The sequence below is a fragment of the Dicentrarchus labrax genome, unplaced genomic scaffold (genome assembly GCF_905237075.1).
Source record: "Dicentrarchus labrax unplaced genomic scaffold, dlabrax2021, whole genome shotgun sequence".
In the NCBI taxonomy this organism is placed as follows: domain Eukaryota; kingdom Metazoa; phylum Chordata; class Actinopteri; family Moronidae; genus Dicentrarchus; species Dicentrarchus labrax.
In genome coordinates, this window is record NW_026136724.1 from 13860822 (window position 1) to 14005000 (window position 144179).

General features: G+C 40.1%; 5 protein-coding genes and 2 long non-coding RNA genes across 14 annotated transcripts; 3 read left to right on the forward strand and 4 right to left on the reverse strand.

Annotated features, from left to right (window-relative positions):
* Positions 1 to 3149: 3149 nt before the first annotated feature.
* col7a1l (collagen type VII alpha 1-like) lies at positions 3150 to 68453 on the forward strand. Of its 6 annotated transcripts, XM_051391935.1 has the most exons (109): positions 3150 to 3423; positions 7645 to 7842; positions 12028 to 12208; positions 12388 to 12547; positions 14075 to 14168; positions 15341 to 15514; positions 15826 to 15989; positions 16698 to 16827; positions 16947 to 17063; positions 17191 to 17346; positions 17803 to 17919; positions 18095 to 18241; positions 18365 to 18484; positions 18992 to 19150; positions 20090 to 20203; positions 20411 to 20560; positions 21047 to 21184; positions 21627 to 21773; positions 22675 to 22794; positions 23252 to 23398; positions 24314 to 24553; positions 24751 to 24890; positions 25344 to 25467; positions 26287 to 26430; positions 26593 to 26780; positions 27113 to 27190; positions 27477 to 27494; positions 27593 to 27619; positions 27804 to 27869; positions 28762 to 28842; positions 28936 to 28962; positions 29381 to 29425; positions 29545 to 29619; positions 29705 to 29800; positions 30055 to 30081; positions 30211 to 30264; positions 30445 to 30516; positions 30616 to 30675; positions 30843 to 30878; positions 30978 to 31022; positions 31211 to 31246; positions 31422 to 31466; positions 32174 to 32245; positions 32337 to 32369; positions 32888 to 32959; positions 33114 to 33173; positions 33278 to 33313; positions 34095 to 34175; positions 34484 to 34519; positions 34679 to 34723; positions 35126 to 35197; positions 35380 to 35415; positions 35736 to 35762; positions 35956 to 35994; positions 36085 to 36147; positions 36350 to 36388; positions 36484 to 36540; positions 36619 to 36651; positions 38972 to 39037; positions 39244 to 39288; positions 39449 to 39484; positions 39567 to 39593; positions 39680 to 39751; positions 39994 to 40056; positions 40260 to 40277; positions 40367 to 40402; positions 40506 to 40544; positions 40630 to 40665; positions 40757 to 40891; positions 41249 to 41347; positions 42197 to 42400; positions 42827 to 42934; positions 43887 to 43931; positions 44381 to 44458; positions 44800 to 44856; positions 44944 to 44988; positions 45127 to 45213; positions 45880 to 45933; positions 46046 to 46096; positions 47393 to 47446; positions 47523 to 47576; positions 47723 to 47761; positions 47861 to 48436; positions 48589 to 48624; positions 49031 to 49057; positions 49146 to 49205; positions 49585 to 49710; positions 49809 to 49880; positions 50010 to 50045; positions 50233 to 50292; positions 50526 to 50570; positions 50656 to 50691; positions 58279 to 58314; positions 58485 to 58541; positions 58870 to 58941; positions 59111 to 59182; positions 59276 to 59311; positions 59416 to 59496; positions 59588 to 59641; positions 59781 to 59834; positions 59920 to 59982; positions 60061 to 60123; positions 60294 to 60410; positions 61780 to 61857; positions 62635 to 62688; positions 62789 to 62837; positions 63999 to 64220; positions 66030 to 66101; positions 67949 to 68453. In XM_051391935.1, the coding sequence occupies exons 2-109, from the start codon at positions 7767 to 7769 to the stop codon at positions 68161 to 68163; spliced, it is 9153 nt and encodes a 3050-aa protein (XP_051247895.1). In that variant the 5' UTR covers positions 3150 to 3423; positions 7645 to 7766; the 3' UTR covers positions 68164 to 68453. The 6 variants fall into 6 exon arrangements, with proteins under 6 accessions (XP_051247895.1, XP_051247897.1, XP_051247896.1 ...); XM_051391937.1 differs by lacking the exon at positions 43887 to 43931; XM_051391936.1 differs by lacking the exon at positions 40260 to 40277.
* LOC127358705 (uncharacterized) lies at positions 51471 to 57632 on the reverse strand. The gene is made up of 2 exons (XR_007882505.1): positions 57359 to 57632; positions 51471 to 51635 (listed from the first exon to the last, which is right to left on the reverse strand). It is a non-coding gene; the product is annotated as an uncharacterized LOC127358705 (long non-coding RNA).
* Positions 54701 to 55018, reverse strand: LOC127358704 (uncharacterized). Its single transcript, XR_007882504.1, has 2 exons — positions 54921 to 55018; positions 54701 to 54833 (listed from the first exon to the last, which is right to left on the reverse strand). It is a non-coding gene; the product is annotated as an uncharacterized LOC127358704 (long non-coding RNA).
* Positions 68454 to 72398: 3945 nt separating the features above from the next.
* On the forward strand, positions 72399 to 74643 carry ucn3l (urocortin 3, like). Its single transcript, XM_051392003.1, has 2 exons — positions 72399 to 72637; positions 73089 to 74643. The coding sequence occupies exon 2, from the start codon at positions 73099 to 73101 to the stop codon at positions 73573 to 73575; it is 477 nt and encodes a 158-aa protein (XP_051247963.1). The 5' UTR covers positions 72399 to 72637; positions 73089 to 73098; the 3' UTR covers positions 73576 to 74643.
* A 1076-nt stretch (positions 74644 to 75719) lies between these two features.
* Positions 75720 to 83747, forward strand: copg2 (COPI coat complex subunit gamma 2). Its single transcript, XM_051391952.1, has 24 exons — positions 75720 to 75859; positions 76435 to 76487; positions 76610 to 76690; positions 76803 to 76874; positions 77009 to 77088; positions 77411 to 77486; positions 77650 to 77742; positions 77923 to 78009; positions 78171 to 78328; positions 78470 to 78603; positions 78749 to 78816; positions 79023 to 79211; positions 79696 to 79791; positions 80124 to 80367; positions 80535 to 80610; positions 80809 to 80912; positions 81075 to 81200; positions 81314 to 81382; positions 81524 to 81705; positions 81846 to 81975; positions 82209 to 82306; positions 82460 to 82598; positions 82834 to 82932; positions 83333 to 83747. Exons 1-24 carry the CDS (start codon positions 75823 to 75825, stop codon positions 83461 to 83463), a joined length of 2622 nt encoding a protein of 873 aa, XP_051247912.1. The 5' UTR covers positions 75720 to 75822; the 3' UTR covers positions 83464 to 83747.
* Positions 83748 to 83755: 8 nt separating this feature from the next.
* mest (mesoderm specific transcript) lies at positions 83756 to 90100 on the reverse strand. The gene is made up of 12 exons (XM_051391996.1): positions 89991 to 90100; positions 89467 to 89656; positions 88578 to 88657; positions 88399 to 88476; positions 88134 to 88270; positions 87967 to 88025; positions 87499 to 87539; positions 87326 to 87396; positions 87110 to 87211; positions 86939 to 87015; positions 85834 to 85897; positions 83756 to 84419 (listed from the first exon to the last, which is right to left on the reverse strand). Exons 2-12 carry the CDS (start codon positions 89618 to 89620, stop codon positions 84302 to 84304), a joined length of 981 nt encoding a protein of 326 aa, XP_051247956.1. The 5' UTR covers positions 89621 to 89656; positions 89991 to 90100; the 3' UTR covers positions 83756 to 84301.
* Positions 90101 to 91386: 1286 nt separating this feature from the next.
* atp2b1a (ATPase plasma membrane Ca2+ transporting 1a) lies at positions 91387 to 129491 on the reverse strand. 3 transcript variants are annotated; one of them, XM_051391948.1, is made up of 22 exons: positions 129346 to 129491; positions 119365 to 119849; positions 111263 to 111460; positions 110696 to 110953; positions 110354 to 110479; positions 108752 to 108913; positions 107939 to 107977; positions 105769 to 105924; positions 105438 to 105652; positions 104872 to 105114; positions 104539 to 104780; positions 103706 to 103943; positions 102036 to 102215; positions 101863 to 101950; positions 101670 to 101776; positions 101316 to 101507; positions 100356 to 100569; positions 100025 to 100236; positions 99764 to 99871; positions 97965 to 98153; positions 97251 to 97340; positions 91387 to 94680 (listed from the first exon to the last, which is right to left on the reverse strand). In XM_051391948.1, exons 2-22 carry the CDS (start codon positions 119555 to 119557, stop codon positions 94297 to 94299), a joined length of 3834 nt encoding a protein of 1277 aa, XP_051247908.1. In that variant the 5' UTR covers positions 119558 to 119849; positions 129346 to 129491; the 3' UTR covers positions 91387 to 94296. The 3 variants fall into 3 exon arrangements, with proteins under 3 accessions (XP_051247908.1, XP_051247909.1, XP_051247910.1); XM_051391950.1 differs by having other exon boundaries at positions 94491 to 94680; positions 97163 to 97340; XM_051391949.1 differs by lacking the exon at positions 97251 to 97340.
* Between the last annotated feature and the right edge of the window lie 14688 nt (positions 129492 to 144179).

The following is a 144179-nucleotide window of genomic DNA, read 5'->3' on the forward strand; positions in this document are numbered from 1 at the left end:
GAACCAGTGGAGCAAAAAAAAAGGAGGTGGAGAAATGAAGATTTCAGAAATGCATTAAATCTGTATTTCATCAAATTAGAAGTAGAAGCTCCTTGAAAAGCTGCCACGAGGCATGAATGGTGAATGACCAAGGCTCTTCCAAACAGAATATTAATAGGTAATTATACTCACTTGTACCTCCATTGCGTACATCATCGGCCTTGGCAGTAACACAGTATTTATGGAATTGATATGGCTTTTAAGAAAAGAGAACTGTCACATAAAAGATGTCTGGATAGTTTCTTTTATTTTTACCTTTTTCCCCCATTTGCATGTTGGGAGAAGACATGACAGCAATGAGAGTTTAATTCCCACTTAGAAGACGCTATTTGATAAGATGTAATTACCTGTGAGTTGATATTTTCATTGGGCTGTCAGTAAAGTTGTCCAGCCCATGGGACTCCTAATGACTGAGGACCACACACACACACACACACACACACACACACACACACACACACACACACATATATATATATATTAACACATACCTGTGTTTTTGTTCTTTTGCCTTCCATATTTACTCCCAGTTCACCTACTCAGCCATAATAACCCTACTAACACATCCTTCATTTCTGAACTCCCAATGGCTTTGCTAATTTACTGTGCTTTTGCTTGTTTTCCCTGCCTCTTCTTTCTTTCTTTTCTTCTTTCTCTTGACTCCCAAATGCACATGATTGTTTTCTGGTTAGCCTACAGCATGAATTTAATCAAAGCTCACTTTTGCGCCGGCACCTCTCGTGACTGGGGAGGATTTAGGCCCAGTTGGAGAAGGAGTGCAATTAGCTGAGACAAGGCTAGTTAATCTTCCCCATCTGAATACCCCCAACAGGTCCGCAACACCTTTTATTTCTAATCACACCTGCTGCTGAAAGACAGTTAGGCTTGTTCCGCCATGATGTAATCGAGCCAGGGAAGTTATCAAGACTGTAATGTGGTGAATGTTTACAGTGTAAGGTGTTGATAAAGATTCAGTGAGGTTTTCAAACTTCAGTCACTAGTAGCTTCTATTCACGCGCATCTTGCCAGGGGAAAACACTAATGTAGAGAGAGACAGACACACAGAGACACACTCATCTTTGACTGTTCAGCGAGAGTGGTGCTGATTGATGCGCCCTCGTGAACTTCGTTAAAATGTACCGAGGGTCAGCAGCAGGGCAATGTGTAGACAGCCCTGAGGCTAAACAAGAATATACCACTTCTACTCTACATCAGTATACCATCGCTCACACAAATGGCCACATGTAGTTTAAATTAACAACCTTGTGCTTTTGACTTGCTCTGAACTTCACAGCTATCGATGCGCCACTTCAACACATTGTAGTAACATTCGCAGTGAGTCACCATAATATCAAATTGGACAGATAAGAAAAAACTTTATGTGTGCCTGTTGGAAATACCACTTTGCTGACACTATGCATGTTCGTGAAAGCAGAAGTAGCCCTCAAAAGACTGCAGAGTGAGCATTTAGAAAGCAATATAATGCAGGGGTGTTGCATTTGAAGCATGTACCTCCTTTGTAGGAAATGAAATGGTTTCAGTATGTGTGATGTGGTTCATGGCATCTGGGAATTATTCAGACGTGAGTTTCTTATAGCTTTGAAGTCCGGTCAGCCTGCAATGTCTCATCGCAAGAAGAGGGTGAAATGGTTGTCTAGTAAAAGACAATTCAATTTATTGCAGATGTATTTGAGGCCAGGCTGCAGGGTCAGGTTTATTTATTTACCTGTTTAGCTCCTGGTTTAATTGTTGCAATTTGCCAGATGTACTTCTGTTGAAAGGTTTTTATGGCCTGTGCATGCAAATACATTTATTACAGACGCAGGAACAGCAGATTCATTATCTGCATGGTTTTCAGCATTTCTGCTACCATTGTTTGGAAATCTGGTAGTGCTGATGCATTTACTGTATATAGGTAGGAGATGGGGACTACTTTGGTGAGAGATGTGGGAATGAATGCTCTTAAGTATATATTACTATAGCATTGTTGCTTATAGTTGTACCTTCACAACTCCACACCATCTCGATCTGCATCTCAGACAGTGTGTGTGTTTGTGTGTGTGTGTGTATGTGTAGGTGTGTGTTGAGTTACAGCATGTCAAGACTGACAGCTGGCTAAACCCTATTAAACCGGTCACCACATTCCTGGGGTGCGCCATTAAAGGTGACCCAATGCCCCTCAACATACACACAATACACACACACACACACACACACACACACACACACACACACACACACACACACACACACACACACACACACACACACACACACACACACACACACACACACACACTAACTGAGAGGGGCTTGTAAAACATGACAGATTTATCCTCTTTCCTCTCCTTTCTGTTTTGAGAAGGTGTTGGCTCTACAAGCTATTTTGGTTAGGTTTATGTGTGAGTATACAAACCGTGAATATAGAGGTATGTGGGGAATACAACAACTCTTTTGACCTTGGCTGTGTTTGGTACTTTTCCATTTTGATGTTACATAATCTATTGTTAGGATGAAAAGAACATTGTGCAAATGTAGCCTAAATCACACCAGGGGTCATTTTTTAAAATGAAGAAAATATTTTATTGCCAAGAGCCATAGACAAATCAAACAAGCTGTAAAAGACTGGGTCGGTAAGGTCGAATATTGGAAATTATTTGCGCCAGGTCATCCAAGGGTTGACCTCTGTCCGCATTTGTGCGCAGCAAAGAAAGTTTTTAGTGGATTTTCACATTCATTACTCAAGGAAATTTCAACTTACATTATGATTGTGATGGTAGACGTAACCTCCAATCCCTAACACCATTTCACTTAACTGCTTGTTCTGTTACCCTGAGGTGGAAGCTTGGCTGGCTGTGTCTACACCTCCATGCACTACACACATGCACACACATGCACTGTAGAACAGTAGCAATGCATTCCTAGCAGGGTCAAAGCTCATCAGTAACCCCCACCTCTCTTTCTCTCAATCTGTCTCTCTCTTTGTCTATTTATCTGTGTCTCTCTCTCTCTCTCTCTCTCTCTCTCTCTCTCTCTCTCTCTCTCTCTTCACCCCCACCTTTCTTCCCAAACTTTTCTACGCTTCAGCAGAGCCCAGGAAAGCAAGTCTGTGTCATTCATCCACTCTTACACACATTCAAACACACCTACCTCCTCTTTCACTCAGATATAGACACACAGATACGCACTTTGATTCTCATGTACCATTCAGTCGTTTATCTCTCATAACACCCTCTGCAGGAATACAATATTAATTCCAGACTTTTTTTCCCCCCCTGAATTGGATTAAACTTTTTTGCGTATTTTAGGGGGTATTTTTCCCCTGTCGACCGTCAAGAGGTCACGTGGATTGGGAAGATAATGATGATTCACTTGTCTGCAGTGGTAAGTGGGAATGTGTGGGCCCATTTTAGGGCCATAGTCAAAACCCATTACTTTAACTGCACTTTAATGTGGTGCTTTACAGAGGAGTTTTGAATTCTTAACTGCCCAGATACCCTTTGTTACAGGCTAAGTGTCTGGACTAAGGCCAACACTTTTCATACTGAGCCTTTACTGCAGCTCTTTACAGTCCAATTTCTCCTTAAACATCATTACTTATCAGATATTAGTACTTGCTGTTTGCTCTGAATTGCCTTTATGTGATAAGGTGCAGAAATGGTCTAAAATGTGGTCTACTTTGTTTAAAACCACACACTTACAAATACACACACTGTCCATGCAGTGCAAATGTCCTACATACATGCATGTGTACGTTTGTCTTTGGCATGAGCTATCTGCTTCTCTGCACAAGTTAATGCAAAGATTTTACACTTCCAAACAAGATGTCATGCATTTTACACTCAGGTTTGTTCTAGTGTATAGTAGTAAATAGACCATACCAAGTTGTTTTGTTGTCAGGAGATGGAACTATGTAGAATTAATTGAGGATTTCTTCCTCTCATGCATAGACTTGTCTGTGTTGGCAAACTGCAAATGCAAAGTGATATTAAGACAGTATGCTGCAGCCTGTGAGCTGTGTATAAGAGTGTGTGCTTTTCATTGTTAGTGTGTGTTTTAGCTGTAGATCTGAATTTTATTGCACCAAAGACATCTGCTATCATACATTGTAGTTATGGACTGTGTGTGTGTGTGTGTGTGTGTGTGTGTGTGTGTGTGTGTGTGTGTGTGTGTGTGTGTGTGTGTGTGTGTGTGGTCTCTTTTCACTGTTACCAGTTTCCCACCTACGGGGATAATCCATCCTGTGAAGTGGTGAGGTGGAAAATGCCATTATGTAGAAATAGCTGACATGCAGTTAGACTTGCAGGGCATATGATGTGTGAGCAAGTGTGTGTGAGAATAGGAGATAGGGAACAGAGAGGGAGTGTAAGGGCCAGAGACAGTAAAGTTCATTTTGTAACATTATTTAATCCTCCCGGGGCAGTGATAAGCTAAAGGCCTCGGACACAAAACACACACTGTCTCCTCGGCGAGGCTGGAGAAAGTGCTTGTGATCCCAGCGTGGTGTGAGTGATGGATGCAGTCTTGTGCAAGTGTTTTTTTGATGTGGGATCATCACAAGCATGTTGTCTGAGTATCTGACCCAGGCTTCTGATATGATTAGTGGTGACTTTTGCTGCTAGAGGAAACATTTGTATTTTCCCCAATGGTTTATGACCAAATAACTGCAAAATTTTCATGTACCGTAAGCATTTACCTCAAAACACTGCTGGAATGGCCACCTATAGGGGTGGGTCATGTTTTAACTTCTGTTCAAAATAATTTCGATGCACTACACATTTATGTCAAGCTAAAATCCTTTGCGCATTTGCTCAACATTAGGATTCACTGCTTGCTTCAGGAAACTTCTGGCACCTTTGGCATATGATAACATGAAAAAGTTTTAAGAAGTGTGTCATCACATTTAAGCTATCATAAAACTCTGCTTTGCTGAACACCCATACAAAACCTATTTAAAAATCCCGCCGTAGGATAGCTACAGTAACTGTCTACTTCTGCACTTGCTGTCATTCATCAAAACACACACATTTGTCCTCTCTGCACCTCAGTAATAAGAAGATACATGCAGAGACAGAGCTTAGATCTGCATTGGTATGTGAGGGGGGGGAAGTGTGGTTTTCAGGTTCTTACATTAGAGTTCAAGCTCTGCCTGTTCTCACTTCCATCTGCAGAAGCTGTAAACTATAGTAGTCATGCCTTGAGCCATTCTGACTTTGTTAGGCCATGTGATCAAATCACACTGAGTAATATTCTGGAATTCAAATAGTTTCACATTGATTTTAGTTATTTTTTATGTCCTCATCATATGAATTGATAGCTTAAATATAGTCTCATGACGAAAACATTAGAAGTGATGTATCGGTGGATAGCTCGATGGATGGAATGTGATTCGTAAAAGCCAAAAGAAATCTGTCATGTTTTCATCTCATGTATAGTAGTTGAGTGAAGGCAGAGCTCTCTTTGATGTTAAGCTTATGAATTTGCAAAAGCACATGCCCATACAGTGTACACACACACACACACACACACACACACACACAGACACTTAGGCACACATAGACACTTGTGTGGAGACGTGTTGAGCTAATGTAAAACATAACAGCACCAACCATTTCCTAGATCACTGTTAATGCATTGAACGTGTTGCTCTCTGATGGGGGTTCATTCATTTCAAATGGGATAATCCGTTACTGCTGCATGATTCCTTTGCCAGTGCCTCATGTGCTGATTTAAGTGTTGGATTTACTCTACTTAGGCATTGATTATGCTCACTTAACTGAATGTTGTTCTAGCTCTTTCTGCTGATACATGTCTGTGGTCCTCAGTACACATTTAGGGTTTTAACACTCAACACATTCTGGCTGCAAGAAGCTTGAGTTGAAGTCGAAGAGGACCTTTAAGTAGCACGGTTCAACAAAAAACTTACTATAATTGCAGTATACTTCCGTACTTGCTTTTAAATACCACCTTTAAAGGTAGGGTCTCAGTGGGAGATAATATGCCAGTAAAGCAGCTGTAATGTTTCAGAGGAACTGAATTGCCTCCACTCAGTGTATTATGCCAAGTCAAAAGCTGTAGCCTTGGGGCTAATCACTTTCATGCTAACCTGAAGTTTCCTCTGTCTGTCAAGTAAGGAAAAGAGGAGGATGTTCTGTATCACAGAATGTTACTGTACCTCCATTTACTCTCATGGACAGAATAGTCTCCTTCCATCTAGATTGCTGTAAAGAAGAACTGTGCTTTCACAAGTGGGGCTCATCTGTCTAAATGTACCTGTCCTGCTGTCATTTTTTTAGAAACACTGCCAAAAACCATCTCGGTTCACTCGTCTCCCACACATTCACCGCTGAAATTTGATTATGCTCATTTCCTATTGGTATTGGTAAAAATAACTGTGAGTTGTGTGAGTGTCATTTGCATATTCATCCATCTCTTCCCTTGTAACAGGTGCCTTTTTTTCCCAATTTTTTTTATGGTGTCATTGTGTTATGGTCAAACATGAAACACATACAGTACACAAAACATAACAGAGGACAGGTGGAAACTGTAATTTCACACACGTTTCCCGTTATTGCAGATTTGCCATGGAGCTACATTTCTTTAACCAAGTGCAAGGTAGCATGCAGACACATCGGAAGCAATTAGCCATGCTGTCTTGGCCTTAGCTCAGTAGATAATGACTGCTGCAGTGTGAGTTCCAGGAAATGGCAGGCCCTTCGGGAGTTTGCGTAATCCTCGGTCAAGGACAGGTGCATGTGGTCGTTGGAGGTTTGACCAGTTCACACATCTGTTGCAAATGTGGCATCATACAGGAGCTTCCTTGAACCGACACTCTGGACTGTGCATCTCTCCTCTTCAAGCTACTTTAACTGAAAGTGTTCAACAAATTGATCAACCATATTTTGACGTCTTTGTCTTCAGCCCAAAAAGCATATTCACATTTCACTTTGTATGTTAAACGCATGATGAAACACTTGATTGATTCTTTTTATATGCCCTATATATGACGTGTCCCTATCAACAGCCATTTGTTCTGCGAAAATGGCCTCACTAAAATAAATGAGTATTATAGCCTATGGCTAAATTTACCTTTGGTTTTGACAAGGGAAAAATTTTAATTTGTTTCATTGATGAATGGTATGAACTATATCAACAAAACAGTGGCATTGCAGTCAGGTCAACCTGCAGCTTGATTTGGTAAGAAACTCTGCCATGTAAAGTAGTCATAATGGATTATTGGGGTAATAACTTTTAATGTGAATGTATGTCCATAATGTTTAGACTTCCCAATAACTGCTTTTAATAGCTGGGTTCATATTGGACATTTTAAAAGCCCTTTTGATGCTTTTATTTCCATGCTGTTACTGGAGTCGTTGTAAAACAGTTTACAGGAAGGAACTCCTGTCTGCAAACGTACTCATACAAGGGTGGGAGTAAGCATGGCATTGCACTAACCTAACACAGGTTTTAAACACATTAAACATTAACTCTCCAACTCTGCATAACAGTCATGAGTCCTTTGCAAATTAAAAAGGGCTGATTATGTTTTATCTTTGAGTGCTTCTAATGACTTTTTCCACTCTCTATTCATCTGTATACTTTCAGATAAGAGGAGAGAAGAGTTGGAATTGATGATTGTGGAGTGGAATTCAGGTAGGGGATTTGTGAAGAGAAGAACTAGGAAGAGGAGCAGGTGATCGAAGGAAGAATAGGAGAAGAGGAAGAGTATGGGTCACTCCTCTGTGTGGATCTTTCTACTGTCCCTTTCTCTCTCCCATCAAAGCGTCACAGCACAAGCTGAAGGTAACGGCTGACATTCCTACACTCAAAGGAGACACATTGTTTTACCCATGATTACCCATGTTGCACCATCAAGCTTTTTCTTTACTTATTTTACTCTCTCCCTTATTCAGTCATTCAGTTATTCAAAATTTCAGCAGTGCCTTATGTTGCCATCAGTTGCTTAATTCTGTGTCAAAGCCATATGTCGGATTTCTAGCAATGTGCACAGATCTGTGAATTAGAGCACTTGGATGCGTAGGCCAAAGAAAGGGCAGGTGCTCAATGAACACAGTCTGTGCGAGTGCTCCATCATTAAATCTCCACACATGGGTTGGTACAGACACTAACCCAGCTCCAGTTTCTCTTCAGACTGTGTCTAGTCAGGGAATTTAAACATCTGCTAGCCTCATGTAGAGTACAGCACTCTGTCTGCCAGCCTGTCAAACCCATCCCCTAGATACAGAACTTTAGCCGCAGGTGCTATTGGATGTCACCAAAAGGTCAATCAGCCAATCAAAAGTTGGATTTACCGTACCTGGAATGTGGTTGGCGGAAAGTGATTGGTAAAGTTGTTGGGCAGAATTACAGAAGGATATAAATAGCCCAAGGCCACATTTGCAGCTACTGCTCCTTTGTACCGTTGTTTATTTTTGACAGGGTTAATTCATATGCTGTCATAACTCATCGTATGACTGTTGTAGCAACCCTTAAGGCTTAGTATTTCATATTACACACAAGAAGTCACATGTGGTTGATTTCAAATCAATAAACCAACTGACACTTTAAAGCTCCATCAGTCAATATTTTTACATTAATAGTGAATCAAATGACTGTGTGCAGTGTTGGTTGTTATTATCCAGCTCTACAACTATATTATTTTTAGCTCTATTAAAGGTCACTGTTTTTGTTTTACGACCTACATTACAGATTCACACGTACAACACTGACGTATCACCTTATAAAGCTGTGGCGAACATGTGAGGCCAATATACACTCTCTATATCTATGTTTTGGTCTCCACCAGCTCCAATGGGAAATATCTGACTGATAAATGCACCACTATGTGCTGGTTGCAAAAGTTCTCAGTTACTTACTTTAATGAGAAAGTCAGATAGCTGAAAAAAAGATGCAAAAAATGCTCAGTAGAGCTAAGGTAGAGCTCAGAGTTGGCTGATAATTTGCTACAAGCATTAAGCAACCCCTTTCACATTACACTTTGTCACTTATCCTTTGTCTATACAAAAGTAATTAGCACAGCTTTAAGATGATAATATGTCATGGAAAGGGGTTTGGCAGCTTGTCATGGAGTTTGGTTTCTCCCAAGCGAACAAAAAAAAGAAAATTAATGCCACTTTAAACTGATATTTTTATGCTTAGGTTGCCTTATGAATGCCTAATGTTGTCTGCAGAATGGCTGATTGTGAAAGGGCACAAAGAGCTCCAACAGCAATTCATAATTATTACAGCAGTTTTTCCAGTGCTTCTATTGGAGCCAAATTGAGACAATACAAACATTTTTTATTTTACAATACATATTGTATTGCACCTCTACATTGTTAACAAAGGTTGCTTCTACCATAACTTGAATCACTCACTCCACTGATGAGTAAGTGATTAGCACTCAAAACAGGAAACAAAGAGGAAATTTGGAGCAGCTGGTTTACAAACTTGAGAGATTGGATAATTTTTGTTTTTCTGTTTTGTGGATCAGATTGTTAGCAGGAACATTTGTACATGCAGGTGTTTTGAGGGTTCCTTTCATTGTTGAGTTTGTATTGCATAAATACACCTCTAGATTTGATTTATATGAGTATGCATGCAGCACCTGTGTGTCCACAGCCACAAATCAATCATTAACTATATTTAGGACAACAATCAAAAATGAATAATCAATCAAAAGCAACACAATAGTTTATGTATTATAGGCAGTAATAATGCAAGAGACACAAATCTATGAGGGATTCAGTCAATCAAATAATCTTTTTAATTGACTCAGACTGTGGACTTTCTTGTTATTCAAATAAGATCAAAACAGCATATATTTATTAAAACATGCCATAAATCCTGACTGTAAAAATGAAGTTCATGTAACAAGGTGATAATGTTGCACTTGAAAAAACAACCATGTCAGAATCGGTCCCTCTGGTTGATCCAGGTGTCAACTTAGTGTCAGCCAGCTGATTAATAATACACTATATGGTTCTCTCCATGTTTTTATTTTCAACTACATAATGTACTGCATGAAATTCAAATTAGAAGCACAACATTATGAGTGGAGAAGTAGACTGCCTTGTTTGTTTACACCCACTGACTGTCCCAATGAGACGGGTACATGGCACTGGAAACAAATCCTGGGGGAATGATTGTGCATTTGTCACATCGACTGTGAGAACTGTTGTCAATATTTGGTCTTTCTATCATTAAATATTTCTGTCCTACACTGTAGCTTCCCTGCAAATGGCCTGCAGTTTCTTCTTCTTCTTCTTAGAGTAAGAGTTCTTTTACATTCATTTGTCTGGATAATATCTGAACCTGATGGCCTATGAGATTCTTAGACTTGTGCTCTCGGATGGTTTACATATTCTCTCTTGATCTCGTTGGAGCTGATTGCAGTAGTGCAGCGTTATTTCTTAGACTACTTCTTTACTGGCAGAATTTTCTGCAGCGTATGCTGTTGCCACTGAACTACATCTAATGTGTAAATCAATGGTGGTCTAACACAGAGGTGTACACAACCTTTGAGATATCAGCATAGATAACCTTCAAGAAAACTGTTCCTAATCCCTCAGCATGCCTTGTCTCCTTATCCTTGGCATGTGGTTTTCACCTGCTAGCCTAGACAGACAAACTTCTGGATAATTGATCTTGTTTCCCAACTCAGTCTGTGTCTGTCTGACAGAGACCAGCCTCCGGTTGCTTCCTTGCTCATAGCCTCCTCCATGTTTTATCTGCTTTTACAGAAATCTGTGGAGTAGAAAATGTATCCCAATAAATGGAAAAGCCACATGTGTATGTTAGGGTTGTTGGCTGCCTATTTGAGACTCAACCCAGGATGGAAAGGATGAACAATGTTGTACACTATTAATTTGCATCAGTGGTTTTAACTGTGTTTGTTTCATCGGTGATGAATCCACTATTGCTGACTATATGACACTAAAGCTTGCATGTAGGTAAAGATAGTAGCTTAGTCCTAGAGGGACCAAAAAAAATGGTATTCCCAATGATATTTTGTTTCCTTGGTGTGTGGTCAGAGATGTATAGATGTGTGAGGGGGGAACATAATGTTAGGTCGCCATGGGCTGGAGACATATGTCACCCCCAGTGAATCCTGGGATTGCAGCCAAAGGAAGAAGGGCGAGATAATAGAGGCGAGAAAGCTCTGTAATGAAATAGAGGATAGCAGAGAAGCTGAGTTATCACTTACAGAACAATCAGTGGTGCCTATCTCTTATTCACTAGCCTAATCAATGCTGTCGTCACTGTGGTTTATTGCATATGTAATGCAAGAATATTGACTTGGAGGGGTTTGCACACGAAGCAGATTTCTGTGTGGAGTGTGTGTGTTTGCTAGTACAATACTGTATATCTTAGTGGGCTTGTGTGCAGTCGTGTGCATCTGAGACAGAGTTGCAAGAGCTAATGTATGTGTGAGTATAAGTGTGTGCATGTAGTCAGTGCATCAGTGTGCATTTTTTGTGTGCCTGGCTTTTTAACTCCACATTAAAACACATCTGAATCCTGCCAAACGCAGCAGATCCGTATGTTAAATGCGATTGTTTGCTTGAGCGAGGGGACTGACCCTGATTTTGGGTGTGTTTACCTTATTATTCTAAGCGTTCCTCATCGCTGTACTAAAGTTTTATTGCTGGAGTGCTCAGAATATTGATAGTCTCTTTGGCTCACTTGTGTCTCATTAAAAATTCATGGGAATTTGTGTGGTGCTCTGGCAGCCTGACAGAAGTAAGTGAAAGGAAAAACTTCGACATGGTGGAACAAGACTGCTATCTGGTGGTCAGCGTAAGAATAAAAAATGAGGACTCACCCTTTAACCTTAAGAAAGAATTACTTTGGATTTTTTACAAACTCATTTGATTATAAAGACTTAGGACATGAGCATACACCTATCTCAGATTTTTTAAACATGCATTCCCTTGCTTCTCCTTGCTATATGTGCCAACACTAATTCATCAGTTCTTCATCCCTCAGCATGCAGGACGGTGGTGCAGGCAGACATAGTGTTTCTGGTGGATGAGTCATGGAGTGTGGGCCAGACCAGCTTTTCCAGTGTCAAGGACTTCATCTCAGCCATCATCTCCTCCTTCCAGGGCAATGTGGTGGGAACTGAGGGGGTCCGCTTTGGAGTCACTGTCTTTGGGGATGTCCCGAGGTAAAACTCAATCACAAATACGCCGTACAGATCTCTTTAATTAATTGCCATCAAGACAGATTTCAAATTTAGACTCCTGGGAACTCTAATCAGAGAAAACAGACAACATATACACACCAATTCTTAGTTATACCATTATTTCTTCACAATCCAGTTTCCCTGTAATCCTCTCCTTGCAGGATGCAGATTGCTTTGACGGACTACAGCTCACTGGAGGAGGTGCTCAGAGCCGTCAGAACCCTCCCCTATGAGGGTGGATCCAGGAGGATTGGTGATGCCCTCCAGTTTCTGGTTGACCCTGTGTTCAGCCCTGCCATCAGTCGAGACCATGCCCCAAAGGTACAATGCTTCAACTGGCGAGATATGAAAACCAATCCAGGATGCCTGTGCCTAGCACATCCACAGACTTGAAGCATAGAAAAATCTATCCTGTACCCTGAAAACGGCCGCATAAACTGACTACACTTACTGTAGGTAATATCAAGAAAGACTAAAGGTAAAAGTGGTCATGTCGCTTTAAAATAAAGGTCCTTAAATGTCTTCCACACACATTATAAACTGAGGTGCTTAGATCTTGTGAAATGTATGAGAAATTGTGGACACACACGCAGCAGGGAAACGATTAATTTAAGATAACAACCCACACTGCGTCTGCTTCCAGCTAGGCCACCAACATGCATATATTGTATGTTCTGGCCCTGTTTAAAAGGAAATGACTAGCCAGGAGTCTGTATTTGTACTCCAAAGAACATTGTGGGTAAAAACAAACAAAACAAAATGGTCTTCCATTTTCTCTCCACTGTGAATCTGATTGAATGGTCTTGCTTTGCGCTTGGAATACAAACTGGGAGTATGTCTAAAAGACAGTTAGAATTGGCAACAGATTTATTTTGCTTTGCTTTTGGTTTGCTTGAAGAAGAAGAAGGGAGAAGGAGGCAATACATTTTGCCTCCGCCTCAGATTCTACATGCAAAATTGGCTGAATAACAGCCGATAAAGGCCAACAGTGTCAGACACACTGCAAAAAGTCCAGTTGATGGTCACCCAAGGATGCTCAATAACAGAGGTTGACCTACTTTGTCAACGGGTCCTAAAAATTATGAATCAGATTGGCAGTTGTCTTAACTTCACACCCAAATACAATAATCAGCATCTTAACTAAACTTGTCCTATAAGTGCCTTGCCAAATATCCAAATGCCCTTCCAACAGCTCTCCATTTCTGGCAGCTACATTTCTCTGACAGTGTAACACTGTAGTGTAGTCTCAGTATAACACAGCTGGTTAGCATTCCAATCATCTCTCTATCTCTGAATGTGTGTGTGTGTGTGTGTGCGTGTGTGCGTGTGAATCATCTTGCAGCAGCACTTGACGTGGGAAGGAAGAGAATTGAGGATTAAGCTGATATATTGAATTGTACAGCCAAAGCACATGCAGAAAAGCAGCTACATTCTCCTATAGATGCTTTCCAGCCCCCTTCTTCATTGAGGGATGAACTTTGAATGAACTGAGTAAAATTTCCTTAATGGGCAAATTAGCAGTCTCAGTTGCAATCCAGCATCCTTGAATTCCATTTTGTTCATGTATTTAATTATGAGTTAAACTATGTCAAAATTCCATGGTGGCTTTTTGTGCATAATACTGTTTGCAAGGATGCTCCTTTAACCAAACAAAATGTTTTTTGGAGGGTGGATAAAACCTCCATTCATGCAAACCAGCACATTTTCTCAAAAGATTGCATTTTTAACATCATGTGCTTACAGGCTTTATGTGATGGCAGAGTTAAATCTGTGTGTGTGTGTGAGTAAGATATTATTATGTTTACTGACTTTGCATATGTCTTTTTTTTCTGTCTCACTGGTGTACAGATTGCTGTACTGATCACAAACGGACGTTCAGACGATGAGGTCGATGCCGCAGCCAGAGCAGTAGCTGACAATGGAATTTCTCTCTTCGCAGTAGGTGAGTGTGGAACTTGGTATTGTGAATTCCTTCAACATCCCCACTGCAGCGGCCCCGCAGATTTTATCCGAGCTCTGCCGGCTTATCTGCAGTGTTTGCAGTTAGAAATTCATGTCCTGTAGATTTTAATTCATTGGATTCAGAGTAGGAGAATCTTGTCTAGGTGCACTCATGCAGGTGTACATGTATGCACAAACACAACAACATCTGCACAGTATGTATGTGAGAATAAGTAAGTAAACAATTCAGCTCCTATATTGTAAAGTACACTTTCTGATACTGTGTTGCATCAGCAAATCTGCTTTATCTGACACCTTTCCCCGCTCACGAATGCCTGTGTGCTGTTATCCATAGGTTTACTTACACATATCTTAACCTCTTTCTCCTACACACATGCATAAGCACACAAGCCCACAACTTACTCCTTTCAGCTGGGAGCGGTGCAATAATTACTGCTCATTAGCTGATGGTGTGCTAATCGCAGCCATTTTTCATTAGGCGATTCACTGTCCCCCGTCTGCACCTCTGACACTGAGGCCTGCTCCCCTCGTTCATCACTCTTGTAGAAAAGCTCCACATGCATCTCGTGTACTAGTGCCATACCAATATGCCTGTAGAGCCTGTGTAGCACAGATAACACATAGGCACAGATATTGTATATACATCGAAATACATGTTCTGTACATACAAATAACTAGTATGAAAACATCTTTTATCCACGTGCTGATTTCCCAAAAGACTTGGCACACTGCTTCTGTTATTTCTTCTTTATTACATTAAAACAGTAAAACTTTTTGAGCATACATATTTCCATAACTTGAGATAGGTGCCAGAAATAATTTGAATATGCCTGTGTATGTCCACAGTATGCATGTGTATCGGTACGAACATCTTTTTGTGATTTAAAATAAATTACTTATGATGCCACAGCTCCCCCTAGTGGTGTATGTAGAAAGTATGTGGCGGAAACGCAAGAGAGGAATAACACCACATAAATATTGCTTGGTATTGACGTTTTTTGTGCATTAATCAAGTAAAATTCCACAGACATCAAAAGTCCTGTCAAATATGTACAGCAGGTTCTTTGTGTTTATTGTTGTGTGTAAATGTTTTATCTGCCCTGGCAATATTTACTTTCTCCCATTCTCTTTTTTTGTCTATCCTGTGACCAGGTGTTAGGGGAGCTGATGTGTCAGAGCTGAGGAGGATTGTGTCAGAACCACGAGATGAGCACCTATTGCTGGGCACTGACTACTCTCTTTTTGAAACCATCCTTCCAAAACTCTCCCGCAGACTGTGTTTTACAGCCTCTGAACCACCACGTCCTATAAAAACGTCCAGGCCTGGTGGGTCAATACACACGCAGTGCGAAAGCAAAGCTCTACATAACAAACCTAGATTTACTTAAAAAGCTGCCCTCACACTGACAGTTGTTTGCATTTTTATATTGATGAAGTGAATTTCAAGCTAGAGTTTGAAAAGTGTAATAAAAATGAATAATAGTTTTCCCTTATTTCACCTTGCCCTGCAGCTTTCTCACTGAGATGGATTTATCTCGCAGACAAATTATACAACCAGACCAACTTGCACGTTTTATGTTCCTCTCCTCCTTTTCTCTCATTTATTTTTTCATCTCATCCCTCTTTCTGTTTCCTAGTTGAGGAGCGTGTGGTGGGTCCCAGAGACCTGCAGGTTAGTGAGTTGGCCCACAGTTCCCTCAGACTGACATGGAGCCAGGCCACAAGCGATGTCACTGGATATCGTCTCCTGGTCACCCCTCTCAGCTCCAAGGGACACCTCCTCCCACTGCAGCAGAGACAGGTGAGGGATTACGTGCATGAGGATGGTTGTGTTACTGCTGAGCTGACATAGAACATAGACCTTATTATAGCATTAGAGGTCCTACTGTTTTACCTTTTGACATTAGCTTAGACAGCAAACCAGTTTGGGACATAGGAGTTGTTGCACATCACAGCCTGTTTTCTGCCCCTAAATTCTTGTTCACCTCAAAGCTCAAAGACTTTGATATGAACTAAAAACAATCCACCTCATTCTAAATTCTAAAATAAACCTAAATTGCTCTGTGTAACTCTACAAAGTTTGCAACAATACTGCATTAGTCCAAATGAACAGTGGAGTTGGTATTGATACCCATTTCTCCAAAACCTTGACAGAGATAAAGAATTATGTTAGGGTACAGACAGAGAAATGTTGTAATTTCTGCATTATTTTATAAGGCACAACACACCACTTAATGTGCGTATAATGGAGAAGAGGGTATTGGACAGAAATGTCAACAAAGCACAAGGATGCTGGTGGTTTACTGACGCACTTATATAGGAAGTGAAGATAAAAAATTTTATTCAAGTACACGTTTTAGAAGTCTATCTCCGTGTCTTTGCACTTTCTCTCTGTATTTTTCTATTCTGCTCTGATTTCAACATTTTCTTGAGCAATCATCTTTCTCTTCACTTCAGTCTCCACACACTAAGCGTGTTCTCGTTCTGCTGTCTTCTGTGTATGTGACAGATTGATCTGAAGGCAGATGTGAGCACAACAGTGGTGACAGAGCTGAGCCCAAAAACAGACTATTCCCTCACTGTCTATGCCATCTACCCCAGCCTCGTAGGAGACTCTGCAACAATCACTGTCCAGACAAGTGGGTGTCACACATCAGCACATGCACCTTGTAGAAAATGCACAAATAGTAATGTATGCATATAATTTTTGGAATTCACTGTACCACACTTCCCTGAGCAAAATGTTTCTGTCTTTTAGCCCCTTTGCCTCAGGTGTCAAACTTTCGTGTCATTGAGGAGGGTCTGTTCTCTCTGCGCCTTGGCTGGACGCCTCCTTTAGGGAAGCTCAACGGATTCAAGATCTTCATCCCAAGATGTATGCTAACATTACACCATGCAATTATTATTATTCAATGTAACTTAATGCATCAGTCTTCATAGTAACAAATTGTTTAGATGCGTATTTCATGGATATTGATACTTTTGAAATTTTTGTTCTGCAGCCAATCGACCAGGATTCACTTATGAGCACCTGCTTCCTGGAGACACCTCTTCTCATGTGATTGACAGCCTGGAGGAGGATAAAAAGTACATTATCAGTATTTATGCTGTTTACCCCCAGGGACCAAGTGAACCAGTTTCAATTGTGGGCAAGACGTGTAAGTTTATTGGCGTTAATCAAAACACCATAATTATATTAAATTATCTAAACTGAAAAGCTAAAGATGAAGCCACAAGTTTCTCACACTCAAGTTAATAACCATATATAACAGTTTTACACCGTTATTACACCAAACAACTACAGAGAAAAATAGCCTGGATAGCTGTTACCATTCAGCAAATGCTGGACAAAGTCATGAGAGTATGAAACAAGATATAACACAAGGAAGCAAATGCCAAGGTGTAGTACTATAATATATCCACTGTAGGGTGATGTTGTTCTAGAACAAAATACTAGCATTAGGTCTATTACATACAGTATGTATTATCTCAATTTCATTTCATTATTTTTTGTCATTACTATGATTCCCTATATTTAAATTAAATATTGATTTTCTGTGTGTGAATTTGTGAATATATGTGTGTGTTTGTGTGGATATGGGTGTGATTCACAGTAAAGCTTGTACAAGTCCAGCAGTTCCTGGTCCAAAACGCCACCACAGACACTGTCCAGGCGAGGTGGGCCTCAGTTAAGGGTGCCACAGGATACCGCCTGACATGGGAATCCCCAGGTACTGTTGTTCACTCCTGTTGTAAAGAGGAAAATGATCTTGTCTCTGAAATTAAGCCAGAAATCTTACTATGGTATTATAGTACCATCACCAAAAGTTGCTCAAAATTAGACTTAACCAGATCTTTGTTGTGGAATTAAACTATTCAGTGTCTCTGTGCCTCTGTGTCTTTCAGATGGCCACATAGAGAACATAAACCTTGGGGACAACTTTAACTTTTACATGATCCAGGGCCTCAACCAAGGTGCGGAGTATACCATCACCATCAACCCCATCTTTGGAGACACCGAGGGACCAATCACCACTGCCAAAATCAAAACATGTAACTAGGATGCTTGCTAGGAAGTATAGAAATAGTGGCATGAGTGGTTACAGGATTATATACATATGCATGACTATATTTGAAGATGCATAACAGGTCTCTCTTTCTCTCTCTGTGTGTCAGTGGAAAGCAGCGCAGTACAAACTTTGAAGGTGTCTGCTGTGAGCACCAGTGCTGCTGTCATCTCATGGAACAGTGTCCCAGGAGCCACGGGATACAGGCTGGCCTGGGGACCCACGCCAGGTGATTTATTCTCTTTCCTGTTTTCCATACAGTGATAAGATATGGTCCTTATAGTGATATCTCATGACGTTTCTCTTCTCTTGTATAAAATGTCTATACATTCTTAAGAAACGCCATACAGCCCAATGATGTACTTCCACAGCAAGTGTTGGGTAAAGGGCGTTTGCTTTAAATGCATGTATGCATGCATGCCCTGGTTTTCTTCTGATGTTGGCTTGCTCCCTTTCTCCCAGTGACAGACTCAGTCTGACAAGAGCTTTTGAAATGCTGCTGCTTTTACAATGGACACATCCACACTGCCACTCTGCCAGGAGGACGTGACAGGTGGCATGGAGCTTTACTTTGATGAAATACAAATGTTTGAGAAAAGGGAAGAGGATGTTATTTTCCAGAGAAGGTGGCTCTGATGCTGAACCAGAGTTGGGAGGAATACCAGGACAGAGAGGAATAATCCATTGAGAAGAAAGAATGATGTGACTGTACTGTCAATGTTGATATTATTTTCAGAGTTTGTTGGAAGGGATCGTCCCAGGCAGTTGGCTCTGAACGGCAGCACCACAGAGTACCAGCTGAAGAATGTAGCCCATGATACTGAGTATGTCCTGACTCTCTATGTGCTGTTTGGATCTGTGGTGGGGCCTGGTATCTCTGCTACCTTCAAAACTTGTGAGTACCGGTATTCAATATGTCTCCGACAACCTGATGTATTTATTTTCTTTCTGTGTAGAGTCATCTCATCCATCCCAAAAGTATCCTGCCAAGTAAAAATATAATGATACATTGGGAATTTGTAGTGTTTCACACCTTCTTTGTTTGATTGACAGGTCATATGCCCATATTAACCACCATGCCTGTCATTGTCACTTAGTTGTATGTGTCAGTGGGCCCGAGTCAGAAGGGCTTCACAACAAAGTCCAAAGGGTTTTTATTTTTACTTTTACTTTGGCAGTTTTCTTTACTTCTGTGAAAAACTCTTTAAAGGGTAACGCCAGGCTGAAAAACTGTGTTGCACTGCCATCTCTGGTTTGGTGTGTCCAGAAGTGTGCTCTGTTGTACCTGCAACCCCCCAACATCACTGCAGCAGGTTGAGTTAAACAACTGGAGGTCAGCAAATGCAAGATGTCCAGCTGCTTTTATGTTTCTTTTAATGCTGGAGTGAGGGGCTTATATATAAATAAATGTCAGTTACATTTAAGCCTTCGCCAAAAAAGTTTACACAATGCTGATTAAACCTTTCACCACCACGTAAATCTTAAATTTGGAGTCTGTGGCCACTTTCCCATGCGGGAGCAACAGTATTGATGTGTTTTAGCTTGCCAACCCCTGGCAACAAGCCAAAAACTCTATATTTCATAGTTTTCTGGAGCTGACAGCAGCGCCCTGGCCAGACCATGAGAAGTAACTCCAGAGTTGTCAGAGAATCACTAAGCTAAGCTAAGAGGCTTCACTTGGATTTATTTTTGTTGGCCAATAATTGAATGTCTCAAACTGAGTATTTTTGTTTGCCTCCTTGGATCCAAAAGAGGACTCCTTTCTTTTGCATATTAACAATGAAATCAGCAATGCGTTAACAAGGTTATTCATGTTCCATCTTCCTCTTCTCAGCTCCGTTGGGCTATGTGTCCAACTTTAAGGTGACATCCTACACCAGTACCTCCATAGACGTGGAGTGGAGTCCGATTGTTGGAGCTACTGAGTACAAACTCTCTTGGAACACAGGTGATATGTTTACCCATTTTTCTAGATATTGGGATTATTTATATGTTTTCACACATGAGTCAAACACATGTTCTGTTTATGTACTTGTCAGACAACCTATCCCTTTTAATTTCTTTTTACTGACTTTGTGTCTGAAAAAGTGAATAGGAATTGAGAAATTCCTCTACTCTTTGTATTATTGTGCAACGTGTACCTGCATGCCTGCAGATAATAGCAGCCCTCAGTCCCGTTACCTGGACCGCAGCATTCTCTTCCATCATATCGAAGACCTGAACCCACAGTCCACCTACAGAATCACCATCTGTGCAGTGTACGGCAACTCAGAGGGACCAGAAATCTCCTTATCTCAGCTCACAGGTACAGAATGGAAGTGAGGTCTCACAGCTTATTTTCATTGATCATGATTTGTCTTTAGTTCTAAATAGCCCTGTGCAGCTGTGCACCCCATTGTAATTAAATGGGTAGAGACAGCGAAGTTCTTCATCCCGTGCCATGGCACCCTCGTGGTGTCTCTGTTTGATTGACATGTCATGTACTTTGGTCTTCCCATTTTAACCGCAGTTCCTGTCGTTGTCACTTGTTGTATGTGTCACAGAGTCCAAGTCAGCAGAGCTGCTATCATTTTATCACTGTCACTGTCAAAGTTAGTGTGTTACACCCAAGCTCCAAGTGCCAAGTTTATTACACTGACTGAAATGATAGGGTATGTGAATAAAGCCACACTTGGCCATTCAGCTCAGAGATTTGGGATTTAATTGTGATTCTTTCGAGAACACTGTTGCACAGTATAAAATTAGGATTCAATTATATTACATGACGTGGTTATATGGGGTTATTTTACAGCTGCTGTGTCAGACTCAGGGCCAATCCAGGCTGTGAGGGAGGTGAAGGTTGTGGACATTGGAGTCAACTCCTTCTCCCTGTCCTGGAGGAAAACACCAGGGGCATCTGGGTACAAAATCTCGTGGATCCCCTTCCTGGGTAAGGGACCTCATGTATAGTCAACAATGTGTGCGTACACTCACATACATGCATGGTTGTATGTACTTATGTTTTCACAGATTAATATACACTTAAAGAACAGTTCATTGCAAAATGTGTTGGATACTTATAACTATTTAACTGTTTAAAAAAAACCCTACTTAAGTGTTGCTAAGCAGTGGGTTCATTTAGTTCCACTTCACAAATTTATCTCTGGCAATAACATAATATTTAATTTTATTGACTAAACATATTAAAAATGTCTTGGATTTTTGCCTAATTTTTAATTAACAATAACAACCATTTTTCATTATTAATCATAACTCTTAGCTCTTACGAATCACAGTTTGGACTGTTGATTATTGCAATAGAGATTTGAGACTGTAAATGCGAACACACCCTCAAATTCTACATACTGGGACTTTATTTTTTCCTGCTCTAGGGGGTGTTGAGAAGTCGCACGTGGTATCTGCTGCTTCCACCACCTTCACCATCCCCAACCTGCGGGAGAGCTCAGCTTATAAGATCCAGGTGACCTCCATGGTGGGCAGTAGGGAGGGAAGCCCGGTCCTGGTCACTGCACGCACCTGTGAGTCCTGCCTGCCCAAAACAGTTAGAAACAACAACAATAACAGTATGAGATGTGCTCTCAGTCAGAGGTTTTAGGGATATATTTATACAATTATATGAAACACAAAGTGATAGTATAAATAGTTTAAATAGTATTGTAAATCTTAGTGATAACTCTTCTTTTGAAATAATGAATGTTTCCCATATTTAATATCCTTTGAACTAGTATTTCCATCCAGAGTTTCTGTAACTCAGGGTAAGGCAAACAACAGAGAACTTCTCAGTTTTATTTTATAATTGAGAATGAACATTTTCCTCCAGTGATGTCTTCACTGATATCTTTTCTCTGTTAGACTTCATTATCTTCCCTATGCAGGGGCAATACTGACCTTTTTAAGCGGATCAGGTATCAGCCAGATACAACAGATCCACATTAAAAACGTTCTCAGTGTCATAATTAAATTCAGTGTTCCCTTTATTTATCTCTTGGGTCACAGTGAGCTGCAGACTCAGTTCATAGAATCACAGCAATCCCTGCCTTCTTCTTACCTTACTTAAAAATGATCACATTGAGTAAAAAGAGAGCACTAGTATCATATTAAAAATTGGTATCCTGGGCGCCTGGTTAGCTCAGTCGGTAGAGCTGGCAACCCATGTACGGAGTTGCTACAGCAACTTCTTCTTCGGCTGTCAATATCAAATAAAGGCAATAAAAAGCCAAAAAAATAACTTTAAAAAAATGTAACATCGAGTTGAGATACTGAAATCAATATCAGGGGAGAGGAAGTTAGAACAATGCATCCATAGTCTGTATAGTTTTCTCTATAAACATTAATTAATCCATTGACAGAAGTTCTGCATTATATTCAGCAAAGTAATATTTTTTTTCTTTCCTCCTGTTCTGTTTTTTCCTGTTTCAGTGGATCTTCCAAAAGTGAATGGCTTTGCTGCTCTTAACACTACAGACAGCAGCACTGTTCTGAACTGGACACGTGTGGCTGGCGTCTCTGGATATCTTCTTTCCTGGAGGCACATCTCAGGTCAGTGGTGAACCACAGCAAAGTTTCACCTGTTAACATTAATGTAATTGTCAGTCAAATGGTTGATCCAAAGAGAGCGTATAGAGCACCGTTTTGTTTAAAAGTGGCGTCGGTTTGAAAAATCAATATTTATTTGAATAACTTCCAAGTAAGTATGACTGTAATCTGTTTTTCAGGGTCCTCCAGGATTGGAAGTAGATATGTAGCATGACACAATATTGCATTGTGTATTGAGTCTCAGCATAAGCGCTCTTTTGTCGAAATGGGAAATATTAAGAAAAACATTCACAAAACTAATGTTTATGCTTTACAAGCTCATTGAACACAGTGTCGTTTTTCGTTAGATCATTTGTGTCACACATAATTATATGATGACACACTGAATAGGCAAGCATGTTTTCTTATTCCTATTATTCCAGGAAACTAAATCAAGTTCTTATTTTTGTGTTTTTTTCAGTGTTGGAGACAAAAACAGAGAAACTGGGTCCTGGTTTCAACTCCTATAAGATCAAAGATTTGCTGTATGGAAGAACCTATATTTTTACCATCAGACCTTTGTATGGAGAAGTGGAGGGTCCTTTAAGCACTGTGTATCAGAGAATATGTAAGACATTACTTAAATGGTTTGATTTTCAATTTAGCACGTTATAATGATGCACAGGATTTAAATACACTTAGTACTTGTATGTATCTATATTTCATATGCTCATAATGCATATATTCTAGTTTAATACATCAATTGTGTTAAATGCTTTTCTTTGCTCTATTGTTTCTGCAGGGTAAATGTCACTACACTGCTTTCTGTGGGTTTAAACTTAAAAGCATGTTGCACAATAATTTTAACCTCAGTGAGAAATGTCATACCCAGTGTTCTTCACCAGTGGTCAGGGTACAATACCTGCATTAACATGGGATCTGGCCGATCTTTGTAAGTTTATACTTATATAGCATATGTTTAAGTGGAGATTTACACACCACACAGTTTTTAACTAGTTATGAAAAAGTACTGTTGCCTCTATATGACCTACATAAACAAACTAGAATACTGGCTAGTTATTGAATTCAGTGAAACAATGCTGCATTTGTCCACAAGCTCGAATCCACACAAAATGAAAGTTCTTGTAGGGGCTTTGATTTTTAATGGTACAAACTAATTTAGATAAAATCGTGCAGCAAAGCAACCAGGTGCCAGATCATAAGCATGCATCCAAGAGGAGCAGTTGAGCGAGGGAGGAAGGGCAAACTTATCAATGTTGTGTTCACAAACCGCATCCGACAAATCCTACTCATTCTGCTTTTAAAATGGATTCACTAATAAATAAATAAATACATAATAAATAAAGTAAATTGAGCTTCAAAGTTTAAACCCGCAGAGATAAACACAGCCGCTGTTTGCTTACAATCCCTTTTTTCCTGTGCTGTATCCTAGCAAACACCATCGACTCTGTTTCCCTCCAGAGATGTTTAGAGTTTGATTTAGGTTTTTTAATCAGTTATGTTATGGCTTTGTGCATCTCAGTGGGACAGGATCCTCCAGTCCAGTCTCTGCCAGCCACAGTCACCCCCCATATCACATCTGCCTCCATCACCAATGCTATCGTCACTCACTCAGCCATCAGGACCACCCGGCACCCCATTGTTATGCAACCGACTAAACCCATAACCACCAAGAAACCTCTGGGTCAGCCAAGTGTCACTAAAGCCAAAGATGCAGGAATAACCACATTCAGTGCGGAGACAACAGCTGCACCAAGACCAGGTATTTTAGAGAGATGCTGCTTCATTCATATATGTGGATATTGTGAAGTTTTTTATCTATTATCTACAGTAAGAATATTCTATAGCTTAATTAAGAAGTAAAGTGTGTGTCTACAGTTTCTACATGATCAAACAGACTATTGCCTTATTATACACATTCAATAGTGAATATTTATTTAGGTTTTTGTGTTTTTTCAGTGTGTGGTAAGAGCAAAGCTGACATAGTCTTCTTAGTGGATGAGTCCTCCAGCATTGGCGCTAACAACTTTATCAAGATGAAAGACTTCATATTCAGGGTGGCTACTTACTTCCCTGTCATTGGTCCTCAAGCTACACAGGTTGGTCTCTCTGTAAAAACTTTCTTTGTTTTATCTTGTTCCAGCTTGATATTGTGGTGATAGTATGGCTCGAGGCGTATACTATCACTTTGGCCGAGAGTTTGTTTTGGTGTGGTAGGACATAAACTGGACTGGATTGCAGTGATTTTAAATGATAATAGCTGCCGCAAGGTAGCAAACTGCTCCAGAGAATCTCTCGTGCACGTCAATACCATTAGCAGGAACACAATGTGCAATTCTTTCACCAAGTGGCAGAATCTGAGTCCAACATTGGCAGAAAGGACAAACAAGACACAATGCCAAATTGCTTGTGATTGGCTAAGTGAAGAGTGGCAGCTAAGGAAGAGGCATGTGTAGTATGTGCGAGGAGGAGCTTGAAGTGGCATCACATTCAATTTAGCCAAGATAATGATGTTATGATAATGTGTATTTTCTCCATTAATCTTCTCTCAGATAGCTGTGGTTCATTACAGCGATGAGCCTCGAATTGAATTCCGTCTAAATGACTTCAAAGACAGAAACTCTGTGCTCAGGGCGCTCCGAGCTCTACGTTATACAGGGGGCAACACCAGAACAGGTGAGTGACTATCACACAAATGGGCTCACTTCTTTTCCTCTGTTTGCCACCTGTCATCCGATGGCAGTTTATTCCTATAACCTTATTTGGGTCCTGATGTCATAGCTTCTAACAGCTGTCGTGCTGGTGGACAAAAAAAATTACTATTTTTGCTAACTCATAGATGTATACTGGCTGCTGACGTAGTTAGTATTATGAAAGTCATCCACGAAAACTTTCACTGTGAAGGGTATACTGTGTCGTGAAGGAGAAAAAAAAGCACAAATACAAATACATTTCATCACATTTGTTTCAATAATAAATATAGATGAGGGCACCGATCTTTGCTTGAACTTAGAAGCAGAAGTTAGGAGCCCAAAGAGTTGACAAGACCTTAAAGTACGGGAAAATCTGTATAATGGGAAAATCTGCCCATATAATGACTAATTCATAAAAAAATATGAATTATTAATTGTTGTTTATAAAAGAATTGGACTGTACCTCATTAGTCCAGCTTTTAATTAAATTGGCCTAAATTATTTATTGTGTTATATTTGTTTTTTAACTATTTTATTGGTTTCATTATTTCTAAATTATTTGGTTGTTTATATTTATATATAAAAAGATAAGCTTGTTAATCATCTGTGTTATGGAAAGTGCAATAAAAATAAACTGTATTATTTGCATTGCTCTATATGCTGCACATCCCTAGTGACATTGCTGCAGTAACTCGAAACAGTGCTGTTCAGACAAGTACATTTATTTTACCAGCATTTATCAGAGTAAGACTCTCTCTCCAAAGTTTAATTATTTTCTCTTAATACTTTTGTGTACCCTCAGGAAAAGGCATTAGCTATGTTCTTCAGGAACTGTTCCAGGAGTCTCTGGGGATGAGGCAAGATGTGGCCCATGTTCTGGTTCTCATTACTGATGGCAGGGCCCAGGACAATGTGGTGCAACCCTCCAGAATTGCACGCGCTCTGGGTCAGTCAAAGTTATTGTAAAGCCTCCAAAAATGGTGTTGCTCATACAGTTTTCCTGTAGCAAACATTTGTGGACATAGCAGAGAAAAATCATATTATGAATATGTGATAAACAAGACTTATATTAAATAAATGATCATGTTTTTAATCTGTTTCTCTGTAGGTGTTAGTGTCCTGGCAGTTGGTGTTTATAATGCAGACATTGAGGAGCTGAATAGAATAGCAGCACCCACCAGCTACAAAAATATCTTCTACTCACCAACATTTGATGACTTCCCTTCCATAGAGAGAGAATTTATCAACAGCATATGCAGTGAGGAACTCCTCTCTGAGTTCAAACAGCATGATGAGGCAAGATAAAAACAAAGCAAAACTACTGTTTGTATAGTTCTTTCTTGTTAAGTACATTGACATATGTTATAGTTCAAGCAGACTTGTTGACAAGTTTTATATACATGCATGCGACTTAAGACTTGAGAAAAACATCTCCATCTCCAGACATGGTTAGGCATGTGTATCAACCCCATAACTGTAAATGTAACCACTTTTTTAATCAACTCACAAAGACTCTGTAGGAGGGAGCACTCTGCCATTTCTGCCACTTTATTCTACATTATGTCAGTTGTCCATGAAACTTTTGACTGCTCTATAATGAATACCCCTTTTCTCATTTCCATTTCCAGTCTGCTCAGTTGGACACCCCGACTAAAGACCCAGAGGAGCTGCTGAAACCTCAGGGTCCCTGCCCCCAGTGTGTGAAGGTGGGTACAAAATCTACCTTCTCCTGCCCCCACCACTTTTGTCATCATTATTGTCATCATCACTATCATTATCATATCAACCATGGTGCAAGAAAATGTGAGAGACTGTGCAAATCACCACAGGACAAGACAATTCACTATAAATACACAACATTATTATTGCTTTTTGTTCTTAAATGGAGATTCAACTTCAGCACAATGTGTCTTTTCTTACATTAACAATGATTAATCTTTATTATCATTATTATCACCAATTATTAATCATATTAATTGTTTGTTTATCCAGGGCCAGAAAGGGGAAAAGGTGAGTTAAATGAAATGTTATGAAGATTCAACTGATTTAGAAATGTATGCAAAAGCTGTTTTACACATTTTTAATATTCTCACTCTCATTCTTCTCAGGGAGATGGTTTTGGTTCTGGAGGTTTGGTAGGTTTGATCAAGTTTTCTTCTCTACGTTATTGTACCTATTACACTAAATGCATACTTTACATTACCCACCATCCTCTATCTGTCCTGCATTAATGTACTCTCATTGCTATTAGTTAACTTTAGTATGTTTATTATTCATTTAACTTTCAGAATAACCAGCCATCTGTTTTTGTGTATGTAGAGATTTAGGCAAAGCCCTGGACAGTTTGACCCTTTCACCTCTTCAAAAGGAGAAACAGGAGAAAGGGTAAGAATGAACATAAGCACAACACACACTACCACCATTGTCATCAATGCCATCAAATCATTTATTGCCAAGATTACCTTACTTAACTGCTTGTCTATATCTGTCATACATTTTGTTATATATGTATATATATATATTTGTTTATATTTAGTCTACCTCCAATTTAAAATATAGTAAAACTTTTTTTATATCACATAAGGCTACAGTATATTACACAAATAAGAAAAGTATTGTTTCATTTGATCATTCACTGGGCCATGGGTTTTATTGTACATTTGAATAAAATGTCACTACATTACATTACACAATACACTATATGTTTATACTGTATTAAGAGTAAGTAAGAAAAAAATAACAATAATCATCAGAATTGCCATATTAAAAACCTTGTTCAGTATGCAGTAATTGCCACATGACAGCTAACAGTTGCCCGTTTTCATTGTAACGGGGTTTTCAACAAAAACAACTTTGTTTGGGATTTAGTGCCTTAATCTGTAGATTTACCCATAAAGACTAACTTTGCATCAAATGGAAGCAACAAAGGATGGCATTATATATAAGGTGAAGGCTACAACATCTCCATCATGCTGAGACACAAGTCTCTACCTTGTGTTGAGTATTGACAGATTTACAGATGAACAGATGTTTGGAGATCTACATGACTCATCAGCTTGAAATACGTACAGAATAGTTCAAATAAGAGGTTGCTGTTATTTATTCCTTGAGTCAGTTACAGTAAATGTGAACTGCTCTGTCCAGTGTATCAAAGTAATATTGTAACTTTTTCATTTCTTCATAACCCTTCTGTGACTGTGTGTGGGTCAGTCTGGCTTTGCTGCGTATGTCTATTATTTCATTTTCCAACACAGACCATAATGTTTTAATATGACAGGGACCTCCGGGAACAGATGGTATACCTGGGTTGCCAGGGCGACCAGGGAGAACCGGACCCCCAGGTTCTGCTGGCCAACGGGTAACTCAATTCAGAAAATACGAAACCTTACACTGACTTGGTTAAAGTTTATTTCATTCAGGTCTGACTTTGATATTTGTTGGGTTTTTTCAGGGCCCTGCAGGCATTCCAGGTGATTTGGTAAGATGAAAATGACAAATACATTTATGAAAAAACTTTTTATGGAGCCTTATGTCGGGTCACTTAGCTAGAAATCAGATCATAAAAATGTTATGTCCTGTCTTTGCATGTGTGCACCTTTGCTGCATGTATCATTTGCTCTCTTTGTCTTTCTACTTTGGACTTAATAAAGTATCAAAACGTCAGCTTAATTCAAGGAAGAGAAAGGGCAGCTAAAGAGAGATTGCCATTTTATATTTGAAGTATTATTCATCTGCATTAAGCAACTTTTATTTAACATCAGACAGGATGTTTTATCAAACTTCTATTTTTTGGGCCATCAGGACGGCTCACTATTACACTTCTGTCAGAATAAAGACATATTTACTTATACTGTGTCAATATATTAATCTAATATTCATGTGTATTTCCATGACAGGGTTCACCTGGACTCACTGGACCAAAGGGACAGAGAGGAGAGAGAGTAAGTCTGACATGTGCATTTATTTTAGACTTTCTGCTATGATTTCAGTTAATGACACAGTTGTCTTCTGGATTTACCTACTTTTATGAAAAGGAATTAATTTCTGTGTTTCCACTTAGGGAGAGCCTGGATATGTTATAGCTGGCACAGACGCAAATTTTGTTCCTGGACGAAAAGGAGAGCCGGGATCTTCAGTTAGTCCTTAAAAAAACATCTTTTGCAGTTTTTTTTAACAGTAAACTTCTGGACAATTCAAATCTTATTCACTGCATGTTACAGGGTCCCCAGGGACCTCCTGGTGTACCAGGGGTCAATGGCGCTCCAGGCCTACCTGGCCAGCCAGGACCACCAGGCTCATCAGGAATATCTGTCAAGGTATCAGTGAACACTGTCACAACATAATGATGTCTTACTGTTTATGATATGTGATGTTTAATGTTTATAGTAATGCTGACATTTTTAACCCCATATTGCAATGATGATTGTTTCATAGTACAAGTGGCATACCATCATCATCATATTACAATATGAAATATCAGACCAAACAAATAAGTGTCACAAAATGCTTTAACATTGTGTCATAGCACTAAATACAGTCAACCAGAGTTTGTACTGTTTGCACTTTGTAGGGAGATCCTGGGGAGCCAGGAGCAAAAGTAAGTATGGAGGCTGCTTTGCATCCCTTTTTTTTAATCTTAATTTACAGCATAAATATCATGCATTAAAATTGTTGTCTACTTGCATATTAAACCTATTTTTGTCTGATTATACTTTCTTTTTGAAAGGGTTTACGTGGGAAGCAGGGTGTGAAAGGTGACAAAGGAGAGTCAGGAAGAGATGTAAGCACAAAGTTGATAAAATTATTAGAAATGGCCAAAGACATTGCACAAATGAAATGAAAGATTCAGAGTTGCCTTCTGTGTTTTTTTTGTCCTTTTCTTTCTTGCTGTCTCTCACATACAAACTCTCATATACACACACATACACACACATACACACACACACGCAAACTACTGTAGGGTATTGCGGGCTTGCCTGGTCCCATTGGCATTGATGGGGTGCCAGGTTTACCAGGTCAGAAAGGAGAGAAGGTAAACGTGTTATTAACCAAGAAATTACAACTTTTGCACTTAACCAGTCTACTAAAAATATATAAATATAAGCTTGACAAATATTGCTGTTTTTTGCAGGGTCAAGAAGGAATTGGCATACAAGGTATTCAAGGTCCTCGTGGAGAGCCAGGAGAGAAGGTACATCCACAGTGTCAAATTGTGGTTTCTATCAACTTAGATTGTAGTATAATGAGAACAGCAAGCTAAGTGTCTTATGGGGCAGATTATTAATTAAACAGGATTGCTCTGGATGCGGTAATGTGAAATCCAATTTTTGTTTCACTGTTTGAACTATTATTTTGCAGGGAAATATTGGCTTAACGGGACCAGTTGGCCCAAAGGTAACATGATTTTACTCCAAATGTGACATGTTTTTGTTGAAATAAACAAAAAAAGAACAGTTTGTAGAATGATATTTGCTACGTAATTTATCTTTTAAGGGTGATCATGGGGAGCAAGGCATCCAAGGAATCATCGGACCCCGGGTGCGTGCTTCATCATTATCTCCTGTTCAATAGCTAGCAATGACTTCCTGCATATTTTACCCTCAGATGCATATGAATTAATTTCAGCTTAGTCTAATGATATTAAACCAAACCTATTTAACCAAGGATGAATATTGTGTTAGAATCAGTGATGAAAGGATTCAAAGTGATTTATTTTTTACCTGTAGGGAAAGAAGGGATTGAAAGGGGAGCAAGGGGACAAGGTGAGTTCATTCCACACATGTCCACTCTCTTTTCATTAAGCTGGAAATATTCCCTTTATAATTATTATGATTATAAAAAGAAGTGAAGTGAAAGAATCAATTTAATTCAGCCATGAGCCTGGCTAATAGTAATAATAACATTGTTAAATTAACAAATGCATTTTTGTCTTTTTAGGGAGAACGAGGAGAGATGGGACCAATAGGACCACAGGGACCCACAGTGAGTGAGGATTACATCTTTTCTTATTTTTTTTTGCATTTTGCCTGCAGGCTGGAACATATGATCATTTCTCACAAAACCATTATAATAATTACTTCCACTTACTCACCTGAGCATATTAAAATACGCTTTCTAATTCATTTTTGATTACAAAGAAAGCCTGAGGCAAATGCATTATATTTATTTGGGACCAACTCTGAAAACTGTCTGGAAAAGCCAGCGATACACTATTTAACAAGTGTTTTCTAATGTCTCCAAACAGACATTTAGATTGATAAATGAGGAAGCCATTTTGTTCTGGGTGTTCAAGATTAGGTTCTATCAGCGATGGAAATGATTACATACGATCATGAGCCAAATTGTCAAACCTCACTGGGTATCTTTAGCAAATGGGCCATTCTGTCCTGCATCGCTGATTTTTAATTTGAGGCAGCATAGGCCTTTGGAAGAGACTGTTATAAAAAAATGCCGTCATGAGGACCATCTTCCTTCCTTTTGTAATACAGTTTCCAATTTTTGGTTCAAAAGTGTAGCTATGAATATCAGCTAATAAAGTGCTGGTTTGACAGAAGATATCAGAGAGTGATGATCATTGTTTATAGGGTATTTTACAATTTATTATAGTTGAAACTGAGAAATAGAACAATAGAAAATATTGTTTTGATTTGTTGGTTGGCACAAAATATAATTTGACCTTTATTTTTCAGGGACTGACCGGGCCATTGGGGTTAAAAGGAGACGAGGGTCCAAGAGGATCCCCTGGAGATCCTGCCAAGGGTGTAAGAAAGCTATTTAACTTATTTAAACTTTAGAAACAGAAGTACTTGATACTCAGCACTCACACAAATCTTATTTTACCCATCACAACAGATAATTGGCCCAACTGGAAAAAAGGGTGCACGGGTAAGTAACCAAAGTCAGCTTTTTTTGTTTTGTTTTGTTTTTCAGGAAAACGTTTTTTTCAGGGTTATTTTTTTTTTTTTTGGGGGGCAGAATGCAACACCATAGGAAAATGTAACTTCCTGCCCTGGTTAGGTTTTAGTCCAATTAGTCCAAAGACTTAAACTCTAAGTTGTTTTGCCTGTATTTACCTGAACTGGCTCAAAATGAGCCGGAGGGAAGTGATTCTCTTAATGTTTTACTCCGTCAAAACGTTGTTAATTAATTGTTTGGGGTATTCTTGCAGACTCAGACACAGTCCTCTGGGGCTGCTAATCAAACACAATTAAGATTTTCTCTCATTAAGTTTGCAGCAGGGACCGAATGCTCCATTGAATGGGACCTCTTTAATCTCAGTCCACAGGGTACCATTTAAAATGAAGAGTTTTGTTTTGAAACTGTTGAGATAATTTGGCCCGCTGACCAGAATCATGTTGATTGGTGTTCTGTGTGCATGTGTGCGTATATTTTCTGTTTGTCAGGGAGACATTGGTCCAGTCGGCCCTACAGGACCCCAGGGAATAAAGGGTGAACAAGGAGACAAAGGAGACAAGGTTAATAATGAGAAATACTGTACATCATGCTTGTATGTAGCCATTTCTGCCTTTTAATTGTTCTGATTCACTAATATAAGAATAGAGTGAATACCTGTTAGTTTAGAAGAAATGTATATAAAGATATTGGTATGGTTTGTTTTCATGTGTGCAGGGCAGTCCTGGTTTTGGGATTCCAGGACAGCGGGGACCAAAGGGAGAAAATGGCGAGAGAGTCAGTCACCTGAAACAATCACCTTGTTTTCATCATGTAATACTGAAGCCGAAAACAGCTGTTGATTGTTATTTTATTTATATTTTATCCTTTTTATAATTCAGGGAAATGTTGGTTTGTCTGGAAAACCAGGACCAAAGGTAAGTGAACTTACTTAAGTTGCTCTAATCAATGTTTTTATATTAATAATGGGTTAAATGACTATTTGGGATGTAAAAGTGGTCACTTAGGCATGGAACGATATGAAAATTTCATGTCATGATTACCTATAATAATAATAAATAATTGCAAAACACGATGTTATCATGTTAATCATGATAATATCCTTCATACTTTTAGAATGGCACCAACATACTGGAATCACTTTACCTTACATTTTGTTAAAAAAAAAACATATTTATTATACTACAGATGGGCATCTTATCTCCCTGTTCTGTATTTTGGAATCTAAACTATTTCCAGAAATTTTTTTTTGTGGGGGATACAACGATCGTGATACATGCTAATATCATATATCGGCCCATCCCTAGTAGTGACAAACTCACAGAGAATTAACACCTGACTTTGAAGTTACCCTTAACTCTACTCTCAAGGTTTTTTTTTAGCTTCTTTTAGCTCTTTTTTTTGGTTCTAGCAACTAGTTGGTAAACACAGTGCAGCATTTAGCAGCTGGGGTTGGTGGAGACCAAACCAAAGCTAAAACATTAATACCTATTGGACTGGTTAGGTGACCAGACACATGACTCCAAATGTATGATGTTGTTCAGTGTCGGCTTAATATATAAATACTGTAGGTAAAAAAACTATTGAATACCACTTTATTTATGTAAAAAGATTTTGTGTATTTTGGTTAAAGTCTAGTACAAGCTTTCATTGCAACTATTAAAAACGTACTAAAACAGAAGTTATGTGTTTGTCCAGGGGCAGGATGGCTCTAAAGGTGACAAAGGGAATCTTGGGTTACCCGGCAATCCTGGAGAACCAGGATTAAGAGGTAAAGATGTAAGTAAATCCTGAGTTGCTGTTACAGCAATGATACAAGTTGTTCATACAATACAGCACAATTCAGATGTATTTTACCTCATCAGGGTTTATTTAGAAAACATAACACATAAGGAGAAAGCCTATGGTATTAATTAAGACATACATTATAAGTAGAATGTGATAAATGTATGTGTGTAAAGATATGAAGATACATTTCAGTTAAAGCTCAGGAGAAGTTATGCTTGTTCCTTTTCATCGGATGTATATGTTTGCACATATATTTATGTTGTAATACTGGTGAAAATCACTGTTGACTTTGTGTGTAGGGATCACCTGGAACTAAAGGAGACCTAGGATTTAAGGTATAGTCAGCATATTTACTTGATTTACTTGTTTGTTTTGTTGGTCAGTGATGTTGCTCAGGAGGTTAGCTAGTTCAATTAACATTTATAATCCAAACACTTATACATATATTTATAATCAAGTTCAATTAAGTGTTAATGTTGTTTTGTCTTTCACAGGGTGAACAAGGACCACCTGGAGAGCCTGGTGACAGAGGAATTAGGGTATTTCTTTAATGTTTTACTGCTAATACCAAAGGCAGAAACATAATGAATATAAAGAAGTAAAAAATAATATACATATAAGCATATATAAGCTCTGTATGTTATTTATAAGAAGTTACACAAATTGTGTGGCTGAGTGCGATGATTTCAAGTCTGACTAAAGGACTAATTTCTTTTCTACCCACCATGAGTATGTCTATGACCTGTGTCATAGAAACAATCTGCAGTTTGATTATCTTTGTTTATATTAAGGTTGCAGCAATTATAAACACATTTTCTCAAGCAGCATTTTATTTTTCATGTTTAACTTGATATTTACTGTAGTGGCACTTTAAGGCTGTTGATCTACCCAACAATTCAAAGCTATATATTTTTTTAAATTCCTTTCTTAATATTAACCAGGGTCCACTGGGGCTACCAGGGCGACCAGGGGACCCAGGAGATAAAGGAAATACTGGGAAGCCTGGACTGCAAGTAAGTTCTTTGAATTCAATTTTTTTTAAATGACTGAACTTTGGAAGAAATAGACTATTTATTACTATTTATTTTACTTTGTTCTTTGCAGAAGTTATGTCTTTATTGAATTGAACTGAGTTATTGCTCAGTGTATTTTGGAGAGTGCTTCAAGATAACCTGTGATTTTCTGTTCTTTGAAGGGTACTGATGGAAAGAAAGGTGATAAAGGGGAGACGGTATGTTTGTATTCGCCACCATCTCTCTTTCTCATTGATGAGCATTTTTATTTTTTTCTCCTGGTTGACGCCTTCTGATCATTCTTCTGCGTCACTCACCATGTCACATCTTCACAACCTCCTATCGTCCTGTGATTTCATGATTTCAGTTTTGATATGTTCAGTAATTAAGTTTGGCTTTTTGTGTGTGCCACCCATCAGTGCACCTACTATATTTCCTTTGTGCTGTAAAAATGGATTGTGTTTAGCAGTGTGACATTTTAGATTTTAACTATGTTTTCTTATGCTCTTCTTTTGATCATGCTGCTGTTGTCACAAAGGGAAAACCTGGACCTCCGGGAGCACAAGTAAACAAACCTCTATTATCATTTTTGACAGCTTCTCATCAGTTCAGCCATGTTTGACAAGCGCATTCGTTGTAACAAAGCTCATGAAGAACAAAGGAAAAAACACCTCCCATAAGAAATTAATTTATGTTCTCAATCAGCTGGAATCGTCAATTAGCAAGTTAACTTCAGGTTTTTAATTTTGTCCCAACAGATTGTTGCAGACAACAATGTACTGACCAGAGTGATAAAGGTAACTTAAAGAATAACATGCAGCTTTATTTCATTCAGTTTTAAAGGAAATTTAAATTTCTCTTCTCTTCTTCCCTTTCCTTTTGTTCAGGGTGAACAAGGAGATCCCGGTCAGCCTGGTTTAAGAGGAGATACAGGTCTGCCTGGACCAAGAGTGAGTATCACTAACTTCACACGTCAGAGAAATATGCTACTCAAATGTGGCATTTTGCTGGTTTTGAAGTTATTTTTTGCCATTTCATTAGACTAAACACTTGATTTTACACACTTGGTTTATTCAAGATTTTTTTAAGAGACACTAATAATTCATTTTTCTTGAATATACATCATACTTGAATATTTGTCTCTCTCCACAGGGTCCAGAGGGGAAACCTGGATCACCGGGACCATCTCTGGTATTTGTATGAATCATTTTAAATTGCGTGTATTTTGGTGCTTTTTGTATCAGTTGGACTTGCATTTGTTTAAACATAAACCATTTGCTTTGCAGGGTGGTGGTTCTGGAAGAGATGGACTTGATGGTTTACCAGGGAAACCAGGGATGAAGGTTATATAAATTTGTGCACAGTTTTACTCATGTTATTAAAATCTGCTCATGTGAACTGATTTTTAATAATAATTGCAGGGCGACCAGGGACAGAAAGGAGAGCCTAGTTTGGTGAGTGCACCAATGTTTTTATTGTAACATTATACATACATGGTTAACTCCACATGAAGAAAACTAATTGTGATGTCACAAATTATACGTGTAGCCCCGCCCCTTTCAATCAAGTTTTCAATGAGCACAGAGAAACTTTAGATCATTAGATGCATGTGAAAACATCCTTCCAGTGTCAAGCTCTGCACATACATCATTCTACACAGTGAAGTTCAAAACTCTGAAACATCCAACTGTAGGAACAAGAAGGAAAACATATTTTAGAGTGAAGGGGGACTTTAAACTAATATGTTATAAGTCATTTCATAAAGGGATTAGCTCATCATCCCTCGGGGGCTGTTAAAAATCCATTACATGAATGGAAACTGTGGAGAAATAATTTGATTCACTTCACTGCAGAATTCACTTACACACATATTGTAGGAACTCATCTGATCTCATTAAGCACTTGTCAGAGTTTGTGACTCAGTTGCTGTGACGCAACCTATAACTGAAGCTGAATCAAAAGACTGATTATGAAGTTGGCAGAACATACAAGCATCTTCTTACATAGTCATATGAATTACAGTATATTGTCTCACTTACTGACAGATTTATTTATTAGAAAGACAAGGAAAGGTGCTGTCACTTTCTTCTAATCTTTATGCATTTAACTCAGATCTTTTATTGCACTTTTGTTTTTATGCACCAATGCACTTTAGATGTTTCAGGTTTTTGTTGTGATTCTTTTACATTTTGTCTGATGTTTTGACAGATGCTATATAACTCTATTTATACCAACTATATGTTTTTTTTTTTACAGTTGACATGACTTATAAACTTAAGAAACTCACAGTGAACAAACTGTGTGCTTAAGCTATGATGATATGATTGGACAAACGCAAATGTAAAGTAATTCAGTTCTGTTGAGATTTTCATAGAGTTTAGTTTACCCCCCTTACATTTTAATTTATAGATCATGGTATTATATATGTAAATTAAGAAACTGGTGCTTCCTTATAGGTATAAGACTAATTGGGGAGCTGGGTTGATGCCCATTAAGTATGGCAATAAATACAAAGAATATTTGGTTTTGGGACTGAATCCCAAATGGATTACATATATGTCACCTTATTTTATTACCTCTACATCAGAGGTGTAGTTGGCACCATGAATTTTGCAAGAGTTTCTCTCAGTTTTGGCATTCCTATAGATGTGACTAACATAAAGTAGATGAAACAAGCAGCAGAGCGGAGACTTGAAGCTTCACTAATCAGATCAGATAAAATGACTGTGACGTCTTCCAGCCTGTTATTTTGGTTTTTATGGCTTGCAACTTTGCTATCTTTGTTCACTCTTGCTGCTAGGACACCACATGCCACAGAACACCATTTTTCCAAAACATATTGCCTCATTTGGTGTTTTGATGATGCTGGTGGAGAACACGTCAATCCAAAATCTCCCATAGGTGTTTAATTCGATTAAATTCTGGAGACTGCGAAGGCCATAGCATATGATTCACATGGTTGCATTGCCATCCTGGAAGAGACTACTCCCATCAGGACAGAAATGTTTCATCAGATGTGATAAAAGTGATCACTCACAACGTTGTATTGATTTTTAGTAAGCCTTTCCACTAAGGGGACAAGTGGACCCAAACCATGCCAGCAAAATACCCCCCAACAGCGTAACAGCTCCCGGATCCTCTTGTGTATGCCACATGTACTCACCCGCTTGTCAAGTATATGGTGAAGGATGACTCATCTGACCATATCACTTTTATCCACGTCTCTGTAGATGAGAGCCTATATGATGTTTGCACCACTGAACTTTCAAACGTGCGTTCATCTTTTTGATGAGAGGTTTATGCACTGCAGCCCTACTATAATATCCTCTGACAAAATCAGAATCCACTAGGCTTGCTCAGCATTTTATACATGCCACAGAGCATGATTGGATGTTAATTGCTTAATTGTACCATGCAGTGCATCTGTGTGGAAGCAAATGCATTTGTTACATTTTTCCACTAATTTATTGAGGTTTTTCCTTTAATTTGGCAGCCGTCTGTATATATGGCAACATTGGTCGAGGAAAAGTACTGAAAAAATTACTGTCTGTTGCGGAGAATAGGAGGATATGGTCCATTGCCCATAATTTGATTATTTGATAATAAATTAGATTTTAAAGTCCTTTAACATAGCATAAGGACACTACATACAGAAAGCACTGTCAAGGTTTCACTAAGTAATCTGGATTCTGGGTTACTTTTTTGCCACTTATTTGTTAGTGTTTTGTAACATTGTTTGTACCTCATTGTTTTTGTATGTGTGCATGAGAGCAGAAGGGAGATAAAGGAGACCAAGGCCGGGCTGGGATTGCTGGAATGCCTGGTCTACCAGGAACTCCAGTGAGTGTCTCTACGAATTACATTGCATGTGGCTCAAACATTATATTACCTATCCATCCTTCATACATTTCTAATAGTGACAGTAAATACATTCAAGCCTACATAACAAAATATATCGTAGTGTGAGGTGTGTAATTAGCATGAGCCTTTTGTTTCTGAAAAATATCTCCAGTGATTGTGGTTATTTAATTTCCTCTGCTCTACAGGGGAGACCTGGCATTGATGGGAAGAGGGGCCTGCCAGCAAAAGATGTGAGGAACATTTTCATCTAACAAGTACAGCACTATGCTGTGTGATACAAAGTGGATTACTTTTACGCTTGTGTTTTATGTGCTATTTTGACAATTTGCTAACAAAATTGCTCAGATTTTCAAAATTTGTTAAGGCTGAAAATGCATTTTGTTTTCCCAGGGAGAAAGAGGACTAAAGGGAGAAGATGGCAAAAAGGTGCTTAACATTTATTGCAACCAACTAAAACATATATGAAGCTATTTTTTGAATGCACGTATTAACTTTCCTCTCATTCCAGGGGGACAAGGGCGATGCTGGTGCAGATGTAAGCAGTTTCGAGAGAAACAGAAAATAAGTCATAAGTTATCTTTGGGAGTTTGCAACTTTATTTCATTTTTTCCCCCTTCACAGGGTAAAGATGGCAGTAAGGGGGAACCAGGACCTCCAGGATTGCCTGGTAGGCAGGTGCTTGTCACTCCTGAGGTAAAAATAATCACCTGCATGGTCAGTGATTTATTAACCAGGGAAGCAGATTTCTTATTTGAAATCTCTTTCAAAAAGCATAACAGTAGATTAAGCAGTGTATTCAGGGTTGTACCTATAATCATTATCATCTTGGCTCATTTCTGTTTCCCGGTGATTCAGACAAAACATTAAGCAGGTCCACCTAGACCTGCCTGGCAGCTTAGACTTACTTACTGATTTTTATGTGGCTCCATTGTCAGGGCGCCACCATTGACGAAATACGAGAGGCATTTCCAATCCCAATGGGTCCTCCAGGAGCTACTGTGAGTCTGACGCTTACACACAACATGTTTCTAGACATTTATTATATTATTTATTATATTTTAAGCTGTGGCATGGCGAAATTTATATTCTGTCCGCATGGCACCAATGACTCTAAGTGCTTTTATTGTGGCTTGGCAAGCTTGATGTCATGCATTGTAGATGCATGTTCAAATGTGTTGCTCCTTTGTTTCTGTGTGTTTAGGGTTCACCAGGAATGAAGGTAAGATGGTAATGGGGTTTATACTAAAGTCAGTTATGAAAAAACTCAAATATTGGCTCTGTAGCTCATTTGCTGTTGTTCTTTTGCAGGGTGATAAAGGAGAAATAGGCCTGAAAGGAGACAAGGTAGTGCTTCAGTCTTATCCCTCAAAAACTATATACTATAAACTATATATGCTATGTATATATGGAAATAACATTATTTTCACTGCACTTAATGTTTCCATAGGGCGATGCTGGAGCTCCCGGAAAATCTCTTGAGATGAAGGTGAATACAGGATTTAGTAAATCCTCCTCTGGGGTTACATGTTTTCATTTTGCGATTTGAGCAATATGTTTTTCCTCTTCTTTAGGACGTTGAAATGATGTTTGAAGCCTATGGCATTAGGGTGAGCTCTGAGTATGACATATACATTTTGAGATTCATATGATTTTCAATAGCATTCCAGTTTGACCTTCTCAATAAAACCTTCTTCTCAGCTGCCTCTGCTGAAGGTGTTGATTGACAGGCTGCTGCAGGAGGGAATAGAGGAGCTGCTTCAAGTGCTCGGCACCTCCAAGAAAACAAAAGAAAACACAGGAACTCACACCTCCAATGTCATCACTGAATACACAGTACGTAGACTCTAGGGAAAAAGTGTGTGAGTCTGAAATGGTAATTTCACACATGAATACATTCCATTTTTCAAAACAAATTTACCTTGACAAAACATCAATGTTGACAGGACAACAGCTGTTAGCTGTGCTAGTTACAGATCAGTTTAAGTGTTTTTTTCCTTAATCTACTAAATAACTTTTAATAATGAGCTACATGGTTTCTTTTTCAAACAACCATTTCAGTTATGACTCATTTGTTATCATCAGCTCACCCTGTATCCTTTATGTCATTAAAGAAAAGATCACGAAATAAAAACAAAGTGTGGTGAAAAACATAATAATACTTGTTTTCTTTTGTTTGTGTTGTCTCAACAGAGTTCAGTGAAGTTTGACATCACCAGTCAGCCGCTGTCAGAGTTGGACACCATTGAGGACCCTAATTTAAATAGACAGCTTCCAGAGTCTTTGTCAGTTGTAAGTAACATCAAAATCTCCATATGAAGTCTTTAAATCTTATTTTCCTAAAAAAAAAAAGGGGGAATAAATCTGTCTGTAGAACTATTATTAAACCAAGACATTTGCATTGACTCAAAAGGACATTTTTGAGTTTATTTTTCATAGTAGTTCAGTAATCTGCTGAATCTTGATTTAAGATACTGCCCATGACAGAAAATTCCTGAACCCTAAGAGTATACACCAATAACAAATAGTTCTCCTTGTATCACCCCCCTTCTCAGACTTTTTTTTTTATAAATAAAAGGTTGTTAGAAAAATCTTCAGGGCTCAGTATGGGTATAAAATACTCAGAAATGATTAATTCTTTTTCTGGAGACAAGGTGCTGTTGGCCCATTCTTTTTTAATTATATGAGACTCCAGCAACTCCTGAACAATTTAATTGTGAGACTGGTGCATTTTGGCTTGTAGCCCTCATCAGGGTCATCGTACAACACATTACAAGCAACATTTAAATAAGAAGAGTATTAATTAAATTAATGGATGACATGGTGTCATCCATATGAAACTATATGACCATATACCAAACCCAAGTAAATACCCTTTTATTTAAAAGTTCTTTATGATGCCCCAAATGTCAATTGCAACAAGCCGAAACATAATAAAAAGGCTGTTCTTTATGTTAAGTGTTGTTTTAACCTCTTCAGATTATTTCCCATCACAATGCAGCATGGACATGAAGTCTATACGCCATAATATCATCTGCTGTTATTACACCCACTGTGAACTGTATATTGTCACTAATAGTGGCTACTGGTCCAAAACTGCATATTCTCTCACTTCCATTATTTCTGTCTTTTGATGTAAAGGACCCTTTAAATGAAATGGGAGAGGGTCCTACTTTATGGACTGTCACCGCACTGAACGGACGGCAGGAGCTTGACAGGATTGAGACCAAGTTAAAGGGATCCAGAGGGAAGGAGGTAATAGATGGGAACAGTGATGGAGGATCTTCACTCAAAATGAATCTGACTGTAGTCAATTCTACTTTCAATTATACTACGACCCAGGAGGTAAGGATATTTTACAATAGAGTATGCCAACTTTACGTGAATCATTTTGCTAAACGGTTGAAAATATGCTATGTTCATTTAACATGTGAATCATTTCTTGCTCATACAGAAATGGTTTTAGATCTTTTTTCAGTTCAGAAACATTTTAAATTAAAGTTAGAGTTTGACATATTCACAACTGGCAGCTTTTAAATGTGAACACAGTGGGATCTTACATTACTGATTTGACATTTTATTCTTTTTAAATACAGAAAATAAATAATTGATCATTATTATTAATGAATACAAATTCTGTTAGCCACGTTTTCAGTGAAAAATGTAAGGTATTGAAAACCTTACAAAACACTCAGATGTCAGAAACAGTTTGTCTTTATAGCATTTATGTTCTGATTACAAAACGATAAAATGTTAAAATGTGTGTGTCAGACGGTTTCAGGGTTACCAGACACTGTGGTGGAGACTGTTTTCCTTACTCAGGAAGCCTCTCTGAATAAGAGCTCAGGACAAAAGAAGAAGAACAGGGAACGTGGGAAGGTAAAGCTACCATGGACTCATTATAGATGCCTCGGTTTGCCCCTGACTGGAGAAGCAGGAGTATTGTTTCATCTATGATATTCAACATAAAATACTTGGATATTTTATTTAACAAGTATAATTATCTTTCTTTGTTGTTTTTGATCACTTAAATGTGTATTATTAAAAGAGCATACTAGTATTGCATGTTTTAGCTCACACTTCCTACCTTCCAAGTATTTACTGATTTCAGTCAATGCCACTACAGTATGAAAATTGAATTACAGAGACTTTATGTTTGTTTGTTTGTTTGTTCGTGCTGTAATGCATATGGCTGCAGAGCCTTTTTTGAAAACTGCTGCAGGACACATAGACATCTGTTGAAGCACTCATGAGCTATGTTCATGCTAACAAAATGTTCACTGCGATAGGTTACCAGCCTCAAAAAAGTATTTTTTTAAATTCAAGTATTTAAAGCATTGTAATTAATCACAGTGCACCAGTTCAGCATAAAACATCAGAAAACAGATAGAAAATGCAAAGACTCAGAATCAGTGGCTGCCTGGAAGGAAGGACATCGAAATATAGGCATTACTTCATTACAGGTAATTACTATGTGCTTTACATTAAAGTACATACAGCAACAGGTGACATGATAGTATATTAGAATCTAATTAATTTTTAGAATGACTTAAAATATTCACATTTGTAAGTGGGCTGAAACATGCAAAACCACCGGTGTGGTCCCATACAAATACTGTAGATCTAAACCATTTGGTAACTTTAACACTAAGGGCTCCTAAACATCTTTTATGTAAAGTCGTTGCATTAATTTTTGATATATTAACTATTCCCCTCTTAAATATCTCCCACAACTGAAAGTATCAGCTCGTAGTTTCATACTTGATCATCAACGTCTGAAGCATGAGAAACCTTTATCTTTTTTCTCTCCGACTGTGAACTTCTTAACCAGGGCAAAGGAAATAAAGGACGACATAAGAGGCAGAGACAACGCCTGGTAAATGTCCTTAAAGGGGTCAAACTAAACTTGAAAACTTCACTTCTGCCCCAACTAAACAAAAAGAAACCAACTAACACAGCTATCTGCAAAATTTAAACACAGACTCTGACACTGGCTATTGCTAACATTACAATAACATAACAGTTTTGTGTGGAAATAACAACTTTAGTGCTAAAATGTCATAAAAATAATCATAATAAACTAACATTTTAAACAGAATTAATCAATTATTATATAAATGGTGTGGCTAGTAAAACTAAAAGCATGCATTTGTCTCAACGTCCATGTGCTTCTCATTATATTGATAACACGTTTGAACATTTTTGATTAATGGGTTGCTTTGTACTCGCTTGGCACTGTTGTCTTCCAGCCACTGACACAAATGATAAATTATGATGTGTAACAGTATCTCCCTGTAATTATTGTCATTTCTCCTTTATCTGAAGACAAGTGAAGAGGACAAGCAAGACGAAGAGGAGGAAGAGGAGTTTTATAACGGGGAAGAATACAGTTATGAATACGAGGTGGGCAGCTACTGCAATGAATGACTAATTCACGAACTGTGGGGAACTTCAATTTAAAGTGATGATTGATGACGTGGGTGCCTCCTTATTAACAGACCTGTCAAACTCATAATCAAATCTAGCTATTTTTTTTTGTTTTTTTTAATAGCAGCGTCTCATCCATGCCCACACTAAACGCTGGAGAGAGTTGATTAATGACACACCCACTACCTGAATTAATTATTGAAAATAAATTACTTTGTCATCACAGCCCACAGCGTCTGCTCTGCACATCATCTGCTGGAGTGTCTGTAGGTGTTTGAAAGTTACGATGAAATTATTATTTATTTTTTTCTTAACAGGAAGAACTTTACCCAGATGAGCCCTCGATCTCTCAGGAGAGGAGAGACAACAGACAGGTAAATTTTCTTCAAACAGCATGCTCTCATCTGTGTCAGCCAGATTGGGTAATGTAAAATATTTTCCATGTTCTTAATCATATGCAGTTTGAAGTCCAAACCGATGAATTCCCCCATCCAGTGGATAAAAAGGTAAGCATTAATAATTCTGTAGCCTGGATAATAACAAAAACTCATTCACTGTGGCAATGATACAGCTGAGCTCAGTTATTCGCTGCTCTGGTGAACCTGAGGAATAATAACATATTTATGCTGTTTTTATCTTTGTAGGAAGACCAATTACCCACACAAGATCCTGCCCAGTTAGAAACATTGGCAGAAACTTCCAGTCGTCGAGAAACCGATACTACACTTAATGTATGATGTTTTACAAAATGAATCAAAGTATTTGATTTGTCAGTAGTTATTTTAGTGATCAGCAGTTTATATCAATCTGAAGAGAAGTCCAAGAAACAGAAAAAATTGTTAAAAAAAATACTCATGCCAATACACTCACTGACAGTACATCGCAGCACTGATTCCCAGCCTGGGGTTCCCAACCACCATTAGTGGTTCCCAAAGCTTTAAGGGGGGTTTTAGGGAGTATAAGAAGAGCTATGCATTTTAATTTCTGTGATGAAAACAAAATGAAATTGTTATTTTTAAGATTTGAAGCCATTTGCTTTCTGATATAATCAATAATGGGACCCCAGAACTTAACAAATTTACAGTACGAGTCTGACGGCTCATGAGCCCCTTCTTAAAACATAGAGCTAAGGTTGATTTCCTTTCAAATAACCATTTTGAACTGTATTCATACAAAAAATAAAAAGCCTGTTGGGTCTCATAATTATGTCATATTAGCCTTAACTTTCAAATTGATGACTTAAAAATTCAAACACCAAAATATAAACAAAAGCATTTTAAACGCAGTCAGCCTGCAGTTATTTATGCATAGTCAGATGGGTTGAAATATTCAGTATATACTGTATATGTATTATTCAATGACTCAGTATCCCCCGTTTTTGATTTCTCTCCCTCTAGGTTGTCTTGACAACCACAGAGCCACTATCCCAACCCATGGGTGACATAGAAAAGGTATGGAGGGCCTGTTGGTTCTTGTGTCGCATATAGATTTTTACTAAACATTCACTTTTGAAGTGGCGTTTTCCCTGTCACATTCTTATCTGTCTTTCATTGTTATGACCAGGATGAAGTTTCACTGCCTACACCTCCCATCACAACAGAAGAACCAGACAAGGTAGAGTTCTGAACTTAAGTTGATTGTTTGTTTCTGAATATCCTTGCATGCCTTGGAATGAAAATCTCTTTTATTTACACCTAACACAGGAAAGCGATTGACAAGTGCTTGAATAAAATGGGCTTCACTTTCTCCCTGTAATAATATGTAGTATTCCATAAATATACCATGTTTTTTAAGCACTTGGCATCATATTTCAAGACCTTTTCTTCTTTCTACCTTCTAATGAGAATTTCACCAGTGCAAAAGGATGATTATATAAGGTTAATGCGAATTCTGTGGGAATGGAAATATACCATCACAGATTTTGTTACTCACAAAGATTACCAAAGCATGAGACAGGGCAGCATTTTTGAGCAGCATGCTTTCAGCGTGATTTCTCTTAAAGCTTGTCTGAATGGGAATGAGCAGAAATAGTCGCCTCGTCCGACTGTTAAGATTTGCTGGCAAAGAAAAAAGTCCAGAGAGTTACTTTTAATACTTTCTCTCTCTCGTTTTTTTTAAACAGGACGTCTCTTAATTCCCAAGAGACTGTGACTATAGAATGTTAAGCCGTCATAATAAAGCACACACCGCAAGGAGAGTGTGAATAAAGTGTGAACTGTTTTGCTGGTGAGGAGCCCTGAACCTGACCAGCGTTTCATGAGGAAGGACTTCTTTCCACACAGAGACGATGTCACTCACCCAAAGCTATGGCCATACAAAGTTCACATCTTGTATGAGGGCTTTAAAGAGTATGTTCTATAGAAAATCAGGCACCTTTTTTTGAAATGTCACAATTGTTTCATCATTTCTTTACTTTCTTCCATGTAAACGCCAGTATAGCCTTTACTTTACTTGCCTTGTCTGCAACGCCTAATTTATTTATTAAGACAAATATTGTAACAAATATATATCACGTTAGATAAATCGCAAAGCTTTTGTGCCAACAATTTAAATACATATTTCCTTTTGTCAAGTTGTACTGAAATTTAATTTATTGAAACATGGAAAATATCTTGTGTTTTAACTCCACCAAACGTCGTTAAATACCAGTTTTATTCGAAACGTTGTGGTACTATAAGCAATTTTCAAACATTCTTTTCACTGGTGAAATTTTTCTCAGTTATTTTGTCTGTTTAATCTCTCTGTGCATGTATCCTTCAGTAAAAATGTTCAAATAACTCTCAAAGCAAGTCTGTGTCTTTTTTTCTTACATTTTTACCATCATATACATCAAAGCACACACAGCTGTTTGAGAGGAAGCATCAGAATTGTTGCTCATGAGAGGTTTTGGGCGGGGGCGGGGCTTGACAGGTACCTCGATCCCAAATCAGGGTGAAGAAAAGTGCTCCCTGGCCTGATTCCATGGTAAGTGTCACCTGGTTTTGTAGAAGACAGATTGATACTAATAAAAATGGCAGTGGTGATGATTTTTATATTTTAGGTATTTATGCCAGGTGCCCCGGGTGGAAGAAATCATTTCAAAGAGGCACAGAAAGTAATTATTTTCCACTATTTCCAGTCTTTAAAAATTAAAATGTCATACATGTGACTCGAGTTTGCATCAAATAAAATATGAAAACGCAATTTCATGGTCACTGTCTGTGGAGCATATATGAATTTGCCCCTTCATTTTGATTTCAGCATTCGTTATCTGGAGCTCAAGGTTACAACAGCTGGAATGTAAGTCTGTTATCAACGATGAAGATAAAAGTATTAATCAAAATTAAGATGGTGCGACTGATAAATACATGGTTTTGTGTTATAAACTTGCTTCTCTAGAGGAAGAGGCAAGAAAACCCTGACTTTCAAACACATACCAGGAGGCAGACGCAAGAAAGGAGGGAGAGAGAAAAACAGATGTATGCAAAAACACAAGGTGGAGGAGAAGAGCAGACTAAAGCCGAAGAAGTGGAGGAGTGGGAAATGGAACAACAGAAAGGAGTAGAGACAGAAACAACAGCCCCTGATCCAACCTATGGAGAGGAGGAGAGGAGTGGAGACTACCACTGGGAGACAGAGGAGGACGTCGATCGGGAGAGGGAAGGAGAGGAGGAGGACCTGGAGAGGGAGAGAGAGAGGGAGAGGATGGAGATGGAGAGAGAGAGAGAGGAGCTGGAGAAAGAGAGGGAGGCCGAGCTGGAGCTGGAAAGAGAAAAAATGGAGAGGGAGAAGGGGCTGGAGAGGGAGAAGGAGCTGGAGAGGGAGAGGACTGAGCAGGAGGGGGGAAGAGACATAGAGAGGGAGAGGGAGGAGTGGGAGAGGAGGAGGGCGGAGATGGAGAGGGTGAGAGAAGGGGGTTATGATGAGGAAACTGGACAGCCTTATCCATACCCTCCAGAGTATTTTCATCTGAAGGTAAGGGCACAAAGTATTCACCTTATGATCTTAGTATCATTATAAAATAATCAACTTTTGCATGTTATCAGTTCAATAAATATCAAATAAATATTTGAATTCAGTTTAATTATGCAATGCTGTTAATGTGCTATACATTTCTTATGCATTAGGGACAACCAGGTGAAAGTGGAAACCCAGGACGAAAGGTGACTAAAGATGTTTTGAACATTTTAAATATCCTGAGAATGTTAGTCGCCACACGAAATGTGGCGCCAGTTCATAAAAATATCATCGCTGCTCTCCCCACCTACCCACAATGCATCAGTGAATGACATCAGAGCTCAGGGAGAACTTCTCTCCCGTCTTGCCTGTCAGTAAAGCCAGTTGACTCCAGGCCTTTGATGTCCCTTCTGCTCTATTTCTGTTTGACTGTGAGACAGTAGATTAAAGCAGACATTAATAATTCCCCTTGTTAAACATGCTGACAAGTTTTTTTTTTTTTTTCAAATTCCTCTGTGTTGGTTTATTTTGGCTCTTGAAAAAGAATGTGCTGACTGAGGTGCACTTCAACTTTCTAACTGATGTGCGCTCTTTTCATCCACACTTTTTCAGGGGGAAATTGGTGAAAAGGGACAAAAGGTAAACACAATGTTTATTCATAAGCTGTTATTTACGTTGTTCGTTTGGGAGTTGAGATTTTCATTGAGTAGAATGTGTGTGTTTTTAGGGGGAGCCGGGCATCGGCCATAGAGGTCCAGAAGGACAGGCTGGTCCTCCAGGACAGAAGGTGAAATTTCCCTCCTTCCTCACTCTTAAAGAGTAAAAGAAAGAAAAAAATACAAGCAATCTCTTATTTATAACCTCCCTTCTCAATCAATTAATCCCCACAGTCTTTTCCATCACGTTCACTTTGATTGACTTTGTACCCCATCTCGGTTTTAATTTAGGGAGTTTAATTGGCTCAGTGACTCACTCACTCATTTAAAATTGTGTTTGAGCATACAAATTGATAAAGGAAAGAAGGACTTTATTTGAAAGCAATTATTCAAAAGTAATAAAATAGCTGAATAATTACATTACATAAAAGAAGTGACCTTTAACTGTGTGTTTGTCTTCCAAACATTTCATTTGTCACTTTCTCTTCTTCCTTCCTTCTGTTGCCTCAGGGTGAACCAGGTGAGCCAGGGCCTCCAGGTGCTCAGGGCATCCAGGGTATCCTTGGTAACGCAGGCATCCAGGGTTCCCCCGGCCTTAGGGGTCTGCCAGGGGACCCAGGAGAGCCAGGAAGAGAGGTAACTCAAAATATATCAGACAGTGAAAGTATGTAAATATACGCTTTATAATTGTGCCATTGGGTTTGAAAGAGAAGATGTTTTGTGTGTTGGTGCAGGGGGACCGGGGTAAAAGGGGGAAGAACGGATCACCTGGATCTCCTGGACCTCGAGGAGCAGCAGGACCTCACGTAAGAACATACAAAATATCTAAATGATCCTTGCGAGCACTGCAGCTGATTTCAGCAATATTTTCATATTTAAAAAAATATCTAGTCAATGATATTTTCTTCTGCTACCACTGCATCTCTCTAATACAGGGTCCTCCTGGTCTATCTGGAGTAAAAGGAGAAAAGGTACTAACACTGTATATTTTAGATATTTGAGTAGCACTTTTTGTTTGGTCCCTGAATTCAACATTATAAGAACTTTTGTTTGTAGCAGCAGCATACTGCTACATTAATAGTCATTTTACAATTGGGTTTTTGTTGCTTTTGTACTGTGTAAAAAAGGTTGATCATTACTTTATCTTACTATCATCAGGGTGATAGTATTCCTGGAGAGCCTGGTACTCGAGGGTTGGCTGGCTTCCCAGGGAGAAGGGTGAGTTGTCTTCATCTTACACATAAACAACATTTTAAACAGGTTTAGTCTATGTTTAGGTTAGGTTAGAAAATTCCTCATCTCAGTTTATGTAATGTAAAATGTCACTCACTCACTGTGTTGACCAGTTTATTTGACAGTTAAGGATTATCTAATCCTACCTGGTCTACCCATTTAGATTTCTGACATACAATATTTAGTACATTCCTGTAATCTATTTATTTTATTTTCAGGGTGAAAAAGGCACTCCAGGTATTAAAGGAACTCCTGGGCATCTAGTAAGTCACTTTTCAAAACCATACAACCGAGTTACCATTAGAGTTTCACTTCACAAAACAACGTTTCTTTTCCCTTTTTTACTAGGGTCCTAAAGGCTTGCGTGGCAGCAAAGGGGAAAAGGTGAGCTCACAACAATGTTTGACAGTACAGCTGCACTTTTTCACTTAACTCACCAACTGAATTAATCCTATACTAATACTGGAACACTGTGATGTTTGACCCCAATTTGGAGTCCGTAATTCCAACAAACAAAACTTTGCAAGTTATTAAAAGTATTTGATGCTGCAAACCACCTGTTCCACCTCATCCAAAGGTTAATTTCAAATATGAGAACTGAAATTTCTGCCATATCGTCCTGCTGAAATTTCCATTTAGGGAAGGAGAGACTGTAGCTATGAAAGGATACACCTTATCATCAGAAATGTTTTATTAAATCACAAAGGGATTCAATGTTGAATCAAAAATGTTTCCTAAAGTATTACATCACTAATGCAAGCCCGCACTGAGGCCAGCAGGGAGGATAGATGACAGATTTTTAGACCCTAGTGTAAGCATGCTGTAATTGAACCAGGCAACATACATACTTTTAAACATCATGCTGTTTTCTGACCTCTTTCATCGCCAAAGCGTGTACTAGTAACAGTGCAGTCAAATCTGTTCACAGTGGTGCACAGAAATCATGACTCGCTTTTTGCGTCAACAATGAGGTACGCGGTGTGACTGTGAGCCGTGCTAAGGGTGGATAAATTAAAACACAAGTGCCGACAACGCCACCTAGGTTTAACTGAGGCCTAGGACCTCTTAGGATCACCAAATTAAAGTTAGGGTAAACAGGTTCTTTTATGTCGGGGAGAGCAGTAAACAGTGTTATTTTAAAACAATGAGTACAGCCAGTGGAACACAGTTGAACACAATTTATTTTAAAATAAGTAAAAACAACTAAAAGCTCTACCTTCAAATAAACTAAACAAAGAACACAAACAACTAAAACCCAGCTAAAATAATGTGGCACGGATGGAGTGGGAAGTCAACAACGGCAGTCGCGGGTCTCTGGTGGCGACCACCTGCCTTCACCTGGCTCCGCCTTGGCAGCCTGTCGAGGGAAACTCAGGGCCAGTCAATGTCCTTTAACAAGGCACAACTTTATATATTACACACTACACAAACACCGGTCTGAAACGGGACTTACGCGGAGGGAGAAGTTTTACCTTCTCCCAATATAGCCGCTAACGGTCGGTGTTTGCTCCGGTGTCTCTTCAGACCTCGTCCAGTGCGATGATCTGCTCTGTCTCTCTGTCTGCTTCCTGCTGTCCGGCCCGTTGGACCTCCGTGTCCTCCCTCGTGCCCTCTGTGTCCTCCCTCGTCCCCCGGGTATCTTCCAGTGTCCTTTTATCCAAGAACAGTCACTCCCCTCTCTGGGTGCCAGGTGTAAGTCCTTATGCTTGATTAAGGTATGTCTCCGGTGGGGAAGTAAAACCAACGTAACACAAACACACTTCAAAATAAAAGCATGCAATAATAAATAAGACAAAAACACAGCAAATTCAAAGTAAAAGCATGCTTAAATAAAATCAAACTTCCCCCGTGACATCTCCCCACACTTTAAAGTTAGCAGTCCCTGCAACATGTTATGAGTCTCTATAACGGACTGGAGTTTGTCCAAAGTTTACCCTGGTGGAGCATCGTAGGGCACCCTCAGGTTCCACATTCACAGGCGGTATGGCTACCGGTGCTGGAAGGAACCCGTAGATCATGGGCTGGATGGGTCCCTGCATCTGGACAACCGGCTCAGTGGTTGGTAGCGGGACTTCGGTTGGGGGTACTGTACACACCTTAAGTGAGTTCCTATGGATATTTTGTATTCTGCCACCCTTCTCTGGCTGAATCTTGTACACAACCCCTGTATCCCCCACCTGCTCCAACACCACCCATGGCTCTGGGTCCCACCAAGTACACAACTTCCTGCCCCTCGCTGTTCCTATCTCGCACCCACACCCTTCCCCGGTAAAAGTGGTAACGCTTGGCCCTCTTGTCATAGTGCTGCTTGTTCTGGGTGGCTGCACTCTCCATTCTTTGTTTAGCCAGGCTATAAGCTAAGGACAGTTTCTGCTGGTGGTCTTGTACCCACCCACCTACATCGTGCCTCATCTGTTGGGGACCTACACCTAATCCTACATCAACAGGAAGTCGCAGGTGTCGCCCAAACATGAGGAAGGAAGGGGTATACCCAGTCGCACTGTGTGTGGTGTTATTATAGGCGTGTGTCAGTTCGGGCAGATAGTCGGGCCAGTGAAATTGCTTAGACGTCTCTAAAGAGCGGAGCATATTTAACAAGGTCTGATTAAAACGCTCTGCACTGCCATTTCCTGCGGGATGGTAGGGAGTTGTGCGGCTTTTAGTTATACCATAGGTATCACAAAATTGTTTCATAAGTGCAGATTCGAAATTAGGTCCCTGGTCAGAATGGAAACGGGCGGGGCAACCAAATGGTTGGATCACATGGGTCCACAGGGCCTTTACTGTAGTCTGAGCTGTTTGATCTCGAGTGGGAATAGCCCAAGAAAAACGGGTAAACAGATCAGTAGCAACAAGAATGTTCTGGTAGGTGTCTGTGGGCCGACCTAAGGACAAAAAGTCCAACCCCACCACTTCTAAGGGGTAGGATACTGTGAATGGATTTAGGGGGCCTTAGGCTCCACCCTATCTCGCTGCAGGTTACAGGCAACACAACCCTGCTGCAACTGACGACCCCCCCCCTCCATATCAGGCCAATAGAACCGCTGACGGATCCGGTTTAGGGTTCTCTCCACACCAGCATGGGCAGCGGCTTCATGGATCCTCTTCCAAACTTCTTGGCTCCTAGATTCTGGACACACAATCTGGAAACACACTTCGTGTGTGTGCGGGTCAATCATTTTACGACACAGTATTTTGCTTTTAACCTGAAGTTTTCGCTTTGTTGCAACAGTCTCTGGGCTCCTAAGGGACAATGTCAGGCGCTCTGGTCTCGTCGGTATCATTTGGGTTTCCACATACCTCTTAATGATTTGAAGGTCCGCATCACCAGCTTGTGCCTCCTCCCACTCTCTGCCTGTCCACTCCTCTTCACCTCCCTCAGGGGTCAGTTCAATGGCTGCCGTGACTGGAACGGTTTCCAGCTCAAGGTTTTCACATGAGGCATCTGCAGTCAGTGGGTTAATTGGGAACCGAGACAGGGCATCTGCATTTACATTACTTTTACCTGAGCGGTACTTGATGTCATAATCGAAGGAGGCAAGCTGTGCGACCCAGCGCTGTTCCACGGCACCCAGGCGAGCTGTCTGTAAGTGGGCCACAGGGTTATTGTCAGTGTACACCGTGAATCGGGCTCCAGTCAGATAGTCTTTAAATTTCTCGGTTACTGCCCACTTAAGAGCCAGGAGCTCTAGTTTGAAAGAGCTATAATTTGCATCATTCCGCTCTGTTGGGTGTAGGCTGCGACTGGCATAGGCTATCACTGTTCTCGCCCTTGTTGGACCTGGGCCAAGACTGCTCCCAAACCATGATTACTGGCATCTGTGTAAACGAGGAATGGCAGGGAGTAATCAGCATATGCCAAAACAGGTGTTTGTGTTAAAGCTGCTTTCAGGTGATCAAAGGATGTCTGGCACTCTGAGGACCACTGTACCTTTCGGATTTGCGACTTTTTATCAGCAGGGATGCCTGTCAGCAGTTGGTTGAGGGGGCGTGCAATCTTGCAAAGCCAGAAACGAAGCGCCTGTAATAGCCAGCTAAGCCAAGGAAGGCTCGTACCTGTCTTACAGTGGTGGGGATGGGCCAGTCTTTTACGGCTGAGATTTTGTCTGGATCAGGACTCACCCCTTTTGGTCCACCACATGGCCCAGGAATTTCACTTCCTTCTGCAGGAGTTTGCACTTATCCAGGCGCAGTTTCAAGCCATGCCGCCACAGTTTGTTAAACACCCGTCTAGCTGCTGTAGATGGGAGGAAAAGTCAGGTGAATAAATGATAATGTCATCCAAATAAACCAGTAAGGATTCTGACAATTGGCCATTTAAACATTGTTGCATCAGACGTTGGAAGGTAGCTGGCGCATTGCACAGGCCGAAGGGCATACGCTCAAATTCATACAGCCCCAGCGGTGTGGTGAAGGCGGTCTTCTCCTGGTCTTGGGTGTCCATCTCAACTTGCCAATAGCCACTGGCTAAGTCAAGAGTAGAAAACCATTCTGCTCTGGTCAGACTGGTCAAGGTTTCTTCAATCCTGGGCAGGGGAAATGCATCTTTATGAGTTATTGCATTTAACTTCCTGTAATCCACACAGAATCTCCAACTGCCATCTTTTTCTCACCAGTACTATGGGTGCCGCCCATGGGCTACAGCTCTCTTTAATGACACCTTGCTCCAGCATACCTGAGAGTAGGGATTTCATCTCTTTATACATGGCAGGGGAAGAGGTCGATGTCGTTCGGATAGGTGGTGCATCACCAGTATGGATGCGATGTTGTACCAGGTCTGTACGTCCGAAGTCCTCATTGTGCTGTGCAAACACCTTCTGCCATTTCAGCAGCAGGGCGCGCAGCTCCTCCTGTTGCTGCTCAGACAGATCAGGCCTGTTGGAGAGTTCACTCACCCCTATCGGCAGCTTCGGTCCTCCTCGTCAACTGCAGCATTTACCAGTGTCACTCCAACAACACAATCACCTTCAAGGGACAGGTTAAGGTCGCAGGCTCCATGTACATCCGCTCATCCACCCGGGACAGTTTGCCAAGCTTCTGGTACCGATCTAGCATCAAACAGTAGGGGTGTGGTTAAAAACTCTCACAGGGACTCGCCATTTCTTATCACTGCTAGGGTCCTGGCCACCCTCACACCGCAAGTCTCAGGCAGCGCTCAATTAGGGCACAGTAATCTTTTCCCCCAGGCTCATCCGAGCCCGACCCCACACCAGTACTTCACTCTTGGGGAATTTGATGACCCGTCGGCTGGCTGGCCGCACGACCCCAACATCCCGTCCTCTGTTATGGTAGCCTCAATGTGTCTGCATGTAGCAAATGCATCCCTCCAAACCCGCTGTCTCTGTAACGTCTGTGGGGGGAACAGACCCTCTGGGACATTTAAAAAAACAGTCCAACAAGCAGTAACAACATTCATTCCAATGATGAGTGGGTGTTACAGTGTTCATCCTTCACAATCACAATTCCTCTTCCAGGTATCTTAGCACCCTCAGCTCCAGATCTAATACGGCATAGCTCGTATGGACTCCAGGCCATTTGCGGCCTGTAACTTAAAAACTATAGGAGCCTTCCAAGCTTAGCTTGGGTAAAATGTTGCTCAAAGAGGCTTTGCTGCATTAAGGGACCTGGGACCCCGTGTCTAATAGCCCCGACAGTGTAACTCCTTCAATGTTTACGTCTATAGTTGGACACCTTCCAATAAATGCTTCAGTGGGCCCGTTTTCTTCTGTTGTACTTTCAACCCCTGCCCCTCGGACCTCAGCAGCAGGGAAAGCTAGTTTAAAGCCTGCCGAGCAGTAGTTGGCCTCCTACAAAATCTAGCTATGTGGCCGGCTTGTCTGCATTGGCGGCAAATGGGCCTACCTTGCTCATCCCAGGTGTTCGTCTGGGAAACGATCGTTGTCGCTCCCTATAGGGCTGTATTAGGGGCTGTGGTGCAATAACACTGGTTGAAGGAGCGGTTTAATCTCTCGCAACAGTTCCTGGGTCAGTCCGGTCATCTGAGATTTCACGTCTTCCATGATCTCTCTTTTCAGGGTCTCTCTCCAGCTGGTGTCCTGTGATGGAGGAGGCACATTTGGTTTATACACAGAAGCACAGATTACCTCCGGTTGGGGGTTCCCATGTTCTGTATCAAGCAGCAGCGCCTCCTGTCTGATTGCAGAAAAAGTTTCATCAGGGTTACGGCGGGCATAGACCTCAGGGCCTGAGCCAGGGAACTTCACGCAGCCCCAACAGCAGCTGGTCTCGCAGGACGTGTCAGGGGAGTTCCATCAGGGTCATGTTGCCGCAACCTGCAATACAGCTCTCTAGTCTTAGAATGAATGAGGGCACAGTCTCGTCGGTCTTTGGACACAACTAAAAACTGAGACCTTAACACTGGGGCGGGGGTTCTGTCTCCATATAGAGAGTCCAAATACAGAAAGATTTTGCGTGCTCTATCCCTTTCGTCATCCTCTAAAACACTGACCTGCCGTTTGGCTTCCCCAGCTAACGCACCCAACACAATGTCAATTTTCTGGCCTCTGCTAGCTCTTGCGCTCCAAGTAAGCCCTGTATTTGCTCCTTCCAGTCATGATATTTCAGGTCACAATTTGGTCCTTTAAACTTTGGCAGCCAAGGGGCACCAGGATATACAGGCATCATCATATTCACTGTTTTAAAATACACCACACTGCTCTCTGTACCCGATCCTGCCGACAACGCCAAAATGTGAGCCGTGCTAAGGGTGGATAAATTAAAACACAAGTGCCGACAACGCCACCTAGGTTTAACTGAGGCCTAGGACCTCTTAGGATCACCAAATTAAAGTTAGGGTAAACAGGTTCTTTATGTCGGGGAGAGCAGTAAACAGTGTTATTTTTAAAACAATGAGTACAGCCAGTGGAACACAGTTGAACACAATTTATTTTAAAATAAGTAAAAACAACTAAAAGCTCTACCTTCAAATAAACAAACAAAGAACACAAACAACTAAAACCCAGCTAAAAAATGTGGCACGGATGGAGTGGGAAGTCAACAACGGCAGTCGCGGGTCTCTGGTGGCGACCACCCGCTCTTCACCTGGCTCCGCTCTTCGGCAGCCTGTCGAGGAAACTCAGGGCCAGTCAATGTCCTTTAACAAGGCACAACTTTATATATTACACACTACACAAACACCGGTCTGAAACGGGACTTACGCGGGAGGGAGAAGTTTTACCTCCCCAATTATAGCCGCTAACGGTCGGTGTTTGCTCCGGTGTCTCTTCAGACCTCGTCCAGTGCGATGATCTGCTCTGTCTCTCTGTCTGCTTCCTGCTGTCCGGCCCGTTGTGACCTCCGTGTCCTCCCTCCCCCCTTTTTTTCCCCCCCTCCTCCCCGGGTATCTTCCAGTGTCCTTTTATCCAAGAACAGTCACTCCCCTCTCTGGGTGCCAGGTGTAAGTCCTTATGCTTGATTAAGGTATGTCTCCGGTGGGGAAGTAAAACCAACGTAACACAAACACACTTCAAAATAAAAGCATGCAATAATAAATAAGACAAAAACACAGCAAATTCAAAGTAAAAGCATGCTTAAATAAAATCAAACTTCCCCCGTGACATGACTCCTCATACATACTCCTTTTTTTTACTAAGAAAGCAATGTCCCATTCATTCAAGTGTCAGCAGGTCCAGGTTGTGTTGAAGTGAAGTCACTTTTCAGTCAGACTGTCGTCATATTTGTTTGTTTCTGCTCTACTAAAGTGTCGCAACTGAATGACTCATCCCTCTCAAACTCCACAGAACCTTTTCCATGTTGTAACTGTTCATTATCAAAGGTGGATTTTATTATATTGTGAGGGGATTTAATAAAATGTTGTGAGGGCTCAGCAATTTTCCTGTTGCAACATCAAAGCAGCAAAATATATAAGGTAATATATCTACTTTTGTTGACACCTGGAATTGAAATAATCATGTGTGGAAAGTCGTTTTAAAAAAGCATCTTTCTTTGCAGGGGGACCGTGGACTAGCAGGAGTCAGAGGAGAAAGGGTATGATGATTTTCATGTTTCTTTGTAGGTAAATCAGAAAGTATTTAGCCTTTGAACTGATTCATTACAGTTGACTTGGTGCAGAGGATCACATGCAGTTTGTTTGCTGACAAACACGTGAAAAGTATATATGATTCATGGCTGAGTATATTCGTAATCCCTTCCTACAGGGGAGTGTGCTTCAAATCCAAGGACCCCGTGGATTTAAGGGTTCCAAAGGAGACGCGGTGAGATCCTCTTGAAGCTGTAGTCATTTATCCTATCTTTCAATACATTTACTTTTGTGTAACATGAGTAAAGGAAGTCTTTGACAATATTTGCCACCTGGTTTCAGTTCAATACAACTTTGTTTATTCCTACATACTCATATCTCACCATCAAGGTCGACAAATACATAGACAATAGATAAGAGAAGAAAAAATGAGAAAGCTAAAACAATCAGAGGCTATAAGCTTTAAAACTATATGTGGACTGACATACATGTTTTAATAAATATTATGAAAATCCAAACACGTGAATAGACCTAAGTAGAACTTAGTAGATGTTTTGTTTCAGGGTGAGCGAGGTCCACCAGGTTTTGATGGCGATAAAGGAGAAAAGGGTGAGGACGGTCCTCCTGGAGTCAAGGTAATAAATCCTGATACTTTCCATGACACATTTAGAGCAGTTCACAACTGATCATAGGTTTCTGATAGACATTATTCAGATTATTTCCTATATTAATAAATAATAATAAATAATAAATGAGGCTGCAAGAAATCTTAATTATAACATAATTTTTAAATTGTTTTAAAAGGGCTTAAAGGGCGACGCAGGCATTAAGGGTGCATTGGGGCGGTTTGGAGCACGAGGACCAGTAGGCCAGAAGGTAAGTAAGGGTTCATGTTAACATCTTCACACTGCTTAGTTTTCAATTCTTTTATGGTGGTACTGTGTATGAAAGCGTGTTCTGTTCCTACAGGGAGATCCAGGAGAACGAGGACTCAATGGAGTGATGGTACAGTACAGCTACAGTGCAAACATTATTAAACAAACATTCAGTAATGGTAACTTATTAACTTCAGGTGATCACACACCATAATGCCCATAATGTGGTTTAAGGGTCGCAATGGGGATCATGGAGTGGATGGGGCCAAGGGGGACAAAGGAGATATAGGAATGCATGGCCAGAAGGGCAATCAGGTACACTGAAAATAATCACATAATCAATCAAGAACCGTTTTGTTTTGTTTTTGTCGTTTATTTGTTTTGTGTGTTTTATTGTTTTTCACAGGGTGATCAAGGAGAACCAGGCTTACCAGGAGACACAGGAGAGAAAGGAGAGAAGGTGCAGGCAGTTATTACTTGACACAGTTGTCCCTGTGTCCCCCAGCTTGGTCCCTTATGGTTGTTTTGTTGAGTTTCAGGTTTTCTATTTGTAGGATGTCACTATTGTAATTTCTGCTTCCTGTTACCTGCCATTACAGGGTTTCAGAGGTTTACCCGGACGCATTGGGAGTCCAGGACTGGATGGAGAAAAGGTTAGGTCCCAGTTAGTTGGACTTATTCGGCAATGTCATCTGACTATAGCAGTACTCTAGCTAACATGGTCTCTTTGCAAAACAGGGAGATATGGGGTTCGCCGGCACCCCTGGCATCCCTGGGTTGAATGGACTCACAGGGCGAAAGGTAAACATTGAAGGTTGCACATATTTCTCTTTCTTTGTTCCACAAACTTATACCAACCTACTATTTTCATCACTTTAGGGTGATAAGGGACAAGGAGGCATCAATGGTGCTGATGGTGAGCCCGGAGTAAAAGGAGAAAAGGTTAGTAAATTAACGTCAGTATCACTGTTTCCTTTTAATTCCCAGGAGGAAGTACTGTAAGATTTTTGTGTTTTTTAATTTTATATTTAAGCATAATGTTCTTCCCCTGCACACAAAGGAAACATGGTGTGTTGGTGTGTTAATCCTCACATTACTCTTGCTCTGTGCAGGGTGCAGCAGGTTTCCCAGGTTTCCCAGGGTTCAAGGGGTCAGCAGGGATTCCAGGAAGGGATGGAGATGAAGGACCACCCGGGCTCTCAGGACTTCGTGGGGACACAGGGCCTAAGGTACAGTATTCCTACCCCCTCAGTGTACTGCTGATATATTATACTGACAATTTTTTATGCTGCATTGATAATGCATTATTGTGCTGATAAATGGAAGAAAAACATGGACTCATTATCAACATTACAGATGAATTATCTTATTATATCAAGACATCGAGCTGTTCTCTTGATCACGACTTCCCTGCATCATTTTCTTTATGCTCCACACCTTTTCTCTGTGTTCCCTTAATGCTTGCTTCACCACGCAGTGCGATCCCCTGCGTCATTTTCATAAGACAACAAATTAATAATAGTCTAGCTCTTCTCGTTTGACAAGGACTTATTTGAATGTTATCTCTCTAATCAGTGGCTCATCCCTGCCTGTGTCAGATCCTCATTACAATTGTTGATCAGTGATCTCTCCTGACAAATCACTCATAAGTAACAAAATGACAAAATTATGATTTTTATCTTAATATAAGGGGAAAAGTCATTTATGAAAACAGTGTCTGATATGTGAAGAAAATATTTTTTTCTTGGGATTATACAAGTAGAGTTAAAAAATAAATATACACATTATTAACTCATGATTAGTTTTCTTGAGATACAGTTATTTGCCAAGAACAGTAAGTTGTCACACAATAATATGCCCAAAAGTATATCACTGGCTGGAGTTATTCACTGGCTGGTTGACACCAGTAGTGTATTAGAAGGTATGAATCACTACTTTAATGAAGTATACCCATATGAGAACACACCTAATTACTTTTAACTGAATGGGGCTGTCACAATGCAGCCACGTCTTTAACTAACACTGGTGTTATGGCAGCACTAAAAAGTCATGGGGCTTAAATCAGAAGCTACCGATATCTTTAAATTTTTTAATTTGGTCAAAAAAAGAGAGGAAGACTGAAAATGTCACACAGTGAGCAGAAGGATGAGCAGAGCTTGATTACAGTCATCACCATGTCTGTGTCTTAAACAGAGAGACTGGCAGCATGTACACTGCAGCAGAGGATACAGCAGAGACATGTCCTTAATTAACACACACACACACACACATACACACACACAAACACACACACACACACACACACACACACACACACACACACACACACACACACACACACACACGTCTATTTCCGTCTGCAGCTTTCAAGTAATATCTTACTCAATTAGCTCCTTTCAGCTACAATTACCAGACTTTCAGTGTTGACAGAGAGTGGCTGGAAACCTCTAATGAGGATATTCCAAGGATGTACCTAATTGGTCTGTCTTTCAGTGGTTAGATGTGCTGCAATGGATTTTTTTTTCTTGTTAGCATAGGGGTTTTGTAGAAAAAAGAAATTTGACTGGTGTTTTCTCTGTTCACACTTTTGTCAAACAGGGGGAGAGGGGCAGAAGGGGCAGGTCGAAACCATGTCAGAGGGGAGCAGCCGGGACTCCAGGACTCAGAGGAGAGAGTGTGAGAGTCATACATGAACACACTTCTCTAAACACACTTATAGTGGAGTGAGCCAAGTTAGCCTCAGTAACTGAATGGGTTCTCTCATTCTCTACTGTTCCTAATCATTTTAACAAAGGTACAACAATGATAAAGATAAGACCACAATGAGTAGATTCATGGGATACCATTGTTGCTCAGACACATAAATGTAACTGTATCCTAAATTATTTTATTTTTGTTACATTATAGTGCACATATTTGTAATGTAGAAATGTTCATTAACATGTAAACCAGATATAAACAATTCAAAAGGGATTTTTAAAAGCTGCATTTAATTGTTAGTTTTTGTACATAAAACTTTCCAGACTATTTTTGCAGCACACTTGTGGTGTTTACTGTATGTTAAGTGGGATATATTGTACTGTGCTACCAACAGGACAGGCTCCCTGGTGTCTTTCAACCCCTTAGTGAAACCTGTCTACCCACAACCTGCTATTCAAAATCCAAATGGACGCATTACAGTAGGCAGCTTGTAGAGGATCACCTAGTACAAACAGCTTTGGCTTGAGCTCAAACCTGCTTCCTTAACACTACTTTTTTAATATATGTAGATGTCTGACATGTATGTTGTCTTACTCCAGTGTTTGTATTTAAGGTACAATAAGACATGAAGCCGGTTATAGGTGCAGGTGGCTGGCTAGGCAAGAGGCTGGTTCAAAACAAAATGCTCTGTATGAAATACTTATAGCTTGATAGACTGTAATTAATGTCATGAATTTCTAAATGTGTTTTTAGGGTACAGTGGGTATTGAAGGAGGAAAAGGAGAGAAAGGGGAACCTGGACTCTCTGTACGTGTTCACACACAAATACACACACATATATGCACCTATATATATATATGTATATATATATATAATGACTTTGAATTATTTCATACTCTTTGTCAAGGCCGAAGAAGTGAAGGAGCTAGTCACCCAGGAGGTGGCAGAAAAGTGTGGTAAGATTGTTTGTTTGTGTGTGAATGAGTGTGTGTGTGTGTGTGTGTGTGTGTGTGTGTGGGTAGGTGAATTCGGGGGTGTCATGTTATTCACTTGTACATTGTGAACCCTCTATGTGTGCTTGTACTTTTTCTGTACATTTATCCAAGAGTGAATAAACGTGTGCCTCTAGACAGGCCTACATATTGTGTGTGTGTGTGTGTGTGTGTGTGTGTGTGTGTGTGTGTGTGTGTGTGTGTGTGTGTGTGTGTGTGTGTGTGTGTGTGTGTGTTTGTTTGTTGTAGAGCTCCCGTGGCAGCAGCAAGGCACCCGTGTGTGTTGTGCCATCTGTTATGTTCTCTCAGAGGAACACACACCATGGTGCCAGCAACAGTAGAACCATTCACAAACAAGAGACTGCCATTAAGTGGGACGCCTCACCAAGAAATCCACTACACACTTACAAGACAATTTGTGAACCCTTCTGTAATAGAAACAGAAGACCTTCGCAGGCGACATTTTGACATGTCACAGTAGGAGAAGCACAGGTGTTGATTATGGAGCCCCCAGAGTGTTTTAAATCTCACCTCAAAAACTATTTATTCTCAGTTCGCTACTCTGATTTGTTGATTAAAATATTCATTCATCATTTTATTATTGCCTTTTTTTTAACTGTAAAAGCATTTTTTTTTTACAACAACTGTGCCTATAATTTAGTGTAGAGCTTGTCATGTTTGAATGCAGATTTTCAGAATAGTTTTTATCATGATTTATAGCAAAATTTTGAATAATTTCTATTAAAACACCAGCACATAATTCTCACATTTATGTTTGACTGTCTTTTGCACCTTCGACAATGAGTCCGTGCTATGTTTACCACACATTTTTTTCTGTTCAAATAATTACCTACAGGTGGTTAATGTAAAATATTATTAATTCATACTTGCAGAAAAATGTATTATTTCAGCACAGAATATTAGAGCAGAATATTAGTCAGCTAATGACCTTGTTACCACACGTTTTATTCTACAATATATGTGATGAAAAATGTGTTTCTTTGTTCTCAGACTCAGACTAATGGCTGCCACTAATGCCACTCTATTATTTCAAAAGTATGTTGATGTATAGGACAAGATAAAAAAAACACACAGTGTGTCTGTATCATGTTTGTATCATCACAGGGTTGGAATACAAGTTCATGGTGAAGTCTGTGGATCCAGATGGAACAACCTCAGTGACTGAGAAGAAAAATGTGTCAGAAGATGTGTTGGTATCCGTCAACCATGACGTCCATGAAGAAGTAATAGAAAAAGAAGTGGAGGAATATGGAGACAATGTGGGAGAAATGACCAGTCCTGCCCCTGTGATCCACGAGGAAAAAGGGATCCTACCAAACCGCACTGGTAATAACAATAATTTAAAAAATTTGCTAGTTGTCCAGGCCCAAAGGCCAAACACACAGATGCCTCAGATATCATCATTTTCAAAATTGCTCAGTGGTCCCCGCAACAGTTTACAGCGTGTGACCAAGTGTGTGTCATAGCTAAATGGTTACATATGCCATACTTATGCGTAACAGCTGTGATCTAGGCAGTTTTTCTAGCGTGTAAGTTGAGACTTTGCAACAGTAGTAATGCACAATGAAAATATCGGGACACTACAATCACCTACACTCATTTCCACTATCTCATCTATTGTTTTGCTATATTGGGACTCATCAGAGTATATTATCATGCTTCTATCATTATTTACTAAAAAAAAGGAAGAGGTTGTGTTTGTCATCAGTGTCATCCATTTGTATTGGTGTGTTTGTAATCAGTTAGGTCTTACTCTGGGATAGGTTGGATTCAACAGTGAGTTAAATGGTAGTATAATGTTGCTATGGTTTCCAGCTATGGTTAAAAAATGTAAGTAAAAAGTGTTGTTTTGAAGCTAAGTTAAAGGTAGCGCGACTGAGCACACTATATCTGGTGTAGACCGTCAGTTTATGTACTATACACCATGGATGCAAGTTAAGCATAGGGATCTAAACACTTATTCCAGTTACCACACAATCTGCTTCATAGCAAAACACTATTGTCTATTTCTACACTGTCAACTATCCAAAAAAGCCTCAGTGGCTAATAGCACATCACTGTTCATGTCCTGGCGTGCTGCTGTTACTGAGGGCATCAGCACAAAGACAAAAAACAACAACCAGCAACTTAAATAAAGAGACAACACGTGCCAAGAGATCACATAATATTTCATGAAGCTCATTAGTGAATACAGCCCCCAGGCAAGCTTTGTGCCTCCCAATTTATTTTAATATTTGCTTCAGGTAAACCGGAAAACTAATCAAAGAGTGAGCCTGTCATTGCCCATTGTCAATGTCAGCATGTTTATTCATAAATTACAATGATCATATGAAAGACGATGACATTCAGCTCATCTTGTGTACAAAATAATAATTGTGCACAAGCATAGAAGCCCACAGTTCAATATTTACACTTTAATTTGGATACTTTAAAATAAATTAAATCAAAATGGCCTTTTGTACCAGCCTCTGCACTGAATTTAACCATCTGTAGTTCCAAGTTCTATAAAAAAATCTGCTGTATTGCTTTATAGCACTATATACTATAGCAATATGACCAGTGTCCCTTTAGCACATGCTTTATACAAACAATCTAATTGGAAAAGCTCTTCAAAACAGACCGGTCAGTATTGTGTGAGTTTCATATATCATACATCAATCAAACTAATCAAGCATAGCCTTAGTTCAGTCATCCTAGTATCAGTACATTGGCATCAGCTGCTTTACAGCTCATTTACCAGCTGTGTGGCTGAACATCCAATCAACACAGCAAACTTCATAGAACAAAGCCTATGTGCCTATAAATGTGTTCCTTCCAGCTCTTTCAGTCACTTTTTAATGATATTTTTGGTTTTCCCCCTTTCACCCCTGGTTTTAACGTTATTGTGTGATAGTGTAACTGTAATTGACTCAAACTAAGCCTTTAATGTTGCAGATTTATTGAAAGTTTGCACAGGGACATCAAAAAGACTACCACTGAACGCTCCATGTTGCTCTGCTACTTGGAGAAACAGTTTAAGATGAGTCAAAACACCACTGGCAATCATTAAGTGTTGGTCCAAGTGGTTCCTTCTTGGTCCCTAATGAATGAATCCACCAACCTGTAAAACTCCTCATTAATGTTGTTTTTCTTCAGATTCTTCTGAGGGGGGGACTGCAGAGTGGGGACAGAGGAAGAAAAGAAGGGTATTTGGAACAAACACTGCTGGTGAGTGGCCAAGACAACTGATTTCTTCTTATCTTTTTGCCTCCCCTCTTTTTTTTCTCTTGTTTACTTGCTCTGTATATCCTTTTTTTTATATCCATCTAGTCTGTTTCTATTCATATTTTATTAATGTATGAGTAATGTGTGTTTTTTTTTAAATTGTTAAAAGCACAAAGTAGAATCACAAGGTGGGAGAGAATGATAAGACCAAAACTTAATCTATTAATGTTGAACAGCCTGTACTTTTTTCATTGATATGCGCTGAAAAAGAAGCACAATTAATTGATAGCATCCTGTTTACAGTTACAAAATCACATATGTACATGAAGATATCAGCTGTGTGTTCAATACAGAGATGAAGCAGCTCATTCTAAGGTGACAAAAACACAACAATTCTTAATTCCATTATACAAAAGATGAATGTAGTATTCGATTTCTGCCAATAGATCCTCCTAAATGTTACACATTTGACCTTGAAAGCACAATTTCTGGGTTTAGAAATATAGCATGTGTTAAATACATATATTATGATGTATGACAACTAAATAAGACAACTTATTTACTCTACAGTGTATATATTGTAAGCTAGCTGTTTTATTCTCATCCAACGCTCCATAAGAAAGCAGACAACAAGTATTCCTTTTACACAAACAGTCAATGCTACAGCAGGTTTTTGCCATCTAAGTTGTGAAGTCTTGTCAGATGTACCCCTTTCTTATCATTAAATTAACTGACAACCCCCGACTAAGTGATTTCATATTATATTCAATGAATAACAATAATAATACACTACAACTTATAAACTATTCAATGCACACAATAACTGCAGGAAGTTTAAGTTAAACAAGCAATTTGGATGAATTATTTCCTGTGAATGTTGCATCAGAGATTAGTTTTCATTTTATTTAGAAAGATTTGTATACAATCCTGTATTATTACATTTAACATTACATAATAGGCTTCATTTAGTTTTCTTCATAGAAATGAATCAAATGCTGAGATATCAGCCTTCTGTGTATATTTTTCTTATAAGTTTTCTTACACACCTTAAAATCAATAAAGCCTTGCAACCCCCTGCAAAGCTTTGTCTCGACCCCCAGGTTGGGAAACTCTGCTCTTGGCATATGGCTACACATGATACAATTAAAGAAAAATGTATTCCACATATTTATTGTGCCTTAATTGGTAGACAAGGTTTATTTAATTTTAAAAGCACACAAAAAATCCCACAAATCCACTGAATCAGACATCCAATGGTGCCAAGCATTTGATATAACTCCTTGTAATTTTTGAGATACAATAATTTCTTTAACATGCTGTACTCAGTTGTTGGTCACTAGGGGTTAATCTCATGTTATCCCCTAAAAATACATGATAAAATTTCTCTTAGGTCTGCACAATCACAATACTAGACCAAGAAAAAGCAACAGATTATCATTTTTCTCTTTTAATCTATATTGTCACAATCGATAATATGTGTTTCAGAAATTATCAAGATCTGAAATTCCTAATCTATTGTTGTAAAGGTGTTTTACTGAAAAATAAAAAATAACCTGTAGTGACTAACGACTAAAAAGAAGTATGTTAAAGTACATAAAAATATAAATCCAATTTTAATGGATTTGTGCTTACTGTAGCACAGCTAGTAATGTTAGATATAATAACATAATAATAAATGTAAAGGAAATCCCTCTGTGGACATTAATGAGTTAATTAATTAAATGAATAATGTAGGTTGAAGTCAGCAATCCCACTCACCCACTTTTTGCAGCATATCCAACACCTGAAACATGGCAGAATACAGTGCTTTTAAACTTCTTATTTTAACCCATTTTTCACCTCACATGCAGTTCCAGCAACAGGCCGCTGCCTTGAGTCGATGTCAGAGGGTTCCTGCTCAGAGTATGTTCTGCTCTGGTACTTCCACCCTCGCTCAGGCGAATGCAGGCCGTTTGTGTACGGCGGATGTGGTGGCAACAGAAACCGATTCTCTTCAAGACGAGAGTGTCAGAATTGGTGTGGGATGGAGAGCCGTGGTAGAGGGATCCAATCAGATCACACATGAAATATACATTGTAACAGCTGTCCAGAAAAGTAAGAACTTCCACATGTACTGAACCCTGGAGATTAACCCCACACAAGAAAATCCTTTTTGTACATAACTGTGTAAAATGTTTAATATTGGATTTATTTATATAGTTTAACAGCAGTTTCTTGATTTGTTTTATGGACAAAGTGTTTTAAATCAAAATGTGAATGTTAAAAACATGCAATTTTTATACATTTTTCTGAAATAGACTGACTTTAGACTGAGTTTACTAGTGAATAATTAAATCCATCTCTTTACTTATGTGATCTGTCGTTGTCGTGCTTCTCTCTCCATCATTTGAGTCTCTTTCATGTAGCCCATAAAGCCCAGTCACCTTTCTTATGTTTTGTCAATTGCGCTGCGTCCTGTGTGGTGTGAAAAATAAGAAGCTGGTAGCTGATTGCCTGCTGCTGCCACCTCCACCACCACATATGCTCCTTTGGCAGGGGGTGTTATGGGTCAGGCTGGGAGCCAGAAGAGGGGCCAACAGGGGCCCAATGAGGGAGATCATGCAGGGCCTGCTTTAGAGGACTCTCCATCAGACCCACGCAGCAGTGGCAGGGGATTCCTGCGTGGGTGTTGATGTGGGGGCAGCACGCATTCAAGGTTTTTTTTTCTGGCGATGAAAATACACGACACAACTCATATTCTCAGGTTGCCATTGGTTGCTATTTTAAAGAGAATCCTGCAGTATGAATCCTCATGTCAACATTCAGTGTCATATTTTAACGTCTGTCACATCTTCAGTGCAACATGCTGCACCAGCTCCACCACCAGGTTTATTAAACTGACATCAGTTCCTCAAAAGGTTTCTCACTGACAAATAGTCAGTATTTAAAGCAGAAATTCCATTCACTTCAAAGTGATAGATGAGTCTTTCATCAACAAGCCTCTAGAGGCTTTCGTCATAGTAGTCACGATTCTGTGCTGAAATGTACTCCCACATGCTAGGATGGTTTATAGATATGCAAGATGTGGTAACACAGTATACAGGCTGTTCTCACTGAACCACACCCTCTGCCAACCTCAGCTTTTCAAGACCTACGACAGATGCCACACTGCAAAAAGAATTTAACTTAACATTTATCATATTAGCTTTCAAGTCTTTTGCTGAAATTGTATTTTGTTTTTACATCTACTTATGCTTGAAATATCAGAAAATAAATTAGACAATAAATCATTTTCTTAAAGCTCCGAAAACTTGGTTTCAAATAGTAAAGTTTTCTTGTAAGCAAATAAAAGTTTGTTACAATCAGTGTTACTCACCAAAACCCATTTGTGTATCGTTGAGATCTAAAAAATGTGTTGATTGCATGTACAGCTCTGCAAGAAACATTTGCATAGCTGATTTTAAATTGTGCAGTGTCTGCAATGTCTTCTTCTTCTCTGCCTTTGTTGGCCCATATCTTTGTTTATTGGGTGTGTCACTGCCACAAACTAACAGCAGGGTGTGAATTACGCTGCCTGCATGTTTATTCATTTATTTGCTAAAAATATTAGAGCTATTATAAAAGATATGATATGTAAACAATGCAAAGACATTCACATACATACAAACTTATACCTACCCAGATACTGATAAGTTAAAAGTAAACGGCACATTAAATTAGCAACAATTAACTTGACTTTTTTGTTGATTCTGGCGGCGCTTGTGAACAAAAGCGGTAGTGTTTCCACTGCCTCGTTTTGTTGATTTCAAGGGGAATCCGACCAAATCTGACCCGGTGGCAGGCATTAAGAATAACTATATCGAAACAGACAATCTTCTCACTGATGGTCACATTTACTTATGTAGGTAATATAAAGGTATCAGTACGGAAACTTTACAGGATACTGTACCTTTAAGTGTTTCTTTGTAACATTTAATATATACAGTCACATTTAAATTTGGAAAAAACATAATTAGTTGTTGGTTATGAAGAATTTAACACTCTAAAAGCTAAGCTAAGTTCAAGATTTGTTTTTTTCCCCCCCAGGATTTTGTGGTTGCTGCTCAACTTTGATTGGTGCATGGAAATACATGATATCATCTTTTTCCAATGGAGCCCCACCCACTTGAGCAAGGAAAAAATACACAAATACAGAAATCTGTCACATGAAATATTAATGAAATTAGCTTGAAATTCACTAGTGTCAGAACAATTAAACTCCTAGAAAAAATGGCATAACTTCCATCAAGAAAGAAGACAGCCATCTCAGCATATTGGTAGATATTCATAAGACTCCCGGACTAAAAAGTGTGTGTCAAATACACTTTCACACATAAACTGAGCAAATGTTCTTAATGGAGAACCTCAGATGAGTTCTCAACACATCCTATTTCAAATGACTAACAACAACATAATCCAGCAAGGTAATGAAAGTGTTATTTTTCCACTGAAGATGACGAGGAGCAAGTAATTTCCTTTCAGAGATCAATTGCAGAGGGGAAGCAGGAGTGGGAGGACATCTCACTGCAGAGTGTGTCACAGACTGTGATTACTCCAGCTGTGAAGACTTACAGTCATATTAATCTCACAATGAAGTTGCTCATTAGAGCTTGACCCAACACCCTTTGATCCTCTCACTCCTTCCATGTTCTCTCTTCATTTTGACATGGTCATGTACATCACTGCAGGTGGTTCCCATGGTGTAAGTTGAGTGTACACTCAGAGTTTTTAATTAAAACACAATGTTCTCAATATCAGTCTTCTTTTGAAATTATATACAGCATGAAACTCTTCATTCTAGGTCATATTATCAAACACAGTTTACTTGCTGTTATTCACATATTTGAGTCCATAACCCAAAGTTGTCAATGGAGAAATCTGATTTTTTGTTTGTTTTTGTTTTTACACCTCTACATGTTACATACACAGAATGAGACATTGTTATTACATTATAAATTTGCTCTGCATGAGTCAGTTTTATCAGCATGTTATTAAGAGGCATCATGGTGGAATAAATGGACCTACACTCTGCTTTGTTGCCAATAAATATATTTGTAAATCATTAATACATTTAATTATAGCATAAAGAGGAAATTTTGTTAAACTAGTGGCACCATTTTCAAATAGGCCACCCTGTATAATGGGTTTATATGCTGTAATTAATGACTTTATTAATGTTTAATACATAATTTAGGATGCTTGTTATCACTTTTGGGTATTTCCAGGTTGTTTTTCTAGTCTTTAGTTCATCAAAAGCTCTCTACGGCCCACTTGACCTCCTGCCTCCTGAAGAAAGGCTGCAGAGCATCTGAACCAAAATCCATTTGTTATTAACTTTTCAGCTTCAGACTTGCTGGATTGATGAACTGATGGTTTATTAGATAGCCAGTTATTGGCTTATAACTGACCTATTAAGCATTAGTCGAAGATAAATTAACCATTAATAAAGATATTAGTTTGCAACTAATGTCTTATAAATCCTTAACAAAGCTTACCTTATTAGAAAGTAGACTGCAACAATGAATCTGCTGATTATTTTCTTCATTAACCAATTAATTATTTTGTCAATTAATTGTCAGAAAATTACTGTAATTTCCCACAGCTTCAAAATATTTGTTTTATTCTACCATCAACACAAATTTACTAAATATACTATCATATATGACAAAGCAAATCATCATATTTGAGAAGCTGACTGAAATACATTTTTGCTTTAAAAAGCAATTACTTGATGGATGCAGACTAATCGACCAATCAATTAATGCAGCAAAGTGTGAAACTCTTACAATATATCATTAAACCATCTAACAAATTTAAAAAAATCTATCAAAAAAAGTCATCAGTGAAAATAAAGAGTCGCATTCTTCTCTTTTATATTTTATATGCTTTAAATTTAAGAAATTAAAAGAACTGTTCGTGGTCCTGAATTATGTAACTGTCCGTGGTTCTGAAAGGGAGCTGTATGTGGTCCTGAAGACGCAATCTCACAGCCATGAAACATTTATTCTAAAAATGTCTTTAATTGAGCAGCAAAGTGTTAATTAAAGGGCACTGCAGTTAAAAAAAACATAAAAGACTTATGTTGCATGAAAAACACAAGTTTTTCTTTGTATCTGTGGTCGTGATGCCTCGAGTTCACCGACAGGAGGTCACATTTACCAACTTTTTTTTATTTCTTATTTTTTATTTTTAAATTACCACTACATCACTGCATCCCAACCAATGGGATACCTCACAGCGGACTAAAATGTCAACGGGATGACGTTGTTGCTGGCGTAGGGCTGCAGTTTGATGGCTCCCTACTAAATGAATGCAGTGGGAATGGACGAGCAAGACACACACTGCTGGTCAGATAGCGCGCACTGCTGACCTCCGCACACACTATCAGCTCATCGGGATTTCTTGCCAACTTTTGACTTTTGAGGATTTCTGCTGGTTTTTTGTGGTTTTTTTATTTTTATTTGCAAAGATACGTGTTGGTTGACCTCACTAACTGTTTTCTTTATTATAGGACACGAGTGGTAAGTTGTGCAAAGATTATTGCTTACATTTTTGTGACCCAGTTGCATTTAAACCGTTGCCTTAATGGTCCAAAAATACACATTATATGTTCTTGTGCAAAGGCTTGAAGACTTTTTCTGAAAGACACAAGCTGAACCATCGATCTTAAAACAAAATCTTAGAGTCCTAAAGCCACATTTTTAATTAGAGAAGGTAGAAATAATAGTGTAGAGGAGGCTATTTCGTTCAAGACAGTGCTTATGTTAAGACCAATCACACTTTATTTTAAGATCCACTTCTTTGTAAGTCCGTTTTTAACACTTGCTCGAACATTAACACACTTAAGAGCTGCGCAAAAAGGAAATATGTTGTTAAAGTGGACAATGAGATGTTGAAATGTTTAATGGCATGTGATAAACTTTGTCTTCCTTCTCCCTTCTCCTCTTCTTTTGTAACCTGTGTTGGTCCCAGAGGACACAGCATGCTGTCCTCCCTGAAGACCCTGCTGCTGCTGTCGGTCCTGTGCACACCGACCTCCAGCCTGTGCCTCCGCCTCTACCATTCCCGCTCCGATCTCCTGTGCGACGACCAGGTGGCAGTCGGGGTCCGGAGCGACGATGAGGAGCCGGGTTACTCCCCCGTGGACGACTGGGGGTCCCTCCTGCAGTCCGCGGAGTATCTCACCTCCTCCTCTTCCTCCTCATCATCTTCTGCCGAGTCCAGCCGGGAAAAAAGGACTTCAAGTCCCGCAAACTACCGCTTCATGAGCCGGACCAAGCTCAGAGGGCAAATGCTCCGCAACAGCAGCAAAGGGGACCGGAGGAGCAGGCTGACCCTGTCCCTGGACGTCCCGACCAACATCATGAACGTCCTCTTTGACGTGGCCAAGGCCAAAAACCTGCGCGCCAAGGCGGCCGAGAACGCGCGCCTGCTGGCTCAGATTGGACGGAGAAAGTGAACATGTCGGACAACTTAGATTTAATAGACAGCCATGACCAGTGTTGGCCTCCTCGTTACTCAAATGTAATGAATTACTAATTATTCACTTTTAAAGTAATGGTGTTGATTTGTTTCTCCAGGGGAAGGGTATTTTCTTTCCAATCACATTACAGATAAAAGATTTCTAATGTAATTTAGTGGCTCTCATGTGAATGGTCCTTGGAGTCAAAGTCTCTGATAATATATATATATATATATATATATATATATATATATATATATATATATATATATATATAATATATAACTGAAAGGTTGGGTGATGATTATTCATGATGATGAGTTTGAGTTAAAACCTTTGTGGTGAGAATATCCATGTGTTTATGCACAACAGTGACACTTAAATCCAAACAGAATAAAGTCAAGAGCAATAAGGACAAAGTTATTGTACTTTGTATCAAGATGATTGGCCAGTTCAGGCAAGAAAACATGAGATGTGTTTTGCATTGGAAACAGGTGAACTTGTCTCACCCTTTGACTTTCAGATCTGAAAAGACTTGTGGATTTCTTTAAATTTACTTTTAACATGTTGAAAGTAAAGCAGGATTGCTCTCAGTAAAGACAACCCCCTTAGATTTTCCTTAATAGTATAATGAATGTTGTATGTGGTTTGTTCGCCCCAGAGTCATCAAATTTTAAATATTGGGCTAAAGAAGAAGAACAAAGCAGCTGTGATCATTAATTCTTACATCCTCAGCAAAAGACCAATGAAATGTTGCATAATCATAACATCAGATTTGATATCATGATGTTATCTCCCCTCCCCTCTTTGCTGCTTCATTTATTCATATTTTACAAGGTTTGCTGTTAAGGAGTTCCCATGGGAGCCAGTAATGATTCCAGATGTGATAATGTGAAACATCAACACAATACTGACACTGAAATACTGTACAAACCAACAGCAAGATCATGAAATACAGTAAAATGCAAATGCATGGGAATGTATGTGTTCATCAGATGTCTGTTATTTTTATACTCAAAATAAAGGATTATTTTTCCTCAAATAAAGCAGATGTAACTAACTGCATTTGCCTTTTTTTTCTTTTTTTTACACCATTTTGAACAATGATCCATAAAATAATTTATTGGCCATTACCAGAGCCTGGCTGATACATTGCTTTACTGGCCAATTTAAGCTTATGTATTGGTACAAGTATGCTCTTTAACAAGAAATTACAGTACAGAAATGTTCAAAAACGATTCTGTTTATGATGAAAAACTAAACAATATATCCAATATCAGTATCAGTCGGGCTGTACTATGTATATATTATGATGTAAATAACAAATGTATTTTGACAAAAAGTGTTAAAAGGCACTTTTTAAAATACATCAGTTTAATTTTATCTTGTATAATATAGGCAGTTGAAATGTCACCAGTCAAATGCCATTTAGTTTTGTCAGAACATATGAAGTTTGTTTATTCCACCAAACTAAACACTTAGTGGGGTTATTTATCTGGGGTCATTTGTGTCCTTCACCTTCCTGAGACAAGACTCAAGACACAGAGCAATGTCGACATCTAGTGTCCATTTGACCTGAAGACACCATGGGGGTTGTGAGTCAGCTCTGCAGGTGCTCATCCCGCAAACAGGTCAACGAATATCCTAATACCTTCCCATGCACACACATGCAGCCTCTGCAAGGATGAATTACTAACCAGGCAAAGTGGCCATAGACAGACATGGGTCCCGGTTCACTGCAACAATTTGACTACTTGCAAATTTGTCAATACTAAAACCAAATATAAACTAAAATGTAAAATTCTTATTGTTTTAGTGGCTGTGCTCACATGATGGTGTATATTCCCCAAATAAGCACAGTGAGTGGGCATTCAGTGGGAAAGAAAAAACACAGGTCCTTATTTTTAAATCCTAATCAATTCTTTACTGATAAGTTATTTACTTTTCACTTATTGGAAAACTGCCTATTTGAGCAAACTGTGTTTTAATCATTATCATCCATCCTAATTAAAGGACTTAATTACTTGTTTATTTGTGATCATAAATGTGCAACTTGCAGTACACTGTGCTGGACAATGTCGCCCCCTGTCGGTCATGACGCGGAACGGTTCTGACGCTGTTACGTTGACGTGGACGTCGGAACAGGAAGAGACTTTTTCATTTTGGCTACGTGGAAGTAGCTCCTCTCACGACCGAGGCTGGGCGCATCTTTTACCCTCGTCCCGTCAGCTTCATTACGGCATAATGATTAAAAAGTTTGATAAGAAGGACGAGGAGTCTGGTAAGATTGGAGATGTGTTACTTTAAATAGTGGCGACTGCGTCTGGATTAAGATGTTTGGACGCTTTGGAAGCTAACGCTTGGCTAGCCTGTTAGGTTAGCGATAGCTGGCAGGCTAAATTAAACTGGCTGTTAACGGTGGCTTGCAGGCTAGTTTATATTTATGTAGCAGGTAAATGAGGTCAATTATAAACCGATATGCATCTGCTTTAACATTTATAACCGCTGTTGTTTGCTGGCACAATGATTACAACACCGGTGTCCCACGCTAAGTTTAGCGTTAGCATTTAAAGCCAGGCGGTGTTAGTTGGATGTTGTGATGATAGTTTCTCTGAATATGAGCTTAAAATAAAGTATAGGTTGAGTGTATATTGAAACTTGCTGCAGTGGTGCTTTTATTTATTGGATATCTGTCTGCAAGTGTACTTTGTATTTTAGTTGTGGATTCATTTGTAGCATAAGGTCGCGTCCACTCTGCGTCCTTTTAAAGTGTATTCACTTTGTATGAAGCTCAGTTAAGTAACACGACCAGGTTTAATGGCACAGACGTCTGACTCTGCTGTTTTTGCCATTTAGGAAGTGGGTCGAACCCTTTCCAGCATCTGGAGAAGAGTGCCGTGTTGCAGGAGGTAAAGTCTGCTCTTGATGTTGCCTGAAACATGTTTTCTACTAATGTGAGACAGAAAGTATGAGCCAGAGAAACAGGGTCCTAACCACTGCAGTGAAATAAGGTTTCCCTTCTGGTTCACAGGCACGTATCTTCAATGAGACCCCCATCAACCCAAGAAGATGCCTCCACATCCTCACCAAGATTATTTACCTCCTCAACCAGGTAAGCACGTTGTTTGACAAAGCGTTAAAGTTGCTCTTCATTGGTATGTGTAGAGTTTGTGTCTGTGTGTTCATCTTAACACTCTCTCACTCTAATGTCTTTGTTGATTTAGGGAGAGCATTTTGGGACCACAGAGGCCACGGAGGCGTTCTTTGCGATGACCAGGCTCTTTCAATCCAATGATGTAAGATATTGTCCATTAAAGTTTTAGATACCTAATTTAAAAAAAAAAGCATTATTATAATTATACCACCAGTCTGTAATGTGTGTTTATAGTGTTCAAATATAGCAAGTTTAAACTCTTTCTTTGTCTCTCAGCAAACCCTGAGGAGGATGTGTTACCTGACCATCAAAGAGATGGCCAACATCTCTGAGGATGTCATCATTGTCACCAGCAGGTTTGTACAATAATGTTATATGGCTTTGAATATCACCTGTATGGAAATGCTGATATCTGAATGTATGCTTACATTTGTTATTACAATGGAACTGTTCTCATCCAGTAAACACTGGGATACATAAAGTGAAAGATTTGGATGTACAAAATTAGATTTGTCTCTCATTGTTATGAAATCTGGTAAATAAACAAGGTCTGTTTGACTATTTAAGTTATTACAGAGGAGAACAACTCTCTTGTAAATATGTTTTTGTAACGTAATGTGTTCCTTTTTCTTTGAGGTCACAGTGTCTTTTAATTATTCCTTGTGTGGTATTTTACAGCCTCACCAAAGACATGACAGGGAAGGAAGATGTATACAGAGGACCTGCTATCAGAGCCCTCTGCAGGATTACAGATGTGAGTGCTGCTTCATTTTGTTTTCCTCCCTTTCCTGTCTTCCCATCTCTTCCCATCTCACGTAATCTCACACAAAAAGAAAGCCATCCTGTAGATACTATTTAAGTCTTAAAATTATGAAGCGGAAACATAATGTGTTGAATTGTCCCTGTCTTTTCCACAGACCACCATGCTGCAGGCCATTGAGAGATACATGAAGCAGGCTATTGTTGACAAGGTGCCCAGCGTGTCCAGTTCAGCCCTGGTCTCCTCACTGGTAAATTGGCACAGTTTCATATTTGACTTATAAATTCAGAATTAACTTTTAAAGTTTGATCCAATCTCAGATTTTATTCTCTTGGTATTTTGTGCCCCTAGTAATGAGTTATAATTGTGTAATTGTATATAATATAATTGCAATTGGGTAATTAAGTTCTTTCTGTTTGTGTGTGTTCAGCACATGGTGAAGATGAGCTATGATGTGGTAAAGCGTTGGGTGAATGAAGCCCAGGAGGCGGCTTCCAGTGACAACATCATGGTCCAGGTGGGTAGATGCTGTTGAACCATATGGTATTTGTGTAGACGGTTGTCTCCACTGGAATTCTATGTAGGCATACGACAAGTACTCATAAAATTAACATGTCAGATAGTTAAGATTAAACAGATCTTCTCAAATCTGTTGTTTGTGTGTGTCCCCTCTTCCAGTACCATGCCCTGGGCCTGTTGTATCACCTCAGGAAGAACGACCGTCTTGCTGTCACCAAGATGCTCAACAAGTTCACAAAGTCTGGTCTCAAGTCTCCCTTTGCCTACTGCATGCTCATCAGGATCGCCAGCAAACTGCTGGATGAGACAGAGGGAGGGTGAGTAGACCCGCAGTAGTCTCTGGCAGAGACTCACAAAGACATCTAGGCACATAGATAGTACATAGAGTCCCCACTGATACATTTTCTGTTGTCATCTATAGTTGTTTACAGTATTGTATTCTGTTTTTATCTTCTCAGTCACGACAGCCCCTTGTTCGACTTCATTGAGAGCTGCCTGAGGAACAAGAATGAGATGGTGGTGTATGAGGCTGCCTCTGCCATTGTCCATATGCCCAACTGTACTGCCAGGGAGCTGGCCCCTGCTGTGTCTGGTCAGTAGTTTACTCACACCTCATTCATTTAGCTTTTTATTTCTTTGTGCTGTTGACACAATGAACACAATGATGTGTTGTTTCAGTGTCCTTATCATATTGGTATTTTACCAGTCTCACCGTGAATGTATTTGTCTTCCTGCAGTTCTGCAGCTCTTCTGCAGCTCTCCCAAAGCAGCCTTGAGATACGCTGCAGTCAGGACCCTCAACAAGGTATAGCTTCACTCACTGTCCTTTATATGGCTTTTTTTTTTTTTTTTTATGTGTAAGCATAGAGCAATTACCTTTTTTACAAGCTTACAATTTGTTGAGCTATATGTATTAAGGCAGTAAAGGTGGTTGTAGGTCCCCACTGAATTCTCAGCTGGATATATATACTTAAATGATTTTAATAGTGACTCTTCCTTTGTGTCCACCAGGTGGCCATGAAGCATCCATCGGCTGTGACTGCATGCAACTTGGACCTGGAGAACCTGATCACCGACTCAAACCGCAGCATTGCCACACTGGCAATCACCACGCTGCTCAAGACCGGCAGTGAGAGCAGCGTGGACCGACTCATGAAACAGATCTCCTCATTTGTCTCAGAGATCTCGGACGAGTTCAAGGTCAGGTGCTTTTGTTTTAGTTTAGTTTAATTTCATTCATACACATTGGGTGTCATGAATAGGGAGATCCTACTTTAGCTGTCACATTTAAAAGTTGCTGAAATCTCCTTAAGTAGGGCATTAAAGCCCTGTAGTCACTCTACCCAATAGATTTCTTTCCACGGATAAGCTATTTGTCTTGCTTTAAATGCGAAAAAACATCAAATACTCTTTAGGAAATGAAGGCCAGGCAGAACTTTAAAAACAGGAGTGTTATTGTCTTATTTTCTGGATGTTGTATTGGCATTCTAACACAATACTTGTTTAAAGTGTGAGAATGTTTCACAATGAGGTGTTGTTTTTGCCCAGGATTTCATCTTCTGTGGCCAAAAAAGATTAATTTCTAATATGAGATTCACAGCTTCGCCCCCCCCTTTTTAAATCCTGTTATTTTTGTCCTATTTTCTGTTGTCCTAAATCTGTCCCTGATGCTTGTTTACTCCAGGTGGTGGTGGTGCAGGCCATCAGTGCTCTGTGCCAGAAGTATCCCAGGAAGCACAGCGTCATGATGAACTTCTTATCCAACATGCTCAGAGATGATGTAAGTTGATTATTAACGGACCGCTGACGATCATTCACTCTTTGGTCTTTGCCTCCTTATCACTGATATCCTTACCTATACAGAAAACTCGCTAGTAACATACATGTTATCGCAGCTGGGCAGCTTGCATGCTTTTAGTATTCAGATCACTTAAATCGTTTTTTTTTTATGATACATGTTGGAAGGTAAAAAGGTGTTATAACAACACAATAACTGTGTGTAGGTGATGCATGTTTGTGGCCCAGAAGCTCAAAGTGTAATTCTTTTTACTCAGTTAAGACATACAGTTTGTGTTGCACAAGACTCAGAGACCATCTCTCCCCTCCCTGCAGGGTGGTTTTGAGTACAAGCGGGCCATCGTGGACTGCATCATCAGCATCATCGAGGAAAACCCAGAGAGCAAAGAGACAGGTTTGGCCCACCTGTGCGAGTTCATCGAGGACTGCGAGCACACGGTGCTAGCCACAAAGATCCTGCACCTACTTGGCAAAGAGGGCCCACGCACTCCCCAGCCCTCCAAGTACATCCGCTTCATCTTCAACCGAGTTGTGCTGGAGAGCGAGGCTGTTCGTGCAGGTGAGACAGAGAAAGGATAATGTGTGTGCCACAGCATTGGTTTTTAAGTAATTTCACTTATTTTATCTCAACCTTTGCCGACTCCACAGGCTGATTCTTTAACATCCGAGCCAAGTATTTATGCCGACACTACTCAATTCATTTATTTCTTCTTCTTCCACCCTCAGCTGCAGTCAGCGCTTTGGCTAAATTCGGAGCTCAGAATGATGATCTGCTTCCGAGCGTCCTGGTTCTCATGCAGAGGTACTCATTAACTTTCTTTTGTTTTTTTTTTGTGTGGCCGTGTTTCCCCACATTTCATCTTTCCGTGGAAAATGCAAAGACAACACTGGTCAGATTATCGGTAATGGTTGTGAGACCTCTATGTATTCTACACCATACATTTGTGTTTGAATGAGTATGTGATGTAGTGTGACTTTTAACACTTGTCCGTGTCCGTAGGTGCATGATGGACAGTGACGATGAAGTCCGCGACAGAGCTACTTTCTACATGAACGTGCTGCAGCAGAAGCAGAAGGCTCTGAATGCTGCCTACATCTTCAACGGTAAAGACGTGTAAAGGATTTTGAGCGAATTACTAGTGGCTGCTGGTCAAAATGTACAAACCATAAATGCAGAGAGCCTGCCAGACAGCTCGTAGGGCAAACACTCTGCAGTTCTCCAAAGTGACAAGCGATAACGCCTCCTCTTCTGTGTGTTATTCTCAGGTCTGTCAGTTTCCATCCCCGGCCTGGAGAAGTCTCTGCACCAGTACACTTTGGAGCCCTTGGAGAAACCGTTCGACATGAAGTCTGTCCCTCTGGCCACCACTCCTATCACAGAACAGAAAACAGGTACAACCACATAGCTATTTACTTATAAATAAATAATAATACTCAACTGTTGTAGTCTGGAATCAGATAGTTCAGGAGTGTCTGTTAATGTTGTTTTTCTTTTTGCTTCCCAGAAATCGCCCCTATTTCCACCAGCAAACTGCCAGAAAAGTTGGCCCCATCACGCCAGGACATTTATCAGGGTAAGGTTGTAAAAAGCTTTCCATCATTAGATTCAAGATGAGTGCGGTGCAATTAGACACTGGCCTTTTTAATTAAAGATATCAGGCAGGAGTATGAAGGTAAACATCAATCTCATCTTTGCTCTTTGTCTCTGTTGACAGAACAACTGGCGGCCATCCCAGAGTTCCAGGGTCTTGGCCCGCTCTTCAAGTCTTCGGAGCAGGTGCAGCTGACGGAGGCTGAGACAGAATACGTGGTGCGCTGCGTCAAACACACCTTCGCCAGGCACATGGTGTTCCAGTTCGACTGCACAAACACTCTGAATGATCAGCTCCTGCAGAAGGTACCAGCTTTATTTACTTGGATTTTTTTTTATGAATCTTTATTTGGATCACTGATACTACTTGATTCAGGGTTTTAGAAGTAGTTAAACTAAAACAGGGAACAAAATTCGATATGAATGTATCTCTTGGGTTGTGTCAGGTCATGGTGCAGATGGAGCCATCGGAGTCCTATGAGGTGATACACTACGTCCCGGCCGCCAACCTCCCCTACAGTCAGCCTGGTTCCTGCTACACTCTGGTCCGCCTGCCTGATGACGATCCCACCGCTGGTAGGAACACTGGGATGTTATTGTGCTTGTGGGAGCAGTGACAGTATAAGAGTTCTTAACATTTAGATCACAAACAGGTTAATTAAAGTCATTCAGCAGCCCAAACCTGAGTTAAAAGTGACCTTGTCCAGGGTCCTAGAATACTAACTTTTGAGCAGCACACTGAGCGAGCATCAACTGTATATGATAAGATGTAAGAAAACTGTGCTTAGGTGTGTCCAATCTGTCCACAGTGTCTTGTACGTTCAGTTGTACTATGAAGTACCTGGTCCGAGACTGCGACCCCAACACAGGAGAGCCAGACGATGACGGTTACGATGATGAATATGTGGTACGTAATCACAGCACTTCCACAAACTTAACAAAAGGAGAATGGGTTTTGTTTTCATCAACTTAAATTATCTTTTGTTTCTTTCTTTGACTCCAACTCTTCTCTCTTCATCCTTCAATGTTTCCTGTCCTCCTCCGCCCTGCTCTTCTTTAGCTGGAGGATCTGGAGGTGACGGTTGCTGACCACATCCAGAAGGTTTTGAAACCGAACTTTGGAGCGGCGTGGGAAGAAGTGGGAGATGAATTTGAGAAAGAAGAGACTTTTGCCCTGGCGTCTGTACGGACTCTAGACGGTACGCAGAAGTCTGAAATTTAGGCTGAAATCTATAATTCAAAGACCAAAGTGAAAGTACAGACATAGCATTCACTTATAGTAGACCCAATCATGAAGTTTCATTACTTTCTGTATATTTTTGTAAAAAGAAAGCTTCCTGAACTGATTTACACAATATTTTAAGCAGTGTTTAGTTTATGCAATAACTAACAACTGACTGTGTTATGTGACTAATCTGTGGTTTTCTTGTACAGAGGCGGTGGGTAACATCATCAGCTTCCTGGGAATGCAGCCATGTGAACGCTCAGACAAAGTTCCCGAAAACAAGAACTCGCATGTCCTCTTCCTCGCTGGTGGGTGTCAGGATGGTGCTGGTCACTGTTTGGTCTTTAAACATTTATTTTTTTTAATTGAGCCTCTTATGCAAGATAAAGTTGTCTTTCATGTAACTCTTTAAGATGTTTTTGGAGACCAAATGTCATAACTACAAACAGCAGGTTGAATTTAGATTTTAGTGTATTCCAAATTTGGTCGAATATTGTATAAAGTTAAATTATCAATACTGCAAGAACACCTGTAGACGTATTAGTCCTAAATAAGACACGAACATATTTAAATACACTTTCTATCAAACATAATACTGTTAATCACGCTCTACTCAGATTTTATATAAGAATATCTTATTAATGGACACTCCTGGTGAATTAAGCGAATGAATGTGGTCTGATTGGCTCTCCCTCCCTCTCCTGTCAGGTGTGTTTCGTGGAGGTCATGACGTGCTGGTCCGCGCGCGCCTGGCGCTGGCCGACGGCGTCACCATGCAGGTGACGGTTCGCAGTGGCGAGGAGACGGTCGTCGACGTCATCCTGGCGTCCGTGGGCTAAAGTCTCACGGGGCAACTTCGTGCCAACCCAACCACAAGAACATTCGTTTGTCTGAGACGTCATTTAGTTCTTCTCCACAGCTCTAAAACTTAATGTATAATTATATTGTGATTATTATGCTGATAAACAGCCAACCTGAAAAACAACGTAAATGTTTTATTACTTCTAGTATATGAACTAGTGTTTCTTCACTGTTTCTTTATACTGTCTGCTGGTCCTCATGTTTTCTTTGCAGTAAGATTATTCTTCTGTCAAATCTTCAATAAATTCTGACTGTCAATGTACATCACCATTCATTCAGGGTTTTTTTTTTTATTTATTTTTTATTACAAAACTAGTTTTATTTGAAGAAAAGTTGACGTTTAGCTTTTTTCATTAACATCAAGAAAAATGTAGAAAATCATATCAAAACTCATTCATAGTGCAGCTGATTGCAGGAGCCAACCAACAGAAAATGGAAGGAATCAAAACAGTCCCACAGACAAGATCAATAATCACACAACCCACAACATCATTTTAAGTATCATGCTTCGTCTGGGGGTTCATAAATTAACACGGTCACTGTCGGATTAGTCAGTTACATTAAGTATAATTCATCATGTTTCTTGCTCACATTTAATCTCTTCCAATGCCAGGTAATTGAGATTTTATGGGTTGACGCTGGTAAATTAGCCCATCGTTTGTGATAAAATCTCAAACTGATGCAGCATTTCTCCTAACAGTAATCAGGAAAGGTCATTTATCACTTTGAAGTGTTGCTAAAGTACTGAATAGCTTGTACATTATGCAGGTTCTATGCACTCGTTCTTGAACACGGGCGTTTGCATGTGTTATCCCTTCAGAAAGAGTGAATAAAATTAAAATATGCATTGAGGAAGCCGGTGGGATCTTCCAGCTGAGGGTAGTGACTGATGTGTTCGTCCAAGATGGTGACTGTCGACCTCTGGACCAGCTGCCTGTGGGAGCAAGACACATGATTGAGATAAGATAATAATAATTACATAGATAACAATAAGAGGCCTTCCTCAATGACATTCCTCGTGGCCTAGTGGTTTAAAGCGCTTCATGTGAGCTGCAGAGTCATGGGTTCAAGTCCAACTGTGGACCTTTTAGCATGTTCATCTTTTTTTTAATTTTTTAATCTTTTTTTAATTTTTTTTATTTTATGTTCTCTCAACTAAAATGCAGACAAATCCAGATAACAATTATGTCTCAAGACATGGAGTGGATACAAATATAAATCATCTTCACTATTTTTTTAGTGAAGATGAAAGGAACTGGAACTTTCAAACAATATGGAAGAAAAACTTATAACAAGCTTTCTGACTACATTCTATATAACAAAGATCCATTTATAGTTTCACCATATCTCTTTCATGGTGTAGTGGAAGTGTGATAGGTTCTATAATCATTAGATTCTTGGTTCAAATCCAGCTTGAAGCTGTTTTTTTTTATCAGTGTGCATTCTCAAATGCTCACTGCTGCATTCAAGAGAGCACACTGGTGCCTCAACCAGTGTGATGGTGGCGAAGCAACAACACATGCACCTTGCAAGCATCAAGTTACCAGTTCAAAACTGAGCTAAGAAACAAGAACAAATGAGATTCCCAACTGTATGTGACAGTGAAGAAAGATGGTGGAAAAACTAAACTTAGAGTCTCAGGACAGAGACTGAAAGAAATGAACCAGATTCCCAACCACACATGAGAGAAGGGAAAGATGGTGAAATAAGCAAGTGCAGTCCCTGACAGTGAACCCAATAAACACTGCCCGAACAAGATTCCCAAATGCCCCCAATGGTGGTAAACCACACAGTCTGAGACAGCAGGTGAAATCAAAGACATCAAATCCTCCACAAACAAAGGAAATGTGAAGAAGATAAGAATACAGAACAGCTGATGCGACATTTCCCTTGTTTTTAAATTTGAGCCAAATTACAGTTTAGCTTCTAGCAGGACCTGAACCCCTGACCTTCTGGGTACCAACCCCTTGCTTTACCTCTACACTACCAACTCCAAAACAGAAGACAAAAAAAAAAAATAAACATAACTGAAATTAAACTAAATATATATATATATATATATATATATATATATATATTTTTTTTTTTTTTTTTTACTTATTTACACAGCCACTTTCTTTCTTCCTAACTTTTGTCCATTGAAATCAAAACACAATCTCATAGCCAAACAATAAAAAACCATAAAGAACATCAGAAAACAAGAAAAGAGTTCAGATTCTATCTTTAAAACGACCCATTTGTCCTCACTCACATTGAGCCAGTGAGCTGGACGAAGATCTGCCAGGAGGTGAGTGTTTTACACGTAATCTGAATGGGGCTTTATTAGAATTAGAGGCGGGGGCACTCACTGGTAAAGACGGATGAACTGGGGATGAGGGTTGACCGGGTCCAGGGGTCCGTAGATCATATGCACTGAAAGACAAGGAGGGATCAAAAGATGGAGGGAGGAACACTGAGAAATAGAAGAGTGCTGCAAATGGGAATTCTTAAAGGAGGGTGGCTCATTTTAAAAACTGGAAGATAAAAGCAAACAGAATTTCTAGAAATGAAAAGAAGAACCTATATGATGTTCTAGTTAAGATATTAAATTAAATTAGAAAATTTAAGTTTTTGTTTTGTTGGTTGCTCTATTTGGTTGCAATGTAGCACTCTGTACTTTTATTTAATTAAGTTAAATTGTTCCTGGTTGACTTTTATTCCTCCTTTTGCTTTTCAAAAACACGTAAAGATAATATAGTAAATAACTATACATCGTAAACAATTAGATATTAACTTGTAAACAACAAATAAACAAGGCTAAGAGTCCATGGCCGCTCTGTGGGGCACAGCTATGTTTCGAGCTAAATGCTATGCTACCATGTTTACAATGATAATGATAACATATCATTGACTGTACATAGAACATATAGATGTTCAGCAGGTCGAATGTCTTAGCATATTAGCATGCTAACATTTGCTAATTAGAGAAGTACAGCTGATGGGAATGGCATTAGTCTTGTGGGTATTGGGTCATGTTGGACAAATACAAATTTTGGCTTGATGATGGTTCTAGCAGAAGTCTTTGGTGGTGTACTGACCAGTCTTTTAACATTATTTTCTTAACCACCCGATCCTCCAACCGTTCCCATCTACCCACTGATACCATGATTCACATGAACCAGCTCAGAAACCCTGGCTAAAGCCTTTTTGCTGCATTTGACATGAGGTCTGTGTCAGTAGCACACACACACACACACACATTACTACCTCTACACTTCCCCCTCTTGAGCTAATGATCACAGATGGACTACGAGGCTTCTCCTCGCAGGCTAAGCAGCTTAGCATCAGCGGCTCTCTGGCCGAGGCTGCTGAGTTAATGCACCTTAAGGAAGAGTTTCGGCCCACACAGAAGAGCCTCCTCCCTCCGATTTATTAATGCACACATCACGACGTCTGATGCAACCGTGAACTCACGTGGGACGAAGGTGGAAGTGAGCGCGCCCACCCATCGCTCTCTGTGTTTCAATCTCTGGTTGATGTACTGCAGAATACTGAGAGAGAGAGGGAGAAGACAACATAAGCAATGAGGGAGAGGAGATGAACAGCAGCAAAGATAATTAAACACACACACACACACACACACACCTGTCCAAAACTAAGTTGCCATCCTTGTAGCGTATACCCGTCCACATGTCCCAGAACTCAGTGTCTGTGGGCTGCGTGTAAGGACCAAACACATCTCCAATCCTACCAGTCAGCAGAAAACAATATCCACAATAAGAAGTGTATTTATGCATTTATTTTCTGGAACAAACATCTATCTGAACTTCCCAATGTGCAACAAAACTGTGCTTCTCTTACCCCTTTTGGAAGATCATATAGTTAGTGAGGCGGGTGAGAATTGGAGCCAGAAAACTGGAGTCCTTCAGAAGCTTTTGGAGACGAAAAAACCCGAAAATTCCAGTTCAATTTCATCAGCTTTTTTTATTCCCTGTGAACTCAAATGTTGGGTGAAGAAAACAAAGGTGACTCACCGTCTGCAGCAACCGTGGGTAATGTGTTTCTGGAAATAATCCTGTTGGAAATAGCACTGAATGTGACTTCCACAGCAAAACAATCAGATTTGGGTACAGTTAAAATACTAATTCAAACATTTCAGTTTAGGGCTCACGGCTCAAAATGTACTTTTTTCCTCTGTGTTATTAATTTCTACAAATATCAGGAAAAAAAGAGCTTCTGAAATATATTACCTACCCTAGCTTTAATTGTGAGTGCTGGTAAGGCTGCAACTAATTATTCCCAGAACACAAAGATTATAATGATATAAAGGAGATAACATCCTCACAATTTATGTAAAAATAACTTAAATAACTGCATGTTCTCGTTAAGAAATATCTATTATTTTTCTACCTCACTGATTACAGAACGTAAAATCCCTGCTTGTTGGTGCAGACAAATCTCCTATCTACAACAGTCTACAAAGGAAACAGGCGGCACTGTACCTCCATTAGAAAGACACAGGCTGTTAAAGGTCAGGCGACCTGTGCGATTTTGGTCGCTCCTGGTTTGGAGAGAAACAGCAACACGGACAGAGGGAGGAGTGGTTAGCGCTTCATCTTCTTCCTCTGTTTCTGATCATTTGCATACGGACACTGGCACACATACGTACCTGTAGAGCAGCTCCAGGGCCACGGTGTCGCCATAGTCATGTGAAACCAGGTTCACTCGCTGGTTGCTCAGACCCAAGTGAGCCACGAGGGCCTCCACCACACTGGCCTGCTCAAAGATGGAGTACCTATGGGGTCGCTGGGATGATAAGGCACAGAAGGAAATGAGTTATGGGTAAGTGAGGAAACAGAGTTAAACATACATCCATCTATAAAGTAAACACTATTCTCATAAAAGACATTTAAATTGACACAAATTTGACTCACTGGCTTGTCACTGAAGCCAAAACCCAGGAAGTCCAGCGCAATGACTCGATGGAAGCGCTGGGTGAGTGGATCCCAGATCTGTATTGGGGGGGGGGGACACTTTAATCTATGGCTGGTTCACAGCAGGAGCCAAAGAGTCCTGAGGTTAGTCAGTTGTGTGTTGTGTATGCAGCGGGTACCTTGTTCCAGTCGTAGCTGGAGGTGGGGAAGCCGTGGAGCAGAATGACGACATCGGAGCTTCCCAAAGCACCATAGGAATCTGGTGTGAGGGGAAAAAGAGAAACACATGTGTGATACGCACAAATAAACAAACAGCATGTGGTGAAAGAAGGCAAACGCATATCTTTGCATGTTTTACTGCTGCTGGGGGTTGACTGACGGGGTGTGTGACGATGAAAAAAAAATAAAGATTATGTACGATTAGGTCTCTAAACAGGGCCATTTAATGCGCACATGAATAGTCAATTGCTTGCTTGCTTTAATTAAATGCTAATCCAGGATCACGGATCAATGAAATGTGGCATTATATAACACAAGGTTGTACAACTTAGTTGGCAGTAATGCTGCACACACAGAAAAAGATAATTACATTTACAGAAAAACATATACAAAAAATAATAATACAACAATGTATACAGTTATTTATATACATATATATGCCGATATGCTGGGGGACTGTAAACTGCAGCAACAAGATAGTGATGATAATATTGGTAATATTGATCAGTAATCATTGATTCCAGCTCTTTTTAAATGAGAGGATTTGCTGCTTTCTCCTGTTTTACATCGTTGTAAAATTCTTGACCTTGGAGCCCCCTGAGAAAACCACAGGGTCCATTTAGTGTCTGTTCTTGAGCTTTTGCTCGTATATCACATGATCTTCGACGTGTGCATTTCTGAGCCAGAACTGATGAGAAATCTGCTGATGAAGGCCATGTGATATGACTGAAAGCTCCAGAACAGCTACACAATGGACTGCTCAGCCCCCCCCAGGTCACATTACAACAACCCTGACACAATCTATGGAGGTAACTGAACCCTGTAGCTGTGGCAGAGGCCCTCTCTTACCTCTGTAGAAGATCTCCCTGCCCCTGAAGTGGAAGACCTCCCCGGCACTGTGCCACTTGTGCAGGGCAGGTGACAGCTGAGGGGGCGGGATGTGCAGGTAGACGGCGACCAGCGGGATGCAGATCAACCCAACATGGATCCACCACTCTCTCATCTTGAGCTCAGCGGTGGGGGAGTCTCATTCCTGCCTCTGAAGGGACGACAACAAAACAACAGTGTCCAGAGATAAAGGGGGGGGTAGCTCTGCCTCCCCACCACCTCTATTAAAGACTGCATTGCTATACAATAAGATAAACGAATGTGCATCTGTGCGGGGTTCTCTGACAAGAAGCAGCTGACAACCACACCACTGTCACTCAAATACGAATGAAACCTTACAGCAAGTTAGCAAAAGAAATGTCATTTTCAGGGGCAAACGCAACAACTCACGGCAGCTAAACACCTCCACTCGCTCTCCGTACTCATTATCCTATTAGCTGTGTGTTCTGTATTGGGCTCGCACGGTAGCAGACTACAGTACTTACAGAAATGTTGCGACCCGTCACTAGTAGACCTTTCGCCCAGGGTTGAGGCTTCACACATTCCTGCGGAGCGGAAAAGAAGGACGGTTTACAGAGAGGGGTGGAAAAGCGAAGACGTCTCACTCTCCTCCCCTTCCAGACGCTCGAACTGGGGAATCCTTACAAAGAGTGCTTTGTTGCGGTTTTGCGGTCACTCGTTTAAGAAGACCAAGCCGAGTCAGTCATCTTCGCAGGAGGCAATCTTTGTATGAAATGTTACGGGCAGAGGCGCGGAGAGAAGTCTACTGCCCTCTGCTGGCCTGGATGTGCAACGACACATATTCTTTACGTCTAATCTATGTCTACATGTAAATTGTAATTTTAAATCGATTAGTCAATAGGCAAATAATCAGAAAATGTATTGGAAATAATTTTGGTAATCTCATTAATTGTTTATGTAATTTTAAATATTAATTTTAAAGCCCTGAAGAATACTTTTTTAATATAACTTTTATATGTTTATTAGTAAATAAGCAACATTGGAAGTTAAAGTTGGGAAATTAAAATATAAAAATCCTTAATTACATTTTTTAAAAGCTCAGCCCTGAAAAAAAAAAAAACATGTGGGTGTGTGGTGATCAAAGAGGAGGATGTGACATCACCTTTTTCCAGCTGGGACCCATTTCAATTAAGTAAGTTAAGCAAGAAAAGCAGAAACAAACAGAGAATTAACCAAACTTTTGGCACAAATGTGTGTTCAATCATATATATATATAAATATAATCAGTGGCAGGCCTAATTATATCTGCAATACTTACAGTATGATAGAGTCTGGGTTTGTTTTTAGCCCAAGAGGCTTTTTGCAGTACGATCAAGTACATTTCACTCTTAAACAAAATATATTTTAATTAATTTCTGCTCAGGATTTAAAATAATGTTATTTACATAATAAATGCCTTTCACTGATTTTTTTAAATACATATTTTTAGCACTGTATATCTGTTCTTATATGAAACATATTGCATTTGCAATACTGTATTTAGGACAGATCAGATGTTAGTAGGACATGGCATAAAGAAAGACCATTTGAGGCATTTTCTAAATAATCTCTGGATATGAATCTGACACACATCTCTCATAATCTAGAATAAAAAGGTTACAGTTAGTACATTCATGTGTTTAATATATGCTATCTGTAACAGTGATTTGACTACTGTTCATTAGCAATAATCTAATGGTTACAATACATGCAGCAATTGTGCAGTTATGCAGAAAAGCAGCTTCCTTTGTGTGTAAATCGCCTTCAAGACCGAGATTTTTTGCAAGATGTTTCACTTTCCTTCACTGCAGAAACATGCATTTGCACTCTGCGGTCCATCCCATGAATACTGCATGGTAAATGAAAAACATGGCCCTGCAGTTAGGCTAAATACATTTTTTATTTTTAAAAACCATACACATTACTCGACAAGTTTCAAATGTAAATCCAATCACGATATCCATTTAAAATGCTCAAGATAAACAGACATGAAGTACTTTTATTTCCAAATGTTAAAAGATAAAAAAATAATAATCCATAAAACAGATGGAAAAAAACATTCATTCCCATTACAGGAAGAAGCTACAGAACAAACTCCTCATGTGGATTCCGCTTGTCTTTTCAATTTCTCACTTTGTACGCAATCCTAGCTGCTATTTTGTCATCTGTAAAACAAGGAAAACAAACCATTTCCTCAGAGAACGTTGTGATTTAACATCTGCACTTCCTTCCCCTGTCCGAGGCCCTTCAGGTGAAGACGGCCAGAAGGCTGCAGGAAGAATCTGCAGCCTGCTGCCCGAGTCATCCCGTGTGGTTGACAAGCAAACGTCCCAAATATTGAATTAAGTGTGGTAATATACAAACTAAAAAGAGGCCTGTTCTCTTTCACACCGTTTGCACCCTGAGATGAATATTCCAGAACAACACACATTTTTAGTGGCCAAAACCCTCCCCATATAACGTGATTGGTGTCAAATCATCCAAAATTGGTTTAGTACGATGAAAGGTATCATCAGTATTGTCATAAAAATACAAAGGTACACTTTTTTAATTATGCTTTTGTATCAAAATTCCTTTTTCCCCAAGGAACGCTATGAAATAAAGTACCCTGTGCAGATAGATACCAGTGTATGCCTAGTCTTTATTCTTGAAAAAATGCACATCCAATTCTTTAGCGTTTCCAGTACATCAGGTGTCAAAAATATTTTACAAACAAATCAAATGCAGCAACATTTATTCATGATGAAAGGAGTCTTATGGAGAGGGAAAAAAAAAAAAAAAAAAAAAAAAAGCCTTTCCCCACGTTTTTGATTTTTAAAATGTCAACAAACCAGAATCGGAGGAGTAAAATTACGTTTTTTCCTAAGGCGTGATCTTAAAGATTGAATGAAATATGAAAATAATTCACTTGCTTTTTGACCAAGACAATGTTTTACTATCTAAATACACAAAGTCTGAAGTTAAAAAGGTTGTTTCTTTATAGATTCCTTTTAAATTAAATACTTTTTCTATGCCTGAGTAAACAAATGTTAATAGTGTACATTGGTGGGGGGGGGGGCTAATGTTTTGCTGAAAACAAAAAATGCACCAATATTTCACAAATGATAACCAGGATCCATATTTATCAAGCATCCAGGGAGAGAAACTCTGTCATAACTGGCCCAGGATTTCCAGAATGAGGCTTCTTTGGTCCTACGTTTAGCTGTAGGAGTAACAGTTGCCTGCAGACGGCAAAAGATGGGACAAAGCGTCATCTAAATTGTTATTGTAGCCAAGGCACATTCACGTTTTTGTCTATATGATCTAATTATTGAAAAATAAATAGGGTGCACTGGCTGGATACCCCACAACAAAGCGCTAATATGAACTCAAGACGTCATAAGAAAAAGCTGCAACGTCATTTTAATGATTTTATGAGTTTTGGCAAAAACACATTTTTAGATTGAACGTGCAAAATTTAGCTCGTCATACACCCACAAGTGTAGCCATTTTCTTTTTTTCCCCCTTGCATCAAATTATCAGGATCTGCCCTTTTTTTTTTTAATGTAACCAATATTAACTACAAGATGTTTCGATTTTAAAAAGATCCAACGTGTTGTAAAACCCCCCAAAAAAACCTCCCTGCTGAAAGTGACTGCAGGAGACCTCATAAGGACCCTCATCCCCGACTCTGAGGTAAGACTTTCAGCATGATTCCAGGTGTCATCCTGAGATGCTTGCTAAATACGGGCCCAAAGATATATATATATATATATATATATATATATTCTTAACTCCCTTTAAACGAGTGAACCTTTCAACATGTGGAAATCCTTGAACACAACATAATGAATGAAAAGAGAATCCAGAACTCCAGAAGGTTTTGTGCACATGAAAACTATCGAAGAAATGGAAGAAGTAAATATTTATAGCAATGTTAGTGGACAGAGGCCCTAATCGTCTTTCCCGTCCCCGTCTCCTGTGAAAACACCTCGCACCGTGGACCTCTTTTCTATACAAGCCTTAGTGTTTATCGGTTTGGCTAGAAGGTTCTACATTTATCTACAAATATATAACAAATAAAACTTGCAGGCAAAAATAGTTAAGTTTCAATAGAAACACCCTTTTTTCCTGAAAATACAGCAGTATCTGAAATAATCCTCTCATTCATTTTTTTATTCTGTCCCAGTTTTCTGCATCATACATCAGGAAGCTCTTTTGCCTACAAACAGAAAAAAAGTATCTACAAACTTTGTAAACAGACCTGCTTTTTCCAAAAACATAAATAACTCAAAATATTAACAGCCAATGGAGCAGAAATAAGTTTTGAATGAGCAAGGGCCAAAGAGATAAATATACAACACCATTCAGATAAAAGAGAAGCTAAAAGGTTCTTTCATAAATCTTACAGACGATCTTCAAGCCAGGAGGAGGACCTCCCCTTCTCAATTAAAATAATAACAATAGAATAATAAAAACAGGTCACTTTCAATCTGAGTTTATAATCACCCCTTGTTTACCGAGAAAAACAAAAAGTTACCAAGGAGGGAGGGGTGGAGACAGAGTCCTTGTGTTGCAGTGGGGTATTAATAAGAACCAAAAATAAAAGAAGACCAAAGCATCCACACCAAGCCGTACATTCCTCTGAATGTTTGCTGTTCTTTTAGTCCAGCCCAAGTCAAGCTCACACAAGACTCCGTTCTCCTTCTAGCCCTCTGTCTCTCCTCTCCAAGTGTACGTTCGTTTTTTGTTTGAGTTGAGCTCCTTGGTGGCGGGCAGAAAAGTGGTGGTGACGTGTGGAGCGGGGTCAGATCAAAGGGAGGTCTCCAGGCTGTGTAGGGGGCTCCCTGGGGCCGAGGGGGTTCCTGATTTGGGGCCCTCTGGGAGGAGGTGGTTACTGCTCTCCACAGCGTTATTGTTCTGGTTTGGGGAAGGAGAGACCGGCGCAGTGGGGGCGGCGGTGGCGGGCGTGGGTGAGGGAGGCGTGGGCGTGGTGTTGCGGGGGCTGGCGGAGTTGCGCTTGGTGGGGGCGTCGTCCTCTGCGTCGGTGTCGTCTATGAGGGGAATATGGGGCTCAGAGTCCTCTATCCGAAATTCGGGGTGGGTCATGAAGTTGTGGATTGATGATCGCGACTCGGGCTTCTCCAGCCCCTCATAGAGGGAGATGGAGCTGCGGAATGCATTCACCACCCGGATCTGGAGGGAGGGAGAAGGGACAGGAAGCGGGGAAGACAGTTAGTCACATTCAGTAATGACATGCGTATGTTTGAATTTTAACACCACAGGTAAAAACCGAGGTTTTATTGGGTCAATAATAGGTAAGTTTTAGGGGCCAAAAATGATCAGTGAGGGGGGAAACTCTCAGAGCCACGTGCAGGTGAGGTTACGTAAAGTTGTAAATTTACAACTTGTTACCAGTTAACTCAAAACCACCGCAAAAGTTCATACTAGCTTAAAATTGTAAATAGGAGTAGCCAATATCCTTCAGTTTCACTTCTGTCTCACTTGTTTCTCTAAGTCACCCTCTGTTCTGCCTGTACATTTATTCTAGAGTATCAAATGAATGGAAATCAAAATGTAGACATGGCACCGAGTTAAAAAAAAAAAACTCAAGCTAATGCCTACAAGTAAAAGCACTTGAACCGTAAAAAAGGACTTCAGAAAAGCCTGTCAAGAGCCAGTTCAGATGTTGGTTAAAATAAATTTTCCGAGGGATAGAACACTTGAGTTGCATCCGGTGGAGACAAACCTGACATGTGACTTGTAGAAAAAAAACTATTCTTAAAATTCATGTAGTAACTTCAAGAATCAGCCAATGTCTCGGGAAGGGTACAAACCACTGTCAAACCCAATGCAATGTAGTTTTTTTTTGTTTTTTTTTTGTGAGTACAGTAGTAATATTTCACAAAACACTTGGTAGAGGCCTGTGTCTGATTAATCAAAATGCAAAAAAGAAACATTGAGACAAGAGGAATGCTGTTCTTTAGACAAGAACACATCCAAAAAAGACAAAGGCTGGACACAAGAGTTTACTGTTGTTGGACATGCTTAGTAAAGAGTGAGGAGAGAGAAAGACAAGACAGAGAGAGAGAGACAGAAAGAGAGAGAGAGAGAGACAGACAGAAAAAGAAAGACAGAAAGGGGTGGTCAGTTATAGCTTATGTTTGTGGAGTAAAAACAAAAAAGCTGCGGCAGCCAAGCATGTCTACAAGCTGGTATACATGTCAAAAACAGCACAAAGAGAAAAAACTCACAAACGAGACCAGAGACTTTGAACCCATGCAGAGCGCGGCGCTACCTTGTGTTCAATGGTAGTAAACCTTTGAGTATAGCCCATGACACATTTCACAGAATCTAAAGAAGAATATGTGGGGAGTCAGTGGGATTCATTCTTTTCAGGCAATACATTGCCAGGTGGACACATTCTGCCAAAAACAAATATTCACATAGAACGAGAAAACTCTTCTCCAGAGCACCTGAAAAGGAAAAAGTTGAGAGTTTAGAAGGGGAGCACCCGCTTGAGTCCCACCTGAGACGGAGACCTAAAGCCACTACTGCAGCACTGCATCATTTTTCAATATGCCAGAGGAAAACATTGCATCTGCTGTTAATGTGTCTGGGAAAGTCCCACATGTTTACATTTAAGAGCAGTCACTTATTCCATTTAGCTCTTTCTTTTTGACATCTGTTAGACATTTAAAATCCACTGCTGGTCAGACGGTGTTGCCTGGGAAAATCTGAAAGAGAAAAAGAGTCGTTGTCAAGGGCCACCAGAGTTTCTTGTAAGGGCACGGTCAAGAGGGGAGGCCTTTGGAAATACCGTCATCAAATGATCTGCTCTCGACATTGTGATCTTCCACGCTGAATCGACCACCGGCATGATGTTTATAAAAAAAAAAAAAAGGTACCAGACCTTTCAGAACTATGCACAGCCTCGCATTCATACACAGCAACAAACCGTCATTATCAACTGCAGCTGCATATCCGCTATAGGGTGCTACTGGAGCCTCTCTCTTGCCACCCACTCTCTAAACACACTCCCAGTATCAGCCACAGCTGGAGAAGAAAAGGTAATTATTTCACCACTGACTGACAAGACATCCACATTCGTATAGATTTTCCTCACAGGAGGTCCATGTCATGGTTTGTCTCTATTGTTTTAGACCGTGATCATGGGCATATACTCAAAACATTTACTCGACTAGGGACTAGAGAGCTGCGACACAGACCCATGGGTGCTACAGGGGCACAGAGCAGACTGAGGCAGCTGCAGACAAACCTGGTGATTGTCAATCCAGAATGTAATTTTGGTCAAATAGTATATACACATCCCCCCCACCCCGAGATAACAGTAAAACCTTTCCATTCCTGAGACCAAAGCAGAAGCAGAACAGAAAACATGATGACACAGAAAAAACACCTTGACACTAGAAGCGACCTGTTCACAGGGTACATATATATATATAGATATATACAGCAGTGTTATCGAAGCAATATGGAAGATGTGGTATTTTTGGTGTCATTATTTTTGAAGAAAATAGGGTGGGGGGGGGCACATTAGGAGAAGCATGAGAGAGTAAAAGTGTCAACGTTAAGTGAGAAGAAGAGTGGAGGAGGAAGATGTTAGAAGAACAGAAGAAATAAAAGTCTCATGCACTAGAGGAGAACACGCACTCACACCCCACAGTGGCAGAAGCGGTGTTGGCGGCAGTGGCAGTAGTGGTAGTAGAAAAGGCTACATGTGTAGGGCTAGAAACATTGGTTACATCGTGCTGTTGTTGGCTGGAGTTGGAGGCCTGCCGCCTTAGAGCCCCCTGAAAGGAAGTTCCACTCTGGAACGCACTCACTACATCCATCTGCAAAGAATCAGACAGCGTGACAGGAGAAAGCCCAGAGGAAATAAAACAACACAGCCAGAGGAGAGAGAAAAGAGAGAAAAAATAAAGAAAAGGCACCAGTAACCATAGAAAAAATGTCACTTGGAAATTGGATTTAGGCATTATAGTTAAAAGGAGAGAGGGAAAAGGGGATGGGTGGGTTTAAAGGCACTGATCGGAGGGAGTTTTGACCTCACTTTCACTCTTTTCTCTGCAGAATCCTTCCATACTTCCAGCTATAGCCATGCCAATACTCTTTTTTTTTTTTGAGCATTCAGCTGTTCTAGCATGCTCTCCATCCAATCCAATTCACTTGCTTCTCATCAGTACCTTCAAACTTTGTCGTGTTTTAGCAGATACATTCAGACCGAGTCAGAAATAGGCATAGGACCCCCGCTTTAGCTCAGAAGCAGAACAGAAAAATTAGATGGAAGGCTTTTGTTTTTAGGGCACAAGCAATTCTTAAAGAATGCCGAGAAAGAACAAGACATAGATTTTTAAAGCTGGAAGAGCAATAGAGAGTTGAAGGGTTTATGGCTTTTGATTCCTTTTGGTGTTAGGTGCGGTGCTCGGTGGTACACGGGAGGGTCTGTAGATTGTTACCTGAGTCTGGATGCGATTGAGGCCTCGGAACCAGAGGATCTGGCCTCGGCGAAGCTCCCGTTCGGCGTGGTCAATTTCATCCATGTCATCCAGCTCCTCCAGCTCATAATCCGGGATCTCCTCTTTCTGGGTGCCATGGCCTGCCGTTTTCAAGAATTTTAAGCGGCTGGTGGGTACCGTGGAGATTACCTGGAAGACAGCAGGATTTACATGAGCAGGACTGACCTATAATAATGTCACACTCCTCAGCGTGGTGGAATGACATTTCATTAAGGCAGAACAAGCCAAGTTTCTGGGTACATCGCAGACATTAAGCAACCAGTGACCCTGAAAATTAGCCACTCTGACAAAAGCAGATGTGACACAGTAAGTTTGACGTCATCTGGTTTGCTCCGTCTCAGAGCCAATCCCACAGAGAAGTTACACACTCAACACTTCACTGTTAATGCTGATAAGGTTAATGTTGTACTTAATGCTAACGACATATTTAATTATGTTAACTTCTACCGACATGCTACATGACTATCTGATAAGAACTGATAAAAAGGACCACATTGGAATGAGTCATTCATTTTAGTCGTAAAAGCATGCTCCTTTTATACATTATCATATTAGAGCTGAAACAATTGATTAATCAGAAATTAATGGTCTATAATAATATAGTTACAATCATTTTTCAAATGTTACTTTTCTGTGTGACAAGTGAGAAATAGTCAACAACAAGAAATATGAAGTTTGGCTTCTGGAAAATTGGAATAGGCTTTTTTTTTAACAGACAAAGCCATGATTATATAACTTGAGAAAATAATAGGCAGATTAGTCAAAAACAAGAATAGATCATCATATTTCAAAGCAACTGCTGCAGAGAAGTATATAAGAAGGTACACTTCACACAATGCACACAATAGATGACTTGCTTATTGCACACAATTAAGTTACACTTTACTGATCCATGGAAAATATAATTTCTGCATTCAACCCATCCTATTTCAAAACAGAGGGCAGCAACAACTCAGAGACCAGCTCTGCTACCAAGGCCAGCACCTTGGTTAATGGAAAGACCTTTCTTTGGAACTGGTAATCTTGGCTTCTGCAACACAGCCACCTTCTCAGCTCTGCAACTGTCAGCTGTTTGAACCTACATGCACTCAGCGCAGCTCTGTTTATTTGTGTCTTGTCAGAAAATGCCGACGACACAGTTCTTTTTGAATTAACAAGAGTGGATAATGACATATTAGGTGCTGCTGTGTAAGATGAGCGTGGGCAGTGAGAGCAAACTAGAATTACATCAAACATTCATTACGACTCTGCCATTGTCAGCAACAGTGGTGAGGAACCCTCAATCTCCCAGAAATCACAAAGAGACGATTACTAATATGGCTAACAAACTTGAATAATATACTCCACAGTAGTTAATTATATATTATACATATATAATTACGAAGAAATTGTTCAGAATTCTAATAAAGAAAGCACTGATACAAAAATATCTATTAGTTTTGTTCACGGGAAAAATAAAGAAAGATTCTTTGTAGAAGGTAGTTATATAAAAATGTAAGCTTGACTAAAAGGTATTTATTGTACACCATCCGATTTTCTCAACATTTACTTAATTTTCATTTTGAGTTTGGGAGTTTAATCAGCTCTTCACAGCAGTAGAACATACTGTACTGTTATGCCTCTTTGACACCATTAGACACCCACTAAGCCAACTCCAACACAGGGGGGTGCTGTCCTACCATATTTCTCTATCTGGCCAACTCAAGGTGAAGCTCAGCTGCATTATAGTCAGATCATACCTGTCCCCATAGCAGAGAGCCAAAGCCTAAGAACGTGCACCATAGCCACTGGTCGATTGTCAGAGACACGCAGCTGAATGGCTTCCCTCCGAACTGCACTATGACGATCTAGAGGAGCAGGAAGAGAGGAATTAATTAGAGAGCAAACATTTAGATTTAACATTTGCAGGTTGCAATCCTCAAGGGACTGATCATCTTTTTACATGTAAATGTCATGGAGCACAATCGCAAAAACCCACAGAAGTTCCCAGTCTACTTTACCTGAATAATGAAGGTACCAAAGACAATACTACAGAAGATAAGGTTGTTGAAGATGCCTTCAAAGACATTCCTTTCACCATGGATCTTGCGGGCATTGATCTCGTTGAAAAGCTGCATCAATACGAAGGTATTGAAGACAATGGTGTAGTGTTCAGAAGGTGGGGCATGGAGGGGTGTATTCCTGCCACTGTCAATGTCAAACAATTTCTCTCCTACAGGAACAGTCAGAGAAAATGTGTTAAAATAAAAGGATGATTTATCAGAGAAACACACACAAAAAGGTCCACTTGCTCTACGTACATGAAGAATTACACCCAGTAGAACTTCTTACCGGCAAAGAGAAGAGTAAAGATGATAATTAGCTGGTACACTCCTTGGCCCAGGATGTTCTTCATCATGGTACGGGAGATGAGAGGCTTGTTGCGGCCGTATGGCTTCCTTAGCAGCAGCGCTTCTGTGGGGGGCTCAGTGGCCAGGGCTAGTGAAGCAAAGGTGTCCATGATGAGGTTGACCCATAACATCTGCACTGCTTTCAGTGGAGAGTCCTAGAGGTAGAGAGGGGCACCGAATTAGGTTGAAAAGGGAAAAAATAACCCACCTACAAGACTCACATTACTATCACATATACGGTACTATCTCAAACATCAAGGACATTCAGAGCATATATTAGCGATATTTCATCTGACCAAAACAAACTGCACCTATTTGCATGTGGAAATGGAAATGTGGATTTAGGGCCTAAGACTGACAGCTGTACACACGTGCAAATGGTTTAAAGAAAATAAACAGGTTATGTTTACAGGATACGATTTCTATGGAAAGACAATTGTGTCTGAGAAATACATTGAATTTTTAAATTTTTTAAATTTTGGCACAAAATAAGGCACTTAAATCACAGCATTAGGCTGCAGAACAGAGCTCAAGAAGACAACAAAACTAAAAATTAACATTAAAATTAAAAGATCAAGTAATTTCACAGGTGTTTATAATTTCTAATGCATGAGGAAATTTAATGAATAGGCCTCTTTAGAAATAGATTACAGATTACAAATGTATGAAAGTGCACAGCATGTTTCTATATTTTCAAAGTGATATCTGTTTCAGACCCTGTGGAAAACAGGGATTTGAGATAAAGCTTTCGTTATTTCAGTCTCTGGCTGCCACCTGTACCAATTCCATTGCTGTTGAGTCAAAGTGTGAACTAGTGAACAAAACTTTTCACAGGTTAACCACCTTCACACTGAAGACCGATTTTTTAAATCAACGTGAAACAGACTCTGCAGGTACTGACCTGTGTGATGCAGGCTCCTGTAAATGCTACGATGACAGCAACCACATTGACAGTGAGCTGAAACTGGAGGAACTTAGAGATGCTGTCGTAGACGTTGCGTCCCCACATGACAGCTTTGACGATGCTGGAAAAATTGTCATCGGTCAGAATGATGTCAGATGCCTCTTTGGCTACATCTGTGCCGGCAATACCCTGGAGATAAAAAAAAAAAGATGATCAAGAATCTGTCTGCATCTAATCACAACATATTTAACCCAAAAAAAAAGCACAAAATGTTTTGTGGGTATAAAAATGACCCATTTATTGACTGGGCCTCTATTCTAGTTAAAGATAGTAAACATGGAGAAAACTCACCATAGCAAAGCCAACATCAGCTTTCTTCAAGGCAGGACCATCGTTGGTACCATCTCCTGTCACTGCTACTACTTGTCTCTGTTCTAACACTGTGCTGTCAATAATACCTAGAAAAGTAAAACATGAAACCTTGAGGCCAAAGTGACAAAATATTTTTTCACACGGTTATTCCAAACCAGAAAAACAGAACTACCTTTCACTAAGGTGTGCTTGTCTGTGGGGGAGGAGCGAGCCAGTACTCGTAGTTTGGGCCAGATCTTGTCAATGCGCTCTTGTTCAATCTAGAAACATGAGACAAAACCCTAATAGAATCCCAACAGTACATTTTCAACAGTCTCTGAGGTACAGTATTTTGCTGTAGCCCACCTCTCCTTTTTCATTGCGTATCCTTCGGTTGAACTCTTTGCCCTCCAGGCAGATGAAGTCATCTCCGGGCAGTAGAATGCCACACTTTGTGGCAATGGCTCGAGCTGTGTTGATGTTGTCCCCAGTCACCATCCGCACTGTAATGCCGGCACGCTGGCATTTCCTGATAGCGTCTGGGACCTGAAGGGAAAAGCGGAAACACAATGAAGGAGGAAATGCAGGGTATTTTTGCATATAACAGTTAATAAATTAATTAAATGAAAGTTCTGTAGCTATACTTTTGTAGTTCAATACTGAATATAATCATTCCCTGTTTTGTTAAGTGGTCATTAGTAATGTCAAATTCTGCAGCTCTAAGCAGTTTTTTATCTCCTTGTTTAGGTTTTATTCAGGTTTAGATTTATATACAGACTTCACGGTTGAGTATTACTGCTCTTATCAAGCCCCTTACAAACTACAGGCAGTTGTTGAGAAGTTGAGTATATGCTACCTGCCCAGCACAAAACAGCAAATAGCCAAAATAAATGAGCGACTGAAGAAGAAAGTTGATCATCATCATTTACTTGTCCGATTGTGGAACCACTTCCTCAAATATCAAAATTGCTGTACTGGTTCAGTACGTGGTGCTTACACCAAAGTGGAGCCACTCCTAATGTTTGACAAGACTAAGTCAAAACCGAGTACATGGGGGGTGGAGGGATTTTAATTTGAAAAGGATATAGGAAATTGCAGCATTCGGCCGACCAATGGTTTAACTTCATTACTCAGTTACTCAGTCACAGACTTCAGGGCTGGCCCTGCTGTTGCAGTGTAGTGAAAAATGGCTGACACAGCATCTAATCATTTAATTTTCTTGCTTTACTCAGAAGTCCTTGGTGCCAAACAGTCCAGTATAGTGAGCTAAGCCTTAAGCTGCCAGTATTCTCCTTCAGAAATGCTTCAGAATAGATTCAGGAAACCCCCTTCCTCCCACACCTTTCCAACATTGGAATAGGGAGGCTGTGAATGAATATTTCTGTAACTTCCCAAAACCTAAAATCCAACATTCACACCCTTTTCACACCATGATTGGCCAGCTGTGTAGAGGTGAGAAGAGAGACAGGCTTTGAACTCCTCTCTCTAGCTCTCTTTTTTTATTCTTATAACAACTATTTCTGTCACCGGGTGCAACACTATGAATGTCTTCCAGGAGAGACTGTCTGAAAATCTGCCCATTATCCACATATTTAAATGTATGACAGCCAGCTTTCACCCTGCCTTCAAGTGTGGCTCTTCGGATCAGGTACAGGTATAAACACTTTGGCCTTCTGACATGGTCAGACTACACAATATACAAACTTCTAGTTTTTAGCAGATGCTGACTCAACACATGGAGTTGATAAAACCAACAGGGAGATGCTTGACTTTGCAAATTGCGCAGCTGAAAGAGCTGCCAATTCCACCATTTTCTATCTTCAGTGCTGGATGCCATCTCATAGACACCATCTGAAGAGTTTTGTTAATAATAGCATTGGCATCTGTAAAATCAGAATCCCGATATTGACGCATTTTCAGTAAAGCCACAAGCAATTTCTCAATTAAATTAAAGTTCTCTATTGCTTTTTCAATTAAAACATCAACCTTGATGTAACCTCATGCTGACGTGCATCCTTGCATGTGTAGCCACTAACCTCGGGTCTCACGGGGTCTTCAATGCCCACCACAGACAGGCAGGTTAGTCCGGTGAGGATATCATTTTCGCTGTCCCAGTCAGGCTCACCCTCAGAGGCAGGGAAATCTCTGTATGCAAGGCAGATGGTCCTCAGGCCCTCTGAGGCCATGGGCTCGATCACTTTCTTAACCATGTCATCTCTGTCTCGTGGGCGAAACACCTTGGACTCACCATTTGCCGTCATGATTTTAGAACACCTGGTGAAAAGAGGATGTATTAATATACAAGTGTAGAGAAGAGGGTACAACAAAAAAAAGGGAAGATTGCAGGCGGGCAAAATATCCAGAGTAAGGTATTAAGAGAGATGTAGTTGAGCAATGTGGCTGAACAAGGAGAAAGAGGTACAGAGACATTAATGGAAAAAATAATTTAGATGAGATAAAGGGTAAAGGCCAGAGGAGAAGACAAAGTGTTCTGAATGGTGAGCTGCAGTAGTAAGAAGTCACACTAAGCCCTCTGTGGGTTAAAAAGAAGCCTGCTTGGTTAAGAGGCTTACAGAGTTGTTACCGGCTCATTTTCTCAGCGACTGTTTTTAAGTCGCAAAATAAGGGGCTTGGGTGGGATGCACTTGAACTTCTTAGCTGCTTAAACCATTACAAATATCATTTACTGCAAAGTCTGGCCAGCTGGAACATGTAAAAATTCTATGGTATAACATTTTATTGAGTAGAATAATGTATGTGAACAGAACTGATCCAATGTCATACATCAGTCCGTGTCTCGTCAGTGTAAGAGAAACACAGATATAAAAGATAAACCATACAACCCAATATAATAAAATCGTTTTCTTACTTTTTTAGGAGAATTTCCGAGGCCCCTTTGCTGAACATACGGTAGCTGCCATCAGCCATCTTCAACACAGTGCTCATAGACTTGCGGACTGAGTTGAAGGTGTAGACTTTGTATAATTTCTCTTCGGGGATCTCGGTGCGAATAGCCTGGTAGTCACGCTTCAGGTCATTAGAAAAGCCAAGCAAGGCACATTCGGTCTTGTTGCCTACCTGCCGCGGCAGGCCCCCTTCTTTCTCTGGAGGCTGAAGAAAAAGGTGGGAACACAGTAATTAAGGCAATATTCGTGGTGATACATAGTGTAATATAGAGCCACATTGCTTTTCTTAGGCCTACCATGATCTTAGTAGTGTAGGCGCAATTGACTGCAATGCCAAGAATCAAGATGTCTAAAATGGAGGAGGGGATGTTCTCCGGTTCAGGGACCTTCTTGTAGTGCTTTTCAGCGACGAAGGCCTGCACCACAGTCATGCGGTTCATGGTGAGCGTACCAGTCTTGTCAGAGCAGATGGCAGTAGCATTTCCCATAGTCTCACAGGCATCCAAGTGACGCACCAGATTGTTGTCTTTCATCATTTTCTATTGGGAGATAAAACAATATTCAAATGATTAAACACCACTAAATTCAGTTTGAGCAAGCAGAAATTTAAGAGTTTTTAGTCCTAAACACAATTTTTACTTGTATGCCAAAGAAATGTGTGTAAAGATTTAAATTAATAGCTCCTTGACTGGACAAAGCCCTCGGTTTGGCTAACAACTTCAGCACATGGGGTCATAGCTTGGCTTTAGGGTATCAGTTAGCAAAGTCTCCTTGTCTTAACATCCTGGCCTGCTAGTTTTAATAGGCTAAAGTGTAAGCTGGTCAAAACTGGGCACAGGTCAATTGGCTAGGAGGACTTTACCTTAACGGAGTATGCCAGAGAGATTGTTACAGCAAGTGGCAGGCCCTCAGGAACAGCAACCACCAGAACAGTGACGCCAATGATGAAGAATTTCACAAAGAACTGAATGTAAATGGGTGTGCATTCCTTGACCCAGGACAGACCCTGGATCCAGAAGGTGTCTACTACAAACAGCACCACCAGGATAATAACAGTGATGGCTGACATGACCAGTCCTGAGGGGAACGAGGAACAATAAAATTGCAGTGAATGAGAGGATACAGGAGTACAAGCACATAAAATTTGTGTTTTACTATCTGCAACATTCAGCTCAGCCAGAATCAAGACTCACCCGCTTTGCCAATCTGTACAGCTAGTTTGGTCAGTTTGCCCTGGAGAACAGACTTTTCTTTCTTTGGCAGGTTGGATTTCTTCTTCTCCTCTGCATCAGCTCCTTCATCACTGTTCAGAGGCTGCATTTCCATTGCAGCACCATCCTGTGCCTTAGCTGCAGCAAAGAACAAGGAAAAAGTGATATTTAAAAGTATTGGCCATTACATTTTAGTTAGATATGAACGAACGCACACAGATTCAATGCACAAAAAGTTATACTTTTTTTTTTACAAAGCAGAAAAGAGAACTGGTCTGAAATGAAAAGGATTTATGATCAAACCAGTCTTGCAGTTGTAACAAATCAGCCTAATGCAAAGAACACACAGGAGCTGCATTCAATCGGTGCCAAATGGAGCCTATTTAGATTAGCCTATTTGCTTACATTTGCAAGGGCTGACATAACGTTTCTGTTACACTAGTGAATGAATAAACTGTATGTGGTCAAACAACAAACAAACTGTATTTTGTTGTATTTATTTTTAAGTAATTTCACCATTAATATTGCCATTTTCTATATTTTCTGTCAGGGGTTGTGTTAAGAACAACAAGTAGATCAACAGGTTCGGACTAGATTTTTCGGGATCGGTAATCTGATTTAGCAGGTAACAGGTCACAGCAAGTTTCTTCAAAACGGAATGACAAATATACTGTGCAAAGGAGCACATTAAATGAACGGTGACAGTGACAAGAAGAGAAGAGATGTCAAATCACTCAGAATCTTGCATTATTTTGCTTCCCTTTTATCCATGAAACTTGGGAAATGTCACTGTAATTATGTGTGCAGTGATCTGACTGCACAGTAATTAGCTAAAAGATTTGGAAGTGTAATTACCATACTCCCACCTAGAGATTTAAAGAACAGGTTAACTAGCTAGTAGCATTAGGATGTGTCTGAGGAATCACCTCCTCCTTCGACAGCAACCACAGTGGCTGTTGCCAGTTAAATTCCCATAAATCTCTTTCATCGCTTCCTCAACATCCCTCAGGACCCCCCTCCCTTGCGTGCAGAACTGACGGGAATCCCAAACCCACATCTAACCAGGTAACCTTGGAGACGGCAAAGCCTCTAATGGCAAAGGAGGGAGGAGAAGCAGCCGGCTGGCCAGCAGGGGCTGGTCTCTGTCGTGTCACTCACCACGATAAAATCATTAGCTCTGCCGGGCACTGATTCTACTGCTGCTACAGGATAACTGACACATCTTTTCCATCTCTCACTTACGGTCATTTTAGCTGATATTCTTACCATGCACTATTTGTCTTGTGTAATTTCTGCAGTCTTGCTTTTTATAAGCACAGGCAGCCAACGTCTAATTTGTCAAGGCCAAAAGCTCCATTTACTACAGTAGTGACAGTAGCATTGTTTTTTGTATGAATGTATGTAGCAGGAAGAGGGGTGGCATTAACGCTGGGCTACTGCAGCTGCTGTGGACTGTGGCTTGTTCTGCACTTACATGGCCTGTGTAATCTCAGTCTAAAGGATTACTGTTGATTCCTGGCAGGCAGAGGGAATCTGTGCACCAGGGACTAGCGCCAGGGTTGTGGTCACAGACCCAAGCACTACTGATCATAGTGTCCCAGCAGGACTAAAGGCCTGGCTAGCTGGCTGAGTTACCACTAAACAGCCTCATTATCATTTGTTGTCAGTCTGAAATTGCACCAGTGCAAGTCTTACAGTTTGACTCTGAATAGTTCAGATTGGGACATCAATAGAAATCAAATTGTGGGGGCCTGAGGGAGAGTCAGGGAGAGAGATGGGTGGGAAAGCAGATGTTCTGGCCCCAGAATTGTTGCATGGCTTTAATCTCCTCACCACTAATCGCTATAACTGGATTCAGTAGCACCTGCTGCTCAAAGCGCAATGTGCCAGGGAAGGACGAGAAAAGAGGAGATAGAGACAGAAGGGAGGGCTAGACAGTACAATGGAAAGGCAAGAACAGCTAGTACTAAGTATACACTGACATGGGGTCATGTAAAAATATGCAGCTCCTCATTACTTGCATAAAACCACTGCAGGCAATTATTAACAATTTGAGACTAACCTACATCCAATGCTGTTAACTCGGGAGGAAGACACTGATACCGATTGACTGTGTGTGTGTGTGTGTGCGTGCGTGCGTGCATGCGTGTACCTTTCTTTCGATTTTCCACAGATGCATCCTGCTTCTTGTCTGTGGAAAAATACACCATGGAGTAAGTAGAACTCCATATGTATGTATGTATATTATGCATATAATTATGTCAATTCTTCACTTTTATGACATTTAAAGATATTCTCTTTATACAAGAGTTAGCCCAACCATTCCTAGTCTCAGATTCAAATCTAAAAAAGCAGAATCTGCAAAGATTAGTTGATGAATGAATAAGTCATAACTATTTTGATTATGAAACAAATGCTTGCCAATGTAATTTTTTAAGCAAAAATACCAAACATCTGCTGGTTTCAGCTTCACAAATTGATGGGATTTTTTGCCTTTGGCGATAGTAAACTGAATACCTTTGGGTTTTGGACCATCAGTCGGACAAAGCAAGACATGTGGTGCGGAAAACTTTCAAGAGATTTTTTTTTTCCTGACATTTTATAGACTACAGGATTAATTGGGAATATATTCAGCAGGTTAATCGATAATGAAAAAAAGTGTTAGCTGCAGTCCTATCCAAAAGTAACTTGACAAAATCCTACAGCTCAGCCCTGGAGCTTGAATCTGCTGCTGACCTCCAAAAGAGCTGCCCAACTTCCGTACAGTAAGTATTCAAATTAGCATGCATGCAATACCAAGTCAACTACACTTTTCTGCACAGGCTCAGCCATCTCTGCTTTTAATATATAAAAAAAAATCTCAATGGAAGATGATGGCATCTTTCTGTGAGATGCAAAACTGGTGGTAAAAAATGGAAATGCAAACATGTCCACCTGCTGGGTAATAAATAGTGAGCATACTAACTTTTTCTCTGTTTCTTCTTCTCCTCCTTTTCTTTTTTCTTTTCCTCTTCGTCTTCGTCATCATCCTCTGCACTCCCGAGTAAAGTGAAGATAATTCCAGTTTGAGAGTTGACACCCACAGCAGTGACCAGCATTTTCCCTGAGCCTTCCATTACATGGGTGCCTTTGGACAGAGGAGGAAAATAAAACGTCAGTCAATGAGGAAGGCAGGAAAAGGGCATGTACAGTATCTGACTAAATTATATGTTTTCCAAGATTACTTATACCATGTTTCCGTTTATACTTTGGCAAGAGCTTTAACCCTGACCAAATATATATTTCTCACTAATTCTTTGACTTTTTCATTTTGGTTCAGACTAAATGTTGAGTTAGATTCCTTTGCTTACTGAGGAGGTGGTTTAACCAGGCTTTCAATTGGCATGTTCAGCTACACACAAGGAGAAAATAAATGCAGGTTTTCAAATGGAGGCAATAAATACGAAAGGGAATGGTGCACTTGCAAGTAAAAAGAGACAGAAACACAGTCACGGATGCAAATAGCCTCCAAAGCTTTAATCAACAGCCTTTAATCAAAAGCCAATTGTCAGTCCGGGTGAATTAATGGAAATCTGAGAGGCTACAACATGGTTTCTCCAGAGTCTAATCTCTCATCCTCTGGGTCTCCAGAGGATGCTTTCCTTTCTTTCGTGAGAAGGATGGCTGAAGGGATACAGCCTGTGCTAAGGGAAATCAAAAAGCAGTGGTGGAGCAATGTGTACACACGCACATACAGAGTACACTCCTCTCTCTGTGCCAGTAGCGAGCCAGATGAACTAAACAAGAAGTATTTCTCCAGAATCCCTACAAAGCTAGCGGTCAGATAGCTTTGTGAAGACAAAGCTATCAGACAGCGCAAACACAGTGTTGAAGGGGCTTTGTGGACATGGAGTGGACAACTGGAGCAAAACTGAAACTATTCCAGCTTTATATCTGGGGAGTGTTGGATGACAGATAATTGATTACACTGAGCAGCAGGATAGGGACACCAATTCACTTTCAATTTCTAATCCAGTTTGTCACTAAAGCCATGCAAATTAACATCACAACACTGACTCCACAGAGAAATTCTTTCAAAGCATAGGCAAATTATCCTCAAAACAGGATTTGTGTACCATACTGATAAATTCTTTTATTTTCAAACTGTAGCTGCAATGGCTCATTTGGGGATAATCAAAACTTATCTACAAATTCTTAGCTGATTTAAGTCAAATCTTTGTCTTTGACTGTATAAAGATTATTGGTGTAAATTAAATTCTAAACACTGTTGTGAAGATGAACATTTAGGATGTTTAAATGTCTGTAAAAACTAACTAAACTCACATTAAGGCAGACTTTGAAAAACTGACTGAGCTGAATAAATGTAAATAATACCATACACATTATCTTCGGACGTCTATAAGCATTATAGATCATTTTTAACAGCATTTTAAGGTGTCCAGCAAATAACAGTCCAAGTTACGTTTTCAATCAAACTGTCAAAAATCACAACCATCACCATATTCTGGTAACAACCAGCGAGGGGAGAGCTTTTGAAAAATAAAACAAAATTGAGGCTTCATGTTACCTGATAACAGCATTGGATCTTTTTCTTGTGTTTTCTTGACATGGTCCGACTCTCCCGTGAGTGAGCTCTCATCGATCTTCAGATCGTTGCCTTGGATGAGGACTCCGTCGGCAGGCAAAAGGTCACCTGAAAAAAAAAAAAAAAAACACACAGACAAAACACGTCTTTAATGTGGACAAAAAAACTTGAACTGTGCAATTATTTTTGAATGAATCTTGGATTAAAACATGATATTTATCCTAATCATTCTTATATTATTCTTGACAAATGTATATCAAATCAAAAATCACATTTCCCTTAAATTAAATAACTTCAATTACATAGATGAAAATCTCTTCTTACCATATTTTACTTGTGCAACGTCACCGACCACGATCTCAGCCACAGGAATTTGGATAACTTGTCCTCCACGGACGACAGTAAATTTCTGCTCTTGCTCAATACGACTCTGGAGGCCCCTAAATTGCTTCTCTTTACTCCAGTCGTTGAATGCTGTCACCAGCACCACACAGACAACTGACAGAAGAATGGCGGCACCCTCGATCCAGCCCGCTTCCGATTCATTTTCATCCTCCACACCACCAGCAGCCCTCCCACAGTCTGCAGAGGAAAAGGGGCACATTTAAAAAACTATCCCATTCTATCTCCAGCTTAACAAATCATCCCATGATACAGGCACAATGCAATACATGGATTGAAACAAATAAATAGTAGCAGTCTAAAACACCAAAAGCGCATCGTATTAGATTCTACCATAAAATAAATTAACATTTGTTTAACATAGAAAGTATAATTCAGGCCCAAACTATTCAAATAACATCCCAAACATGTACACATCAGCCTATTTATAACAGTAAAATGTATCAATACAAAGTAAAAGGATATAGGATTGGAAAAAGTGTTGCTTACTTTCTCTTTCGGCATCTGGAGGTTTATAAAAAGAAAGGCCTAGTGAAACTATGGCTGCCACTTCTAGGATAATCAGTGTGACATCCTGTAGCGCCTCCCACACTAACTGTAAGAAAGTTTTGGGCTTTTTGGGCGGTATAAGATTTTCCCCAAACACTGTTTTCCGCTTCTCGATGTCTGCAGGCTGCCCACTTAGACCTGCGGAGGGGGAAAAAAAGAGGACAAAAAGCATTTTATTTGTAAAGATTTTCAATTCAAATCTATCTGGGAATTTATTGTTGTATGTTGTTAATATCAAACAATCACATCAAAAATAAAAGCCTTAATTGTGTGCCACATAATTGGAGCACAGATGGATGCATTGCTGCAGAAATTTAGTTCACAGGAGGAGAGCTCGTCTGTACTCTCGTCACCGGGCCTCCAAAAACATTATCCCCAAAAGGAATCAGCATTTTTGACAGGACACTGTGTAGGGGACAATACCGGACAACAATGACACATTCTGCAGGCATGACAAACATTTTCACCTCTTTCAGGCGTGCAAGAGAATGTGAGAACAGAGGTCAAATCTAATTCCGTAAACTGCCTTTTTTAATACAATGCCTGACTGACTAGAGAGGTTGAATCAGCTTTAGACTCACAGGTGCCTATGTAATACTACTGTCCTGTTATAGAGTCATCTCTCTGACACACTGCACGTCTGGTTGGCCTGAGACCCATTCATCCATGTGCACAGAGAGCATTCTGCAGCCGCCCATTCAAATGCCTCCACATTCAAGGCACAGTCATATATTCAAAAGGGCCTTCGCACATTTGATGATGCATGACAGTTTTTCAGTTCTATTCATGCCGACTGACTGTGTGGGTGGCTGTGCAGGGCAGGCTGGATGGAGCTGTGTGTGTGTGTGTGTTGCAAAGAAGAGATGGCGCAGAATTGGGGGCCAGGGAAGAGAGACTGTGTGAAACTGCTACTGACAAGCAAATGGGGGAGGGTGGGGATGAGGGGTTGAGGGTGCAAGGGACTGAGGCTAATAAAGAGAGGGGCTACCGATGGCTGAAGGGAAACCGCACTCGGAATAGCGGCGTCTTAATAGGGAAAAGGATCAGTAGGGTCAAGGTATGGACAGACAGAGGAGGACAGAAAGACGCACACACACACACAGACTAGAGGTACAATGCAAATCATGACACCACATTTGAATAATGAGTCTGTGCAGTGACAACAGCATAGGGAGTAAGGTCCATTGTTCTTTTGAAAATGAGACAATTCTATGTCTCACATGCAAAGAAATGTTGTCAACATACAGTAGACCACTGATGGTGGTAGAGCTGCAACAGCTTAACTGATTAAATGGATAAGTCGATCAACAGAAAAGATAGTACTACTTTTCTTTGCCATATATGATAGTCAACTAAATATCTTTAGGTTTTTGACTGTTTGTAGAATAAAACAACCAATATGAATACATTGATAGATATTTTTCACTATTTTCTGACATTATATTGACAAACAATTATCTGAGAAAAATGATCTGCAGATTAATAGATAATGAAAATAATCGTTAGTTGCTACTACAATTAGTAGAATTTGAGCATTCATCATACAAACTTTACTTTGAGCATTCCTGCCATCTTGTCAGATAATTAAATATCTTCACACTGCCTCATTGTCCTGGTTACATTTTCTTTTACTACAAGGTGTAATCTGAGAGCACTGAAATAAATAATTCATGAAATACTTGAGTAATCTACATATTTCTTAAATTTTCTAGACAATAAATTAAATTTTTTTCCCCATCTTTCCACTTTTAGACACTGTTAAGTTTAACATTTTGATAGTTTTTTTTTTAGTAGGTTTGTTAAATCAGTGTTAAAGTGATCCAATCCAAGAATCCAAAACAGATTCTTAAGTCAATTCTAGGAGTCAGTATTTATTCAAAGGTAAGAGTATTCCCTTTATTTCTTCTCCCACAATTTGCACGAGTAAACCTTTGTTCTTTTCCAAATTACCGTTCTCCAATCCAGTCCTTAAAGACTGTTTTGTCCAACCTACAGCTTAAACAATTCAACAATCAGAGTTATATTTTCTTTGTCGGTTTGCTGACTGATTACTTCATTAGTTATCCTTTAAGCTCAAAATAATTTGAGATGCTTTAATTAAACAAAGCATTGCATTTACAATCAATCCAAACTGCGCTGCCCCTGCTGATTCTCAATGAACATAATAAAATGTTCAAAAATAAATCACATCGATGACAATGGAACTACACTACTCCTGAATGAATTGCTTAAATATTCCTAAAATGGGAAGTCAAGCAGACAGGTGCATGTTTTGTACTATGATGTGTTTGGATCCAATTTTAATTAAAACATGGCCCCTCTGTTTCATCTATCGCCTTTCTGCCCACTGCTCACTTTAAACAAGTTTTGGTCGACTTCATTAAAGAAGAAAATAATCCTCTATCACTAGGTACGTTCTTAATTGACATTACAACCTAACACTAACACATACTTTCTAAAACGGAGGTGAGAAGAATGACGATGACTCATCAGCACAGCACATTAAAAGGCTATGGGGTTTATCCTGCATAGCTGCCTGTTGCTGCACCCTGGCTGTCTCTCACCGTCTGCTTTGATTCCCTACGGCTCTAATGAAAACATGCTGACAGCTAATACCCCAACCAATTTTACAGCACATTTTCCCTTTGCATTAGAGCAATAAATACAAGTGACAGAGGACGATCAACATGTCGTCCCTCCATTGGACACACAAACAGAAAATAGGTTGGCCTTGGCCCTTCACATCATTTTAGCACCCAGAGTCTGTCTCAAGTCAAGCAGCTAATCATTAACCATTTCATTTGAATGCTTGTCCTCAGCTGACCCCACCCCCAAGTACTGTCATTTTATCCAGCAGTGAGGGGTCGAGGTAAGACTTGGGCCTGTCACAATGATGAGTTGAAATGGGGTCATGCTTTTTCTTTTTACTGTCTTCATATAACTGTGTGTAGGTAAAGATGTGCCAGCACACTGTTCAGTGGCCTGTTACTGAATCTTAGTTCTAAGAAAATATGTAAAGATTCACGCAAATACCACCCCACTTTGTTTAAAAAAAAAAAATGTAGCAAAGGAGGAAATTCTGAACAGTCTTCCTAATTACAGTAAACTTCAACAGAAAATTGGGATATTTGGGTCATTAGACCTTAAGCAGACTCTAGATGGGAATGCTCTACTTTCCTTTCCCCAATATACAGTCCTTGTCACAATGACAGACGTGTTGTAACATACATATACATATATATGTACATGTACATTCGTAACACAAGCAAAACTACAAAACTACAAAATATTGAGAAAAATAAGAAACAAAAAGTGTTTATAAAGCTGAAAAGTTCAAATCTAGGTATGTTAATATATTACTAACAAGGATAATGGGATTATGAGATTCCCATAATCTCCGCCCAAGTTACAGTATTACTTTTATCATGTAAAAACCAGATTATTGGGGTTTATACAAAGGTGCCCACTGGGTATTTTTGAAATTAAGTCCACTTAAATACTAAAAGTGTGTCTGGTCACATCATGGAGTTGCATCTTTCACTTTTCCTGTGATTTTTGAAAATTACTTTTTTTTTTATATATATACATTTTTGGGGGCTTTTATTGCCTTTAATTGATAGTGACAGCAGAAGAGTGACAGGAAAGGGAAGAGAGAGAGGGGATGACCAGCGGCAAAGGTCAGCAGGTTGGATTCAAACCCTGGGCCACTACAGCAAGTACTCAGCCTTGGTACTATCTGGGCACCCCATGTAGTTTGTTTTCACTTCCATTAGCTCTCTATTGTAGCAATTACTTCCGAATGCTTCCTTCTTATTTACAAGTGATCAGGGCATTTTTGGTTGTTACTGCACATAAGCAGATTCTGTGCTAATGAGCAGGGCTTTGCTCAACAATTGGAACAATAGTGCTGCACCCTCATTACTATAGCGTGATCGTTTCACTTCCAAAAATAGTGTTAAATGGATATTATGATGCAATTTCACAGAAAATGTGTTTTGATAATACATTTTTGTGAAACCAATATCACCACTTACAGGAATTCTGGGAACAATGAATGGGATAATGCTCTACCTGGCAATACATACTGGAGAAGCAGGCTGGACTACGAATTACATTATGGCCAAGTGTCTACCATAACATTAAATATCTGAGTGGTTTGTACTATAGAGTCTGATCAATCATCAATTACTCAAAGTGGCAGGTTTGAACTGTTATCTACTTCACAGTTGGAGGTTCTAAAATCACCAAAAACTATAACTAATACAAGAAAACACAAGAAACCAATTGTTAGCTCCACTAGCAGAAGCAAGGGCTGTCCATATGCTTCATCCACTCACTGGCTAAAGCCCATCTAAGCACATCATTTTGAATTCAGACATGAAGACACGCTGTGCCAGCCCCCTGAATTACAGAGAGTAAACTATCATTTAACAGTCTGAACCTTCCCATTGAATGAGGGGATGTGGTGACTGGAATGACAGATACAGAGAGCCTGTCAGCTTTTGTGAATTGCAGTCCAATTGTGCAAGCCTCTCAGCCCACAGCCGATTGGATCAATAGGCTGGAAACCAAATATTTGACACACAGAAATAGCAATCAACAGGGAATAACTGGAAAACAGGGCAACACTGTCAATAATATTGACGTGAAGTGGCATTGCCCATTTGACAAGTCTCATTATCCAGAGGAAACGCGTCTGTGTTAGTAGGGCTTGGTAAAAATATTGATACTACAGTGAGATTTCATTTATTTCAGTAAATCCTGTAGGTATCTTTCTAAGTCCTTTCTGGGTGTGTGAGCCAGCATTAAGCTTGTAAGCATTATCTGGTTTGGGTGCCCAAAAGAAAGCATCTCCAAGCTTAAATGCAGACATCTGGGTACACTTTGGAGTACAATGCTATGACCCTGAGCCGTGATATTCAATGCTGAGAAAATGTGGTAAAAGAATGGGAATTCTGTCATAACCGTACTCCAGTGATTTAGTTTTGCTCTTACAAACAGCTGGGGGACTCACAAGAGACGGATTAAAAAAAAACCAAGAATGGTCACAATTGATGCAGCAGAGGCTCAGATGTCCTGACTCATCAAGTAAGACCATAAAACTAAGTAGAACCTTGCAGACTCGCTTCCCTTGAAAAGTCTGTCAGCTCTGACTTCCTAATTTTTATTGTAAATGGGGTCTCAGTCTATCATAAAAGCTCCAAAAACTTGGATCCCACACCGCTCATAGTGAAAATCAATAATATTTTCATTGGATCCTCCCTGCCTGGTAGACACCCCTGCCTTTGACACTGCATGCCAGAAGTACATAATGTAGGCTTCCAGTTAAACTGTCATCGCCAACCCCAAATCAAGGTAATCCTGGTGACATCAGTAGTGTTATCTTCTCAGCCTTGACAAAGCTCCTACAAGAACCACAGATAACATTACACAAATGGTTTCACAAGATGAGTATGATTCATGACAAGAAAATCTGATTTTGAACATGAACATGAACTTTCCCTTTAAATGTAACTGACTCTTATATAACTGACTACAAAGCTGGAAAACAAGTGATAAAAAGAGACAAAGAACTGCGACTTATCTGGTACTCATTTTCATGGTGACTACTTACTTAAGTAGAAAAAGCGAGAGAAAATAAACTGTCAGCAGGCACAGAGGAAGTGAAGTCATACAAGTAACATAAGGTCAATAACCAGAGCTTCAGGTACTGGTGAGCTCTCCCTTTCCACCACACAAGGGAATCCTCACTACTATGGAAACATGGTTTGTTTGAGAAGTACAGCATACTAGCAGAACTAGAACTAGAGACATGTTAAATAAGATGGCTGGTTAAAAAATATCATTTGAGTTTTGATATGCTCATTGTTTTCTTTCTTATTATTGCCCTTTAGGCTTCACCCTTTATTTCCTTATACTGCAGCAATGTGACTGGGTTAATGGTTTACATTTGTCAAACAGACAAATGCAACATTTGAATAAGCTTTTGGCCGTGTTCATTGTTATCATTTAGAAAGCACATTGTACAGTGTGCAAAATTAACTCTTTTCAAACTCAGAGCACTGGTATATTAATTACCCAAATCAATTTGAACTTCAGTCCAGTGAATTAAAATCTAACTGAATTGGGAGATCTTATAGATACCCAGCTTTGGGTGGTAGCGTGGAAAATAGTAAAAAGGCAATAATTACATTAGTCCAAACAGACCATGCTGAAAACTAGGCAAAGTAGAGTGGCACATCCATGCACAGCTGCAACAGAGAAGTTCAGTCAAACTTCTTTGGGCAAAAAAGGAGCTTGGAAACGTGGAGGATTAGCAAAGGATTGGCTTAAGAGGTTCGAGAAATGGCCAACCAACTAATTAGAAATCCCTTTTCAATTGTCAAGCTCCTGTAATCTTAAATGATGGCTTAATTTCTCAAGCCAGTGACGAATGAGCTGATTGAAACTGTAAGTATCAAAACTCAGTGGCTGCGCACCACGCTGAACAACACCTACTGCGAGGAGAAACTAAATGTGGACCTATTCAAACTTATCAGTACGTTGCAGTTGCAAGTAACAGCTGAAGTAAAAACCAAATATTTTGAAAAATTGGCTAAAAGCTGCTTCTGCTTTGTAAAGAAGCAAACCATGTTATCAAAATATTTGTTTTCCTTCTGAATCTATAAATAACCTAATATCCTCTAAGTCTTAAAACATGTTTGATAGTATAAAGATAATAAAGACTGCAGGTAAACAGCATAGTGATAGAGAGCGTAGTTATAGCAGGGGTTTAAAGAAGGTTGAAATTCCAAACATGCTTATAATATTCTGTTCCCTTACCTACTCACACACAAAGCAAACAATACCATGATAGTTAAGATTTCTTTGTCCTTTATAAGCTAATAGGAACCTAAATTCTTTTTTGTGTAGCATAGACCGGGTAGAATGAGCGGGGGAGGACGAGTACACTCCAAAGTATGAAACAACCAATGTCACGCTAGAAATATGACAGGACTCTACGTTGACACAGCCACATGCATGTTTGAACAACTCATGCTCTCTCTAAACAGCCAAATTCCTATTCAGCAATTTCTCCTCAGACAATGCCTCACTGGCCTGCGTAGCAGACACTGAAAGCAGCAAAAGAGACTGCAGTGTGCCTTGTACATTTATCATATTGTCAATAAATGAAAGGTCAAGAATTAAATAGTGAGTAAATAGTGATTCTTGAATGACAGACGCTTTGCGCTGTTGTATTGCATGGTATTTAACACATTCATTTTGGTTTGGTGAAGCCCTGGACATTTTTTCCTTGCTTTGAGATACTGAATAGAGGACTGTTGCTGCTACAGTGAATATGCGGTGCCGTTTTAATCTGGGATCAAACTGAAAATCCCCTCCCATAAGAGTTCAGTCAAGGTCATACTGGCGATTAGGCAGACTGTCTATAGAGAGAGACAAACTGAGACAGAGAGAAAAAGAGTGGTAGAAAAGGGAAAAAAGAGAGCGGTGATGACAAACACCACTGCCCCAGTGGGGTTCAACTTTAGCCTCACTAGTAATTTTGCCAAAAATCCAAGTGGCAAACGAGTAACACAGAGGAGATATTCAAGCGAAGGAAGAACTCACTCCTTCCCTGACATGTTCAAGTCATTACTACCCAGCCTTACAGCCTCCCGTTTTGTCCGCCACATGTGGGACATTGACCTGCCTGCAGCCTGGTGCTGTGCCCAGGCAGACAGCTGGTCTGTCTGAAGCCTATACACCGAGACACACAGACACGCACACACATAGACACAGAGGTGAAAAGGGAGAAAGGGAGGGTATGAGGGACATATCCACAGGCCTTGAAATAGAGCAGGACTGGCCCAGGTCAGAGCCAGCCTGCCCGGCCACCTGTCTGGCATATGAGTTTTCCAAGGAAGTGATGTCAAGGTATCCACAATGTGGATGACATGGCCAATGACACGCCTCTTAAACTATGTGTGCAACACATTAGCATTCCAACAGCACTCGCTACTAGCATCCTGTATTTGAGTGTAGTGAAAAAATTACTCTACCATCTATAGGTGATGTTTTTAACCGGTTGCAGAGTCCTTGAGTATCCTCATAAGATTCCCCAATTTTGCTTATTGCCTCTGCGCCTCTCAGTTCCATAAGGGAGCGCAGGTCTTTGAGTGTGCAGCCAAACTCTCCATCGTGGTTGGCCTCCACCATGGAGTTCTTCACCCCACTGTATGAGTTGTTCGCCATTGTCTCGCCGTCTCCCCGCTCTACTGCAAAGCGTTGCTGCTTCGGCTCAACAGTGGGGGTAAAAAAAAAAAAAAAAAGTTGTCCTGGAAAAGCTTAAATCCTCAAGAGTGCAAACACAGTGGTAGTTCCCATAAACAGCTGATGGGCCCTTCAGAGGCAGCTGGAGTCATACGGCAGGTAGCAGGGCAGGGATATTACAAAACAAGCCATTTCCCCTTGGAGAGCTGAGTTCCTAGTCTTTCATGGTGACTGAGGATCACCCACAGAGGCGGAGATCACCATGCATGCAGATCTAAAAGAGAAGAGCAAACAGACAAAAGGAATTAGTGACAAGTGTCATTTCATACATGTCATACATGGACTGATATCACATTGACAAAGAATGACAAGGCAAGTTGTTCAGGAAAACTGGCATTCCCAAATTTTATATATCTCCGTTCAATGTTACGGAGGCAATTTTCTGGGGTCTCCAAAGTAAAGACTCATGATTTTTTGCTGATATCAGAAAACCAATAATGTCTAAAGTAATTTCGGTCAATATTGATATATTATTAAATCCAATACCATCATCTTTATAGTTTCCCATAGGTGTATTGACGTATTCATATACATGTTAACTATGACGCTTACTCTATAAGCATATTCTTGTGTGGACTTCAGTGACATTTGTAATAACTTGTTTTCAATGTAGCATCTTAAGTCATATGTTAATCATATATATTTTCTGTCATCACACAGCTAACAGTACACTTGCAGACATTTATGTTGAAATATTTTACTACTGCATAAGAAGAAACATGGAAACCCTTAGACAAAACCACTTGGCTGCGGAGACAAGTAGCAAAGTAATTAGCAAAACTGGCTACAGCCGTTGCCAAGAGATTTTGATTAGCTGTACTTGAATTGTAATAAAATAATAATAATTCTGTGATCTGGACAAAACCCTTGTCAAGTAATGTGCACTCTGCTTCATGGTCAGAGTATGTGAGCAGAGTGGAGCATTAGCATTCAGTAATCACTCTGCCCCGAGCTGCTCCCAAGGTTTTTCCTGCATAGAGAATTTAAAAAGGTAGTCCTTTCTCCTCTGCAATGTTTATCTACTGTTAATACAAACGTCTTGCAGCTGTTTCACAGTGAACGGCTTCCAGCAGCATCTCCCTGTTTCTTAGCTTTGTTGGATTTTATTTGACCCTCTGTGTTTGGTTGTATTTGCTTTTGGTGTTTAACAGAAAATAAGGCAAAGAGCTAATAAAATAGTGATTATTATAATTTCCGTACTAGTGAGTAACTACAAGACTGTGGTCTAGACTAATACTCCTTTCTGATTGGCTGAAGAATATTTATTAAAACTACTTAAGGTACAAAAGGATGTAAACTTAATCACTGTTGAAAATGAACAGTGTCTGTCTAAAAGCATAACTATTTGTCTTTGTATTTGGCGCTGTAATTAATACTGAGGTAGATAGGGAAAACTACACACATGCTCTAAATAGAATTGGAAATTAATAGTGACTAGTGGAAATGCAATTTCACAATTATCCTAGATTCTGTAGAGAGTTAAATATATTTTATTATTACCATTGTTAACTGTTCATACGTTGTTAAATTTAAATTTATTTTAAGTTTGTTAATAATCCTACTCCCACTCTCTACACTCCCACTGAGGACTCTTATGGGAAAATCAGAGTTTGGGGATGATCTTACTTTTAAATACAGAGTAGAAAATTACAATTACTTTACACACTATGGGGCAAATCTGCATGATAAAGAACAGGAAGTTCCTCTTCTAGTACAACCAGGTGTTAGGTAAAAAATTACAGTCAAATCCTTTTATCTAAAAAGCTTATCCAGAAGACTGTATCACAATACTTTGCACTGACAAGCATACAGGAGGTCATTGAAAAAAAAAATCAGAATGAGAAACAAATCCCCACCAGCTTCCCTGCAGTGTAACTGGTGGGGTAACGTAGTGAGCAGGGACCAAGTGACAGATTACCTCAGGAAAAGCCATTCTGTTTAATCTAATTAAGACTATCTGTGGCATCAGGGAGCTCCATGGTGCTCTACATGGGAGAGTCCATTCTAATGAGAGGCTGCTGTCCATTCAGCTTTAATCAGCCTAACACAATGAAGCTGATTCATTCATGTCAACCAAGTTGATAGGAATTTGTCTTGGTGCAGTTCAGATATAGTGTGAAACACAGGACTACATACATGCAATACAATAGAATTTCAAAGGCTGAAGCACTGCAGGTGTTGTATCCGTTTTGAGGAGGACTTGTGATTTTAAGAATCTCTTAAAACCACAAGGGACAAAAATGGATTAATTGGAAAGATTGGCTTGATTTCTAGTCTGAAACTATTTTGTGAAACGCTAAACATACAATGTACTTTCAGGTGGAAAGCCATGTCAGACTATAATTCACACTGCACAGGGAACGTGGACAAAGTAATCTGATCCACAAAGAAAGGCAGGCAGACAGGGCCTTCTTTCCCTGACTGGAAAAAATGCTGCAGTTATCTCTCGGCTGGGGAGGTTTTACTCACTTTGAGCATTTATGGCTATAACAAAAGACAAAATCATGTTTGAGAGTACAACATTCATCTGCACCAAACAGGACTTCAAAACATGCAACTCCTAACTGACATCCAAAACTCAAAATATGTCAGAACTTTAAACTGGGACACAGATGCAAAAGGAGAGAAAATGTAGGCTTTATTATTGCTCAGTGCACAAATGAATGCTTGCAGCTTATTCCATTGAGATTCTTGGAAACTATTCTGTCACATGTTGAGATTCTATTTGGAGCCATCTGCCATGGAAAACGGGACAGAATTTATTATTTATTACGCAGCATAATTGCAGGGCCGGGTGTATTACTGAGGTGGGAGAAATCGCAGAAATCCCTATTTTGAACAGAAAATACTCCACTTGTACTGACCACAAGTATACAATGTAAGTTGCTGTTCATCATTTCAGAGATTTAATGACAATCATATGACATCAATTATTAGTTTTCACACCACTGTTCTGATTTCCAATGATAAACATAAAAATGTATTTTCTTAGGGCTTGGACAGAAATGCCAGGGAATGCCAAACCCAACCTTTTACAGAAAATCTACTTGAGGTTCACCTTTGTAGCCCAAGTTAGATCCATTGAGTGCTAGGCAAGTTACAACTCTCCCAGCATGCATCGGATCAGTCAGATATCGTGATAAATGACATGTTAAAATGTGTTCAATCTTAAAGAAGAGCTGGTCAGTTATGCAACGTCTTTGAAATGTCCACTGACAAACAAGAAAAGCCTCCCATCTCTTGGATTAGGAAGTCGTCCATACCATAAGTTACAACATACATTGGAACGCATGCTATTTTCACTCAGCATTGTAATGCACGTTGATGATATATGATAAAGTACACCTAACCCATTTCTATGAAAGAGCAAGAGCTTTTTGTTACCATGTCTTTGAGCTGTCCTTGTGCTTAACAGTAACGTTTTTTTCCCACAAATTCCAACAAACGGACAAGTGAAGTTCAAGAGTCATGGCTAAATTAACTTGATTTAACATGTGGCTTTTTAAATGTTTAAATGGTCCCTACATGACTACATTACATGATCTTAAAAAGGGTAGGAATATATTTCACCTGGGCACCACATGGGCAGAGCACATGTGCAACCTATAGTGATGAATGCAATTCTCTGCCTTCTCCATTTCCCTGTGCTCATGTCTTACTCTATGCGCCCTCTCCCACATTCACACCCCCTAACCCCACGAGCAGCAACAACGCCAAGATGAAGGAAGTGCCAACATTTGCTGTGCTGCGACAGTTTCGGGTTGCGGAGCAGGTCACATGTCACAACAGTGGAAAATCATTGTGATTGGATCTCCAAGCCAACAGCTGGCATGGTATGGTTGAATGACAGAGGATAAGGTTAACCCTTTCCACACAACAGCAGCAAAACCACAGCCAGGCATGAGCACGAGGCGGTTTAACCCAAGGACCAGAGTCTTGTAAGTCACAAGTCTCTTCTTTACCCTAAGCTATTTAAGGCTGCTTTCACACATCAGATGCACACTGAGTCCTCCACCCAGAAGGCAATGGCAAGTGGAGACAAGTACATAGGACAACAGTGGTGGGCATCTCAGAAATATACTCATGTCTTTGTTTCCACGCTAAGGAAACCCTCTGGCAGTTTCTACACCTCTACGTGCCAACAACTCGATGCAAGTCAAGGATAGCAATTCTAGGGATCCCTCTGCAATGGAGCTGCCTAATGCGAGGGGTGGTATTTTTAGCTTTCCCCAGACTGTCCCCTCCCCCCACTGCTAGCCGTTGCTGAACTGGGTCAGGCCATGTAAATGTGGAGGGTACAAAGCAGAGACACCCAGCCCTCCTTGTGCTGCATGGCTCGCAGCTAAGAGCTCTACTTCACCCGCCCCATAGACTGGAACCCCTACACGGCTCTCAAACGCTGTCAGGCTGCCAATTCATATGAACGCACAGTCAGAGGTGTCACCATCAACACACTTTTCCTCTTCAGCTCTTCTTACTTCATGTATGAAGGGACATGCTCTCTGAAATGACAATAAATCGTAATCTTTTTGAACCAGATCAAAAGGTATCTTAATTAACTAGGAATCAGACGTTTACTTGTCGTCACAAGTAAACATGTAGTCAATGTATATAGTCTAACAGCATTTGATTTGGTTAGTAAATTGCTATTTTTAAGTAATTTTGTACATTATAATTCATGTTTATATGTTTTCTTACATGCAACACAGTAGTTTTATGCTTCTAAATAAATCATTGCAATTTTGTTGTTGAACCTTTGTGTAAGGAAATTAGGTGTTTTATTAAATTTGTAATATCAAAGAATATGAAGAGAATCTAGTCAGTTTGTTCAAATTTATGAATAAAAGATGCAAAGGTACGTCACAAAATCCATGCAGGTGAACCAGACGCTTGCCTGAGAGTGGGACAGGTTTTAGATCTTTATATACATAAATTCTAGCTTTTTATCCATAAAAGCATCCAAACATTCGCAGTACGGAAACGTCAGGAATGACCAGCAGGTTGCTGCAGAGTGCTTATAATTACGTTTGCAAAAATATGTCCATGAAAAGGGCCTGTCAAAATAAATGTGTTCTTGTTCAACGTCAAAATGTCACAATCAACAAAGTACAGCTGACGTGAAAGCTGGGAGAATCCATCAATCCAATCAATTACATGGCATTTTAGAAGAACGCCATTGATGCACCACGCAAGATGTCACACAAAGTTTATGGTATTCCAGTGTTTCTTCACATCAGTAAAACTTCTGATGACTGTGAAGGTGAAATGGTGAGCGGTCATATGGTGCAATCATTTGCTTCTCATTGCTCAACAACTTGCAAGCAGTTCTGAGTACTGAAAGACCCCATTTTCCCCATAGTTAAGGTATAATTCATAACTGCCATTTTTTGACACACTATGAAAAAATGTTTTGATTTTGCAGAACCAAATGTACAATAAAACATTTAAGTACCAAATATTAATTAGATCTGTCCTAGCCTTAGTATTGCCAACACTGTAGAGTCATCTTCAAACTGTGACTGTGACTTTACAGGAAAGAAAACCAGGAGGGATGGTTTTATTTAGCCATTACTGAGTCCTTCATGTCCATAGGATGGAAAATATTCCAAAATGGAGCATCTTTCATCGAGCCACTTTGAAGATGAGAAGCTCTCTGTGTTCTTTGTTATGTGTGATTCTACATAGCAGCTCAGTGGCCCGAGGTCCTGCCGCCCTGCCATTTGCTGCCACAGTCTGACCTTGCTGTCCTTACAATTTCTAGACACACAAGCATTGAGCATTAAACTCATTTCACCAAGACCAGTGGTAGGGAATGCAATTTGTGATAGCCAAACCTATATGCACACAATGCTATTATAGACTAACACAGGGATGTAAGTGGGAGTAAATTAAGTCTGAAAGCTAATGCTGGCTAGGGCTAGGTTGCCAGCCGCAGCACTTTCACATTCATCCCATGCAGTCGGCCAAAACTGTTAATGTTAACAGTATTTTTCGATCAAAAGACTGTGTCATAATAGATTTCAGACTAGTGTGCCTTGATTGAGTAACATTTACATTCACACGGGCTACCTCAAACCCTCAGGAGGTTTCAATCTAACCAACCATGCTTTCACTCAGTGAAACTGCATTCACTCCGACTATGCCACTGCTGTAATGGCAGAAAAACCAGATTGTCTGGAGGATTGGTGAAAAATGTGTTCTAATGAAAAGGAACCGGACAGCTAAATTTCAAAAGATTTCAATTGATCATTTTAAATGTGATTTCTTATTCAGTGCCACTATGATCTTAATATTAGGGTTATTAAAAAATAACTAAAAGATGGACTTTAGTCCTGAAAATGTAGCCATTGGCCTTTCTCTGCTGGCCTGCTACAATAACAGTTTGGATGTATAGAGAAGATTACACCAGCAAAGGATAGTGTACCTAACGTCATCCTTCATAGTGTCCATCACAACCAGACATTTTTTATATTGAAACAACTTTGGAGTCTCGCAGTATGGTTTTGTTTTATACTAAATTGTCTTCTAAATTCTATAGAAATATGCACAAACTCTTGAGGCAGCTAAATCTTCTACCCTCCCTTAAAACGTATTGAAGACCACAGGATTTGCAGACATGTCAAAACTAACATAAATACCTGGTAGACTGACTCGCAGCATAGTTAAACATTCTTGCAGTCTTGCTGACTAAATCATGATATTTTGCAGTGTGAGCCTTATATCTGTTTTAGTGGGCAGGATCAGAATTTATCCAAATTAGTTTTTCAAACTACAGCACCCTTGGCCTCCCTGTAACTGAAACATTAACATGTTTTAAAACAGCAAATTAATTCACATCTTTGTAGTTAGTTTCTACTGCTTTTGATAAGCAAGATTTAAATGAATATTAGTAATGAGTGAGTCAATCTTCATGTAATCTAAAACCTTTGCTTGAAATAACCTTGGTATTACAATCCACACAGACAAAGAAAGATAAGCAGACCTCCATCATATGTAAATAGTACCCTAAATAAATTGCACTTAATGGTAAAAATACAGACTATATTTAGCTTTCCATGTCAGTTTACATGAGGCTCAATGTCACCTTAGATGAATGACCTACAGTGGCTTGCTCTCTAAAATAATGCATTATACAAGGCACACTTTACTGAGGAAAATGTTAGAAATTGTTTTTATTAACAATATCTATTAATTTTTTGAGGCTGTGTTTGTTACAGACTGAAGTGCAGAGCATGACAATGAAAGCAGTGGACATAGCAAGCAGCTGTAAGGGGGACTCATCCGTGATGAGTTCAGGCCAGACTTGACAGGCGATAACTGCCTGGAAGAAAGTGTTCTCAGTACACTACATTACTTCGCAGTGACTATCGCTATGTGACTACTAAAAACTCCCATGCCATGGAGAGCAAACAGCATTTTAACAGCAAGCTTCAGTCTTAGATTAGTGGAAATGACATACTCTTCAGCATGGTTAATTAACTTCGTATATGCACTGCATAGAGGATGGAAACCTAGGAATGTAGCCTTGAACGGTTGTTGGGTCTACAAATGTAAGTAGGGAAAACACTACCCAGCTGAACTACACTGCCAAAGGAGGTCAAGTGATCTTGCTTCTCAGATATAACCATTTTCCAAAACAATTGTCAAAACAAGTGCAACAACTACTGACTCATATCCTTTAGTAAGGGCGAGCAGTGCTGTGAATAGTCAGCCATTATGAAAAAGGGTGGTACAGCAAAGAAATAAGAAAGGATATTTTTGTCATTCTTGAGTGACAGCAACAGTCTCAGTTCAAAGGGCTCAGACACAGCAACAGATTGTGTTACTGGTGGTTTAAGTGAATCATTAAACAAACTGGATCTCTATATGAGCTAGACAGCAAGAACGAAATACCACTCATTTCCAAACCTGGGAAATATTTGTCTAATGATTTAAAAACTATACAATTCAGACACATTACAATTCAAATCTGTAACTGAAGCCTAAGCCTACGTATTCACATGTATTTATATGAAACTAAAACACTATGTGCAATCCACTGTATCACAAGTCATCACACAAACGCAGGAAGACACTGCTGGCGCTGCAGCAAACCCGGCGCTATTTAATTGGATAAGGAGTGATCCCTTCAACTAGACACCAAAAGGTGCTCAGTGGCTGCACTCAACATCAACCTGGAAACTTGCAAGCGATATGTGAGCGAGTGTGAGTGTGAACTATAATACATTGTTCGTCAAGGTCAAGAGTGTTGCGTTAATATGCGTAGTCAACTTGCGGTAGTAGGTGGAAAGCTTAAGAAATACGAGATTTACCGTTACCGTTAACATTAAAAAGGAACTGGCATGGCTATTTAAAGCGACGTGCTACGTTCAGGGTTTATCCTCAGTGTTTTAAAACCCGCCGTGCTCGTCGTAAAGTGAGCGGTTTCCTTTGTTAATAGCGTTACATCTTGGACTGATGGAAGTGGCAGGTTGCTCGTGTGACATTTCGGCTCGGTAGATAGCTCGCTTTGATAAGATAGGCGCGGTGCAGAATAGCGTTTCCCGTGAGAGCCCCCCCAAACACACACACACACTACATGGTTGGGGTTAGGGCTCGGGTTGAGGGTCAGCATCGACAGGTTGACGTTACCGACTAAAGGCCGGGTTCAGGATAAAGTACCGGTAAGCGAACATACACAGTACTCGACAGATCACCGGTACTTAATACCCCCTCCTCCCCACCTCCCGAATGGATGTTTAACTTTGACAGCATGGGTAGTCGCTGGTTGCTACACGACGTTACTGATTTTTGGCACAGAATTACACATTTACCGTGTTAGTGACAGTCAGCAGATATAATATCTTTAATGTGCCTTACACGAGAGCCTCTCCGAGCTCCCCTCGAATTGTCCGCGTGGAGTAGAACACTCGGAGAATAGCGTTCCAGGCCGGTTAACAATATTACTACACCAACGATAGCTTATCGATATCATCTTTCTGCCTGTGATTTAAAAAAAAAGGGGTCCCCGTTGACGTTAAAAATAAAGACTGAATGACAGGTCGTAAAACGCACCCCCTATTTAGAAGGAAATAAGAGGTAACTTTCAAACAGGGAGGTCCACATTATCAGCGGCTGGCGTTATTTCACAGGCAGTCTCTAAATGATGAGCCTCAACGTGTAAACGTCAAACTGCTGCACACGAGCGGCTGTAGCGTGTCGAGTCGAACGTTGACAAAAAAAAACAAACACAAAAAAAAAAAAACCCAACGTTCCAGGCTAGCGTAGAACGTTAGCCAACTAGCTCCCTGGCTTTAGCGTATGTTGATTGTAAAGAAGGAAAAATGCACTAAAAGCCACTTCCAATTCAGTGACAAGTCGAAAAACTTCGCCCAGGGTAATGCCGAAGTCTAGGTAAACTGAGCACAAGCAGAGAAAATCTGGCAGCATCCTGGCTGATTAGCTACCTGTGTTGGAAAACGAGACGCCCAATGTCAGTGTGTATCTTAAGATATAACGTAAGCTAACGACGTTAGCTTGGCATAAGGCTAACTACCCAAGGCAGCTACCCACCGGTGGCTGGCCCTCGTTGATCATTGCACACAAAAATGAAGACTTCACCGGGAAAGGTTTTTTTTTTTTTTTTCTTCAATGCAACGTCTGCCACACATGGAAGCAGCGCGTATCATGCGGCATTGAGTAGCACTGGAAATAAAACCAAAAATACTTACTCCGTTCTCTGAAGAGCACCCCAGATCCCTTTCTCTCTGTAACTCCCCCCTCAGTCTCACCAAAGACTAGACTCTCTCCCCTGATCTGAGGTAAAATCCCGCCCACTGCGCTGTCACAACCACAACCGACGTCTCCAGACCAGAACTGTCAAGATAGTTACCGTCCCGTTTGAGCCCGTCTAAACCCAATGTCCACTTGACCGGAAACGGTGTGACACATGCGTACTGCTGTTTAAAACGGTTGTAACGGTTAACTGGCACCGCGTTGTCACAGTGACCGTACCCACTAGCTGGTATATTTAAAGACAACTGATAGATATAGTAGTCATTCATAAAAAATAAACAATAAATAACACATCATCACAGAACAGGTGCCGACAAAAAGCACCTGCTCTATTTATTAATAGGCTACAATGTGTCGGAACGATGTAATCACTTTTTTTCTAAGACTCTGAGCATTAAGATATTGGACACAATGTGGGAGACAACCAGCCAAACGGATAACAGGGTCCAGTTTTCTCTGAAGTGGATTTTGACGAAGACGGAAGTAGGCTACCGGGAATCATCTCGCCTCGCCTCGCTCGCTTCTGTCACAACACCGCCGGGGACATGTGATGCACGTCAAAAGGAGGATGGGTATGGACCGCTGGTGTGGATTCCCATTGGTTAAGCCAGCATATCAGTCGCCTATGGAAACGGTTACGTCATGATCCCCTCGTACTCCCTCCCTGCTCCCGTGTCGCTTTATAATAACAGGATTATTCAACAGTACCCCCCCCCCCCCCCCACCCCCCACCCCCCACAATCATATGATGTAGCCTGTAAAAAGTACGCACCGAAACCTTACTGCAGCATCGTTTCTGCTGTCTGTCTTGCCTGAACTCCACCTAGGCTACACACAAGGCTCTTCCCTCGGCGCCTAATCAAACCTGACGTCATTCTTTCCATGACGTAGCGCTTTTTTTTTTTCTTCTCTTCTTCTTCTTCTGCGGATTCAATGCCTGTATTCTTTGCGATTCTTTAGTCCTGTTGTGAGGGAGTCACACACTCGACAGTCAGCCTTCCTGCTGCTTTGCCAAACTGTCAGTGTAATGCAGTGGATTGCATTGCATTACAATGTAAGCAGAGGTCCATTTGTCCTCTCCCTTAGACTTCTGTTATGCAATAGGAATTAAACACCACACTGATACAGGACAGAGTAACCACAGAATATGCTTTGCATTTATTGTGCAGCAAAAAGGTCCCCCTGTGAACATCTAGCACGTTGTAAGATAAATGTATGTGCAGTAGTACGAGGTGTCCAAGCAGTCCAACAAGTCTATTATTTAGAAATACAAAGTGCATGATAAAGAACGTTCAGTACGTGCACAAAGCCAGGTAAGGAGTTTTTTTTTTTCAGTCAAGGTGAATAATATTCTTCATCTGACTTTGCATGAACCAAATCAGGTAAGTAACCCAATGTTTTATGAAGATGTGGTGGAGCCCAGGTTAAAAAAGACATGAGTGGTGGTAGATGATAAACAGAAAACAACTTCGGTTGAGGTCAAACCCCAGTGTAATATACTTGCTGTCCTGACATAATGGGATTTATCATTAACACAGCAGCCCTAAGTGCACAGAAGCATTTGCATCTTCAGATCTGTAAACAGGGGAAAAGTTCAACATGTTTATCCCTGTGTGCAGTTTAAAGGATGAAAAATGTTTTCAGAACTTGTCGTGTCAGATCTATGTCAAGGGGAGGAGAAATTGTGGGGGGGGGAGAAAAAGAGGAAGAGCAGAGGCAGGGAAAAAAACTTCATTTTTGTAAGTTGACTTGTGCAATCATTTGGTCCTAACGCCTGTGTAATTTGACTGAGTTGATTCAGAAAAAAAAAGAAAGAGGAACAATCAGTCAAGATGCAAAGATAGACAAAAAGATTAGATAGATAGATAGATAGATAGATAGATAGATAGATAGATAGATAGATAGATAGATAGATAGATAGATAGACAAAAAGATTAGATAGATAGATAGATAGATAGATAGATAGATAGATAGATAGATAGATAGAAGTAACATGGGTAGAATTTTGACCAATGTTTAAAGTAGTTGCAGCCATCAGTAAGATGATGGTGTCAGTCAAGTTTGGGTGTCACATATGCTTCCCCACACCCATCACACATTTTGAGCTGTCAAGCGAGCAGCGCTTCAATACTTTGGGTTTTCTTCTACATCCAACAGTAACACACAGCTGGTACTGGCAAACAGGCACCACAAATCCTGTAGTGCCGAAGCAGAAACAAGACCTATTTTTACGCCTGCCATTTTTCCAGTTCACTGTCAGTGGTTTTGGTGGCTTCCTGACTGGCAGCCTGCAGTGCTTTGTGCTTGGCCAGCCCCGAGCAGATGTCCCTCCAACATGACACTGACACTGCTCACTTTCTGTCCATCTTTGTCTGTCCATCAGTCGTTGTGTCTTAACTCCTTACATCTCTATCTACCAAGCCATACATGCAGAAGCCAGGGGACACAATTAACAAGAATCAAATGGTAGGGATGTTAATATAGACCCAAAATGTCCTCTCAGAAACTCTTTTCAAAGTCAAGTATTTAAAGAACTTAGATCAGTATAATATACAACTAATGAAGACAGTAACTTAGAATAGCAGGTCAGTTCTGTATTCATACTGTTAAAGGAATAGTTTTAGACATTTGGGGAAATAAACTCATGTCTGTACAGTAAACATGTAGCAACAGCCAGCAGCTAATTAGGGGGGGGCAACAGCTAGCCAGCAAAAGTAAAGTAAAAAAGTAAAAATGATAACTCATTCTTTGATGGGAGGTTAATGTGCCAGGCTATTTCCTTGTCTTTGTGCTAAGCTAAGCTAACTAGCTGCTGGTTGTAGCCTTACATTTAACTGACACACATAGAGAGTGGTATTGAGCTCCTCATCTAACTGTCAGAAAGCAAATATGCTCATTTCATACAATTTCTTTAAAGGCATTGCATTTAAAGACAACCACAAGTATGTAAAACAGAAAAAAAACAAATCACAAAAACGCGAGAAGAATGAACTTTAGACGAATTAATAAAAATGTATGTATAACAAGTAAAAACAGAATTCTTCATGCAGAACTCATCAACTTTCCATGTCATTTTCCTTCCAGTCAGTGGCTGATGTTTGTCTGTTCTTTATCTAAATATGACAGACAATAAATTGGAATTCTGCCTTGTGTCATCAGAGCCTGTTTGTTCAGTTGAAACCACTTAATCTCTGCTTCAATCCATTTAAACACTTTGGGACCGCAGAAGCGAGCAAGATGGTGAATCCCCACAACGAAAGGCTTTTCAGCAGTATCTACACAAGTGTCTGCGAGGTGTCTGATCTTTTGACTTGTTAATAGGGACAGTAAATGCTTTACTCCTGGAAATACAAAAATTAAAAAAAGAGAACATGTATCTGCAACAGAGGATGGAGAAGCAATCTCAGTAAATGAACCACTGCAGAAAAAACTTATTTCAAGTTCTTTTTTAAATTGAGAAGACCAATCATTTTCCCCACAGCTGTTGTCTGAGTCTTCCTGTTGACTCAGTTTCTCGGTGGAAATTTACCATATGCTCCGGAGCATCTTGTGAACTACAGTAAATGTCAAGTGTCATTAGCCTTTGTGCATGCTAATGTGTTGTTCGTGCTGTCTGAGTAAGCATTAATGATGAGGAATGCCAAATCTCTCCCAAAAGGGGATGTTGGCTTGAGGCTAACTTTTGCATTTATTAAAACACACTCAAAAGAGAACCGCTTTATTAATTCAGGTTGAAAGACAACACATGGTTTCACAGAGGAAGACGGTGATGAGAAAAAGAAAAAAGTTAGGCAAAAGAGTTTGAGACTAAACAAGATAGCTGTGGTTGTGTGTGTGCTGTATGTGTGTGCTCATCCCAACATAGAACTTTAATTACCGGGGTAGAGCTCTACACACCATGAGACAAGATAGCTTGACAAATAATTGCAGGTTCAGTCGAAGAGTGTCTAGCAACTGGCACCGCATGAGTGTGTCTGCTGCTCTAACTGAGAGAGGAACTTAGTTGCGGACTCTGCATCTTATCACATTTTTAGATAAACACGCTGCTGTAAACTGATTAGGACATTTGCACAAGCAACAATGCACAATGGAAAAGCCAAAGGGAATGGAAAAAATAAATCATAAGCCGCAGAAAGATTATCAGTTATTTCCTAAACAATTTTAAATAAACATATGACTGTGGTGGAAATGCCTATGGTGCACTTGGAGATCATGTGCCTCCTGAGCCAAGGCAAGTGGAAAATGCGAATGTGAAGATGTCTCATTAGTGGACTTACACAACCAGGTCCCTATCAGCGAGGACACGTTGTATGAATATTGCTTCCTCTGGTCAACCGATCTTTCTACACCACTTTGTTTCTTGAACGGACGTCGGATTTTCCACTGGCTCAGCACATTGGCAAAGAGTTAGACGTGGGGGGGGCTTCCTTCTTTTGAAGAGGAAGAGGAAAAATTGTGCTGCATACTTTGGAGACAGGCTGCTGATTGGGGGTTGATGATGTGTGAGAATTTTCCAATTGCAAATTAATCGAAAGTTGTGTTGTTCTTGCTTGTATTTCTTAGTTTAGAGAATTGTCATCTTCTTAGCCTCAGTGTTAAGAAGGCTGTGTTAAAATTAGACTGTTCAGACCTATAATTCAAGCAGGACAGTAGCTATATCAATCAGACAAAGTTTATATTAAGGATGGGTCTTGCACATTGTAATAACAAACCTTTCTTATCTAACACGTCATTAGTCTGCCACAATTGCTATAATCACATTTTTCCTGAGGTCCACAAGAGTCCAAACATTGGTTTATGTCTGCTGGAGGAATCCCCAATTATATGATTAACATTCACACTCTGCTGACAGGCAAAACAACTGAAGACACAGTCGCATGAATTACACCTATGATGCAGGTAAACATCTAAGAGAAGACCTGCAGTGAGATCTCGCAGAGCAGTCATACACACAAAGACCTCTTGTGCGGAGCAAAGTTGAGAGAGAGGGCTGGTGGTGGTAAGGAGGGGTCTATCATGACTGAGTTGCCCGTCCAAGGCTTGCGCATGTTTGTGTTTCCAACTACCCCTGGAATTTACTGCGGGCACTGGCGAGGGTAGCCACAGAGAGGTGAATGGCCTGCAGGATAAAGGCCAGAGTTGTTGGGAAAAGAGTAGTGGAGAGAAATAGAGAGAAAGAAGAGTAAAAAAGAAAGAGAAGGATGGAGCAAAAGCACAGGCAGGACAGACAAGGAGTTATTGTGAAAGGCAAAGAGTCCGCAAATAAGTGTGAACTGGAAATAGAGATGGTAAAACAAAAGCTGTGTATGTGCATAGGGTGTGTGTGTGTGTGTGTGTGTGTGTAGGGAAGGAGACAGTGGTCTTACTCAGCCCTGAGCCAGCAGCACAGAGATTATCTGGCCAAGTTTCCACTCACAAACAATAATTCACCTCAAGTGCCCATTGAGGCTAGACTTTGTCAGGACAGCGACCCACCCAACCCAATATGAGGGTGTGTGTGGAGGAGACTGTGTATGGTTGTAGTATGCCTTCGCTATATAAAGTTGTGTGTGTGAAGTCATACAAGAGCCATACAAGGGTGTTTCTGGGTTGGGGGTGGGTTAATGCCACTGCCCTCTAGGACATGTTTTCCATGCTCTGTTTTCCGTCGATATCTTCTGTATTTACATTTGGCCCGAACAGCGGCAGAGCTGGAAAGTGTATTTCATTCAGGCCAGTGAACATCTACATGTCATAAAATGTAGGGCATATAAATAGTCTTGATTCAATTACCGCCAAGGCAGAGAAACCACCTGAGATTCCACATTTAGACTCAGTGCAGCATTCATGGAAACGCTGCCATTAGACTTCAACAGGAAAGAATATGGAAAGAAAACATACAAGACAGAAATATTGCAGAATCAAACACTAGCTTTGTGTGTTTCATGGTCGAAAACAAATTTGCCAGGAGTGATGTCTACATGATAAGAAAAGGTAACATTTTGAGGTGTTTATACATGATTTATTGATAGAAGGGACAAATTATAAAAGAGAGGGAGCTTGTGTGCCTAAGTGCAGAGAGATGGTGAGGGCTAGTTAGCTTTCTGGCAGAGGTGACTTTGGGTGAATTAGTGGCAACAGGCAGTAATTAAGAATCGTTTTCACTGTGTTTAGTTGTTCAGTTAGGCGTGGAGCCCATCAGCCCTATAAATCTACTGTTCTCTTCTCCCAAAGTCTAAGCAGTGCCACCCGGGACCAGGCAAAACAATTAATGGCAACTTAATTACAGTGCCATATCAGATTTTTGCTTAACCCACAGAATGTGCAGAGAGCAAGAGAAGGGGCACATTAAAAGTGCTTGCTTCCTCAAGCCGCTGCAGAGCTTTTGCAATGTCCAAAGCAGAGTGGCATAAACTGGGCACAGATGGGGCATAAAGGAGTAGATCCAATGGGAACTCGGTGCCCTTTACACCCCATTTCTTCCCTTTCGCATGGGGGCTTTTCCCCTGGGAGGGAAAGAAGGCACGGGAAGGAAGAGAGGAAGGCTTATAGAATAGGACCTATGATTCTTGGTGCAAAAGAACCCTGGAGCAAATGTGAGCTCAGAACTGAGATTATTAACATATACAAACACACACCTCGCCCTGCAGTAGGTGATGGCCTTGACCTTCCTAGCACAGGGAAGAGAACAAGTGAACATATGTGTGTCTGGTTGACAGAGAGAAATAGAACAAGAACAAAAAAACATACTTAGATATACATTCACAAAAACAGGGCAAGGTATATAATACATTTTATTACACAAGCAATGTGAAACAAGCAGTTTAAAGCTTTTAGACTAAATTGAACTGATGCGCTGAAAGACGGAGATTCAGAAAAAAACAGGGAGGATCTGTAATATGTGAGCAACAACAGACACAATCCATAAAGAACCATGCATCCTTATAGGATTAAAGGATTTCAAGAATTTCAACTGTCTTTTTCATTTTATTGTGCAAAACCGGGCCAATATGACATGTTGCTCCAGAAGAGATGTAAATGTGGGTAAAATCATAGCCCTGCTTAGTTACCAAGCTGTGATCAACCCTGTGATTACATGTCATGTTCCCATCATCATTACCACTGGCACACCCCTTACCCCGATTTAGGGACAGAGTGAGAGTGAGAGAGAGAGGCAGATCCAGCATGATCCCACCATAGCAGATGGATATGTCAGATATGCCTGCTTGGGCTTATGGAGATGCTTAGTGGTAAATGTAATGACCTGTGTGGGTTCGTGTGTGCCTACCCCTCAATCCACAGTTCCAATTACCCTGGGTCTATCTGGGGAAAACTCCGTCACTTTGCTGTGACAGAAAGGCAGGACAAAGCCAGTTATGACTTTGATTCTGAATTTGTGAATGAGAGACCAGAGAGAGAGAACTTTTGTCACTTTGAGACAGAAAGAACAAAACAACTCTGTTTACTTTGTTGGTTGAATTAACAAATTATAGACTACTATGGCTGACAAAATGGCAGGGTGTAGAAATAGCTTTAAACCGTCTTCGTGCAAAAAATTTCAAGGTTACCACAAACTGTGTGTGTCCCTTGGAGCACTATCAGCTGCACCACTAATATGTAAACATATGTGTGACGTTTGATGGCTTCAGCCTTGCGGTTTGGGTGAGGATTACCCTTCTTCAAAAGTTCTAGACAAGGAGAACAAAAAAATCTCTGCCCATTTAGGCTCATCAGCTGTCTAATAAAATGAACACACTGGAGCTGACCTGGTTCACCGCAATTCAGGAAGTCAGTTTGGTCTTCTTAAGTTTAAAAGGAACACAATGTGCCCTGCAATTAAATTACAGGACACACGGTTCAACAAGGCTGGGGTTCAGTTCCTGAGTCATAATAGGGGTGATGCCGAGCAGTCATTTGAAAAAGCACTTGATCCTTTACCATTTTCCTTCCATTTGCTGTTCATTGATTACAAGCTTTCTAGGATTTATTTAGGCACATATGACCTTTTCGATAGACTGTGTAGTGATCTGGTTTTCCTTTCATCCATCCTTTACTGACATGTTTACTTGATTACTTGCTAGACTGCACAATTCACTTTAAACACATATTCAGTTTGTTTAACTTTACTCAGAAATATTACCACGAATCTCCTCTCTCTTGTCCTTCGGCCTCCCCTCTCCGCTAAAGTCACAACCTTCAGCTGCTGTCCAACGGTTAATGGAAACTTTCCTCTCTGTTAGTGTGTCATGTGAAGGGCAAGGCAGGAGTTTTCCAATGCTCTGTCTCTTAGAAAAACACCCTTCCCTAGTGTGATGCATCACGAGCCTGGAGAAAGGAACGGCATGTTTGTCAAAGCTCTTTTGGTGGGTTTCCTGTTTTGACCTACAGGAGGGCAAGTGTGTGTGTGTATGTATGTGTATGTATGGGTCTGTGTGTGTGTGTGTATGTGTGTATTCTGTTTGGGGAGGAGGTGTTTGGGCTCAACCTGGCATTGGAGCGTGTTCTCGGAAAGCTTTTTTCCCCCCATGTCACCTGTGATGTAACAACTACACCTCATTTCACTAATGAGCGACAGAACGACACAAGTAATATCTAAAAATGTTATCTGTGGAATTGCTCACATTCAGTCACGGAGCATTGAAGTTGCACTCTCCATCATCGTACCTCTCCTTGGTATTTGTTAAATGTCGGCTGGTGCAGTCTATCCATTAGCCTTGTCTATGTAAAATTCCACTCAGATCTCCAGTATGTGAGAAACCATAGAAACAGACTGGCCTTTGTTTCTTGTGCTCGGGAAAGTGTCCTGTGAGCTGAACTGAGTAATACTGCTGTGGCAGATGACTGGCCCACTCACACATTCAGTGTTGGAGAAAAAAATGGGTGAAAAATTAAATTAATAAAAGGTGTGACATTTTGAAGGGCTGAAAATGATTTTCCATCAACTCTTCTTTGTGATAAACTCTCTCTTTAGGAGAAGACTCTTTGTCAGAATCATGAATTGGGATGTTTTGGAAGACAAGCAAGTTTTTGAAAACCACATTTTGTGAAAAAGCACTTATTTGTTAGGTGTGAAGATTGATACCATTCATATATATGTAGTCGAGGCAACAACTGGTGAGCTTTGCAAAAAATCAGTAATATCTTGTTTGTTTAATCTGTGCAAAACCCAAAGGACTCCAGGAAGTTACTGGTCCCGGTCAAGAAATAGTCCGGTGCATAACACCCTGCATAAAATGGGGAATTGTCATTCTTACACTTTGGATTTGACACTTAAGTTAGAGATGCAGGTAAGCAGATTTATTTACTTTTAGACAGAGCCAAACTCGCTGTTTCCCCCTGTTTCCAGGTCTCACTGCTAAGCTAAGCTAACTAGCTGCTGGCCCTGGCCACATATTAACTGTACAGACATAAGATACCACATCGATATCCTCAACTAACTTTTTAAAAAGCACATTTCCCAAAATGTTAAACTATTTCTTTAAGAGTCTACATGTCACCAAGTTGGCAGTTAGATTCACTTTTTGGGAAATAGACCTTAGCCTCATTAAAGTGACCAGACAACAGCCTAGTTGGAGTAGTCTGCATATAGCCTAGTTAAGGGCTACCCTACTTTCAGCTCCAATAGCCCAGTTACAAAAACACCCAGAAGAGTCAGTCTCTCCATGAGAACAGAGTCCAAATAAGTAATGGCAACTCTGAGCTAACGCTGGAGCTACTCGCGCCCTAAAATGAAGAGGGAAGTTTGGGCAGAGTCATCACAGGGAGCCAGAACTGGGATGAGATATATTACATTAATATTTCAGGCATCTATGTGACAAGCATGTCCTCAGTGACTTACAGGGTTCTTGCTCAAGGACACGTTGGCAGGACATATGGCTGTTAATGAGCACTGACTGAAGTTAAAGGGGGACTCACTGGAAAGTTTAGGGACTTAACTATACTTCATATCATTCATTAGACATTTGCCATTATTTGTGTAAAATATTCTGCTAAATGTATCATAGTATTTTCAGGTCTCCTTTAATAACAGCAAGCCTAGCTGTTTTCAAGGTCTGGTTGGCAAACATTAGCCAAGACCGTTGATGTGCTCCAGGCTGGAACGAAACATGGGTTCTTTCCAGTTTATTTCCCAATGTCAAACAAGTGCCTCTTGACTGTCAAATGCAGGGGAGCAGTGACTAAATACATTCCCCAGAGCAGAAGCATCGAGGAACTCTTTGCTATAAAAGGGAAAAAAGGGACAGAGAGGAGACTCCGGTTGGAGGCTGCAAGTCATCATTAGCGTTATTATCTGAAACTTAATGTTGGATGTGCTGCATTGTGGCACAGTTCCAGTTTTAGTAGATGCTAATTGCTATCATTATGGATAGACTGTTTGCTCAAGGTATAAACTGTGGTGAACTGATGTGAAATGGAAACGATCAACTGATAGGAACACCAAGCAAGAGAAAATAAATGTGAAGGCTTGTTTTAGGAGTTTTAAATCATCATCATCGTTATCACATACTTTTACTGCTCTGCGTCATTTCAACCCTCCACTTCCTTCCTCTTGCTTTCTGTCTCACCATCCCATCTTTCCACTATCTCCCTGAGATGTTGTCCCTGCTCCCAGTTTATGTAGGTCACAGCCTAGAGAGATGATAAAGAAGCCTCACGGTGGTGGAGGTTTCTGGCAGGGTGGCAGCGGCGGCAGTGGTGTTAGCGGTGGAAGGGGAGAGCATTGGGAGTGTTGGTTCCTGAGCCATGTGGCATTGTACCTGCCCATCTATAATGGATAAGGGTCAGCAATAATGGATGAGGCTGGTGAGTAACCTGAGGATGCGGTGGGACATGGAGACTTACTTCGGCCTTAGCCTCCTTTTCCTCCTCCTCCTCCTCCTCCTGCTGCTTCTCCTGTTGTCAGCCTAGAAGCCTTTTTCAGAAAACACGGAACATGATGCTCACCCGGACACGGCCGCACTGAAAACAAACATGGTGGCACTCAAATAAATCCATATTAGGACTCTGACAAACAAGCTGACCATGGATACATTTACGAGGGAACACAGGCCTCCCCTGTCTCTCATTCCATGTCATTTTAATTGGATTACATTTTTAATCCAAAATGTAAGTGGTAGTGCTGTCTTTAATAATACAAGATCTGATGTTTATGTATTTATTACTTGTGCACTACAATAAAAGTTAAATGAAAATGTGAAAGGAGTTGCTTGTACTGATGAACCTACAGAGAATTATCACTTAAATCTGCAGTTCCCCTCGGCTTTAGGCAGCTTTATAACAAGTTCCAGCTAATTGTCTAGCTATCTGGCCTGCAACTTTCACCGTTCTCATAGTGCCATTTTCACCCACAGCAGGCATTTGTTTGCAGTGAAAAAACGTACACTACATGCTCAGTACCAAACAGCAGACAGACAGTTAGCGACAAACTGTTGAACATAGAGGCTCATGTAGCAACTGAAGAGCCAAATATTTCTTTATATTTCTTTCAGGAGTTGGTGGAGACCAAAAATAGAGCTAAGAGAGAGTGAATATATTCACCATGTGGCTAGAAACACAACTCCAAATAAATGCTAATGATGCTCCATAACTGCTGGTTGTCTAAATGATAAGCCAATATTGTCACAACTTGTTTCCACTGCCCGCAAATGGAAAAAAAGTTTGTGATATTCTGTCTATGTAACTGGATTAAATGCCCAGTGTGGAACATCTAGGAGGCTCTATTGGCAGAGATGGATTATGCAATGCATAAATATGTTTTCATTCGTGTATAATCCCCTGAAAATAAGTTAATACAATTGTTGGGTTTTTGTTACCTTAGAATGGGCCTTTTATATCTACAGACCTGGGGTCACCTTCCATGGAGGCGGCCATGTTGAACCACCATGTTTCTCAAATAGCCCAGAACGGACAAACCAAACACTGGCTCTAGACAGTACTGTGTAGTGTAGTGTAATAGTTGAATACTGTCTTTGTGGCTCTGTAGGGAGCTTTGTTCAATCTGAAATAAAAGCCCTGGTGATGTCATAGTGATGTCATCAGGCTTGAGGATTAATATTTTAAAGTCTGTTGCAAACCGTGAGTGTGAAGCTTGTATGAAGTCATTTACAGCATTCTAAATACTCTAGTGGAATGCTTTATCCATACCAGGGATTAAAAGTCTGATTCTTTTGAGCCTCTGCTGTTCAATATTTTTGACTATAATTTATTTAATATGTCTCTTGTGAGTCCCCAGACTTGGAAGTGTAGTACTAAATCACTGGAGACCCCCTTCAAAGGCAACCTTTAATTTAGCCAGTTTGACTTGAATCGGGTGGTATGAATCAACCAGTGATCCAACAGCTAAGTATTAACTGTCCATGATGAGATCTTTGAGTCAGCTGGCCCCTACAAAGGGAGCACTGTGCCCAAACAGCTGCCACTGCCCACACCAGCCCCACAGTTTAATGCAGTCATTCGAAATTCAATACCGCAGGGCCCATCCCACCTTACAGTAGCAATCAATGACCAGCACTTTTGACAGGCGACACTGCTGTCTGCTGAGAAGAGGGTGACAGATGGGAAACAGGGATAGCTCTCTGTGTGTGTGCCTGTGTGTAGGAGGAATGGTGGGTAGGGTGGGGGGGACTAGTGAACTAGTGAGGCTCATCCTCAGTCACACTGACAATGGCATGCTTAGTCACACACCTGATGGGCTGTGAGAAAGAGAGTGTGTATCCGCACGCAGGCAAGAGCTGGGTTGTTTCAGAGGGTGACTGACTCACGGGCTGCACTGAGGGTGGGATTCCGAACAGACAGGCTGTGTTGCCCTCCGCACTCTTCCCCTTTCACCACTCTCCTCATCAGCCTCGTCCCCTTCCCCAACAATGATGCGCTCCATTTATTTAATTAGAGCCCCCTCACTTCTAAGTGGCTGCCAATTGATTTCTGCTGCTACACAAAAGCGGAGGCAATGTCATTGGTGAGTGGGCCATGAGCTGATGAACCTTTAGGTGTGAAAGTAAAAAGGATTTCCAACATACTTTGTGTGATTACATAGCAAACCTTTTGGCTGTGGGTGTGTAGGCACAGATCTGCCAGAAAATCGATCATGCACTGGCAGCATAATACCATGTGAGCGTACGAATCATGAGTCAGTCTGAGAGAAATAGGTGTTGGTACAGAGTGAGTGTGACTATCAGAGAAAATGAGAGAGAGATAGGGAGAACAAGCAGATGCATTCACGGCTCAGTAGATAAAAAGCCACTGTAACAATGACTGTAACAATGGGACAGTCATTCACAAAAAGTCTGTGATGTTCAGCAGAGAAAGCTTTGGAGGAGGGCTGTGACATCTTAGGCATGTAACTGACACTTATCTAAAGTAAAGGATTCACAATGTAATGTATCTTTACTTAATGTATAGTGTTCTGTATGTATTATCTTGTAGATGAGAATTTTGCAAATCTGTGTACAAATACTCTCCTCTGTGCATGTTCTACAAATACAGTCAAGTACAATGAGTCAAATACATTGCGGTACATTTGCCCAAACCTGACAATAGATGGCTGATTAGTTCATCAGTAAATATACAATTTACATCGGCCATGCAGGCACCTGAACCGTCAGCATATATTATAAAGGTGCACTTGAAAACAACAACTGTTGATTCTAATTCATGGGTTGAAATTTTGACAAAAATGCAGGGTAGCTGGTAGAGTTGTCAGCCAAAGTATTAATATCTAACACAGCCAGAGAGATTATTGACTCCCACGGCTCAACTTTTCTATATAACTGCAATCACAACAGAAAGCATTTGTGTAACCAAAGTTTATAGGACTCAGATTGTAGTTGTTACCGTACCTGATAAGTATGTGGAATTGTAGATTATGAAGTGTTCACTGCTTTTCACTCTGCACGAATGCATGAGTGCTTAAAGCCTCCATGTTTGTGTGTACCTTATATCACCGATTTCATCTCCCCTGCAATCGAAAAAAGCCATGTTCAATTTCTGCTGCTGCACTGATAATGCAAGGCCATGAAATCCCACTTCCAATTGACACCCTCAGATTGCACATTCAGTGTCTCGTCAGGGAAATGATTTCTGTAAATCCATTTCCCAAGTCTGGGATGACACATTGTATGGCTGCACCACAATGGATACCCTTCAGCTAAATCCCCAAACCACAACATCGTACTGTTGCTTAATACAAGAATGCAGGCACTCAAACGCATTAAACACTCCATCTATTGATGTGATTTGTCATTTTAAAAGTCTGTAGTGAATTTTTGCTGTTGGGACATCTATGCTTTAGTCATTGCTTGCCTTGATCTGACTCAGACATCTTTAGTTGACCAATTACCATCAGTTGATTAGTCATTTTTAATTTCATTAGTCATCCTGTAAAGTGTGAGCTGCGTCCTAGATTAACATTTGCACAAAACCTATATCTTTTCACATACTCAGTATATTAAAATTAACACTAACTTGTGGTTGCGCTTAGCTACCCAGATGCATGGTTATACTCATTTCTGCAAGCGTTCGAAAGTCACCTGACTAAGCGGAAACAGTGGCACAAGTAAGTTAAACTGAAAGTGGTAAGTGAAGCGGGCTCTGTGCACATCTACATCCTACATTATTGAACCGGAAGTCCCCACGTGGTTATTTTAAATGATGGCACTCATTTACACATAGAGCTATTGTTAAGTTTATAAAATGTTTAAAAAATGCCACGCACAATGTGTCAGAGCCCACAGTGTTGTCTTCAATTTGCTTTTTTTCCAACCAACAGTCCAAAACACAAGGATATTCAATT

Coding starts and splice junctions, on each gene's coding strand:
- col7a1l (XM_051391935.1), top strand. CDS start 7,767: ATGGGTCACTCCTCTGTGTGGATCTTTCTACTGTCCCTTTCTCTCTCC. Junction 35,995..36,084: donor TACTGACCAGAGTGATAAAG/GTAACTTAAAGA, acceptor CCTTTTGTTCAG/GGTGAACAAGGAGATCCCGG. Junction 62,838..63,998: donor GGAGGTGGCAGAAAAGTGTG/GTAAGATTGTTT, acceptor GTATCATCACAG/GGTTGGAATACAAGTTCATG.
- copg2 (XM_051391952.1), top strand. CDS start 75,823: ATGATTAAAAAGTTTGATAAGAAGGACGAGGAGTCTG. Junction 76,488..76,609: donor AGAGTGCCGTGTTGCAGGAG/GTAAAGTCTGCT, acceptor TCTGGTTCACAG/GCACGTATCTTCAATGAGAC. Junction 76,691..76,802: donor TTATTTACCTCCTCAACCAG/GTAAGCACGTTG, acceptor TTGTTGATTTAG/GGAGAGCATTTTGGGACCAC.
- ucn3l (XM_051392003.1), top strand. CDS start 73,099: ATGCTGTCCTCCCTGAAGACCCTGCTGCTGCTGTCGGTCCTGTGCACA.
- atp2b1a (XM_051391948.1), bottom strand. CDS start 119,557: ATGGCGAACAACTCATACAGTGGGGTGAAGAACTCCATGGTGGAGGCC. Junction 104,781..104,871: donor CCTACACTACTAAGATCATG/GTAGGCCTAAGA, acceptor CTTTTTCTTCAG/CCTCCAGAGAAAGAAGGGGG. Junction 94,681..97,250: donor CCAGCCAACAACAGCACGAT/GTAACCAATGTT, acceptor CCCTCCCTCCAG/ATCCGGGTGGTGAATGCATT.
- mest (XM_051391996.1), bottom strand. CDS start 89,620: ATGAGAGAGTGGTGGATCCATGTTGGGTTGATCTGCATCCCGCTGGTC. Junction 87,540..87,966: donor CCTGTGTCTTTCTAATGGAG/GTACAGTGCCGC, acceptor TATTTCCAACAG/GATTATTTCCAGAAACACAT. Junction 85,898..86,938: donor CACTTCCACCTTCGTCCCAC/GTGAGTTCACGG, acceptor CTTGTCTTTCAG/TGCATATGATCTACGGACCC.